Source organism: Ylistrum balloti, unplaced genomic scaffold (genome assembly GCF_031769215.1).
Source record: "Ylistrum balloti isolate Yb309-2 unplaced genomic scaffold, AGI_CSIRO_Ybal_v1 Utg369680, whole genome shotgun sequence".
Taxonomy (NCBI): domain Eukaryota; kingdom Metazoa; phylum Mollusca; class Bivalvia; order Pectinida; family Pectinidae; genus Ylistrum; species Ylistrum balloti.
In genome coordinates, this window is record NW_026781921.1 from 1,372,501 (window position 1) to 1,478,365 (window position 105,865).

The 105,865-nt window shown below is 34.7% G+C and overlaps 3 protein-coding genes and 1 non-coding gene across 4 annotated transcripts; 2 read left to right on the forward strand and 2 right to left on the reverse strand.

The window, feature by feature from the left end:
- The first annotated feature begins 9,012 nt into the window (after positions 1-9,012).
- Positions 9,013-12,435, forward strand: LOC132564596 (uncharacterized). Its single transcript, XM_060229246.1, has 4 exons — positions 9,013-9,085; positions 10,710-10,853; positions 11,355-11,600; positions 12,404-12,435. Exons 1-4 carry the CDS (start codon positions 9,013-9,015, stop codon positions 12,433-12,435), a joined length of 495 nt encoding a protein of 164 aa, XP_060085229.1.
- Positions 12,436-15,611: 3,176 nt separating this feature from the next.
- Positions 15,612-15,683, forward strand: Trnaw-cca (transfer RNA tryptophan (anticodon CCA)). Its single transcript has one exon. It is a non-coding gene; the product is annotated as a tRNA-Trp (tRNA).
- An 8,646-nt stretch (positions 15,684-24,329) lies between these two features.
- On the reverse strand, positions 24,330-51,081 carry LOC132564291 (tetratricopeptide repeat protein 39C-like). Its single transcript, XM_060228965.1, has 14 exons — positions 50,926-51,081; positions 38,415-38,463; positions 37,797-37,934; positions 35,630-36,188; positions 34,983-35,080; positions 33,533-33,626; positions 29,727-29,781; positions 29,330-29,382; positions 28,077-28,186; positions 27,547-27,670; positions 27,047-27,144; positions 26,029-26,133; positions 25,200-25,238; positions 24,330-24,700 (listed from the first exon to the last, which is right to left on the reverse strand). The coding sequence occupies exons 1-14, from the start codon at positions 51,072-51,074 to the stop codon at positions 24,608-24,610; spliced, it is 1,764 nt and encodes a 587-aa protein (XP_060084948.1). The 5' UTR covers positions 51,075-51,081; the 3' UTR covers positions 24,330-24,607.
- Positions 51,082-60,357: 9,276 nt separating this feature from the next.
- LOC132564128 (uncharacterized) lies at positions 60,358-103,887 on the reverse strand. The gene is made up of 13 exons (XM_060228810.1): positions 102,980-103,887; positions 98,124-98,208; positions 97,257-97,323; positions 78,762-78,878; positions 77,993-78,083; positions 77,303-77,378; positions 75,223-75,317; positions 74,842-74,971; positions 74,346-74,428; positions 74,057-74,136; positions 72,027-72,114; positions 63,490-66,055; positions 60,358-60,446 (listed from the first exon to the last, which is right to left on the reverse strand). Exons 1-12 carry the CDS (start codon positions 103,145-103,147, stop codon positions 63,509-63,511), a joined length of 3,627 nt encoding a protein of 1,208 aa, XP_060084793.1. The 5' UTR covers positions 103,148-103,887; the 3' UTR covers positions 60,358-60,446; positions 63,490-63,508.
- Between the last annotated feature and the right edge of the window lie 1,978 nt (positions 103,888-105,865).

Sequence of the window (105,865 nt, forward strand, 5' to 3'; positions counted from 1 at the left end):
AGACTGGACAGAAGTATATATATATATATATATATATATATAAACACATATATATATAAACACATCAGAACATTATAGACTGGACAGAAGTACATATATATATAAACACATCATAACATAGTTAACTCAAACTGTTAATTGTATAAAAATTTGAGTATGAAATGTTTAAACTCACCTTCTCAATAACGTGTCGCAGTGTCGAACAATATCCGGGATGAGAGCGTCTGCCATTTACGGACATACAGACGCTATTGATTATCAGGGAAAGTGTTTAGTTGTTCAAGGCGAGAACAAACAATGGGCTTGCATTAATTAGCAATGTCAATTGTCGCTTGTTGTCGATATAGGTGAGCTAAAGAAACCCACAAATTAATGACCACCATCTTCATACTCTTAAAAGCTTACTCAACTTAATATGATTTATTTTGAGTCACTTTATTTAAGAAAGACTTCTGACGAAAAATCAACCGCTTCAGTGTCAGTTTTTCTTTTCATCATTACTGCTGTTACACTTCACAAGGACTAGACAACAAAACATGGTCTATGTACAAGGCAAACGTTTGTTTCCAACAGCGATTCACTGTACTAATTAATACTAGTTCTTATACACAAGATCACAGGCAACTAGCAATTACTTTGATACGGATACTTGTGAAAAGTACAAGCTATTTACATTGTAAGTATCACAGGATAGTCCCAATTAACTGTTTAAACTATGTCCCGAACCGTCAACGTCGCAGTGAGCCCGGCATTGTAAGATTGCACACAATTTCCCCACAGTACATTGTAAAATGACTTTTTTAATATGTGTTATACCCATGTTTAGGAATCAGAAATAAGGTCTGTTTTAATATTGTTGTTCATATGAAGAAGAAATCTTTGGAAACATTACCACTGTTTTGAAGCACAACACTGATAGACAGATATTTATTATATTAAGATTGACAATTACATCCTTGTTACATTTATGTATAATCGGAAACTTGAACATGTAAATACCTCTTAACAAATATACATATATCTTTGAAAACGTAATCCACTAATTTTCTGAAATATTCAAACTTTAGCGGCGTTCGCAAATATTTAATAAATAAGATGTTATCGATCTGTTTTATATATACCCATTACGGAAGTTCGATCCGATTTTAGAAATATCCCCTTGGGCAACATATACATTAAATGCAATCACGACAGAGCTGAGTACTCAACTGTATATCACATTGATTCCGCAGTGTCAGATTTTAGCAGTTTAACAGTTTAATTTCGTTCTCTTTACAGACATAGAGAATAATGGTTTTCACAGCTGGAGAGAGAGATATATACATATAAAAACTTATGGAGGACAAACAGTTAAAGATATATATACAAGATACATTTACACAGTTGTTTCAATAAGTCAATATCTATAGTATTCATGCTGGATAGGAATTTGCTCTCGTACAATAACAGGTTTTCCCAGAGGGAAAACAAGATGTGTTTATGAATCGCTATGTCTCCGGTTGCAACAAAATTAAAGTAATAATTTGAATGATTTTGGAACCACTGGAAAGGTCTTGTCATAAGGAACACACATGCCACGTATGAAAGCTCTACCCCTTACGGTCCAATGGTTATGACCGATGTTAAATTTTTCATGGGCCTCAAATACAAACGTAGAATAATTATATTTAGAGATATAATGTCGGCAGTCTGTAGTATGTATATTTGTTTGTAGGGGATATCACACCTGGAACAGCCAGGGTCATTTTGAGGCGAGATTTTCTTGAAGTAGCTGCTAGCTACGTTATTGAACAACATACGGAAGGCCCGTCACACGCCACCCAATACCCAATGATAAAATGTCTTCTCAAAGGACACAGCCTTGTATACTCGTACCGATAACTTGTTAGATCGTAACGGTTAATACAAAGATGGTGGATAAAAATTATTTAAATTCTTTATGGAAATAGTATTTCTTCAGTCATAGATATCAATTTCACAGATGTAAAAAAGAATACTTATTTTGATTTTTTGATCATTTGATCAGTTTGTGTATGTTTTAATGTATCAGAAATCAACTTGCCATTGTCAGCACCATAAACTTTAGCATGGCCTGGTAACTATAATACCAAGTTACAAATAAACGTGTGTTGTAGAACTAATGACACACGCTGTAGATATATAACACAAGTCGGAATTCCACTGGGAACTCTTCAATATCAATCTAATATATATTGATTACCATCACTCATCTTTAACTCAAAGATATGATATTCAATAAAGTTCTGTAATAACCAGGACATAACTTCATATCTATCAGCTTTACAGTGTTAGCGAAATGTTATCAATAAATAATTTCAGATTTAAGGGTTAGTGTCGACCACCCGAGAAGTGTCATACCTGGGCGTGTGTTATGAAGACTTAAAAAAACCCAGATTATTGTTATATAGCGACAAACACGACATCAGCGTAAACAAGATTAATGACGTCATCAACAAACTATTATCAACGATCTTATCTAGCCTGGCTATTGCCGAACTCTGATGAATATATGTCTTTATATCTATTTGATATAAACTTAAGTTATTTTACAACAACTCAGAACAAGGTTTCAGCTTATATTAATTACTCTTAATTGCCAGGATGGAAGCGGGCGGGGGTTCGTACTGTGAAAGGAAACCGGAGTACCCGGTGCAATTATATAGCTTCATTGATGTGAATGTTGAGGAAACGAGAATATTCGATAATGCTACAAAAAACATGGAAGGATCTTTTTGCATCGAAACGTATCGTGTGATGTTTATAATTTATAGGTGATGATCATGATGATGATCATGATGATGGAGTGGATGGATGGATGGATGTGTGCATGTGGCGTCCATATGTATCATGTTAATTTATGTCAAAAAGTTTAAAAACAAAATAAATAAAAAATATAACCTGAGGTGTATCTACATCGGTAATTACACAAACAAATCGCAGCTTCCCACAAACACACGAACTCTGCACATACACACATTTCACATACATATAAACGTTGATAGGGTGTTAAGCTACATGAAACTAAACCAAATATTGCTCATGAGGTAACAACTTAATGCAAGTGACATATATAGTGTCCCCACTTTGATGTATTTACAGAAAAAAAAATGAAAAGTAAAAGAAAACAACATTATATACATCATTAAAGCAGCAGCGAATTCAATTGAACACACATGTCATACCGGAAGCAGTAAGCGGTACCATTTGGGTGTCATTGATAACGCGAACAGCAACAAATTACTTTTAAGAGCAAATTATTAAAATCATATTTATATTTACTTTTGCCATTGCATACATGTATATCATAATAACGTTATATCTAAACGTGTTACAGGTTATATCTAAGTTGTGTTTATATTATACATGTATACCATAATAACGTTATATCTAAACGTGTTACAGGTTATATCTAAGTTGTGTATACCATAATAACGTTATATTATACAGGTTATATCTAAGTTGTGTTTATATTATAAATTAGGGGACAACAACCATTATTAGTATTTACAAGTCATTATATAGATGTATCCTTGTGCTCGTCTAGACGCCCTGCCTAAAGACTGATCAATACCACTATGGAGTCGGCAATCTTCTAGAGACTATGCCACACAAATATCAGTATTGTTGTATAAAATAGAACTTTGAAAATTAATATTTAATAATGGATACATCAAGTGGATTTATCTTATGTTAATATCAAAAATTGAAATTTATAAATAAAACCAGTCTCAGTCATAAAAATATATTCAAACATTAGATAGACTACAGGTCAGATACACTGTTAGATAGACTACAGGTCAGATACACTGTTAGATATACTACAGGTCAGATACACTGTTAGATAGACTACAGGTCAGATACACTGTTAGATAGACTACAGGTCAGATACACTGTTAGATAGACTACAGGTCAGATACACTGTTAGATAGACTACAGGTCAGATACACTGTTAGATAGACTACAGGTCAGATACACTGTTAGATAGACTACATGTCAGATACACTGTTAGATAGACTACAGGTCAGATACACTGTTAGATAGACTACAGGTCAGATACACTGTTAGATAGACTACAGATCAGATACACTGTTAGATAGACTACAGGTCAGATACACTGTTAGATAGACTACAGGTCAGATACACTGTTAGATAGACTACAGGTCAGATACACTGTTAAATAGACTACAGGTCAGATACATTGTTAGATAGACTACAGGTCAGATACACTGTTAGATAGACTACAGGTCAGATACACTGTTAGATAGACTACAGGTAAGATACACTGTTAGATAGACTACAGGTCAGATACACTGTTAGATAGACTACAGGTCAGATACAATGTTAGATAGACTACAGGTCAGATACACTGTTAGATAGACTACAGGTCAGATACACTGTTAGATAGACTACAGGTCAGATACACTGTTAGATAGACTACAGGTCAGATACACTGTTAGATAGACTACAGGTCAGATACACTGTTAGATAGACTACAGGTCAGATACACTGTTAGATAGACTACAGTCAGATACACTGTTAGATAGACTACAGGTCAGATACACTGTTAGATAGACTACAGGTCAGATACACTGTTAGATAGACTACAGGTCAGATACACTGTTAGATAGACTACAGGTCAGATACACTGTTAGATAGACTACAGGTCAGATACACTGTTAGATAGACTACAGGTCAGATACACTGTTAGATAGACTACAGATAGACTACAGGTCAGATACACTGTTAGATAGACTACAGGTCAGATACACTGTTAGATAGACTACAGGTCAGATACACTGTTAGATAGACTACAGGTCAGATACACTGTTAGATAGACTACAGGTCAGATACACTGTTAGATAGACTACAGGTCAGATACACTGTTAGATAGACTACAGGTCAGATACACTGTTAGATAGACTACAGGTCAGATACACTGTTAGATAGACTACAGGTCAGATACACTGTTAGATAGACTACAGGTCAGATACACTGTTAGATAGACTACAGGTCAGATACACTGTTAGATAGACTACAGGTCAGATACACTGTTAGATAGACTACAGGTCAGATACACTGTTAGATAGACTACAGGTCAGATACACTGTTAGATAGACTACAGGTCAGATACACTGTTAGATAGACTACAGGTCAGATACATTGTTAAATAGACTACAGGTCAGATACACTGTTAGATAGACTACAGGTCAGATACACTGTTAGATAGACTACAGCTCAGATACACTGTGAGATAGACTACAGGTCAGATACACTGTTAGATAGACTACAGGTCAGATACACTGTTAGATAGACTACAGGTCAGATACACTGTTAGATAGACTACAGGTCAGATACACTGTTAGACTACAGGTCAGATACACTGTTAGATAGACTACAGGTCAGATACACTGTTAGATAGACTACAGGTCAGATACACTGTTAGATAGACTACAGGTCAGATACACTGTTAGATAGACTACAGGTCAGATACACTGTTAGATAGACTACAGGTCAGATACACTGTTAGATAGACTACAGGTCAGATACACTGTTAGATAGACTACAGGTCAGATACACTGTAAGATACACTGTTAGATAGACTACAGGACAGATACACTGTTAGACTACAGGTCAGATACAATGTTAGATAGACTACAAGTCAGATACACTGTAGATAGACTACAGGTCAGATACACTGTTAGATAGACTACAGGTCAGATACACTGTTAGATAGACTACAGGTCAGATACACTGTTAGATAGACTACAGGTCAGATACACTGTTAGATAGACTACAGGTCAGATACACTGTTAGATAGACTACAGGTCAGATACACTGTTAGACTACAGGTCAGATACACTGTTAGATAGACTACAGGTCAGATACACTGTTAGATAGACTACAGGTCAGATACACTGTTAGATAGACTACAGGTCAGATACATTGTTAGATAGACTACAGGTCAGATACACTGTCAGATAGACTACAGGTCAGATACACTGTTAGATAGACTACAGGTCAGATACACTGTTAGATAGACTACAGGTCAGATACACTGTTAGATAGACTACAGGTCAGATACACTGTTAGACTACAGGTCAGATACACTGTTAGATAGACTACAGGTCAGATACACTGTTAGATAGACTACAGGTCAGATACACTGTTAGATAGACTACAGGTCAGATACACTGTTAGATAGACTACAGGTCAGATACACTGTTAGATAGACTACAGGTCAGATACACTGTTAGATAGACTACAGGTCAGATACACTGTTAGATAGACTACAGGTCAGATACACTGTTAGACTACAGGTCAGATTCTCTGTTCGATAGACTACAGGTCAGATACACTGTGAGATAGACTACAGGTCAGATACACTGTTAGACTATAGATACACTACAGGTCAGATACACTGATTACAGGTCAGATGACTAGACTACAGGTTAGACTACAGGTCAGATACACTGTTAGATAGACTACAGGTCAGATACACTGTGAGATAGACTACAGGTCAGATACACTGTTAGATAGACTACAGTCAGATACACTGTTAGATAGACTACAGGTCAGATACATTGTTAGATAGACTACAGGTCAGATACACTGTTAGATAGACTACAGGTCAGATACACTGTTAGATAGACTACAGGTCAGATACACTGTTAGATAGACTACAGGTCAGATATTACGGACAAACTCGTAACACAGGGTTCTAAAAGATGTATCTTGATTCCGTTGTTGTCAATCTTGTTCTCATTTGGAAAGTACCGAACAATAATGAGCTGTGACGTAAGCAGTTAACATCAAGAATTTGACCGGTAACCATTGTTCTGGAGCAAATATCAGGAATTTGATGCTTTATTCGTTATAGAAAAGTATAGAGAATAAAATAGTAAATGTATGATAATAGCCCTTGGGAGTCATTATTCACGCGCGACCAATGTAGGTACATAAAATAAGGCTATCAAAGCAATGTGTAGAAATAAATAGTGTTAATATAGCACGGATTTAATAAAAATGACAGAAGTGCGTTAATTTTGAAAATATATGTAGACAGTGTTACAAAAATACAATAAAAATGTAGGATATAACTGGGCAGTCCTTCCTTACCAAACCAATAGTCTCTGTCCACTGCAACAAAGCATTATTATATCAAATTAGCAGTATCACAAAGGAAAAAAAAATAAAGTCACTCAGGAAGAGGGTACACATTGCCGTTACATTGAAATGGTAGATCGGACCGTCCAAGGAGTGGCCCATCAGGCCCTTGAAATGTTTTCATTCGAATGTCTTTCTTGAGACTTGCGAACCGGGGAGGCCTCAAAATAAATTTTAACTTCTGTTGTAAATCCATGGTGTCTTACCTAGAAATTTTAATGTCGATAACGTTATCAAGACATTCAGGTGTAAACTTTTTAGTGTTAAAATACATAGTTCTTGTCCTTCAGACGTGTTACGTGTTAGCTATCACATAAGGTACAACCCAGTATGCCATAGAGGAAAGGATGAGATATAGCCATCAATAATATATACTGGTGCACTTTCTTTTTGTGTCTTTTTCATTTTTCGAACACTCCTTGATTAAAAAAGAACAATAATTAAAATTGGAAGCGATACACAAATTACATATTTTAAGTCGAACCCAATTGGTTTAAAAAAAGAGAAATCAAATTCTATTTACAATAGAAAGACGTTTGTAATTTTTTTCATGAAGTTCTCAAAGTTCGTCCTCTATAAGACAGTGAGTATCTTTGAAAATGATATAATATTTAAAAGGATTAAATAAGGAATGTCGTATAAAATAAATGATAAAACAGAACCGAAAACACTTCCAACGGAAAAAATCCTTAGAAACTGGACTGACATCCAAATTAGTCGGCCTTTATATGTAGGACGAGCAATTTCAGCCATGATTCCTTAAACAGTTACACATAATGCCTTGTCCACACGCTAAAATCCGTTTATATTGACTCTGTTCATTTAGTTATTATATACTTATGTTTTCAATTCACGTACATAGATCACACAGATTTAAACGGAGTCTAACATGTATATATAGACACAATTACTAACGTGTTGCTTTGTATTAAGCTGTCTAGGATCTTACCTTTAATCCAAGCCAGGTCAATATTAGATCCATTCATTGCATTCAAAGGTTAAACACATATACTTACCTGTTGTCCTCCTGTCAAAATCGACCAAACAGAGAATCTTACACAGAGCAACTGCCACGTGCGCTGGACATTAACTGGACGGAACCAGGGCAGAATTGTGTTTGACCAGTTTTTTTTGTTGTTTAAAAGGTAAATGCTAGTAGGAATGTTAGAATTGATTTCATATATATCCTGACGTAATTATCTAGTTTGTGTGTAAACTAATTATACATCGATACAAGGGTATACTTATCTAGTTCGTTTTTAAACTACATGTATGCTTACATTTTTATGCCAATATAACATATGTGGTATCAAAATAACGAAGATTTTGTGTACTTTAGGCTGGTATATAAATATTTTCATTTAAAATTCTCATGTAGCAAGCATTTGTCATTATGTTTGGGTACCTTTGTCACTCATCCTGGTGTTATACAAGGAGGTCCAGTGTGACTATAGGTAGTTATAATGACTCCACTTGGTGTTATACAAGGAGGTCCAGTATGACTATAAGTAGTTAAAATGCCTAATCATTTATGCGGTTGTAGGTTATTTTCGTGTATCTACATATGGCGAAAAAATAATAGAAATCTATTTGGGGGCCAAATGTTCACCCCACCTTTACAAAGGATTAAAACATTCTTTTTTGAAGGCTTCGATATTCGAAATCGGCTGGTATACTTTATGTCAGGATGGGATCATACATTTTGACAGCGAATTATATCAAGATGTAGTAAATGTACCTGTTTTTTCTTGTTTATATAAACTTTGATAAAATAATATAAAAAAAAATATTATTTATTTATTATTTATATAGATAATATCAACAGCAATGGCAGCAGAACGGCAAGGGAAGGGGATACGGAAGCGAGAAGGAAAAGAATTGACAGAGGAGGACAAAATAGGTCAGTTGTAATATTTTCGTCGTCTTCAATTTTGATATAGAAAAATCAGTAACGCCTAGGGTTCGGCATTGTCTTAGTCACCTCTAAATCATGCCTTCTTATCAACATCTTAATCAGTCACATCTAAACACACACATCGTTATAAACATCTAAATCAGTCACATCTAAAACACACACATCGTTTTAAACATCTAAATCAGTCACATCTAAACACACACATCGTTATAAACATTTAAATCAGTCGCATCTAAAACACACACATCGTTTTAAACATCTAAATCAGTCACATCTAAAACACACACATCGTTATAAACATCTTAATCAGTCACATTGTAATAACACATCGTTAAAAACATCTTAATCAGTCATATCTAAACACACACATCGTTATAAGCATCTTAATCAGCCACATCTAAACACACACATCGTTATAAATATCTTAATCAGTCACATCTGAACACACACATTGTTATAAACATCTAAATCAGTCTCATACAAAACACACATCGTTATAAACATCTTAATCAGTCACATCTGAACACACACATTGTTATAAACATCTAAATCAGTCACATCTAAACACACACATCGTTATAAACATCTAAATCAGTCACATCTAAAACACACACATCGTTATAAACATCTAAATCAGTCACATCTAAAACACACACATCGTTATAAACATCTTGATCAGTCAAAATTAAACACACACATCGTTATAAACATCTTAATGAGCCACATCTAAACACACACATCGTTATAAACATCTTAATCAGTCACATCTAAATCACACATCGTTATAAACATCTTAATCAGTCACATCTAAACACACACACCGTTATAAACATCTTAATCAGTCACATTTAAATCACACATCGTTATAAACATCTTAATCAGTCACATCTAAACACACACATCGTTATAAGCATCTTAATCAGTCACATCTAAACACACACATCGTTATAAACATCTTAATCAGTCACATCTAAAACACACACATCGTTATAAACATCTTAATCAGTCACATCTAAAACACACATCGTTATAAGCATCTTAATCAGTCACATCTAAAACACACATCGTTATAAAGATCTTAATCAGTCGCATCTAAAACACACATCGTTATAAACATCTTAATCAGTCGCATCTAAAACACACACATCGTTATAAACATCTAAATCAGTCACATCTAAACACACACATCGTTATAAACATCTAAATCAGTCACATCTAAACACACACATCGTTATAAACATCTTAATCAGTCACATCTAAATCACACATCGTTATAAACATCTTAATCAGTCACATCTAAACACACACATCGTTATAAGCATCTTAATCAGTCACATCTAAATCTCACATCTTTCTAAACATCTTAAGTAGTCATATCATAAAAAACTAAAAGTTACTAAAAGCTCAATCAGTTACATCTTAAAACACACTTCATTTTATCGCTAAAACAACTAATCAAAACATCACTGGTATCTATTTTGTATTCTCATTAACTCATTTTTAGTCAGGGTAATGTTTTAAATAATTTACTTTTCTTTCTCTCACGTTTTTTTCTCTGCCATTGTACACCATTCATCGGTGTGACTATATCTCCATGTATTCTGCGCAGCTATCCGGAGGTCCTTTGAGTCCCTAGACAAGGACAGCAACGGTCGACTTTGTCCGGAGGAAATCTATAAAGGCGTACAAGTCCTTGGCTTCAATCCTACCTGGTCGGAAGCTGTTGAAATGATTAGTGATATTGACGAAAATGGTTTGTAAATACATTTTATGTAATTAAAATCAAACAGCTGTTTGGTCTTTCTAGGCCAAAGAAATACAAAACCTTTCAGAGTTTTCCCCATGTAGTCTCGATGTAGTCACCTCATACCATTAGGCAGTAAATCTACTATAACACAATATAACGCCACAAATTTAAAAACACTTTAAAATTCATATGTTACACAACAAGGAGTACCGTTTCATATATAATTTCAGAAGTGCTACATATTCATGAATAGTAAAATGGTACAATAATGATGTCACTTTATGAATCGGTTCAGCATTAAGAATTTTTATTCTTGTTTTTTACATTCAAACCTCGTTACCTCGAACTCAAATAGATCGAAAATCCCGTTTAACTGAAGTATATCGTCTGCCGCCCAAGCCACAAAACAAGCATTCGAACTCGGTGAACTCGATTAAACGGATAACTCAAAGTTGTCCCAGTTTCTCGCCGACTTCGAGATAACAGGGTTTTATTTCCCTATTTTAGGAAATGGTCGTATTGAATACGAGGAATATGAAAATATGATGAGAAAACGCCTTTCTGCTATGGAGTATGAAAAACAGTTACTTCGAGGTTCTTTTAAAAAGTTTGACAAAGATGGCGACGGTACTATAAGTCCAGAAGAACTCCAAAAGGCTCTTTGTAAAACTGGTGATAAGATGGATATAGCTGATGTAAACGAAATGTTCCTTTTGGCAGACCGCAACAGTGACGGCAAACTGAATTACGAAGGTATAAACACTTCCGTTTTTTTAGGATCTCCGGTTTCTGTTTTCAAACATCAACTTCTACGTCACCCCATCACAACCCTCCCAAACAGCAACTCCTACGTCCCCCCCCCCTTTCACAAGCCTCCCGAACATCAACTCATACGTCATCCCATCACAACCCTCCGAAATACATTTATCAACTCCTACGTCACCACTAAACAACCTTCTAAAATACGTGTATCAACTCCTACGTCACCCCTAAATAACCTTCCCAAATACGTGTATCAAATCCTACGTCACCCCTAAATAACCTTCACAAATACATCTATCATCTTCTACGTCACCCCTAAATAACCTTCCCAAATACGTGTATCAACTCCTACGTCATCCCTAAACGACCTTCCCAAATACGTGTATCAATTCCTACGTCACCCCTAAACGACCTTCCCAAATACGTGTATCAACTCCTACGTCACCCCTAAATAACCTTCACAAATACATCTATCATCTCCTACGTCACCCCTAAATAACCTTCCCAAATACGTGTATCAACTCCTACGTCACCCCTAATAACCTTCCCAAATACGTGTATCAACTCCTACGTCACCCCTACACAACCTTCCCAAAATGTGTACAATGTAGCTGAAATACTAGTGATGAAATATACAGCGATATGACAAGTTCAATAAACAGTTCAAAACGATTAGGAGGGAATTGATGATGTATTTCAATCTTTAAATGTGCATTCGGGGTTTCATAAGATTAGTGAGTGTAATATACCTTATTTTCTGTTCATCTTTAACTTTTATTCTCTTTTTTTCGCAGAATTCGTCGAGATGTTTCAAGAACAGTTTTGAAGTTGGAACCGAGATGTGACACACTTTTAGATAGTTTCATATTCTCACAAACAAAATTCCGGTTATCAAGAAGAAACCCTCAGAAAAGTGGATAAACATTTAATGTTTTTACTACAGCAGCACTTTGTGTTACAAGACATAAAACTAACATTTCCACGTGTCTACATAAAATATAGACACAACCAGCACTATTGTTAAACTCTTATAAAACAATGTTTACTCACATAGTCTATTACTGTGACGATAGTGACACCTCCCCAACAAGCTGTGTGATAAACGCGATGATGCCGAATTTCTCAATTGCTGATTTTCCATTTCTGTGTAGTAACATACCTCCTTCCCCAGCTTATCGCGTTTACATGTCACAGTCAGTTTGAGCTGTAATGACATAGTTCTAACAATGATACAACTTAGGTCATTTTTATAATCAGGACAAAGGAAGCCGGCACCAATGTTATCACAAAGGAATGATAGTTAGTAAAATGTACAACAGTACATCATAGATAAAGGAAAAAATAGCTTGTGTCTTGTTAAATAAGAAAGACTTGAGTATGTGTGTTTACTTTGTGTACTCACTCTTCTGGTGTCTCTAAACAACTAGCCCATATACAAGGCACTGGTTGCTATGGGGACAATCGTTGTGACAAAATAGTTTAGGCATTTGCAGGAGTTATAAGAAAAAAAATGAAGTAAATTAATAGATATGTCCGGCAGAGGTGACAAAAACACAACACCATTAAATACCAGTGTTTTCAAATGCTGCCAATAGACCAGTCTGCTGTAGTTTGTTTCATACGTCTGGAGTTTGAACAATTTCCCCTCTTCTTCGAAAATCATAAACATGTAGACATTATTGATAATAAACGATATTAAGTTATGAATTCCTTGTGTTGTTATTTCCTTTAACCTCTGTACAGCTAAACAACTACTTCAGACACAGCTTATTTTAATGTTACCGAAAATCCCTTATCAAGTCTCTAATATGTATTTAAAGCACCTTGTCGGAAATAGGACATTTTGTCAATCTTAAGTAGATTTGGTCATAGTCTACGAATCATATTGTTTTCCATCGCCATATTTCCTGTTAAAGATTTTGTTGAAACATTTAGGCAAATTTTAACTAAAGCTCTCCTTCCTAAGAATGTTAGGATGCTGTTCCAATTTGGTTAGACGTATAATTCTTTTCGTTTAGTTTAGATGAAGCGATTTCAGAAATGTTAATTGACTATCGGTACTGAGGCAAAATCACAATGTAACTTCCGGTACTGGGGCAAAATCACAATGTAACTTCCGGTACTGAGGCAAAATCACAATGTAACTACCAGTACTGAGGCAAAATTACAATGTAGCTTCCGGTACTGAGGCAAAATAACAATGTCACTACCGGTACTGAGGCAAAGTTACAATGTAACTTCCGGTACTGAGGCAAAGTTACAATGTAACTTCCGGTACTGAGGCAAAATAACAATGTCACTACCGGTACTGAGGCAAAGTTACAATGTAACTTCCGGTACTGAGGAAGATAACAATGTCACTACCGGTACTGAGGCAAAATAACAACGTCACTACCGGTACTGAGGCAAAATCACAATGTAACTTCTGGTACTGAGGCAAAATCACAATGTAACTTCCGCTACTGAGGCAAAATCACAATGTAACTACCAGTACTGAGGCAAAATTACAATGTAGCTTCCGGTACTGAGGCAAAATAACAATGTCACTACCGGTACTGAGGCAAAGTTACAATGTAACTTCCGGTACTGAGGCAAAATAACAATGTCACTACCGGTACTGAGGCAAAGTTACAATGTAACTTCCGGTACTGAGGCAAAATAACAATGTCACTACCGGTACTGAGGCAAAATAACAATGTCACTACCGGTACTGAGGCAAAATCACAATGTAACTTCTGGTACTGAGGCAAAATCACAATGTAACTTCCGGTACTGAGGCAAAATCACAATGTAACTACCAGTACTGAAGCAAAAGTAAAAACTTGCACAGTTACATCATTTGCCAACATCAGCTAGGCCTTCCAGTACTGATACAACATTTGACAACATCAGCTAGGCCTTCCAGTACTGATACAACATTTGACAACATCAGCTAGGCCTTCCAGTACTGATACACCGTTTGCCAACATCAGCTAGGCCTACCAAATACTGAGAAAAAATAACTAGCAGTAGAGATGCATTTAAACACACACTCTGTCATTATAGTTAGATTTATTACTAGTACAGGATCATCTAACATCCTCTACACCAGACAGAAATATACAATAGCAGAGACATATATAACACATATACGTCTCTGACAACAGTAACAATACATTATATTAATCTATTGTAACAATAGTTCCATTTTTTTTTTTTGCATTTCAGACTTAAATTACATCAGGTAAACCATTTTTTTCGACTGTTTGTGTCAAAAATTTACAAGGAAAAAGAAGCTGTATGGCTTAGTTTAATTTATCGTGTGACCCAACTGTATCTGACTTTAAATTTGCTTTAATATAATATATGCTATATTCACTAGACAAGTCAACTGATAGACCCGTATATGTCAAATACCACAGAGTCTAACCGATAACACATAAACTTGTTTTGCATCATAATTCATGCTTGTTCCCCATTGCTATACGTTAATTTCTTTTCTAACCGTGAATACTTTTCCACGCATAGTTCATAGTACACACGCATACGTTACACTGTCCTATATCCCGGACGATTTTAGGAACGTGTTAATTGGTGGGCGCGGTTACAGGGCCTGTTAGCATAAACGACAAAAGATAAAACGAATGGTGCGATCGACCGAGAAACTTGTTTGTTAAAGTGTAACCTGAATGTTTTGCTATATCTAGCTATAAAATGCTCCACATTATATATAATGCGCTGATATCACGAACTCAGATTTGCCGGAACCGTATGGAGAGTGCCCCGCCCACCTAACTATTTATCCTGTATAATGACCTTTTAATGCTATTTCCGCATTGATTAAGAATATGACGGACTTCTACATAAAGAAACCTTACTGACAGTAATAATTTGAATACATTATTATTATCAATAAATGATATTATCACTTTATAAAATAATTCATGACGAAGACCTATTTAAAGCCATACTGTCATGTACGCTAGTGAACTGATCGAATAAAGATCATGTTTATGTATACAGGACTCCGTGGCGCAACGGTAGCGCGTCTGACTCCAGATCAGAAGGTTGCGTGTTCAAATCACGTCGGGGTCATGGCTCTTTTTTTTATTTTATTTATTTTGTTATTGCAGGTATTGTTCTATGTATCTAATTTAACATCATATTATAGGTCAGGTCATTTTTTTTGTTTATTTTTATTGATGCAGGTATTACCCTATACAATGTAATTCTAACGTAGCAGTGTAATATCACAAGATTTATAATTAACCTTCAGTGTAACATTTTATACCTAAAGTCTAAAAAAAAATATACAAAATTTGTAAAATAAAGTTGGTTCTAGTTTGCCTGGTTCTTCAGAAAAAATTGGGTTTATACAGAAATAGAAAATTTGTATACAGGGGAAAATAATTTATTGCTGTCTACAACACACTAATTATAAAAGACAGCATTATGCTAAAGGAAATGTTTCTACATCACAGTATATGATGATTTACTGCAGAAATTTTATAGTTCTCCAAGTGGAAACAAAACTAAAAGCTATGTACCATACTGTAACCCTTCCACAAGTCTTCTAGTAGTGTCACCAACCTCACATCTTTCTCCAAATCCAAGGTTGAATGTGTGTTTTATCAGGATATCAGGGAAAAGATGGCGTTGATTATAGTGTATAGATTTGTATGTATTTAGACAATATTCTATGTTATTTTTTAACATCATTTTGGAAATATTAGTGTCCAAAATAAATTTAAAAATGAAATATCTTGGACTCCACTATTTTTTAACGACTTAAGCAGGTTATGTTATGGCTGCAATTATGTTGACCCGAAAAAATTAGGTGATTTGAAGACACTCTAGCAAAAATCCTTAGGTTATCTTACCACATACAGGTCAAGATATGTATTCATAAAAGGTATTGGTCATATTCTTTTAAAAGTTTTTAATTTGGGTCTGTTTAAAAAAAAAGTGATTTGTAACATGGAAAATGGTTTTAGGTGATTTACTATCAAGCACTTTGTAGTCCTCCGCAGGAGCAAAATGCTTGTCAGATCAAGACATTTTCTATATTTAGAAGCCATGTGAGAACTTCAGCAAACTCCATTTCTGTAATTGTGATATTCTGATTGGTTTAGAAGATTATCTATACAGTCATATATATAACAACTCAAGTTTTGATCTTGACCATATGAAGACAATTCTGAAATACAAATATTAAAATTCTTTAAATGTAATGTTAAGTTATAGTAAGTTTACATATGTATTGTGAAGATGTACTTCTCTGATGTTTTGACCAGAAGAAAGACATAATTCAATATAAAATGAATTCCAACAATTTTGGAATTTTTTCTTTTCCTATTCTTTTTCACCTATACTAGTACTCACTACTTGAAAACAGGTGATTTATATAACATTTTGAAGAAAACGTTGGAAATCTTGTGAAGATTCAACTTAATTTGCCATGAGTTATCACCACAACCCCAAAATTTCAAATTTGTGAATTCTGACTTGGTGACCACTTTCCCAGATTTTTGGCACCCGAAAGTAAATATTTCAGCTGGTTCTTGACCTTGGAAAAAATTGTCTGTTTGAGTAAAAATTGCAAAAAAAAAAAAAAAAAAAACCCACAGAGATCCCCTCTCTTTTAATCATCAAAAGTATTTTCAAAATTTTTTCAAGAAGATGGTCAAACAAAGGATTTCGTTTTGGTATAGTTTAATTTTTTGGTTGCTATGCAGTCGAAAGTTTGTTAAATCAAATGAAAACTTAGAATTTTCACATTATTTTTTTCTTAATATCATAGCATCACACCCTTGCTTTGTAATGAAAGATTCAAATTTATTTTTATAAAACATTGCCATTGAAATAATGGAAAATGTCTGCTATTTAGGGAAAAAATAAGAACAACATATGGAAATTAAGAGAAAACAATATTGAAGAACCAACACACTATGTCTCAGATTGCGACTAGGTTCCTGAATGGATACCAGAGGTATTCTGTAGAGTTCCTTACAATGTGGTCAACATAATGAGAAAATAAAGGGTTCTCACCATCCAGGAACACTTGTTGTAGTTTTATTTATGGACGAATTCGTCGACATATTTAGACCGCTATGCAGCCACCATCAGGACAAATTTACAGAATATAAAGTATAACTTTGCGGTTATAAAGATAATTGTGACGTAACAATGGACAGTTATAAGGAAATTAATTTTTTCCTGTTACACATATTCTGATGCCTGTATTGGAAAAAGTAGTGCAGCAACACATGTTTTTTTTTCTTCTTCTTTTAATCTAATTTCCAAAAATTGAACCTTTCAAAGAATCGTCATCAGCAAAAAAATGTCAATACTTCTCAGAGGAGTACATCCATAAAACATCGTTTAATTAAAAGAAGAGGTTAACTGGCTGATTTTGAAAAGAAAAAGAAACAATTCACATGATTAAGAAGTTCTTTTAATCATTTTTTTTGCTTTCAAATCAACACAAATCTATCATTTCTACAGACATACTGTTTTCACACAACCATTTTAAAGTTTTAGAATGCTTAATTATCAATACTGCATGTTTAAATCCAAGGGAGCTCACTCTGTTTTACCTCAAGAAATTCACTTTGATATGGTAAGTATGAAAAGATTAAATTAATAGAACATAGTAAGATATCTAAGACCAGATAACACACACCAAAGAAATCTATTCTAATACATATTATGACATACAACCATGACTTAAGGGGCCATCAAAAGGGCAATCTTAATGTTCACAACATGTAAATTTAAATGTCAAGTTCTTCAAACATGATATATAATGTTCATGTGACAGTTATAAGGATTCAAAGCTTGCTCTCAAAACTAAGCACTATGATGTAATAGGTACAACACATAAGATGGGTATATAAACAAATACACATATATATAAAAAATTGTTTTACTATACAAGTTCATGTATATATAGGTATACATAGGTACTTTTTAAAATTCAAACCTATGTTCATATCAGTGAGAGATCTACATTACAAGGTTAATAATAAACCCTCTGATCACCTCTTCCAATATGCCAAGTTAATCTGGCAATAAGCCCATGTCCATTAATAAGCCCGCCTATATTTACTGCTGACCACTGAACTCACCAGCACTTCATTGTCCTGTAATAAGCCCACCCCTGGCTTTGTGTCGGGCCCTGGGCTTATCACTTATAGATACAGGTAGGTAAGGCAGGGAAGACTAATTGGACCCAAGGTTTGTTAGTAGATATGTAGTACAAGACTGTAAACAATATTATATAGTGGAGAGTTGCCTGATCAATATTTTCAGTATAACAAAAAGATACCAGTCTGAAAGCAGTGCCTGTGCATGTTTTATTTAGCTCATCAATCATACACAGAATGGCAGTGACAGTGTTTAGAGCACACAAATTTAATCCAACAGGGTTTTGAAACTATCTGATGTACTTTATCGTACAGTACATAACAGCGCATATATTTAAGCAAATGGAATATCTTTATAATACTTGTAACAAGGAAAGAACAACATATACCACAACAGATGATATTTAGTGTATTGTCTGTTTCTCTAATGCTTATAAAACTACAGTTTAGCAAATTAACAAAGGGCAATAACTCCGATGTTAAATCCGTATGTAAAATCCTAGCTGAAAAATTTCTTAAGGCTCCAGATGTTAGACACCAGATATCTGTCCCTCCAAATGTCTGTCAAATGTCTGGTGTAGGAGCCAAAGGAAATATGACCTAGTGACACACAATAATTCTAAAGTGTTTTCAAATCCATTTCCAAATTACAGATTAAAGGTACGAAATAATTCCTAGTAACAAAGGACAATAACTCTGTAAACGGCAAGATTTCGGTAAATGGTTTTAACACTTGTAAAAGAGAAATTGATGTGAACAAAATGAAACATGTACACAATACTACCTCAGTGTGTTCAGTCAACCAATCAAGCATGGAAACAAACAATCAATATACATACACCATGGCTATCTGTCAATCAAATGATGGTAATCTGAAAATTGATGGACTGCTGGAATCTGATGATCAAATGACCATAGCAGTTTATATATCAATATTCATGACTTATATTAGTTGTAAGGTTTTTTTCTGATCTGTGTATGGTTTAATATTAGCACCTAATGACACCTGTTGTGATTAAAATGGTTTTTAAGTTGATTTAGAATGTCTCATTTGTTTGAGAAGAAATATAGTTAAAATATGTACAGTCAAACCTGTCTATAAAGACCACAAACAGAAAAGTTTTTAAATTTTACCAACCAGTTTAAATATGATTTATACACTGTAAATATCATTTTTTTAAGGGTTAAACTTTTCATAGTTTTAAAGAAATTTCAGGAAAAAATAAAATTTTATTTTATTCAAATGAGCAAAATTTTTTCTAAATAATACATCACTCATGATTTTTTTTCCATCCTCCAAAATATCTGAAAATAGAAACCCTCAAAAAACAATGACTTTTACAGTATCTTAATTAAATATTATGTACAGCAGTAACTAGAAGTGTAACCATTAACATCATATCTTTGATCCACTGACCAAAAGCAGATATAAACACACAACAGCGAGATCTTTTATTCTTTTGAATAAACGGAAATACAAAATACAATTTATACCGTAATTTAATTAAAAAAAATAACATTATCTGAATCTTGGTAATGATATGGATGTTTACCCCAACATACAGGAAAACAACAAGACATGGAATCAAAATTTCAACAAAGTTATCATAGTTTGATACTGTACTTTCGAATCATACAATACTTACTAGTGTAGACTAGAATACAACATGGAATATGTAAAGTCAGCTTATGAATAACAAAGATGAAGAAATCTTAGCAGCAACAAGGTATTTAAGATCCAATTTCCTGGAGACAAGTCTGGAACAATAAATTCTTGAAATAATAATAGGTTTTTCCTCAGAAATCTGTTTTATGAGAAGAGATTTGTAGATATAAAAAAAATCAAGTTGGTTTGAAATGTGGTCATGGTTGATGATTTTGGCATATTTAAATTGAATAAGAATCATATCAATTGTAGCATGCCATAGATAGATACTGAACTAGATTGAACCTCTTCATGATTCTGTTTAAACGGAGCAAGAAAAATAAATACCATGATAAAACCGATACCTAGCTTTATGTTACACACTGTATACAATGTAACAAATTACCAGGGTAGGTTTACAAAAGCAACACAACCATTGGTTACAAACAATTTATTCTTAAAAAAATACAGAAAACATTCCACATTTTGAAATTGCAATTTGATACCAAGCAACATCTATATTTTTAACATCAAACTTATTTCTTTTCCAAAGTTTTGCACTTACTTCTCAAAACTGTATGTTTATTTTTAATTTATCCCAAAAAGCAAAACCATTTCCTTTGACCTGAGTTCGCACTACTTTATCAATATATGTGTCCAGTAATGTTATCTTAACTTTTGATCATTATTTCTTTTATATAAATCAATGTTTGGATAAATCCTGTTTTCTAATGATGAACTGATTTTTTTTTCTTAAAAATCCAGCTGGTTTCCATAACAAATATAGTAATGTAATGAACTGTCACCATGGTAACACATGTCACTTAGATAATTTTAACCCAATATTCTCTCATCCATTTCCTCTGATGAAATCTCTTTCAATTGTTACAAAACCAATAGGGATGTGACAAGCATTTATGTTTACTACATTAAATCGATCTCTTGGTGAAGTCAAAATTTTTGCAGTTTAATTTTATCGAAATCAAAATGTACGAGGACTAGAATTCAGAGCAACAATTTGATGTATATAGTTATATACAAGCATTCACAGATATTTCCGTCTTAACATAAAAAGTCATGATAATTCGTGATTTATGTATAATGATTTGATACATAAGTAAGGAGTCTTTTTATATGTTACATTACTATACTGTTTTGGTCCTTAAACAAAATGATGAACAGATTTTTTGATAAATACAGTGATATCTAACATTTTACAACAAATTTTCAAATCTACTGCACATTCACATTTCAAACAGTGAAACATTTCTGACTTCTATGACACACAACACTCCATGGCAGCATGAGATGGTGTGGTGTGAAACTTTCAGGTTAGTACATCTCTCAGCACAATTTACCCTGTAAATACATCAACATTAAAAGTAAAATAAAGAATGTGTCACATCTATATCTCTATTAATTTTTTTTTTAAAACTATATAAAATCATCATTCCATATGTTTTCTGACAAAAAATTATTGAGCATGATTTTCCACGGGGGAAAAAAGGCAGGAAAAAAAATTATGCAGCCTTTAGTTATATTGGTCTTAAATCGTGGTTTGGTCCCTGATTGTTTTGCATCAGATGAATCAATCATATCATTTTCTTTTTCTTGGTGTTTTTTTCTGGTCCCAGAGTACAACAACTTTGCTATGACATCGACTTATATTTACAAGATTTATAATCATATAAACAAAAGAATGTTACTCTATATTAAACTGGACACACACAAATAGTGTATGGATTTCATAAGCTGCTTGTTGGTGTGGTGTAGCATATCTTTGAGTGTACAGATTTCTAGGGGAATTGTATATTGTTCAAAACACCCACTATCACAGATGGTGATTCAAAGTTGATATCTTAACAACCAGACAAAATCAAATACACAAACCAGTAGTGGTCTTTTTGTCATACTAGATCTAATTTCAAGTTGGTTATATTTTTTTTTCTAGGAACCATACAGGTTTTAGATCAAAGTCTTTCTCACTGGGATGTGTCTTCTCATAACCAGTAAGAAAGCTGGTCTACTTGAGGGTTGACAATATCTTTTATATATCAGAAACTGTACAACGCTTTGGACAAAATTTCCTAAATATACAGAAAAATGGAAAGGTCTTGGTAATATAAAGACTTTTTAACACCAGCTATTTTCCGACATGTATAAATCAGGTCTAGGTGGTTCATAGATACAACCCTATAAAGAATTCATTCTTATCAAGCTATACAGGGGCAACAACTCTACTCTAACTACACAATAATGGTAAATACAGTTATCTTGATTATATAGTTATGTATAAAAGCACAACCTACAAAAATCATTTAAATAATATATATTATCACAGTTTTCAATGTGACCAAAGGACAATGAAAATAAAGCTATGACACCAGTAATCAGACAGGCAGTCTGTGTTCTATTCAGTAGGACTCTGATGTAAGGTGGGATTTTTAGGGCAACAAAGTTATAATTATTTACTTATCATAGGTTTTGCATTTTGTTAAACAGCCTTATGGAATTTCTGAAAATGGGAATGTTATGTATCACATTCTTGTATTTATAGAAGTCTTCAAAATATGTTACCATGACAACTCAAAGATTCAATGAGTACAACAATCTTTATCAACATCTCTGTGATTCTGTCGTAAAGACACTCTATTGTCATTACCCTTTGGTCACTTGTTGGCATGTAGCGGATCCATAAGTTACCAGGGGACAGTCCAACAGCAAGATGGACATATTTCAATTCAAATTCAAAATTTTTTATCATAAATATGTTTTCAGCCGGTGGCCATATTAGGTCAACAAGTTTAATGAGAAGTATGACAATGATTCGGAAAACATGGTTCAAAGGTCATGTTTAAAGACAAGATATGTCTTATCTATGTAACAATGGATCTCATTGGTGATATGTAAATAATTTCAACCAATCAAAATCTCTCTTACTTTACCAACACTGAAGGCATTTTTAAAATTTGACATTACTGTGATTTTTGTTAAATCTAATAACTAATCTGATGAAAGAAATCAACGAAAAACAGTATTTTATGATAAATTACAGAATACATCAAGCAGAATTCTATTACAACAAAAAATGAAAGTACAATTAGCAAAATCAGGAGCAATGGTGTCATGCAGAAGTTAATCAATAATTAATATAAAACAGGGACAAATCAAAGTTGGGGTAGGGGAAAACTTGTATTCTGACATCAACAGGATATATATATAACAGGTTTGTGTTATTTGAATACCAACTCACATCCACATAATTTGATCCTGTAGTGAACCCAAATATCATCATTACTTTTCCTAGATGACTGATGTCCTCTTAGGTTTGGAAGTACCTGGACCACACAGAATATATGATTCACAAAAACTTACTCATTAGATATGAATTGTCATTTAAGGCTATATGGTACCTTTTGTAAACATGTAGGTATGTTTGTATTTATCTCCCCTTAAACAACAATTCATCATTTTTATTCATAATTACCCTTGGGTTCCTTACATCAGTAGAGTATAACTCAATTTACAAAGGAGGTATATATTTTCTGAAGGCAACTTATAGCCTTAACCCCTATTTTGATTTTCCTTAAAATACAGAAATTTATTGAGTATTTTTAAACAAGCATAAAAAAAATTGAGTAACAGCCAACAGATTGCAACTATTTGCAATTACAGTTCATAAGCTTACTCTAGGTTAAATAAGGACACAAATTATTACTGATACATAAAACTGAGCAACAGTCCTTCCATAAAAAAATTCCCCTACAACAGCCTTCCCTAATTCAAAAGGATTCAAACAATATTTCTGATAATTAAGGAAGTACTGATAATTCGAGAGAAAATTTACTCTGTCCCCTTAATGATCAAAATGATAAGGAATTGAAAAATTCAAGGAAATATATTTATAGAATTTCACTCTTACTGTACCTTATGTTTCAGATAGTTACACATACACTAACCCAAAAGACACTTTAGAAAAGATCGCAGAGCTGGGGGATTTGGACATCATACAAAAGTTTAGGGAAGTAGTTGATGTCACCTAACCGCAGTGATATAAGAAAAAGTCAATGTTACAACTCCTTAGGATTTGACCTTATTTGACAACCTCCTATTTTTCACATCCTGATGAAAAGTCTCTGTCTGTCTAGTGACACATCAACCATTAAAGTTAGAAAATAAAAACAAATTATGGAAGAATCCAATGTGTAGATGCTAGAGTACTTGATCCTTTACGCCTGAGGTCCTTTCTCCTTCAGCTGTCGTAAAGCATTATTAATCCTCACAGTCAAGCGGTTCTCGAAGTCATAATCCTTGTAGGTGTCCTACACATCATAAATGAACAGATTCATGTTAAAAAGATGAACTTACCAGACAATCTAAAAAATCACAGTAAGATTGAAATGGAGCTGTGTTAAGCTCAAAATTTCAACTTCAAGACACACCCCTGTACGATATAGGTGATTTATCAGTGACTGGACACTAAGCTTGATAAAAACTAAACGGGGTGTTGCTTCTTGTGCTCTGGAAAGATGTCCAATGTTGGAATTAGTTACTTCAAATATAATGTTTGATACTTTGCAAGTTTTCACACCTAAAATTTCATCCACAGATAACAAATCTAAATACATGTATGTATTTTAAACCTACATCTATGTTAACAATATCCAGTCCAATATTAGTGATTAACCACCAAATAGGGTTATCTCCCCTGATTATTTTTATAAACACACAGTTATACCAAATGTTTTTCAGCAAAACTTTTTAATAATGCTGTTTACATTTTACTGTACAGATCCTATTCTATCCTCACAGACAACTTACCTTGATGTATTGAAGCATGGATTTAGCTTTTCCCACCGTCTGTAAAATGTAACAATATTTATAATTATTTTGATTGGCTACCAAACAAAACACAGATTCCTATTTAATCAATTATTCATTAAAAGTAAAGATTCCTGTGGATCAGTGGTGTGTGGATTGATAAGTCATCACTCTATTTCAGCAGCTGATCTGTTTTGTTTCACCCACCTCAACAATCTTCTTCATGCATTCCAGTTTCCTCTAAAACAGATGTCTTCACTACTCTTAAGGCCAATAGCATTATTATAGAGTAATATGTCAAGTAATTTCTATCATTCAAGTTCAATTTTAACTAGTGACAAATGAACACTCTTACTCCTGTTAACAGTAATTTTTCTACACTGCTACATGTACGCTGACTCTCACTTTGAGCAGGTAATTCTAAACATGCTTTTTGTTTTGACAATCTTTTATCAAAGTCCACTCATTGCTAAAAATCTGATTTTTTTTTTATTTAGGGCAAAATCCACAAACTTCATTTTTCCCTATTATCATCCATTTGATTAAGAGATACTAGTACACTTAGCAATTTTATTTGCGTTAATATTTTTTGCTCATTACATTACATTCACATATAATGTATATTGAAATCCACAGATTTACTTTTTCCATCTAAAACAATTATTTTCTTTTAACATGAAAATTGCTGCCTTATTACATGATTATATTTTGTTTACCAAAAATGGTTGTATTTCACTAATACTCTTGAAGATATTGAGATAAGAGGTACACTGCAGTTTACATCAAAAGAAGACAAAAGATTTCTACAAAGGGAGCTAACCCAGATTACCTGTGGTTTCTTTATGTAGATGGAGGCCAATTCAAAGTTGGCAAATGCTGCTATGTGGTGGTCATCCTTCATGCCTTGATGTCTGGCTAGTGCCTCCTCCAAACACTGTCAAAACAAAAACAGCAGCATCCCTTAACTACGGTTATTTTAGCACAACAAAGAGAAAGTAGTAAACAAAGTATCTGCCAAAAAACCCACTCATCATTAAGAACATACAATATCAAATGTATTACACAATACAGCATCCTCAGAAGATTATCATAGCAGCTGTAGACCAAAGAAACTCTTACCTTCTTATAAATGAGGCATTCAACAGTTTTGTCTGTTATGCTTAAGTTACTCTGGTAATTAATTTTTTCTTTTTGTTTCTCAGCTTCAGGGCATAACATATGACCTTCTCACATTGTCTGCTATTAGATTTTTAATTGATATATCAGTACATGACTGATTGTTATGTCATATCAAATACACAACAAATTTCAAGTTCTGTATCAGTAGTTTATTATGATGTACATGTACCGTATATATGTATGTAGAAATGAAGCAAAAAACAGATGCTGATATTCAAATATTTGTTCATGTATTGAAATGGTATTCAAACATTTGGTAACCATGAAAACTATGTATATGTACATTTACTCATCTTGATACCAGTAATTAATATTGTTTTATTAAACTTATGAATGACAGGAAAATATCATCAAAGGGAAGACCATTTTGTTTTTGCCAATCCTGTAAATAATCAAGTTTTATGTACAATGCATCAGATTGTAAACCTGCACCACATTCTTACATATTGATGCTATAATATGTGTTACTTCTAAATGGAAGAACATTTGTCACAGAGATGACTACAGATATGTTTGTACCATAAAACCGCAAAGCACGATTTACATTAAGCTTTCCCTTTGTAAAAATTTCCATTTCTACAGTATTTTTCTTTTCAGATACATTAAATATGGACTCCTAAAATATTGTTTCCACTCGTCACTTTGGTGACAGGTAGAATGCTAATTACCTGGATCGCCAGTTCTTCTTCACCAAGCTCTTTAAAGACTGATCCTTCTAGGAGACATTTAAGGTGGAAGGATTTGATGTCTGTCTGCATGTCACACACTGTAAAATAAACCACACAAGTGTCAACATCCAACAATAGACCATGGACTGTCAACATAGACCATGAACCGTCAACATAACATCCTACTGTCAACACAGACCATGAACCGTCAACATAACATCCTACTGTCGCATAGACCATGGACTGTCAACATAACATCCTACTGTCACATAGACCATGGACTGTCAACATAACATCCTACTGTCACATAGACCATGGACTGTCAACATCATACAGTCACACAGACCATGGACTGTCAACATAACATCCTACTGTCACATAGACCATGGACTGTCAACATCATACAGTCACACAGACCATGGACTATCAACATAACATCATACTGTCACATAGACCACAGACCGTCAACTTAGCAACATGATGTGTAATAGACCACATACCAGTGAGGTAGGGCTGAAGTTCCTCTGGAGTACAGGTAGGCAGGGCATGCCACAGGAAGACAAGTTCCAGTGTAAGAAGTCGACAATATTCCTGTGTTAACACCATCTTCTTTATTTTCTCTGCCTACATGAAAAATAATCAGCATTTAGTTGATTTAATTAATCATGAAAAAAAACCTAAAAGATTTCTGTTTAATACAACTGTATATCTGATAAGCATTGCACTTATTTGACCTATAAACCCAAGTTGTGACCTTGACCTTATAAGTGTGTACATGCTCCCTACCTATTTCTGTTTTATCAAACAAAACTCATTAATTTTTCAGGACTTACTCTTCTGGAATGTTTAACCTCTGACCTCTTGCTATGACCTTGACATTTACTTGATGTATATTGACAAACATTGTATGTATGGAGCATATTTACATACTCAACACAATTCATTAATATGAAAGTTCAAAATTCATGGTTCCAACAAAATCAAAATTGATGGATGGACAACAGGACAGATAAACTTGTAGAAAACTTACCCTCCGTGACACGAATGCCTCTATCTGGTGGTTCTTCTTTTTCAGGAGTCCTGGTACTTTCCTCAGAGTCTGCTCTGCGGCAGGTAAATCTCCCATAGCACCTAGACAAACTGTACAGGGAGACAACTCTCTATAATATGTTAAATGTAAAGTGTAATTCTTAGTTTCATAGCAATCTTTCCCAGAGTGCAATGCCGTAACCTTGGTAACCTCTGTAAACAGCTCAGGCCATTTCAAGGTTCCTCAAAAACATATATGGGAAACAGGATATGAAAATACTTTGTTTACATAATTTTCTTCAATTTGTATTCAATGTTTACCAAATTTACCTTGTATGCACAAATGAAGTTATTTTCAGTGATTGATAAGTCATGCTTTGGTGGAAATATTTCAACAGTCACATATATACCCAAAATGTATTAGCTTTCTGTATGACCTTCCATGTGATGTGTTCGTTTACAAAATCTGAATTCAAACTATCAGGTAATTTGAACATGTTATGAAAGTGTTTTCATTTGATGTCAGACAAATCCTTTGAAGTGAACATCAAGGTGATTTAAGTATATAAAATATAATTAAATAATCTATCCACATCTTGCCATTTTATCTGAATCAAGCCTTCATTTGCCGTTGATAAGGATATTATACAACACATTTGAAAGTTAAATGTTATGAAAACATCTCTGACTGATAAGATTTTGTTGCTGAGCACTATTCCACATGGACACATTAGTTTGCGAAGTCAAAAATACCTATGATAATGAGGTCATATAATACAGTACACAAGCTGTTTACAGATGTGTAAATATAGTGACTGTAGGAACAACAGCTCTGGTAGAGACTGGTTTGATAACAACCACACCATTAAAGGGAGACAACTATCTATTACTGGTATATACATGTACATTGCATGGTAATTGTGCCTATCGCCAAACACTCCAAGGGAGACAACTTTGTATCTGAATATGACACACTAAAGGGAGATAACTCTATTATACATCTTGTGACTTTAACACCCAGTTTTTAATTTGTAGTAGTTTAATATTTAACACTGTGGAATGAATTATCTAACATTTTAAATCAAGTATGCATCAAATGTTAATGAGATCTATCAAACAGATGATTATTATTCAGAAGAAAAAGTCTTCTTGCCTTTTTATAGTCTGGTTGTGAAAATAAATCATGCAGAACAGAGGTACACATTATACCTAATCTGATTTTGCTGTAATATCACACACGATGTAGATACTCACCACCCATGAGATATGTGTAGTAACATTTGGACCACTTGGTTTCATCTTTTAACCTGTTAAGTAAAACACACATTCTCAAAGACATCCAACACTAACAGTGAGAATATGCCCAAGTGGCTTACAGGGATATTTTATCAATCATAGCTAAATATTCTCTGCAACAATGTCTAGAAATACTACGTCATTTGAACAGCAGTTTTGATTCGTATGTCCCAAGAATGCTTCATAATATATTTCGTAAGAATCTGATAAACTGAACTTAAATTATTCTTTCATACCATGAAAATGTTATCATGAAACAAAGAATGAGTTTATGTTAAAGCACATACTAAACAGTCTAAGGACAAGAGGTCCTTGACACTTACTGTAGAATATACAGGAGTACGCACACACTTACCGTTTAAAGTTGTTGAGACATTCCCTGTAGTTTAGCTTCATCAAATTGCACCAACCTTAAAAGAAAAGACAACAATATTCCTTGGTATTTCTTCTACCTGATTCACACAGAATGAATTTGAAAAATGTACAGTCCAAGGGTAAACATTTCTCTGCTTATGAGAAAAAAGCACTTAGCTATAGATATCATTAGCAAGCTGAAGGAAAACAGTCTGTTTTGGATATATAATAGAATGACTTACTATACAATAGAATGCTTTGCTACTCTTTAGTATAGACATTCTGAAGACTTTTTATGTATCAGTTTGGTTTTTAAATACAGCTGTAAAGTATATGTTTTTTTTTCACTTTTGTATCTTAATAGTAGAAAGTCTGGCTTTACCTGATCTGTGATGATAGTATAATGTCAGTAGATAATGAGAACAGACACTAACCTGATCTGTGATGATGTCAGTAGATAATGAGAACAGACACTAACCAGATCTGTGATGATAATGTCAGTAGATAATGAGAACAGACACTAACCTGATCTGTGATGATAATGTCAGTAGATAATGAGAACAGACACTAACCTGATCTGTGATGATAATGTCAGTAGATAATGAGAACAGACACTAACCTGATCTGTGATGATAATGTCTGTAGATAATGAGAACAGACAATAACCTGATCTGTGATGATAATGTCTGTAGATAATGAGAACAGACACTAACCTGATCTGTGATGATAATGTCAGTAGATAATGAGAACAGACACTAACCTGATCTGTGATGATAATGTCAGTAGATAATGAGAACAGACACTAACCTGATCTGTGATGATAATGTCAGTAGATAATGAGAACAGACACTAACCTGATCTGTGATGATAATGTCAGTAGATAATGAGAACAGACACTAACCTGATCTGTGATGATAATGTCAGTAGATAATGAGAACAGACACTAACCTGATCTGTGATGATAATGTCAGTAGATAATGAGAACAGACACTAACCTGATCTGTGATGATAATGTCAGTAGATAATGAGAACAGACACTAACCTGATCTGTGATGATAATGTCAGTAGATAATGAGAACAGACACTAACCTGATCTGTGATGATAATGTCAGTAGATAATGAGAACAGACACTAACCTGATCTGTGATGATAATGTCAGTAGATAATGAGAACAGTGATCTGTGATGATAATGATGTCAGTAGATAATGAGAACAGACACTAACCTGATCTGTGATGATAATGTCAGTAGATAATGAGAACAGACACTAACCTGATCTGTGATGATAATGTCAGTAGATAATGAGAACAGACACTAACCCGATCTGTGATGATAAAATAATGTCAGTAGATAATGAGAACAGACACTAACCTGATCTGTGATGATAACGTCAGTAGATAATGAGAACAGACACTAACCTGATCTGTGATGATAATGTCAGTAGATAATGAGAACAGACACTAACCTGATCTGTGATGATAATGTCATGAGAACACAGACACTAACCTGATCTGTGATGATAATGTCAGTAGATAATGAGAACAGACACTAACCTGATCTGTGATGATAATGTCAGTAGATAATGAGAACAGACACTAACCTGATCTGTGATGATAATGTCAGTAGATAATGAGAACAGACACTAACCTGATCTGTGATGATAATGTCAGTAGATAATGAGAACAGACACTAACCTGATCTGTGATGATAATGTCAGTAGATAATGAGAACAGACACTAACCTGATCTGTGATGATAATGTCAGTAGATAATGAGAACAGACACTAACCTGATCTGTGATGATAATATAATGTCAGTAGATAATGAGAACAGACACTAACCTGATCTGTGATGATAATGTCAGTAGATAATGAGAACAGACACTAACCTGATCTGTGATGATAATGTCAGTAGATAATGAGAACAGACACTAACCTGATCTGTGATGATAATGTCAGTAGATAATGAGAACAGACACTAACCTGATCTGTGATGATAATGTCAGTAGATAATGAGAACAGACACTAACCTGATCTGTGATGATAATGTCAGTAGATAATGAGAACAGACACTAACCTGATCTGTGATGATAATGTCAGTAGATAATGAGAACAGACACTAACCTGATCTGTGATGATAATGTCAGTAGATAATGAGAACAGACACTAACCTGATCTGTGATGATAATGTCAGTAGACCTGATCTGTGATGATAATGTCAGTAGATAATGAGAACAGACACTAACCTGATCTGTGATGATAATGTCAGTAGATAATGAGAACAGACACTAACCTGATCTGTGATGATAATGTCAGTAGATAATGAGAACAGACACTAACCTGATCTGTGATGATAATGTCTGTAGATAATGGGAACAGACACTAACCTGATCTGTGATGATGATAATGTCTAACCTGATCTGTGTCAGTAGATAATGAGAACAGACACTAACCTGATCTGTGATGATAATGTCAGTAGATAATGAGAACAGACACTAACCTGATCTGTGATGATAATGTCAGTAGATAATGAGAACAGACACTAACCTGATCTGTGATGATAATGTCAGTAGATAATGAGAACAGACACTAACCTGATCTGTGATGATAATGTCAGTAGATAATGAGAACAGACACTAACCTGATCTGTGATGATAATGTCAGTAGATAATGAGAACAGACACTAACCTGATCTGTGATGATAATGTCAGTAGATAATGAGAACAGACACTAACCTGATCTGTGATGATAATGTCAGTAGATAATGAGAACAGACACTAACCTGATCTGTGATGATAATGTCAGTAGATAATGAGAACAGACACTAACCTGATCTGTGATGATAATGTCAGTAGATAATGAGAACAGACACTAACCTGATCTGTGATGATAATGTCAGTAGATAATGAGAACAGACACTAACCTGATCTGTGATGATAATGTCAGTAGATAATGAGAACAGACACTAACCTGATCTGTGATGATAATGTCAGTAGATAATGAGAACAGACACTAACCTGATCTGTGATGATAATGTCAGTAGATAATGAGAACAGACACTAACCTGATCTGTGATGATGTCAGTAGATAATGAGAACAGACACTAACCTGATCTGTGATGATAATGTCAGTAGATAATGAGAACAGACACTAACCTGATCTGTGATGATAATGTCAGTAGATAATGAGAACAGACACTAACCTGATCTGTGATGATAATGTCAGTAGATAATGAGAACAGACACTAACCTGATCTGTGATGATAATGTCAGTAGATAATGAGAACAGACACTAACCTGATCTGTGATGATAATGTCAGTAGATAATGAGAACAGACACTAACCTGATCTGTGATGATAATGTCAGTAGATAATGAGAACAGACACTAACCTGATCTGTGATGACACTAATGATCTGTGATGATAATGTCAGTAGATAATGAGAACAGACACTAACCTGATCTGTGATGATAATGTCAGTAGATAATGAGAACAGACACTAACCTGATCTGTGATGATAATGTCAGTAGATAATGAGAACAGACACTAACCTGATCTGTGATGATAATGTCAGTAGATAATGAGAACAGACACTAACCTGATCTGTGATGATAATGTCAGTAGATAATGAGAACAGACACTAACCTGATCTGTGATGATAATGTCAGTAGATAATGAGAACAGACACTAACCTGATCTGTGATGATAATGTCAGTAGATAATGAGAACAGACACTAACCTGATCTGTGATGATAATGTCAGTAGATAATGTGAACAGACACTATCTTTAATTTGATGAGGAGTTCCTTACCTATTTCATACTGACACATAAGTTCAATTTCCCTCTGACCAGCAGCTGCTTCTAATGCCTGACAATACACTGTCATGGCATCATCTGACTTACGCTGAAATTGTTAAAAGACCACATACAAAACACTGACAAAAAGTCACAAACTGACAATAGCTACAGGTCACATAAAAACACAAGTTTTCAAGCAATTTGATTTCATACAAATCAAAAATTTGATAAATACTAGCTACTCAAATTATCTGACAACCAACCACTTTTCAAAACTAAGCAGTGTTATATCTTTTATGCTTTTTCTGAAATTTAAAGTGGTTTTTATAGGAGTGTATCTGGCTTTGGTGCCAATAGGGATAGCTGAAGAAATATACATGAATTTCCACTGAACAGGTAACATCGAGGAGGTGTCAAATGTCATGTTTTATCTATGATGTTTATTGCTTTGTGTGAACTGTAGTGCTCATTTATATCTTCAACTACATGGACACTCCAATGTAGTGATAGTGCATTGAATGTGTGTCTATGCACTTATATTTTAGCTGTACATAAATTTTGTGACATTATTTCTTTGTAATATTATTTCTTTGTGTTATTATTTCTTTGTTTTGTGTAATATTTCATCATATGTTACCTTAATCAAGCTACAAAAATAACTTTTAAATGAATTACTTAGTACACATTCACCCTCTGAAGAAGAGGAATGCTAAAACTCGTGCTACTTACTAACGATCACCAACTATTTTTTTATAAGCTTACCCTTAATTTACATATCCGTCCTCTGAAGAACAGGAACAGAGGGGAATGCTAAACATCATGCTCCTTACTGTCAATGATTAACTATATGTTATAAGCTTACCCTTAATTTACATATCCGTCCTCTGATGAACAGGAACAGAGGGGAATGCTAAACATCATGCTCCTTACTGTCAATGATTAACTATATGTTATAAGCTTACCCTTAGTTTACATATCCGTCCTCTGATGAACAGGAACAGAGGGGAATGCTAAACATCATGCTCCTTACTGTCAATGATTAACTACATTTTATAAGCTTACCCTTAGTTTACATATCCGTCCTCTGAAGAACAGGAACAGAGGGGAATGCTAAACATCATGCTCCTTACTGTCAATGATTAACTATATTTTATAAGCTTACCCTTAGTTTACATATCCATCCTCTGATGAACAGGAACAGAGGGGAATGCTAAACATCATGCTCCTTACTGTCAATGATTAACTATATTTTATAAGCTTACCCTTAGTTTACATATCCATCCTCTGATGAACAGGAACAGAGGGGAATGCTAAACATCATGCTCCTTACTGTCAATGATTAACTATATTTTATAAGCTTACCCTTAGTTTACATATCCGTCCTCTGAAGAACAGGAACAGAGGGGAATGCTAAACATCATGCTCCTTACTGTCAATGATTAACTATATTTTATAAGCTTACCCTTAGTTTACATATCCGTCCTCTGAAGAACAGGAACAGAGAGGAATGTTCAAACTCACGCTCCTTACTGTCAATAATCTGTTCTGCATCTTCTGTTCCTGAAAGAAAGTAAACGTTCAAAGTTTTGACAAAAGGTAAGTCAGAACTTGAAATGAATTTATTTTCTTTTTTTTTAATTTTCATTTTTTTTTAAATTTTCTTCTTTTTTTTTATTTTCTTTTTTATTTAACCTAAAAAAATGTTCCTGTAAAAGAAAGTAAATGTTTACGATTTTTACAACAGATTATGTCTGTATAAATTGCAACACAAAAGTAGTATGTTTTAAAAAGTTAGGAAGACATCTAAATTGTTCCTTTACTTGGAGAAAATTGCACTTTTACTTTAACAGCCTGTAAAACAGGATCAAAATAATCCTATAGATGTATCAGATGTTATAAAAGGCGTAGAGGTCAATCAAAACAGGTGAAGAGACATGGTTCATAAATTTATTTGTGGACCGGTTTCGCCCCTTATTGGGGCTTCTTCAGGACCAGATGTTATAAAAGTATAATTTTAATTTCATGACTGTTACATAAATATTTCTAGGTTTGATAAAAATGTGCAACATTATTTTCAGATTCTACCTTTACCAGTAACACAATACTTACCAGCACTACAGTCATTAGCGCCATCCAAAGCGAAAAATGGTCGTAATACTGTGTGGTACCATAGTAACCCGAGTGTTGCTAGGGGAGCTTTCATATCCTTACTGCGACTGGTATAATCCAGGGCTGCTAGTCCTGCAACACGGTCCCCTTCAAATCCGAGAAATTCTATCAATTTTAAAATTTTAGGTGGGACCATAGATATACACAACTGAAATGTTCCGAAACCAAAGTTCACTGCCCCTAACAGACGAGACAGAACCTCCTCCGGGAGTTCATTTTCATTGTCATCATAAGCCCCGTCCTGAGTTGGGTTGACACGATCTGAAGGAAGACTGTTTTTTGATCGGCTTTGTTTGAGTTTGGCTTGCTTGTCCTGCAGACTGACAACTTCCTTATGAAGTTTCTCATAGATTTTCCAGGCCTTGCGCAGGTGCCAGCCCCCCTTCATGTATCCAGGGATGTCCTGACTTGTCATTATCAGTATAGACTGGTACAGCAATGAATCTGCTACCACCACCTGTCTCTGGATACGCTCCTCCACACTCACTTGTTGGTCCGACTATCACAGAAGCAGCAAAGTCAGACATGTTAACCGACAATTTCACACATTAACAACACCTTGTTATAATATTGTGATATTTGTAAAATCCAAATCTGTATGTTAAATCTCTGCTACAATTAGCTGAAACATGTATATTTAAAACAAATTGACATTTCTGAACACTTTACCAACAATATGGTATATTAATGTGTTTTTTAATTCTGCAAATTATTTTCAAACGGTCAAAATAAATATATACTGTAGCAAAAACACGAACACACAGTTAACCCTCGTTACCTCAAATTCATATAACTTGAAAACCCCATTTTGTTCAAAGTATTTCATTTGCCAAATGTCACACTTAACATTCAAACTTACTTTAATAGAATACTAATCTTAAAGTCAGGAGGACTGGAAGAAAACTTTGAGTTATAATACTCTGATTACTCACTTCAAGTCATAATAGTCTGATAACTCACTTCGAGTCATAATGCTCTGATAACTCGCTCGAGTTATACTACTCTGATAACTCATTTTGAGTTAAATTACTCTGATAACTCGCTTTGAGTTATAATACTCTGATAACTCACTTGAGTTATAATACTCAGATAACTCGCTTCAAGTTATAATAATCAGATAACTCACCTAGAGTTATAATACTCAGATAACTCGCTTCGAGTTATAATAATCAGATAACTCACTTAGAGTTATAATACTCCGATAACTCGCTTCGAGTTATAATAATCAGATAACTCACTTAGAGTTATAATACTCCGATAACTCGCTTCGAGTTATAATAATCAGATAACTCACTTAGAGTTATAATACTAAGATAACTCGCTTCGAGTTATAATAATCAGATAACTCACTTAGAGTTATAATACTAAGATAACTCGCTTCGAGTTATAATAATCAGATAACTCACTTAGAGTTATAATACTCTGATAACTTGCTTTGAGTTATCATACTCTGATAACTCACTTGAGTTATAATACTCAGATAACTCGCTTCGAGTTATAATAATCAGATAACTCACTTAGAGTTATAATACTCAGATAACTCGCTTCGAGTTATAATAATCAGATAACTCAGAGTTATAATACTCTGATAACTTGCTTTGAGTTATCATACTCTGATAACTCACTTGAGTTATAATACTCAGATAACTCGCTTCAAGTTATAATAATCAGATAACTCACTTAGAGTTATAATACTCAGATAACTCGCTTCGAGTTATAATAATCAGATAACTCAGAGTTATAATACTCTGATAACTTGCTTTGAGTTATCATACTCTGATAACTCACTTGAGTTATAATACTCAGATAACTCGCTTCGAGTTATAATAATCAGATAACTCACTTAGAGTTATAATACTCTGATAACTTGCTTTGAGTTATCATACTCTGATAACTCACTTTGAGTTATAATACTCTGATAACTCAAAGTTTTCCTGCAATCCTCCTGACTTTAAAATCATGCGGTTTGTCTGTATATACATGTACAAGGTGTGTCTGAAATCGTGAGTTTCCTCTAAAAGAAAATATTTCCTTAGAGAATAAAATATATGTATAAGATCTGTATCAATCTCTAAAGCATCAATCATTTTGTAAACAAAGATAGTACCTCTTTCTTTTTCTTGGACCTGAATTTCTTCCTCAGAGATTTGAAGAGTCCAGAATCTATGTCACAAGCCTTCTCTGTTTCTTGTAAAACTTTAACTGCTTCATCTATTCTTTCCTCTTCAAATGACATTAATGCTTGCTGTTGAGAATGAAAACAGGAATTTAAAATAAAGTAAACAGTTCATGACCTCAGTAAAATTATTCTAAGAATAATCACACATAAAATAAGAGTTTAAATCTTAAATTTTAAATCGACCATGTAAAACATACTTTTTACCACTGACATCAGATCTAATTCAGTTCAACACTCTGTAAATAGCTAAGATATATTGAGGCAGGGTCTCCTTGTAGTAGTGATGGCTACCTCACCGAATACCATGCAGGAGGCCCACCACATGCTATCCAGAGCCATAATTATATAAGAGTAATATACCATGTCCGAAAACTCAACCACAACAGAAAAGGACAGTCTTTGTATACCCAGAAACAAAACCCAATCTGTATTGGGATCAAACAACACACCTCACATCTTTACCTGAGGTTGAATTTAGTGTGATGCTGAACTGACTGAGCTACCAAAGCCTCCTACATAACGCAATAAAGTAATAGTAATACTCACCATGAAGTAAACAAAACTGTACCCAGCATGCATCAGAGCACTTTCATTTCTGAAATTAACAATTTTAAAGAGTTGTATACAATTGATCGTGAAATAATTACAATATATAGCGACAAGGAATTAATAGATAAAATATGCCCCGTTTTGTATTCCCAGCAATAACGGATCTTAGAGGTGTTTTCATTTGATAAAATATAACATTACAATTTCGTTTCACTACACCAAGTAGGCTTGGAGATTTCAGAGGTTCTTATAAAACACACCAGTTTTAAAAATCTGCCACAAAATAGAGATTGTGTTGATAACATTGACTGTACACATTGTAAAGTATTGATCTACTGCAGTGATAAATCTACAATTTATTCCTTGTTAACTTTATAGCTAAAAACAACTTGCTCCACAATGTAAAATTAATTGAATGTAATTGTTTACAGAAATTCTGCAAGTCCATCAAAATGCCTTGAGTACATTACTCAGGACTCGTATGTAGATTTATCTCTTGATTGAAGTGAAGGTGGTTATTTTTCAGGATTTTTATTTTTCAATATATTTGGCATGAAATAAAACAGCAAAAAATTAATTTCCTGAAAAAAAAATGCAAGAATATTCCTACTGGGTTCCATAGAAAACACTTCCAATCTACTGTAAAGTTTTGGTAAAACCACAAAGTTGAAAACAAGAGCTGTTGCAGAACTGCATCATGGGAAGGGATCCAGCTAAACTTTAAGTAATCCTTACTCCAGATATAATATTATAGTAGAATTATAAAGTGATACACTAATACCTTGTCATCAATGCTTACAAAGCTAAACATTTTATAAGTTACAAAAAGTCTGAAACATGTCATAAAGCATGTTTTTCTCCAGCAAATTATCTTGTCTGACTCCAGATGAACACTACATGAACCTCAATGCAAAGCATGTGCACCAGTATCCTAATAAAATAATAAAACTGATTTACTTATGTCATTCAATACTGTACCAAGTTCAAAACATGTTAAGAAGGGAACATGATACAAAATATTGGTATCTATCTCTTTTTTTTACACTTGCTCCATTTACAAACCAATTCCAACATAAGGTTGACATCATTAGCTATCTGTCTCCTTCCAAGAAAAAACCTCAAAAAACAGTATCTATTGATAAACCCACCCATATCTCTTCATTTTCCAATAAAACATCTACTTGACCCTAGGATTCCACAATCAACCACTAAACTATAGTTAGTTAACTGCCAATTACTTCTACCTGGGATAAACCTCAGTAGAGTCATAAAGACTCCCCTCATCTACATGTATAATGCAGTAACTGTTACTTATTCTACCAATCAACAGGCTCTGGGTGACATCAAAAATTCTAATTTTAGAAAATCCTGACCCAATATACTTCCAGCCAATGTTTCCCTGGAAAATCCAGACCATTAGGAAAGACCATTGTAATAAAATAATGAAGATGTACGGAGAAGAGCTCCCAGAGGGATCTTGGTGCCCGTTATCATTTGATCTTTGACTGTACTTTTTCAGTTGGATATTTTCCCTTCTTTTAAGATCACCTGACCATAGGTCACAGTGACCTATATAACAACATTGATATATGTCCATCTCTATGTATTGTGAACACGACAACTCGAGTAAATAAGAATCGATTTTGATGAAACTTTATATGCAGTCCAAGATCTTGCATAAATTAGACAATGGGAGAGATAATTTACAGAGTACTGGCCCTTTAGATTCTAATTACTACTATAATTTATGAACACAATAACTTGAATAAATATGAACCATCTTTGTTGACACTTGGTATATTAATTACATGTGCCATTGGATCCTTCAAACCAATAATTTGAGTAAACACAAACAGATTTTTGTTAACTTCATCTGCAGGCTTTTATCAATAAGATCTTGGATGAATTTGACAATGAGGCTGACTCATTTTCATTTTAAAGAGTTATGGTCCTTTGCAGTTTCATAACTATTGTACCTTGTTCAGTTGGGATTAGTCAGGCGACCATTTAGGCCCATGGGCTTTGTATCTTTTCTTTCCTCTATGTTTGATCATAATCATAAAAATCTTTCATTGTCAAAATCCAAGATAGCCACCCACATATGAAATTTGAAAATGATCCATGCAATGTTTCTCCAGAAATAGCAATAACAAATTGTAACTGTAAAAATCCAAGATGGCAGCCTACGGCCATCTTGTTTTTCCAATCAGTCCAAAATTGGGACATGCATAACTGCAGACTAAGGCAAATCTACATTTGAGAATGCTCCACCATAAACTTCTCCAGAAGTAGTAATAATGAATCATGATGTGTTGATGGTATGTTAGGCCAACGGAAGACGAGAACATAGGTTAGATGTTCCTAGCTACCATTAACTCTTTGAGCAGGCAGGAAATTAGAACAGATCAATTCTTTCAGAAATTGTACCATAATGCATTGTTATTGACATTGTACACAAACATGTGACATGGTTTTATATTTTAAAATGTTAGCAAACATTACGAGAGCTAAAGTTTATCTACAGTTATCAGGCTCCGATTCATCAAAGCTCTTAAACATGTACGTCAATAATATCAGAATTTTCAGGGAAAAAATCCATAGTACAGTCTCGATTACTCTGCCGTGTACACTCCTTAGTTCACCAGTAATTTGATTAGTGAAGTCAGTGCCTCGAGTGGGCAATAATAAACATGTAATTTACTCTACATGAATAAAGGTACACCTTATGACAGAGTATCATCATGAATAATTAACGATGAAGTAGGAAACAAAATACATAGTATTGGTTTATTCTGATTAAGATTCACTTTGTATGACTTCTGACTTTCTATGTTTATCTGATCATAAACCAACGCCTGTAATATACCCAGCCATACCTACTAGTGCTCAGTAGAATTACAAATGCAATCAGTATTTCATTGTCATGTGTTTTAACACCAGTTTCTTTTATTTTTCCTACTCAACATTGTTTTTACAACCAAAATAACTTCTTCATTATTTCCTGATTTTTAACAAATATCCGACTTTAAATGTTTAAATAGTTCCATGATTTTAATTTAATTTTGTAATTTCATTAAGCTTTAGTATTTTGAAATTGTGCTATGTACCATTTACTCGCTGTGATAACTTTATGTTGATGCCATGCCCGTTAAATTATACATGTTTTGATGAATTTTATTTTAATATTTCTTCTGTGAAATAATTCTCTGTGTCACATTTTCTATATATTTATCGTAACAATAGCTCTTCTGAGATAATTTTACATGTTTTATTGTATATGACGAAACATGAAATTTCTTGTACCTTGTATCTTTCAACAAGCTCATTTGCACACATTGAGCCACAATGTTCATCCACAGGACTGTAAGACAGGACCAATATCAATAAGGATGTCATTTCTCTCGAAGGGAAAAAAGGAAAAATGTCACAAGCTATGTGTCCAGTGTTATTCTAGCCGATTTTTACAACAGACTATGTATAAATTGTGACACAAAAGTAGTATGTTTTAAAAAAGTTAGGAAGACATTTTGGATTGTTCCTTTATTTGGAGAAAAGAGCACTTTTACTTTAAAAGTCTGTAAAACAGGATCAAAATAATCCTATTGATGTAACAGATGTTATAAAAGTATAATTTCAATTTTATAATGAGAGGTATGTATTGATTAAAAGCTACAATTTTATCATAAAAAGGCATTTCAAATGATACAAATTGCCTTGAATAAATTAGACAATGGGAAAGATAAAATTGTAATTTGCAGAGTTATGGCTCTTTAAATTCCAGGATTTTAGCCCAATGGAGAAGATGGCAAATTGTCTGTAATTTGAATAAAATCCCTAAAGAAATGAAGCCACTAGCTCTGCTGACAAGGACTTGGCCCTACGACTCTGTCACTCAAACTTGTCTGATATTATGATCTTTTATATCATACAATGTAAGATTTTATTGAAATCCTTCCAGAAAAAGATTTCATAGAAACAGTAAAGATGACCTTGACCCCACAACCCTGAAACTCAAACTTTCCCCTAATATTACAGACATTCATAGGTCTGGGTCAGAATATAAACAACACAGGGTCAAGGGGTCAGGATATATATACCACAGGGTCAAGGGGTCAGGATATATATACCACAGGGTCAAGGAGTCAGAATATAAACAACACAGGGTCAAGGGATCTAGATATAAACAACACAGGGTCAAGGGGTCAGGATATAAACAACACAGGGTCAAGGGGTCAGAATATAAACAACAGGGTCAAGGGATCTAGATATAAACAACACAGGGTCAAGGATCAGGATATAAACAACACAGGGTCAAGGGATCTAGATATAAACAACACAGGGTCAAGGGGTCAGGATATATATACCACAGGGTCAAGGGGTCAGGATATATATACCACAGGGTCAAGGAGTCAGAATATAAACAACACAGGGTCAAGGGATCTAGATATAAACAACACAGGGTCAAGGGGTCAGGATATAAACAACACAGGGTCAAGGGGTCAGAATATAAACAACAGGGTCAAGGGATCTAGATATAAACAACACAGGGTCAAGGATCAGGATATAAACAACACAGGGTCAAGGGATCTAGATATAAACAACACAGGGTCAAGGGGTCAGGATATAAATACTACAGGGTCGAGGAGTCAGAAAATTAACGACACAGGGCCAAGGGATCTAGATATAAACAACAAAAGGTCAAGGGGTCAGGATATAAACAACACAGGGTCAAGAAGTAAGAATAATAATAACACAAATCCAAGAGGTAAGAATATAAACAACACAGGGCCAAGGGGTCAGGATATATATAACAAAAGGCCAAGAGGTTAGGTTATAAACAATATAGGGCCATGGGGTTAAGTTATAAACAAAACAGTGCTAAGGATATAAACAACACTGGGTCAATGAGTTATTAAACAAATAAAAATTAACAACACATGGCCAAGTGGTCAGGATATAATGACACAGATTAGGCTCAGGACGTCACACATTGGGGTCATGGGGGTTCAGTACATAAATATTATAAGACAATGTTAAGCTATTACGATTCAAACAACACAGAACCCTAAGGGGCTAAAATAGAGTTGAGAATAGTATCAAAAATCAATTTTGCAAGATAGGCATGTTTTGAATAAGCCAATCATTGTTTGTCTGAAAACAGTGTTCAACAGGAGAAATCTGAGTCAGATTTAGACATGAACGGAAATTTAAGCTATGGTCGATAAATTTAATTAGAAATTTTTATAGCACATGTACTTTCAATTAGCAGACTAGAAGTTACACTGTAGAATATCCTAGTCTTCTGTTGAGCTTCCAACATTAGTGTATGGCTAAGTAATGTTATGGAAATTTTAAGTTTAAAGGCATACATGTACATTTCATGAAAAATGAAGCCATACTGGTAGGCTAGCTTGGCTCTTTAACAAGTGGTAGTACGTAAAATTTCAACAGCTATGGGGATTTTTCTCTTTCAGGGTCAGTCAAGTTTAGGCAAATATTTGTTTTAGACATGAAATTAAATGTACACTTGTGACAGCCACACATGAATTTAAAAATATACCTAGAATAGACCTTTAACTCCAATTTTATGAAACACTAGATTTAATTTACATGTTATCTAAAAATATTGCTTGTGCATGTGGTGTTGGTAGATTTCATTTACATCAAAGATAAGAAGTTTCTAGATACGTCCTGTCCAATTACTACTGAATTTTAAATCAGTTTTAAACCAACCAATGACTGTGTGATTCCTGAAATAACTTCTAACAGTTTGATTATGTGATTATTTATACAGAGGGAGAAGTATGATTGGAAATCTTGTTATATAAGACATCTGGACAAAACATATTGACTTAACGGTTTACATATACTGTATACCTGACAATTTCTGTGGGTCCAAATTTTCACATTTTCCTTTTCACGCAATCAAATCATATTTTAATGAGTGAAAATTTCGTGCTCTGGATGCATCTGGACATCTTATACACATGTGTGTCATTATTTCACACACTAAATTTTCACGACCACTTTAACGTTCTGCTCAATAGAGAAAATATCTCACAAAACTAACTCGCTATATAGTATATCAATGTGTACATGTTTCGGTTTAGTTCAGACCAGATTCATTTGTGGTATATGGTGCTTGGCGACATTGTATTCCAGTCTTTCAATTAATGAATATTTACACACATGTAATTAACAATCATAATTGTATTTCAAAGTTAACAATCTGCACAATATATCAAATCTGGTATTTGTCTGTATGTCTTTGGAAATTTATTTTGTCACTACATGTCATAAGATATACCAAATTCCGGTACAATTACGAAAGGTTATTCAAATCTGGAACCTTCGGATCAAAAACATTACCGGTACTCTATATGAAAATGACTAAACTTCTAGCCACTATTTTACCCAGCATTATGTAATTGATATTGGAGATATACCTACTCTAAGTCGGGTTTTTATTTCTTGTTTTCATAATGAAATGTTATGATAGTTTTTAACATATCCATTACTTACCATGAGAAAAACTAAATCCCATACTATAACTAATTTTATCAAACAACATTTTCAATACAACAGCTGACTACATTATAATTATGATACTTATTTAGGTTAGATAAATTTATTTAGGTTAAATACATTTATTTAGGCTGAATACATTTATTTAGGTTAAATAAATTTATTTAGGTTTAATGCATTTATTAAAGTTAAATAAATTCATTTAATTCGGTTCAATACAATTTATTTAGGTTGAATATATCTATTAAGTTAAATACAATTTATTTAGGTAAATACAATTTATTTAGGTAAATACAATTTATTTAGGTTAAATACAGTTTATTTAGGTTAAATACAATTTATTGAGGTTAAATACAATTTATTTAGGTTAAATATAGTTTATTTAGGTATATACAATTTATTTAGGTTAAATACAATTTATTTAGGTTAAATGCATTTATTTCGGTTCAATACAGTTTATTTAGGTTAAATACATTTATTTAGGTTAGGTTAAATACATTTATTTCGGTTCAATACAATTTACTTAGGTTAAATACAGTTTATTTAGGTTAAATACATTTATTTAGGTTAGATTAAATACATTTTTTTAGGTTAAATAAATTTATTTAGGTTAAATACAGTTTATTTAGGTTAAATACATTATTTAGGTTAAATACAGTTTATTTAGGTTAAATACAGTTTATTTAGGTTAAATACATTTATTTAGGTTAGATTAAATACATTTTTTTAGGTTAAATAAATTTATTTAGGTTAAATAAATTTATTTAGGTGAATCTTTATCACTAAACTATATGTGTAGTATGACCACCATAAATATACTGGGTCAACCATCTATAATAGATAACTAAATAATCTGACTCCGACTAAGTAGGCCAAATGTTATCAGAATACTTGTACATACATCATACATAGCCAACCAACCATACCAACATGATCACAACGAGGACGCTAGGTGTGTAGACAATCTTGGACAGGTCAACTACCCCGGTACGAACCAATAAATCACAGCCGTGGTACAACAGTAGAATTTAAATAACAATAGGTGTCCATGTACCCAGATAGTGTAGTTGAAGGATTTTTAATGTCACTACATAGGCATACAGATTTAGTGCTGTCATTTAGTATATTTAAGTGTAAAGATAATTTGGGTCAATGATTCTTTTATTGACATTTCATTTTAAGAATCTTAATTCAATTGTTGAAAAAAAATGTTACAACAATATTAAACTGTCTGGTCTAACTGAAGTGCGAATTAAAAAACAGAATAAACAGATAGAACTTGTATTTCATTTCAATGTCTATTTCACAGATTTAGCAGGCATGGCATTCACTTTACTTTATGAGTCATGGCTTATCTCTAATAATATCAAAATGATCCAAGCTTCTCTTTGGATGCTAGCAATGCCATTTGTGTCACTCTGACACATTCTAGAGTGACAACTGAAGTCACATTCACAGGCAGCGTAGTCTATAGGTGGAGAAGTGAAATGTTGCTTTGTGTAAGCCTTGAGGCTTAATACAACATGATGAAATTACATCTACAGATTTCTGTAGAATTGTTGATGAAATTACATCTACAGATTTCTGTAGAATTGTTGATGAAATTACATCTACAGATTTCTGTAGAATTGTTGAAGTATATATATATTGCTTGTTACTGGTCACTGGCCAATTGCATTAAAAATAAATAGTTATTTTTCGAAGTAAATGTAATACCAACTATTGGGTGATCTGTGATGAAACATGCCTCAGACTTGATATATTTTTTATCAATCTCCATTTAAACCTGATCCATGTCCACTGAAAATGACCAAATAGATAAACTGAAGAGAAAGAAACAGTAACTCCAGATAGTTACAGATCATTTGTGATAAAATATATCAACCTTATGAGTGAGAGTACACTTTAATGCTAATATTACGAGTGAGAGTACACTATAATGCTAATCTTATGAGTGAAAGTACAATATAATGCTAATCTTATGAGTGAGAGTACAATATAATGCTAATCTTACGAGTGAGAGTACACTATGATGCTAATCTTATGAGTGAGAGTACACTTTAATGCTAATCTTATGAGTGAGAGTACACTATAATGCTAATATTATGAGTGAGAGTACACTATAATGCTAATCTTATGAGTGAGAGTACACTTTATTACTAATCTTATGAGTGAGAGTACACTATAATGCTAATCTCATGAGTGAGAGTACAATATAATGCTAATCTGATGAATGAGAGTACACTATAATGCTAATCTTATGAGTGAGAGTACACTATAATGCTAATCTTATGAGTGAGAGTACACTATGATGCTAATCTTGAGTGAGTACACTATAATGCTAATCTTATGAGTGAGAGTACACTATAATACTAATCTTATGAGTGAGAGTACACTATAATGCTAATCTTATGAGTGAGAGTACACTATAATGCTAATCTTATGAGTGAGAGTACACTATAATGCTAATCTTACGAGTGAGAGTACACTATAATGCTAATCTCATGAGTGAGAGTACAATATAATGCTAATCTTATGAGTGAGTGTACACTATGATGCTAATCTTATGAGTGAGAGTACACTATGATGCTAATCTTATGAGTGAGAGTACACTTTAATGCTAATCTTATGAGTGAGAGTACACTATGATGCTAATCTTATGAGTGAGAGTACACTATGATGCTAATCTTATGAGTGAGAGTACACTTTAATGCTAATCTTATGAGTGAGAGTACACTATGATGCTAATCTCATGACTGAGAGTACACTATAATGCTAATCTTATGAGTGAGAGTACACTTTAATGCTAATCTTATGAGTGAGAGTACACTTTAATGCTAATCTTACGAGTGAGATACACTATAATGCTAATCTTATGAGTGAGAGTACACTATAATACTAATCTTATGAGTGAGAGTACACTATAATGCTAATCTTATGAGTGAGAGTACACTATAATGCTAATCTTATGAGTGAGAGTACACTATAATGCTAATCTTATGAATGAGAGTACAATATAATGCTAATCTTATGAGTGAGAGTACACTATAATGCTAATCTTATGAGTGAGAGTACACTATAATGCTAATCTTATGAATGAGAGTACAATATAATGCTAATCTTATGAGTGAGTGTACACTATAATGCTAATATTACGAGTGAGAGTAAACTTTAATGCTAATCTTATGAGAGTACACTATGATGCTAATATTACGAGTGAGAGTACACTATAATGCTAATCTTATGAGTGAGAGTACACTATAATGCTAATCTTATGAGTGAGAGTACACTATAATGCTAATCTTATGAGTGAGAGTACACTATAATGCTAATCTTATGAGTGAGAGTACACTATAATGCTAATCTTATGAGTGAGAGTACACTATAATGCTAATCTTATGAGTGAGAGTACACTATAATGCTAATCTCATGACTGAGAGTACACTATAATGCTAATCTTATGAGTGAGTGTACACTATAATGCTAATATTACGAGTGAGAGTACACTATAATGCTAATCTCATGAGTGAGAGTACACTATGATGCTAATCTTACGAGTGAGAGTACACTATAATGCTAATCTTATGAGTGAGTGTACACTATCATGCTAATATTACGAGTGAGAGTACACTATAATACTAATCTTATGAGTGAGAGTACACTATAATACTAATCTTATGAGTGAGAGTACACTATGATGCTAATCTTATGAGTGAGATACACTTTAATGCTAATCTTATGAGTGAGATACACTTTAATGCTAATCTTATGAGTGAGATACACTTTAATGCTAATCTTATGAGTGAGAGTACAATATAATGCTAATCTTATGAGTGAGTGTACACTATAATGCTTATCTCATGTATGAGAACATCAGTTTAAAGATTCCTTACACTATATACACCATACATATTAGTTTACCAAATATTGATTAAACTATGAATTTAAATCTAAAGATAACAAAAATTATCTTGATAATCCAAGTTTAAACATCATGTCTGGGACTTAACTTAAAAAGGAATGTTTTTAGCTTATTTCTTTATTTTGGTTTAAATATACATCTTTAATATATTATCTATATTCCTAGCTGAAATAACTTGATCAATCATAATATTTAATTGATCTAAAATGGGCACTACCTAAGAACAAACACAATAAGCTCAATACTATAAAATGCCAAATTAGCTATTTCAGGTCCTTGAATCATGAAACAACTATTCTGTATTTTTTTATTTTCTGAAACTATAGACATCCCTTGATACGTCAATATTTGTCATTGTGGTGTCACATTCAATGCATGACATTCTTGGTAATGCTCACAGGGGCTTGAGATTGTAGCTCTTTAAATATGGACTGGATTATATTACCTGCCTTTGTACAACTTTTCTCTGTTTTGTTCGAGGTCAGACTATAGGTCAGCCTTGTGATGATATTGTAGGACTCTTAAGATGAGAAGATAAGACACAAGAGAATCCAGACTAGGACAGGAAGAAAATGACCTACCATCCAACCCATAGAGCATGCCAGGGGTGCATGCTCTTCAGCACCGATACATTGTCAGGGTAATCTGCTCAAGACAGCAAGGTTTGGGGACAACTCATTTCCAGAGTCAGGAAGGTAGAGAAGGTAAGGAAAAAAGAGCTTTATGGTGCAAGAGCAAATCTGCATAGAAGAATAACAGATCAGGAAAGTAAGGGCAGTGAGAGAGCTTGGATAACATATGAGCTGCTTGACGGAAACTTGCATGGTCAGACCTATGGCGCTATGAAGAAGTTGGATGCAGAGGGTTCTTGGCACGTTCACTCTAAAAGACATTACATATTTTGGGTGTATTCAGGAAGACATGCCAAATGACAGTGTGCAGACTTGCCGAATGTGGATCATGCTGGCTGTAGACAGAAAAGAGGAGCTAGACTGAAAACCATTAATTGACAAGCAGTGAGGTGATCACCACTGTCAATCCACAGTCCTGAGGACATCTCTGGACAATAGTGAAACATCTAGAGACTGACGGACTCTGCTGATGATATTAATGAATATGCAGTACTCAATGACTGTATAGGTACACATAGGAATTTTATTTGTTGCTTTTATCCCAATTCGTAAACATCTACTTTCCAAAAGACGATTTATGATGTTAGGGGTTTCAAATTTATAATGTACATGTTTCTAATTTGATTAACCTTTTAGTGTTATTTTACGATATACAAATGAATGCCTGATGGGATATTTTGTCAGAACAATCTTTTAAGCAATTTATTGGTCGGAAGTTGAGAGTCCATTCTGTGAAAAAGTTACAGCAAGCCATTTTTCCTAGGCTGATTTCATATCCAGTTTAGTGTAACTTTGTTGGGTTTTATTTCTAACCACTTTGATCTTCCACACATGATACCATAAAGTGCTCCATGTCTGACTGTCACTGTGTTGGCTACATGTGTAACTGATAATATTGATTTAAAATTGCGATAGTTAAGCTCAACCCTTATGATTAACATGGAACAAGTGCATATATCTGATAAAGTTGTTATAAGACCGTGTACATGTCAGCATCATTATATTTGATAATTTACACAAGTGTACACACACATTTTAATATATACACATGTACATATATGTACATGTAAACAACTGGGGTCAAGATATATCACAGTTGATATTCAAGTTGTTTTCGTAAAAAAGGAATTATATTACACCAATGTATTTCAATTAGAACGATGACTTTGTACATTATAGAAAATATTGTGACCAATAAAGGGAAAGAAAACTCAGAAAATGATTTTGAATATAATCAGGTGATAATCATGTGTCATTTGTCACATCAATGTCTTTTGGGAATAAAATTTCATTGCCAGTCATAGGTTAATGTAGTGAATATATGACGGACTCAAATATAAAACATCACTATTTCAAATGGTTAGTGATTTGAAATGTGAAACGTTTGAGAAACTGGTCTACCATAATTTACAACATTGGTGACACTTACTTGTATCTCTCAAAAAGTGATTGTGCTTCGTCGAAACCATTATTCAGCAACATGTGCATACCGCCCAATGCCATCTCTGCTTCATCATGCCCAACAGTTTCGTCGCTTCCATTACTATCCATATCTGCGATAACGGTTTTCGCTGCCATTTTGATTCTAGGGTTTCAGAAGGAATGTTAGGCGGTAGGCAGATCCTGTCAAATGTACGTATCCATCTTGTTTGTGAGGGTAACCCAAGAGACACGACTTCCGGTTATCATTTCGCAATCAGTTTTTTTTCTACCAAAGCAGCAAAAAATGTTGATGGTTCAATAACAGTAAACGTAGGATAAAATGCTGTCGAGAGATGAATTTATTTAAATTCAATTTATACAAATAAATGAACGAACCAGACATTGATGACTAACTAAATTGGAGTATCTCCCCTCAAAGTGCCCCTTTTCGGAACTCTCTGAATTTGTATACATTCCGTATACCTCGGACGTTTACAATAAGTAAAAAACGTAATTACTAAGAGAAAACGTGCAAGTATCGTTTTGTTGTGACAGAAAAAGGCGATGTTCTAGGTAATATAAAGTAATGACATGTAGAGTCTATCATGGACTTAGAAATGTTATTAGCTACTGATTTCTAGAAACATTTGTAACTTTATTGAAGTGTCCCTGATGAGAAGATGAAGGTAAATTTATTTGATCTCATCACAGATTTTTTTTACATTTAGTTGCTGAAAACATGGATACAGACATACTTAAACAGCAAGATACCAGAACGTTGCTGCGGGAGAGATTCCTTCGTGTGATGTCTGCTGTAGTTGGTCAAGACGCCTATGTAAAAATGCACGAGAAGACAAATGTGTCGTGCAAACTCGGCCCGGTAGACTTCGACATTCAGCATGTCCAGGTGATGAACCTCCTCACTCCAATGGGCACGGTACCGAATGCAATCCTACGGACCTCTGACATGTTTGGTATCCGTGTAGATAACCTAAAGCTTGACTCTTCATGATCAGATAATGTAAGCTATGTAGATATTTCATCAGTATGTCAATAAATTACCACAAATTAAAAATTTTGAGTGTCAGTTTATTTGCACTTAAATGAAAAATGCATGAATAAAACAACAGAGAAGATAGAAATTAATAACTTTAATTGGATTTTGGAAAAAATTATAAGGAAAACCTATTTAAGTCATATTTGCTGAAGTAACCAGCACAAACATTGCTTATTTGACTGAATTCAGATTATGGAAGTAGTTCTTAGTATGCTCACTAATTAAATGTCATTTCCTTAATCTGTGAAATTACAGCATGATACAAACGTTACGTTTGAAAATTGGAAAAACATTATACAGAGGAGAACTGAAGAACTATAGTTGTGAAATTACATAGCACAACTGTAGTGACAACAAGAGTAGATTATCTCCCCTTATCATGTTACTTCTTGAAGTTGGGAAATCCATCAACTGCTCACAATTATTTTTATATCAAATAGAAATTGCTTCCAGTGATTGTACCCATTGTTTCAGTCATGTACAGGGCTCTCACACCCCATTTTGGGACTGGGGCCCGAGGCCCTTAGAATTGGGAAAAATAATGTTGTTTTCCTTAGAATTGGGAAAACTTGGGGTCTAAATTGGGAAAAAAGATACTATTTTACATTGGGAATGGAGCCGAATATTGGCCCCAAATCTGGCAGATCGAGAGCCCTGATGTAAATCTTGGATAATCAAAATATCATATGTCAATGTTTCCAGATGACAACAAGGCTATATTTGGTGTTGATAAAGCACTGACCTACCTGACCAGAGACATTAGCCAGCCAGCAATAAGTGAAGCTCATTTTCATACCAAAAATGTATATATGCAAATGATTTAGCATGTTCAATTTAAAAATTACTCGGCTTTCTATCTCTGTTTTTTTACTTGGTAAAAGATTCGCCATGAACTTTTGGGAAAAAATAGTACATAAACACATCAAGTCTAGTTAACTAAAATTTCTTTGCTGTAACTTTACAAGAGGATATCTTAAGACATTCACCAGTCTGTCCATTATACATTCCTGCAACACATCACATCATCATATGCATTTTGACATCACTAAAGAAGAGATATAGAAAGATAATATCATAAACATCTATTTATGTTAGTTAAATATTTTAAATGCTGTTTTTACAGTATCTAAGCTGTATTTCTTAGTTCAATTTGTTTGAAAAGTTTCAATTTTGTGTAAGAATTATAGATGTTTTTGATGAATTTTTCATTGAACCTTGCTAGAGAAAAGTAAAATGAAAATTCCTAGGCTATCTCTTAAACCTTATTAGAATTGTAAGCTCCTGTAAGATCCCCAATATATAAAAAAAACTAAACTTATATGATTTATGTATCAAAATATGTGTATTTATTTGATGTATTTACAGTTTGGATGATGTGTAATAAACGAAAACACAAGATACAGTTGGAGATAGCAAAACAAATTACAGCCTAAACAAGGCAATATAGATAAAAAATGAAATTATAGATACAGCCAACAGGACAGACAAAGGAAATTATAGATACAGCCAACAGGACAGACAAAGGAAATTATAGATACAGACAACAGGACAGTCAAAGGAAATTATAGATACAGTCAACAGGACAGTCAAAGGAAATTATAGATACAGACAACAGGACAGACAAAGGAAACTATAGATACAGCCAACAGGACAGACAAAGGAAATTATAGATACAGCCAACAGGACAGTCAAAGGAAATTATAGATACAGCCAACAGGACAGACAAAGGAAATTATAGATACAGCCAACAGAACAGTCAAAGGAAATTATAGATAGAGCAAACAGGACAGTCAAAGGAGAAAATTATAGATACAGCCAACAGGACAGACAAAGGAAATTATAGATACAGCCAACAGGACAGACAAAGGAAATTATAGATACAGACAACAGGACAGTCAAAGGAAATTATAGATACAGTCAACAGGACAGTCAAAGGAAATTATAGATACAGACAACAGGACAGTCAAAGGAAACTATAGATACAGCCAACAGGACAGACAAAGGAAATTATAGATAAGCCAACAGGACAGTCAAAGGAAATTATAGATACAGCCAACAGGACAGACAAAGGAAATTATAGATACAGCCAACAGAACAGTCAAAGGAAATTATAGATAGAGCAAACAGGACAGTCAAAGGAGATTATAGATACAGCCAACAGGACAGTCAAAGAAAATTATAGATACAGCCAACAGGACAGACAAAGGAAATTATAGATACAGCCAACAGGACAGACAAAGGAAATTATAGATACAGCCAACAGGACAGTCAAAGGAGATTATAGATACAGCCAACAGGACAGTCAAAGTTAAATTATAGATACAGCCAACAGGACATTCTTCATTGTGTCCAACAAAAGTATAGAGTATATAATAAGCCAGACTTAATGGATACACCCTCAATAACGTCAGAAAAGATGCTAAGTAGAGCACAAAACCAGGTGAGAATGATAGACCTGGGGACTGAACTGATTGTGGCTGGTTTTCCAGTTGAATGTAACACTTTGTGAGCTACAATGATATTTTGAATGTGAGATATAGGGATAGGCTGCATGATTAAGTACAGATATAAAATTATCAACATAAAGAGTAGAGAGGTTTTATTGTGAGGATCAAGTGAAATTTCCGCATACTCATTGGCATTTTAATAAACATATTTTGTTTTTTTTCCAAAATTTGAAGTCTAATGTTATTGTGTTCTTTCAAACAAAATTTGATTTCTTGAAATCTTCATACAGTATTTGGTAATTTCATCTTTTCTGTCTCTCCATCTGTGTTTAATGTTTTCTGTCACCAATTACTAGGGTACTTGCAAACTCCAGAAGAACTGTTACACTTAATGTCATACACATATTCCCTGAAACACCTTGACCAAGTGGTGATACGTCAAAAAATATATATAAATAGATCTTGGAGTCATCTTAACTTTTGACGTTCTACATAATAATTTTCACTAAAATGAATACTATCAAGCAAACTGTTATAATTAATATGCGAGAGGAATCTAACTCAAAACTTCACATGTTCTTCCGAGTGGTCCAATTTAGTATGTTACAATTTGGGAACTGATTGAAAGTCAAGATGGCTACATGTACCCATTTTGCATTTTGAAAATTTAAATCTTTTAACACTTTTCCCAGAATGCACTACAAATTTTTGACTGGGGATTGATTGCTGGAGTTCATGTTCTTCTGTCTGTCCATTCATCCATCCATCCATGCATACATGTGAGTCAAAGGCTCAAGAGAGCTATTCCCATGGGGCTCCATCTGTTGTCACTCATCTGTGAACTTCAATTTCCAATCTCTATTGTAATGAGTTTTGTGTAGAGCAGTGGTTACCTGACCACGCGAGTACTTGCGGCTATAGGCCACTCATCCAAATTTTACATGTAATTTCCTTGAATTTACTGATACTTATTTTGTATGATTTTAAATTTTTTATTCTCAAGTTTTTGTCTAGACTAGTCATGATTTCACTGTTGTTTTTTTGTTTGATCGAGAACACACCAGACATCTTCATTCCTTCCAGAAATTCTTCATGTTCAGTATAAAAGTGCAAATTTCATTTTTGAGATTCAAGTAATTTGTTTAGATGAAAAAGAGATTCCAGAGGGAGTTTGGCAATGGGACTCCAAAATCTTTGGTTTTCAACCTCAGCCAAGTGTATAGTTTAGTGACCAGAATAGAAGGAAAATTGCACTCTAAAACCAAGTGATTTTTAGGTTACCTGCCCAAAGCCAAGGGGTCATTTGCCTTCATGAATCCCTTGTCTGTACCGCCAGTGTCAACGTTTTCCATTTCTCAATAATCAAGGGGTCTACAGTTGAGATATATACTGGACCAGTGGTATGCTGAAGATTGTTAAATGACCTTGGCCCACTTTTAAGGCCAATGAGTCAAATATGTTAAAATCTTTATCAAGAGTTTCTTGGCTGAAGGCTCCATATGCCTGTATTGCTTGTCTGCTTTGCAGCTAAAACAGAGTTGATATAATTGGAAGATTTTATTCTGTTATAACTTAAATGTTTATCACAAACATTATACCTCTTCTTTAAAATGTTCCTGTTATATGTGAAATAACCAAATTCATGGTATTGTGTCACTTCTGTGACACGGAATATCAATAACTTTAGAAAAAAATGTTAGAATACACTTTGTCCTTCATTAATGTCATGTAACACTTTTGTCCTTCATTTAATGTCATCCTACACTTTGTCCTCCATTGATGTCATGTTACACATTGTCTTCAATTAATGTCATATAACATTTTGTCTATATTAATGTCATGATGCACTTTGTCCTTCTTTTATGTCATATCACACTTTGCTCTCCATTAATGTCTGTCATAGTACACTTGTCCTCCTTTAAAGTAACATTACACTTAGTCCTCCTTTAATGTCACATTACACTTAGTCCTCCATTAATGTTATATTAACACTAAGTCATCCATTAATGTCACATTACACTTAGTCATCCATTAATGTCACATTACACTAAGTCATCCATTAATGTCACATTACACTTAGTCATCCATTAATGTCACATTACACTTAGTCCTCCATTAATGTTATATTAACACTAAGTCATCCATTAATGTCATAGTACACTTAGTCATCCATTAATGTCACATTACACTTAGCCATCCATTAGTCACATTACACTTAGTTATCCATTAAAGTCACATTACACTTAGTCCTCCATTAATGTTATATTAACACTAAGTCATCCATTAATGTCACATTACACTTAGTCATCCATTAATGTCACATTACACTGTCATCCATTAATGTCACATTACACTTAGTCATTCATTAATGTCACATTACACTTAGTCATCCATTAATGTCATATTACTCTCAGTCATCCATTAATGTCACATTACACTTAAGTCATCCATTAATGTCACATTACACTTAGTCATCCATTAATGTCACATTACACTTAATTAATGTCACATTACACTATGTCCTATGTTTAATGTCGTCTTACACTGTGTCCTCCTTTAATATCATGTTACACGTTCTTTAATTGCATGTTAGACATTGTTCTTCTTTAATGTCATGTTACACATTGTTCTTCTTTAATGTCATGTTATACATTAATGTTTAATATCATGTTACACATTATTCTTCTTTATAGTCAATGCTTGAAGACAAGTTCTACAAGACTACTATAGATTAAGCATATGATAAGTTTGTTTTAAGTACACAAGGGGACAAAAATAACAAAAGTACCTGTCCCTTTCTTATAACTGCCTATATTATAAAAGAGCAAAGTAAGATATAAAATCTGATTTGACATGGCACATCATTACTGATCAGAAAACTGCCCCAACACTTCAGAAAAGCCACTGGTAATGTACAGCCTCTCCTTGAATAAAAAGGGCATTCAAAAGCTTAAAAAAGTTTTTTTAAAAATTACTTTTGGTTTCTAAAACAAACTTATATATAATTGATGAACCATGTAAAAATATCAACATAAAACACTTTGTGGGCAATGAAACAAGTTTATTTATACACACATTTAATTTGCACATGAAGTTATGTACATGATGAGAGCATGCAGACTGAATAGCACCAATAAATTAGTGAGTTCTACCCTGGAGTGAAATATACAACAAACATATACCCTGTGAGGCACTAATGCCACCCTTTCTGGGGCCTGGCACAATGCTACACCCTTCTGGGGCCTGTCACAATACTACAACCTTCTGGGGCCTGGCACACTGCTACACCCTTCTGGGGCCTAGCACAATACTCCACCCTTCTGGGGCCTGGCACAACACCTATGCCTTTCTGGGGCATAGCAGAATACTCCACCTTTCTGGGGCCTGGCACAATACTCGACCTTTCTGGGGCCTGGCACAATACCCCACCTTTCGGGGACCTGACCTGACATTATGCTCCACTTTTCTGGGGCCTGGCACAATACTACACCCTTCTGGGGCCTGGCACAATACTACACCCTTCTGGGGCCTGGCACAAGACTACACCCTTCTGGGGCCTGGCACAATACTCCACCTTTCTGGGGCCTGACACAATACTACACCTTTCTGGGGCCTGACACAATACTACACCCTTCTGGGGCCTGGCACAATACTCCACCTTTCTGGGGCCTAGCACAATACTCCATCTTTCTGGGGCCTAGCACAATACTCCACCCTTCTGGGTCTCGCACAATGCTACACCTCTCTGAGGCCTCTTACAATTCTCCACCCTTCTGGGGCTTAAACCAATGCAAAACCCTTCTGGGGCCTCCAGTCCTCACATAAATACGAACTACATGACCGTGTGCAATGACTTCAAATGTATGCTGTATAAAGTGATGGATTGTGCTGGGATTCCACCAATCAATTCTAGGTTTACATGTGAACTAGTACAACTAATCAGATCATGGCTCTGACATGGGTTCATAGATTCCACATATCACGTGCTGGTTTTATGAGTGCCAGCAGATTTCAACCAATCACACAGATGATATAAGGGCTTTCTCCTATGAGTAAAACTTTAATCATCATGGAAGCTGAATTGTAAAAATCATTTTCAATTCAGAAAGTTTTAAAATGAAAAGAAATATTAAAATACCACACTTAATGTTGATTCATTAAAATATTGTTAGTTTAGTTTCTATTCTGATATAAATACTTTCACAAACATGTTAAGTCCTCGTTAAACATTAGCTTGATAAAACAAATTTGGCAGTTCTTGTCTACATATATAGGAGATATTTAGTCATTATCACTTTTGTTTGTTATATTTAGAAATTTATTTGCATATTTTTGGTTGCAATACATCTATGAGTATTTTCACTATTCATTGAGGTAAACTTCTTGTGTATGTGTATGATTTTCAAAAAGCTTATTGAATTCATTTTAAAATGCAACTTGATCATGGTTTTATCCAATTAATATTATATAATATGGCAGTGATGAATAGTGCAACACTATACACAGTAATAAATTAACTTAGCAATTCTTTCACGACAGCAGGAAATTATTCACAATGTACAACAAACATATCATTTCAAACCATTAAAATTGTTTGTCAATACTCTCATACATTTCAAATCTCACTCACTGGAAGCTATGATTAAGTCATTCCTTTCAAAGAAAAAAAAAATAATAAACAGCTAAGAAGTTGTTTTGGCTAGATTTTTCAAAAACATCACAAATTTTCGACGACTTAGATACTCACAAGTAAACGATAAATAAAACAATTTCTCTAAAGAAATCAATGAAAAATGCCTTTCAAAAGCAAATTTGACCCAGCCTGAAAATTGGTGAACATCACAGCACACAGCATTTGTAAGTAGGAGATAAGACAGACGTGGGACAATCCCAGCATGATTTGCATCCGAGAATGATTGCCCAGGCAACCATAGCGACTAGTCATATTTATAGTTACAGTAGCATGCAGATATTATCTCATTATTGCTTGGCTACAACTTCACCAAAATCGAACACCACAAAGATGGCCTTTGTAACAAACTTTGCTGAACACTACTTGAACTTCACAGTTAACAGTTACAATTTAGTTGGTTTACAGCATCGACACACACATCTACATGGTTAACATTCCATCTCTTTTTGCCTCGCCACTACACACTCTAATAATCAACATGGCTGCCAGCTAATGCAATTACTCATAGCCACAAAATGCATCACCTGTTTGCATGTACATCCCTTCAATACAAGTAAATACCGGTCATATATATTGCACATGTTTTATAACATCACCCTACTCACACCTCTCACACTTCTGAGGTTTCACACATCTGTGGGTTGTTAGCATGGACTGACCGGTAATCTTTATTAAAACTGCAGACCTGGACCAGCACTATCGAGACCAGGAATTATAGTCCTGACCTCAGCTATACCTTGCACACCCTTACAAGTCTTCATTACTTACAGGCAGTCTTTACTTTCCCTGATGTTGAACTTCTGACTATTGCTCATTACTGAGAGCAAATTCAGGTAAAGAACACAACCAATCTTTCTGTTACATGCTGTTGCGTGTTCTCTTATAACACAATGCTCGCAATAAATTATTGCATTCAGGGAGCGAGTACATTTTCAGTTGAAGCACGCATCCAGCTTACCATCAACATGAATCATAACCGCAGGTTCTGTATGGTTACAGTTAGTGCATTGAGTCAACTGTGACTGTCAGACCAGCACTGCTTCATTAACCGTGGACAAGGAATTATGCACGGTAGGTCTGGTAACGGTAAGGGATTGACTTGGTCAGAAAAACTCTTGTCACAGTAGGATTCATCTGCTGAGGCTGTGAGAGCGCTCCCGGTCGCCATCGTTAGTTGTCTCTTCTTCCGCTTTAACTTGATATTTGGCAAAGACACGATGCATCATGGCCTGCTTGAGGGTTAGTCGTTCAGCTGGGTCATACTCAAGCATCTGATTGATGAGATCAAACAAGTCGCGATGATCAGGGTTTTCTGGGTCTCTAAGATACCGCTGCAAAGAACAAAGGCCTCACATTAGTTATCCATGTAGGAAAATGAACAAAACAAAGATATTACAGTAAACTGGAAAAAATCAAAACTTCTTTCTAACCAGGGATTATTGATATAGAATAAATTGGTATATCCTATTCTTAGTGTTTTCCTTAAACAGGTCCTAAACAAATACAACTAGAATCAATATGTGTATCATCATACTGTATAACATGAAATAATCAGAAGTATTTTTACTTCTTTATTTTGTGAGTTTTTTTTCTTTTAGGATACAATATTTCCAATGACATATTTTTTTATCTTGAATCTTTTTTTTTTCTTTTCCATTTTAAAAGTATGTATGCAGCCTATAAAAATGAATGTTTCTACACAACAATCATTGCATGTTATACAGTTTTAATTACACTTAATAAATTCTACCTGAAATAAAACCAGTGTAAAGTTATTGTGACAGATCAGGTTAGTATGGCTAAATATGGTTGTTCTATAATACAATCACTGTAAAGCAACATTCTTTTTTTATGTGCAATTTATTTTCCTGAACTTCGTGATGGAAACAAATGCGTAAAATTTCATTTTAAATGAAGATAGACATAACAAGGGCTGTCTAAGACACAGATTAAGATCCCCGAAAGGGACAAAATTTAAGTATAAAAAATAACAAAGGGCTATAACTCCTAAATTTGCAAACATGAGAGATGGTTCTTGTGCACTGCACTTGTTGTTGAGATCTATCTACTTCTGAAGTTTTATGTTGATACCACTTATAATTTTTGTTATGCTCCGGACAAAATTATGACTGACAGATGGACAAAGTAACAACTACATGCTCTCCCTACAGGGGGCATAATGACAGATAATAACATAGCTTTACTTCATAAAAGATAATCACAACAGTGAAAATCGCTGAAGTTCATAACTGTGAATGTTGGTTTACAATAAGCATGTTGTTTTGTACCTGTTTGTGTGATGTAATACATTCTATACTGAAAGCATTCTTTGTTCTCTAAACAACGAAATATTCCACCATATCAATTCGTTGTGTTCTCATTTTAAAAAACAGCCTTGCTTCTGTACTTACCATATCATTTACATCCACGAATCATTAAAGATAATTATAGGTAACAGTTAGCATCAATCAACAGATGTCTAGTCAAGACACCACCTACAGGTGTATTGTGGTGTACCATAGTCAGGTTAATACAAATCTTGGTTTTATTAACTATAAGTTACGATCAGTATCATTCAACAGAACGCTAGTCAAGACACCACTTACAGGTGAATTGTGGTGTACCATAATCAGGTTGATACAAACCTTGGGTTTTGAGTAACAACAAGTTCCAATCAGTATCATTTAACAGAACTCTGATCAAGACACCACCTCCAGGTTGATGCAAACCTTGGGTTTTGAGTAACACTAAATAACAATCAGCATCATTCAATAGAACTCATGCCTACAGAGACATATGTCGTAATTTTTCATTAATGTGTACCAGTATTAACCATTTTTGTGCGACTAACAAATCCAGTGCTCCCGTTATCTCTACGTACTTCACACATTTCTCATGTCATTCTAAAGTAAAAGCTACTTCATACAAATTCCTTATACATGCAAAAACCTAGTATTTGGTACTTCCAATAATTTTCCAATCATCACTATTAGATTTTCCCTGTTCATATTCAAGATGTATTATTTCCCTGGTGGGATACAAATATGATATCAGACTTGACCATCTCAAGAGCAAGATGAGGTAAATTCAATCCAAGAGCAAATACTCTCAAAGATTTCCAAAAATCATACAAAGAAACTCATTCAAAATCAGTCACACCAGACACTTTTTTAAGATTTATTTTTTTAAAAGAACATCTCATCAGGAATCAATATGAATCCAATTATTTCAAATGAAAATAGTTTTCTCTTCAGTTATAAAATCGATATAATCACATAAAGGTTTCAGGTATAAATCTACACTAAAGAAAGCTGTTCAGCATTTATCACCAGATTCAAGACTCATCCGCCATTTGTGACAGTTATATCTTTAATTTGATAAACTTCAATAACACTGGATATCTTGCATAAAGTTGTGAATCCTTTATTTCGATGACACGTTGGAGTTATTGATAGATTAGTAGGTAAGTATACATGTATGTATTTAATACAATCTTTCTAATTATAGATCTGTTTTCTAACATACCAACAAGTCACTGACAACCAAGTCCATGCCATTCAAAACCTTCTGACAACACACAACACTTCAAGTCATTCGCAAAAGATCAAGCCATTTTAGACAACCAAAACCGACCATACCTGACAGGATGGTGACACATGCATTAAACACCAACTTAATATGCCTATGGCAACGAAAACCTTCCTTTTGCAATGCCATGCTGTACTGCTTCATTAACAGTTTTGCTTCTCTCCACAGTTGACATTCGTCTACCTATCTAAATATTTTCCCTTAGTTCTTCTGTCTACATATATTTCACTGTCACCTTTCCTTGTACCTATGATTTACCGTCCATGTTAACAATGCTAGAGTCATGCTTAGTTTTACCCACCTCAGTTCCCTTACACATCATACCCTTCCAAAATAAGTAACATCATTACGATTCACTTATAACACAATGATTTACCTATGACAGTAACACCTCAGTTCCCTTACATATCATACCCCTCCAAAGTAAGTAGCATCATTATGATTCGCTTATAAAACAATGACTTACTCATGAAAGTAACACCTCTGCTCCCTTGCCACATTCTTTTCCTATGCAACTATTATCTTTTCCATTCCTTTACAACACAATGTTTGACTTGTGCAGGTAATATCTTCTCCATTCATTACCAAACCATGCTTTACCTAAGTAATATTTCTGTTCATTACCACAACATGCTTTACTTAAGCAAGTAATATTTTCTCTGTTCTCTTACCACATCATGCTACATCTATGAAAAAAACTTCTGTTTTTTTACCACACCATGCTCTATTTGATGAGGACATCTGTAATCATGCTCACTCCATAGCCAAGTAGAGTAAAATATCCACCTTCTATGATTGGTCACTGTCATACAGTCTCTATCCCACTAGATGGATTAGATTGCGGTCCTCCATCCGGTGCTTGTGTTGTGTAGACCGGATCACGTTCAACAGTGTTATCACAACCAGAAGGCAAAATGACCGACACACAATTGTCAGCATCGTCTATAACCAAATGCTCGCCACCAGAATTAGTCCTTTGAATATTCTGAATGGAGTTGGAATCTGCTACTGAGGGAGAGCCAAGGTCAGACATCACAGGACTGTTTGGAGTTTTACCTGTGAATATATTGCTAACAGCGATACCAGAAGGCAGAGGAGAAGCATGAACCCGAGACGGCTCATGCAGCACCAGTTCGCCTTCCACAACACTGGGATCGGGATCTGGGTCAAGGCCCACTTCAGATAAAAAACACTGCTCTGATGTGGGTGCCTGTTTTTTACTCCGTTTCCTGTGTGCACGCTTAGCAGTTTTCTTCTGTGTTTTATTCTGAGCTTCCTCAACCTTGACCTGAGTGTCACTGTCCAAGGGTGTGTCTGAGAGAACAGCTGTGTAGGCCACAATGGGAGGTTTCTGTATTGGGGATGGTTCAAGAACCATGGTTTGAGTTGGCAAAGTCACCATATTCCTTGTATCAGTGGGATCATACACCAATGCTGCTGGCTGCTCTAGCACTACAGTAACAGTATCGGGTGTTGGATCAGTCACAGCAATCACTGGAGTAGGATTGGCCACTGCGATGACAGGCGGGGGAACTGTCACCGTCATCACAGGCCCTGCAGGATTCATCTCTACAATGGTCTTGGCGGTGTCTCTGACTGCCTCCTGCTCACAGTCAGCACCTTGGGATAAAAAACCTTGCTGTGAATCTGTCTGGCTGGTATCTTGCTGTTCTACATCTCCTCCCACTTCTGTGTTACATACAGTGCTTGTCTCGCCTTCTGTTTCATTGTTGCTGAGATTAGTTTCAAACGAAAAAGCATTAGCTCCTGATGAGGCAGTGTCAGGGGCCTCTGCAGAGGATGGAACCTCAATAATGGGGCTAATCGGCTGGTGCTGTGACATATTTAAGAAGACACTTGGGGTAAAAGTCTGGCTTAGCAACAGCTTGAGTGGATCTTCCTCAGGCTTCTTCTCCTTTTCTTTAGGAACTTTCTCTGGTTCTGACCAGGATCTTTCCGTCACTTCCACTTTGAGATCTTGTATTGGCCCTTTGACTGGTTCTTCTGGTTTCTGCTGGTGATTAAGCTCGGATTTTGACCTATCTACAGAGACAGGCTTAGCCAGTGCAAGCTTGAGCAGTTGATATGCTGACAGTGGTTTCTCTTCTCTTTTTGGGACGGGTTCCACTTCCAGTTCTTCCTCATGTCCAGACACATGCCCAGACTTTCTACGATCACCTCCTCCACGCTCTCTTCGCCGACGTTGGAGACGTTCAGCAACTGTTTCTTCAGGGTCGAATCCAGGTGACTCACCTCTCTCAGAGATGGAAGTTTTTCGACTAGTTGACTCATCAAAACTGTCAAAGCTTGCAGGCTTTTCTATTTTGTGTGTACTAGATTCATCCTTATGTGAACTACTGTCTTCAGACCCAAACATCTGTCTCCAGGTTCGGATAGCTGATCCCTTGTCCATTCGTGATGGAGACACAACTTTGACCTGTAATCTGTCAGGTGACAGTTGCTGTTGTTCCGGAACCCTCTCTACAACCTCCTCTGCTGGCTGTTCTTCCTCCATGTTCTCCTCCATTCTTTGTCGCCATGATTTCCTTCGAGTAAAGGCATCGTAAGTCTTTGGTTCCTCAGCAGCTGGTGAAGCCTCTTTTTCTTTTTTAGGTAATGTCAATTCAAGATGCTCTGGTTCAGCAACCTCTAGCTCTTTCTTCTGTCTCCATGCTTTAATGCTGAGCACCTCTGGCTCCGCGGCCTTGGTATCCACCACCGTTGTAGTCTGCTCTGTTGGTGGATTAGAGGCATAGTCATCCTTGGGTTTCTCTGTTTCACTGGCCATTTCCATCTCAAGTTTGAGACGCCATGACCTTGGCTTGTTAGGATCCTTAGGAGGAGACATTTTTGCTTGTGCTTCTGCAGCCTTTCTTTTCCTTTCTTTGTATGTTACATAGCCACTTGTTTTCTCTGGTAGTACCTTGTTTGGCGTTTTCTGTTTCTTTGGAACCACCTCTGGAACTTTCTCCTCTACTTTCATTGGAATATTTTGTGCCACCTCTTGACTAGAACTCAGCTCTGTATGGTTCTGTTCAACATGGCTCACCTCACCAGAATCTTCCCTAGATTTGGCAGCTGATCTTGACCGGCGTTCTGAGGATTCCCTTTGTGATCCATTGGTTGGGACAGTCAGTTCTGCCATCTTTCCTTCTTCTAATGAAGCTGATTTTTTCCTCTCGGCTGGGTTGTCTAGAGGAAGACGTTCTGCATAAAATTTCCGACATGGACCAAAGAACGGATGGTTCATTGCCTCTCGTAAAGTAATGCGTTCCTCTGGTATGTACTCGAGCATCATCTCAGTCAACTCAATCAGTTGCCGATGTTCTGGCCCCTTGTCTCGAATGTAATGCTGAAAAACAACAATACAATACACAATATACGACTGGAAGTAAACGCTGGAATTTTTTTTTATATATAAAATTTTGAAGAATTTACATAAACCATTTTCATATTTCTCACAAGTATTTTGAAATATCTTTAACAATTGTGATAATTTTCATATAAACAATAAACTTTCATTAACAATCACATAATATATTGTTGAAATTTATTTGAACTTATTTAAAACTCTTCATCATAGCAACTATAATAAGAGACCCCAGAGGGATTTTGGCGTCCACTATCATATGGTCTAAACTGTTCCTTTATCAGTTGCATTTTTCCATTATATTTTCTCCTTTCCCATCCCTTGAAAAATGTATGCAAAGGCGGAGACCAAGAAGAACCTAAATATCAATTTTGATAATGATTAATCCAAATCATCTATAGATATAATTAGAAGGGGTTGAGGGTAGATATGTCTGAGAAAGACACATCCAATACTTATAAAGAAATAGCAAAAACAAACTTGACTTTCAAAACTGAACATGGCAGCTTGTGGACCATTTTGTTTCTTCAATCAGTCATGAAACTGAAGATGAAGCTTCCTATGAGATTCAAGAAAGATCAATAAAAAAAAACAGGAACAACAAGAATTGTTAAAGGATGGATGGACAACAGGTGGACAATGGACCACAAAGGCGATTTGAACAGCCAACCATCTGATGGCAAGCTAAAATTTCTCTCTTTTTCTAAACAAAGGATGACATAATTTATCAACTTCTAATCAACACAACATCAATTTCTTTTATTGATTTTCAAAAGAATAAACATGATTGATACAGTTACAATGTGTAAGATCATGATGTGTACTACGCCCATAAGTTAATGACATAAGGAAACTGTAAAGAAACAAGATAATCTATTTAGTATATGTTCTTCAGATATTGAATCTAATTGGCAAAAAGTTCATCCATTAAGAAATGCTATTTGCCAGTACTATAACAAGCTTCTATTGGTGTCACTACCACCTCTTTAATTACTGACACTTACTGATGTAAACACGCTCATTAATGACCGTCATTAACTGGTGAAATTCCGCTAACTAACGACTATCATTAATTGTATAGACCCCCTAACTGCCTGTAATAACAGACTAAAGTAAGGATAGTGTTATAACACTGATACAGTGATATACAGACCCCCTAACTACCTGTAATAACAGACTACAGTGAGGATAGTGTTATAACACTGATACAGTGACTAGGATATACAGATCCCCTAACTACCTGTATATACAGTGACTAGGATATACAGACCCCCTAACTACCTGTATATACAGTGACTAGGATATACAGACCCCCTAACTACCTGTATATACAGTGACTAGGATATACAGACCCCCTAACTACCTGTAATAACACACTACAGTGAGGATAGTGTTATAACACTGATACAGTGACTAGGATATACAGACCCCCTAACTTCCTGTATATACAGTGACTAGGATATACAGACCCCCTAACTACCTGTAATAACACACTACAGTGAGGATAGTGTTATAACACTGATACAGTGATATACAGACCCCCTAACTACCTATAATAACAGACTACAGTGAGGATAGTGTTATAACACTGATACAGTGACTAGGATATACAGACCCCCTAACTACCTGTATATACAGTGACTAGGATATACAGACCCCCTAACTACCTGTAATAACACACTACAGTGAGGATAGTGTTATAACACTGATACAGTGACTAGGATATACAGACCCCCTAACTACCTGTAATAACACACTACAGTGAGGATAGTGTTATAACACTGATATAGTGATATACAGACCCCCTAACTACCTGTAATAACACACTACAGTGAGGATAGTGTTATAACACTGATACAGTGACTAGGATATACAGACCCCCTAACTACCGGTAATAACACACTACAGTGAGGATAGTGTTATAACACTGATACAGTGACTAGGATATACAGACCCCCTAACTACCGGTAATAACACACTACAGTGAGGATAGTGTTATAACACTGATACAGTGACTAGGATATACAGACCCCCTAACTTCCTGTATATACAGTGACTAGGATATACAGACCCCCTAACTACCTGTAATAACACACTACAGTGAGGATAGTGTTATAACACTGATATAGTGATATACAGACCCCCTAACTGTATATACAGTGACTAGGATATACAGACCCCCTAACTACCTGTAATAACACACTACAGTGAGGATAGTGTTATAACACTGATATAGTGATATACAGACCCCCTAACTACCTGTATATACAGTGACTAGGATATACAGACCCCCTAACTACCTGTAATAACACACTACAGTGAGGATAGTGTTATAACACTGATACAGTGATATACAGACCCCTAACTACCGGTAATAACACACTACAGTGAGGATAGTGTTATAACACTGATACAGTGATATACAGACCCCCTAACTACCTGTATATACAGTGACTAGGATATACAGACCCCCTAACTACCTGTAATAACACACTACAGTGAGGATAGTGTTATAACACTGATATAGTGATATACAGACCCCCTAACTACCTGTATATACAGTGACTAGGATATACAGACCCCCTAACTACCTGTAATAACACACTACAGTGAGGATAGTGTTATAACACTGATAGGGTGACTAGGATATACAGACCCCCTAACTACCTGTAATAACACACTACAGTGAGGATAGTGTTATAACACTGATATAGTGATATACAGACCCCCTAACTACCTGTAATAACACACTACAGTGAGGATAGTGTTATAACACTGATACAGTGACTAGGATATACAGTGGCTAGGATATACAGACCCCCTAACTGCCTGTAATAACACACCACAGTGAGGATAGTGTGATAACACTGATACAGTGACTAGGATAAATAAAGTAATTCAGATACTAACCATGGAAGTAAACACTTGGTTTACACATATTATTAGTGTTACTTCAAGATGATCAAAACACATGCCTTGTCTCCTTCTACAGAATCAAGAAAATAGCCTTCAATGATGCACATATATCATTCCGGTCCAATGCAGAATTAGTAGGCATGCCAGCATAGCAAAATCGCCGAGGACACACCCGCACAAAAAAAAAATATCATACTTCATCCTGCTGTCCTCTTCCTGGCCAGTGTACGAACATGGTAGAACACCAAACTGTGGTACAGAGCTGCTTCAAGGTAAAGCTCAATGAAGATTGCACACAAAACTGGCCTTCATAACAAACATTGGAGATGCTTTTATTTCAAAATTTCACACCTGTATCAAAATCAGTCTGGGATCTTGCAAAAGGGATAAAATCATGTTTTTTGATAAACTATTCCAGTTTTCAAAAGCAGTGCAAAAATTTCTCAACTGAAGCACAACCTAGCTTTCACAAAATAAAGTTTCAAACCATTCATCAGACAATAAACCAACTATATTGAACGGCACACAACATTCAAAAACGGGGAGAAATCTGCAGTGATAGTTTAATTGTTAGTAGGTATAAAAGACGATTTGTGCATTGAGCATAAACTGAGTTTTAATCAAAAGAAACTAGTTTACCCATCTGTCAATGCCCCCTTCAAAAGTCCATCTCTCCAAGCATACTCACTGCTGTTTCATTTCATTCATGTGTTCCGATCTCACAAAATATTAACATTTTTTTTCGACATTTATCATTAGGTCCTTTTTAACGTAAAAAAAATTCAGACTAAATCAATGGTTACAATGTGGAAACACATCATTACAAATATTGAAATAGGAATGAAGACATGAATAGGGTTGATTGTGATGGAAATACAGCACGCACCCTAATCGTTCACGAAAGTCTGATTTATATACATCAATTAACAGTCAATTAGTGTTTTCAATTCAAATCAACGACACCAAAGGAACCATTGATTTCTTTTTCCTTCTTTTGTGAAAAACTCTTTTTTTCCTGAAGTTTCATTCATATCAAAAGTCTTCAATCAGTCTTTGATCTTTATGTAATGCATTGGATTTCCATGTCTTTGACTCCTAATTTCTTGACTTTGTCAGTAAAAGTGAATTATAAGTAATTAATCATCATTTTCCATAGTAGTAGCAATCATACAAATCCGTCTCCAGACATTCCATCATTTTTTCCATGACCTGGTCAAAATTCAACACCAATATTAATAAGGACAACAGGTCCTGAAGACGTGAATCCCTAATCAGAGAACAAAGAATGCTTTCAAATATCACAGGTTTTTTACAGTTACATAAAACCATAAATAATTTCAACATAAGTGAAATACATTTATATGGTTACTTTGGCATGATAACATAGGTATGTAATTATGTGTGTGTAAATATACAAAACTCATGCATATGCCAAAATGTGTCTGTCACAAAAGCTACAATTAATAAAAAATATCCTCCACATTTAAACTCAAATATATTTCAGAATACACCGATTGAAAACTAAAAACACCAATAAAAGTTTAGTGTAAATATATACTGCAGGGATATGTACTGACTACATTGAAAATTAAAACATGAATACAAAGATACATATTTTGTCATCATAATTAACCCCAAGGTATATACTGTTTAGTATTCATCTGCTACTTCTTTGTAGAGAGCGTGGAAAGGTGGGGAAGGTAGGATTTTTTGTATTTGTATTTTGTATTTTTGATGAAAGAATATGCAATTTCTGCGATGGTAAATTTGATCACTTACTAGAATTACATGGTATCTATGTCAAAGAGATTATCTCTAATATCCATCTTCCACAAGTTGTATTTGACATAGGTAAAAAAAAAAAACCTTTGTCTATCAACGCTGTAGATATTTCTGCTAGGTTTGATTTTAATGAGAGCAGACCTTTGTTTCTGCAGCCCATTATAAACACTTATCACCAAAATATTCCATCTTAAATATGCAAATGTTTGCATAAAAACGATGGTAAAATCTTGATGATTTGCCTCGGGAATGGTGGATTCCTTACCTCCAAGGGCTTGCAGCTTTCTCTCACGTACCGCCCTGATGAACTTTTCGAATCCCAGTCTAACCGCCCCTTGTAGAAATACTTGGACTTCCTTAAGAGGGGTAACAAAAATAGAGCTTGGTGAGAGACAATACACACTCACATGCTCCTATCCACATAATCCAAGGCTACTCAATATCATCAAATTACCTCCCTTTGTGGCTCAAACCCTTCACTCTAGTTGCCTTCATCAAATAATTTTTCTTCTCTTCCTTAATTTTAGTGAATCTATAAATCCATCCATAAAAATGTTTGTTTAATTTGCAGTATTGCTGACTATAAGGAGGGCGAGTAGGTACTTTGATGTTAGTGCTAACCCTGGATCTGTGGGCACTCTAACAATATGCTCGGCTATACAAACATGCAAGCCTTACTGCTGACAAGTTCCATCGTCTTTTGTTTAATTCAGTAAAGAGATTCTCAAATTTGGAAAGCATTGAAAAATTTCCAAATTTAAAAAACTACAATTACTTTGAGATTAATTTGAAACAAGTGTTATCACTCTGGAATTTGTCAACAGAACATCATCACAGTTTTAACATCATGCCTATTGCAAGCAAAATAAAGCATTCCAAGATCCCATTTTGACATCCTTGGATTACAGACAAGGAAATGTCTAACCGCTGAGCTAAAATTACTTTTTTTTTTCTCTCTTTGACATACATAATTCAAAGTCTGTATCGTCAAGTTTTTCTCTTTTCAAATTTGATATATGGTCAAAAATGACAATGCTACAAATGAAGCTCAATGACTTTCCTGTCACCCTTGTACAAATACCAAAAGTGGATCTTTGAAAAATAAAATCATTCTCTACCTAATGAACTGAACAAAGACTGTTGAGAACAGTACACAATGCGCAGGCATGAACAGACAATGGCAGGCTGAGAGATGACGAGTGAGTATTCAACATCAGGCGGATGGGCGGCAGGGCAGGTGTCGGACGATACTTACATACAGCGGCCGACAGTTTTCTCTCACATAACGCCCTGCGGACGACGTATGGTCCCACTCTAGGCGGCCGTGCCAGAAATTATTTGTTCTTTGATAGGGAGGAGAGAGAGCAAACATGACTAGGTGTGTGTGTCAAGTGGGTCGTAAACACAAAATACATTCTATAATGCCATTTAAGTTGTTTTCATTCCCAGAATAAATTTTGATCAATCTGAATGATACTTTTACAGCGTTTCTACCACAGGGTCTAGATGATAAAAAGAAAAGCACTGATCTAACTATGCTTAATGCCTATCAATCTAAGCTCCGACATATATCAACAGGGCTTACATTAAAATTTCAAAATTCTAAAATATCAAGCTCCAAATCAAAAGTTAAACAAATATTTTAATTTCTGAATTCAGTTCTAGTCTATCATATATGATTTCTTCAGGAAGTGTTTTTAATCACCTACTTAATCTATTGAAATAGAACATCAGCAATACTAGAAAGTTTGCTATCCTCAATTTAACATTTACACTTTAGCATTATGTGCAGTGTGCCTATCTATGCAGAATAAAGCTGAAAAAGTAACAATCCAAAATATTACTGCCTAAAAGTATTTTTATCTAATTTTAAGAAGCATTGACAGAAGTTCCCACTGATTAAATTTGAATTCCAGCCAAATTTTGATGACAACAAAAGAAATCTGAAGTATGAAGGATTCTTAATGAAGAACAATATTGTTTTTTTTTCTGATCAGCTAAAACAAATTAAATCAAATAAGACCAAACCAGTGAGTACATGGGGCAGATTGTAAAATCAAAATATCCATGGGTTGAAAGGTCATTAGAGCAAAGGTCAAGCCACATAGGTCAGTCAGCATGTGCAATGATCCCATACATTTATATATGTATATATAATAAAGAGTGTAATTAAACATGTAACTCACATAACAACATTTCATAAACCATTACTTCAGTCACCTTCTGTGTCAAATTGTTCATAACGGAGAATTAGGCAGATTTTTAATAAATCTAGCTTTTTGAAAACGTGCATTTCTACACAATAGGTCAATTTGATATTGTTTGCCAAAATTTTACTTACATATATTTTTAAGTTGCTTTCAAATTGAATATTAAATGCCAAATGAACAAGTTTTTCAGAAAGCTTTATTTTGCTGAATATTTGTGAAGCTTGAACGGCTTTGTTTGAATCAAGCTTCTAAAGCTGCAAAATTTGCATATAAGCATTAGGACACATATTTAACTTTGAAAGGTACTGGTGAACTAGGGGTTTACTGAATGAAGAACAAAAGAGATACAAGTCTAATTTAGATACATACAAAATTTTAGTGCCCACCATGACATTTATACCGTTTGTTATAATATTAGTTCCGAATAAGCCAAATTTACTCCCAATTAATAGCAACATATTCAATATTTTTATATAGACAAATTTCTGAACAGTTGCTTTTATTTATCTGTGTAAAAATGGAAATGAAGGTTTTATATAAAATAGATTCATCCAATTATCCAGTTACAAAATAATACCAACATTTTCTTTTTGATTAATCAAAGACTTTTCCAATTATATTTAAAACATAAATGCACAATTTTGAGTAGTCTATACTGCTATCTCAATGACTTATCCTCGTGTAATCATTATGTTTATCAATCCTAAAATTTTGTCTTTTTTTTCTTTACATATTTTAATAATTTGTTGGGTTTTTTTTTTTAATAAAAAATCTACATTTGACAAGACGAATAAGTCTGATAACCCAGCATTTTGAAAATATCGAACTGATCTAATATTAGGGGAAGATTAAGGAAGCTATAGAAATTTGATCAAAATACGGAAATGAACGAGTGAAGAAATCCTTAATTATTACACTTCTGGCAGTGTTTTCACTCAGCTATACAAGATTTATACCCAAAAAAAGGGCCGTGTATTCTATATCAAAATGGACAGAAGATACCCTTGGAAAGTCTTGTAAATAAGGATAAGTGATTGCCCTATGTGCAGACACAAGACAATAGTGAAATACTTACTTTGTCTTTTTCACCATTCGGTAGGGCAGTGATCCCAGAATCCGCTCCATCATTGCTAGATGCTCTTTGTTATCATGAGTCTGCAGCATATAAATTTAAGTCTTTAACATCTCAACTAACATAATTATCTCCCTTTACTTGTTTGCTACAACGCATGTGGAATATCTGCACTAGTATGAAAGTTTACCTCAGAGAGTCAATTTTTTAATCCATTTGTAAGTTTGTATATTAACCATGAAATAATTTTGAAATATTTTGTAAGGCTTATCTGTTCGTAAAACATAATTACCTGGAAGAGAGTATAGCCTGTGTACAGCTCAAAGATGATACAACCCACACTCCACACATCACAGGGTTGTGACCAGCCAAGTTCTGAAACCACAAAATACAAACATAAAATTTTAACAGCCCCCAAATTCCCACTAATCACTGTTCTCTTCGATCATCCAAGCTCTCAAACCCATCATACAAACAAAAACTCAAACAGCCCCGAAATTCTCACTCATCATTGTTCTCTTTATCAGCCCTGATTTGAAACCACAACATACAAACATAGAACTAAAATATCACAAAAATTCACTGTTCATAATATCAACAAGTTGGCAGTAATACAGAGTATTTATCATTCACAATAAGTAAACCATATTTTTTCAGCATACATTTTTTTTAATATCATAATATGCATGATTAATAAATTGAGTTTTTTTTTCTAAAATGTCAATACGTTTTAAAAGGTTAGGGATAGAACTGCCTACTCATCAAATAACTACTAGATATCCACTTACCTAAGATGACCTCTGGTGCTCTGTAGTGACGTGTAGATACAATAGTACTATGATGTTCATGGTCAAATGTGGCAGATCCAAAGTCTATCAGCCGAATATCTGTGTTCTTCACTGTAAACTCGTCTCTTTTCTACAGAAAGAAAAATATGGTTTTAAGTACACTCTCATATACAACTAACCAATAGTAGGATTTAAATGTACCTCAATTTTCCCCAAGAAAATAGGACAAATACAGCATGATGACATGTCCATTAAGTCTGCAAAAAAGGCAACTAAAAGCAAGGATTCTACGTCCATGAAGTATGAGTAAGGTTTAAATGTATGTGATTTTCAGCAAAATGGTTTTATTACAACCTTTAATGATCACTATCATCTACTCACCTTTCGTGCATTGAAGGTGACATCTGCATCTGAATTAACAAACAGTATATTCTCTGGTTTCAGATCTGTGTGGGTCAGCTGATTCTCATGCAAAACTGCAAAACAGAACAAACATCCTGAATCACTGACATGAAAGATAATTAAATCAATTTCCATTATGTACTCAACATTTTTGTTTCCAAATCATCTACACCCCTCCATTGTACAACCTACTTCTGGAGAGTGTATCTAGGACCACCTACACCTCCCCCCTGTACACCCTCATCCTAAAGTGTATCTAGGACCACCTACACCACCCCTGTATACCCTCATCCTACAGACAGTGTATCTAGGACCACCTACACCTCCCACCTGTACACCCTCCTCCTACAGACAGTGTATCTTGGATCACCTACACCTCCCCCCTGTACAACCTCTTCCCACAGATGACATATCTCTGGCCATCAGCACCTGTCAGTACTTTATCCAATGTTCATCAGGGTTGATCAAATTTTCTTCTTTTTTTTTTATTTAATGAATTAAAACTGTGAACCTGTGATATAACTCTAGTGTTAAACTCAAACCAGCTGCCAAATTTAATCTCTCTGGTATGTGAGATCTGTGTTAACATGGTGTTTACAACTGGGTCTTAAGTACAGTATTACTAAGACTCCTGTTCTTATACTTGAATGAAGAGTATAAATTCTTTACTTGGTCTGTCATGAACTGTTTCCGAGGCTAGCTTCCAAGTTTAAGTACAGGTTAGCACTGCATTAGTATTGGTAGTTATGAGATTCGACAGTATTACAAGTCTTAAGTAATTTAATCAGCTGTTCAATACTAAGGAGTTTAAGTGTTCAGTACCTGCATGTCCGTACAGTGACTTGATAAAAAATCTCGTTATCTTTGAAACAATCCAAAATATAGGAATACAAAAACAAGTCAGCCTAAAAATTTATCATAGAATTCTGAAGATTTATAAACAGACATTGAAACATTATCTTTAACACAAAAACAGACCATAAAAAAAGCTAACAGACAAAAGAGTGACTCCTCGTACTTTCTGGGTATTCTTCTATAAAATCCTGTTGTGTTTATAATTGTCTTATCTCAGCCATGTGTTGAGATAGTTAACTTGAAAACTATTTCTGATCAAATGTTTAATAGAAATGTGTTCCGACTTTCCTAATCTGATTTACCATTTAACCCTGAACATCTGTAAAACCTCATGATATTATCTAAACACCTAGCATGTAGACTGGAATTGAGGCAGTATTATAGCATCCACTATCACACAAATTCCCTTTTTTTTTTTACTATATTCCACTTCTATAAAATATGAAAATATCAACGTTTTTCGTATGGGTACTTACAGTTGACTGTGTGACATAATTGTTAAAATATCAACGTTTTTCGTATGGGTACTTACAGTTGACTGTGTCACATAATTGTTAAAATATCAACGTTTTTCGTATGGGTACTTACAGTTGACTGTGTCACATAATTGTTAAAATATCAACGTTTTTCGTATGGATACTTACAGTTGACTGTGTGACATAATTGTTAAAATATCAACGTTTTTCGTATGGGTACTTACAGTTGACTGTGTGACATAATTGTTAAAATATCAACGTTTTTCGTATGGGTACTTACAGTTGACTGTGTGACATAATTGTTAAAATATCAACGTTTTTCGTATGGGTATTTACAGTTGACTGTGTGACATAATTGTTAAAATATCAACGTTTTTCGTATGGGTACTTACAGTTGACTGTGTCACATAATTGTTAAAATATCAACGTTTTTCGTATGGATACTTACAGTTGACTGTGTGACATAATTGTTAAAATATCAACGTTTTTCGTATGGGTACTTACAGTTGACTGTGTCACATAATTGTTAAAATATCAACGTTTTTCGTATGGATACTTACAGTTGACTGTGTGACATAATTGTTAAAATATCAACGTTTTTCGTATGGGTACTTATAGTTGACTGTGTGACATAATTGTTAAAATATCAACGTTTTTCGTATGGGTTCTTACAGTTGACTGTGTGACATAGTTGTTAAAATATCAACGTTTTTCCTATGGATACTCACAGTTGACTGCGTAACATAGTTGGTATGCCATATGTCGGACATGTTCTACTGGGTAGGGTATGTAGTGGTTATCTTTCTGTAATACACAAAACACCACACATACTATAGCAAAAACCGAGCTATCAATCAATCAATCAAGTATTCTTAGTCATCATAAATTTTACACCACATTTGATTGGTTAATCAAAATCATTGTTATGGCATAACTAAAATTAATCATCTGTGCCATTCTATTTATTAATTGGATGATAATTGTGTAAACATCAATGACTACCGACACATAATGATGGATACATAACAGATTGCTGCTTATACCAGAGTCCGTAAAAAGACCTTGAAAAATTAATCAATATTGCCTTCGTCTGTTAATCCTACCGACATAAATCATATATGGCAGACTGACCTGAACTTCTTGAAAGTATATAAAAAGCTAAAACTCTTTCTCTATTACCTGATCTTTAAAGAACACAGATAACTGAAACATTCACAAGTGTTGGTAAATCACGACTGTACAAAAATATAACAACCCAAACCTCAAAATGACAGTATTACCATCTTATTATCTAACATAGTTGTGTATGATTTGTACCTGCTATTATAACAATGATTTTTTTTTAAATGTCTCTGGTTTACATGTGTATGTAAGGTTTTTTCACAAACACAAGTACTTATGATAAGAAAAAAACTTACCAGGAAGTCGAAGACGCTGAGGCCCAACATTTCAAATGCTATACAGACGTGCCCATGGTAGTCAAACCACTCTATTGTGTTGACACAAAGGCTGAAATTCAAATCACACAGTAACAATGAAAATGCCAGGAAAGTCAGATATGTCTAGAAAAGTCGGATAAAAACACATATTGAGAAGCAATTTCATGTATTGAACCCATATGCTGCGTAATGGTTTGCACCGAGTGTTTCATAACAGATTAAGATTAGATACAATCCTTTTGTCTATCTGAAACAGAACTCTGAAAATAAAAGTGTTTTTCATTTCTACATTTAAAACTTTTTCTTATCAGAATGGATTAAAGCTTTTTCCTAAACTGGATCACTACCATGTAAAAACCTACAGTCTGAATGAACGAAAAAATAAAATAAAAAAAAAGACCTGATTAATATCTTTCTATCTTTTATCTTATAAATTATTAACATGAAGATGACAGGGATGTCAATTCAAAAGATTATTTTTCTTATTCCATATTCAAATTTCAAATAAGCAAATCATTTTCATAACAATTCCACATGGTACAAATTTTTTCAGGAGGCAGTCCGTAACCAATACGGAACAGAACAGTGCTTCGGTCATGGTCATTTAATATAATGCTTCATCTTAAATTTAACAACTAGCTTTTTTAGTATTTCAACATTGCAGAAAATAGCAAAGTCGAAAGAAAATGTTACTCTGGCAGACAGGATGATAAATATATTAAACACATTGAACAACTTGTCTACTCACTATTGTCCGTTTGGGTCTTTGGCTCGGAGTTTCTCCAAAACATTGATTTCCAGCTTGGCAGCCTCTCGATACTTCTCAATATTTTTAATGATCTTCAGTGCTAACCGTTCTCCATTCCTGAAAGGATTGAAAGATACAATCTTGGTGAATGAAAAGTCAGGTGAAGAACTATCCTTGACATTTAAGTTAACCTATGATAAAGTTAACTTATAATATGTTGCTGTCAAAACATCAAAACTCCGAAACAGATTTGTTCAATTTCACCACATCAAACAATCACACCACAGAAACCATTTTATCAACTGATTGCATCCTATTGCAAATAATACCTGATAGCCCATTGTTTTTGCGGGGATGATATTTTGCAATTTTACAGTACATTAAAGATACCATGAAATTGAGTCTGTGAAATAATATGACGTGTAAAAGATGTCCTTTTTACGTCTAGAGTGCAAAATTTTAATTCATTTGACGGTTTGGAAAGAAAATTGCAAAAATTTTGACCTGCAAAATTTAATTAATTGAAATATCACTTGATCGTTTGGAAAGGAAATTGTGAAAATTTTGACCTGCAAAAATTACCAACTATATGGTACTTATACAAGAATTGCCACTAAATCATTAACCAAAACCACCGAGACATGGCATCATTGTGTACCCTTCTTCAATTCAGTGAGCTAGAGGGAACAACTGATACAGTTAACACTACTAGGCACATAGATATACACTGCTTTAAGTCTATGTCCAATGTCATTGTTAACAGCGATTTCCAGTAAGGCTTGATCAAACATCTACATTTCCACCATGCAAGTGATTGTTTCAGATTAAATCTTTGGAAGATATTTAACTTTTCGACTTTCTTCACAAAAACATCCACATTTCCGCCATGCAAGTGATTGTTTCAGATTAAATCTTTGCAAGATATTTAGCTTTTCGACTTTCTTCACAAAAGCGCATGAAAATATCTCATACATAATTGATTGATGACAGACTGCGATACATCAGCTTGATTTTTTTCTCATCGTCCCGCAAACTGTGGATGGAACCCATCAATATCTCAGTGTTGATACATACTGATCAACATCTTCCAGGAACTTTATCTTATCCATTTGGGACGAAACAGAGATAGATGTGCAGTAAGATGTTTTTGAGTGTGTTGAAGAATACCATCCCCAGCAGCAGCATGTATTCACATGTTTGTATTTAACAGTTTGCAGTTTTTCTTCCTTTTTCACAAATTTCCTTGATATAAATTTTCCTATCTTATCTATTCTATCTTAATCTTGTATCATATTAATTTGAAATATCTCCGAAATCTACATTAGTAAATTGACAATACAGCTAAATCAGCAACATTTATCTTAATCAAGCTGATTTTATCTGGTTTAACTGCAGAAGCAATAACCGATCAATCTATATTGATGTCAAGAAAATGTTCCTACATTTGGATGCTAACTGACACAATAACATTGTCTTGACATGAGCTGAATTATCCCTACAGTTCCAAGATAGCAGGGCTGTGATGGGTATAGAATCCCCAGTATTTTACTACCCAACCTGTATCTGTGTTACACACTTTACAGCACCCTTACATGAAACTAGTGTCTACATAAGGGTGCAGTAAAGTTCTGTGATGCCCAGCTGATGTATTCCTCAATGAATAAAAAAGTCTGGCTGTAAAATATCGTTATCAGCAAGATAAGATGACTATGAGAATGTCTGGCAGGGTTGACTGGCTTTAATAAAGGATGTTGATTCGGTGTTGAAACTAGTCAACGTCCTTGATTAAAGTCGTCCTTGATTAAAGTCGATCAAAACTGTCAGACGTCGTCATGGCCATCTTTATCTATTGATACTTTTGTTGAGTTGGGCTTAAAACTGAAGAGATGGGTGAACTAGACTTCCTTGACATCACTGTAAACACTTGGATCACAAGTCAGAAGTTTTATTATGTCTGATGAGCTTACCAACATGTACACACATTAACTCACACAACAGCAATTAATCTCATTTGGCCTACCTCTTGTGTTCTTACCCATACAACATCAGTAATCTTTTAAGAACACAAATCTGACATAAAGGATATTCTCATGATGAAATACAGATGTGGTAAAACAAACGATGCCTGTGAACATTTCAAAAAAAGATCAAGTAGTATCCTTTGTGAATGAGATCAGTAAATAAGCGAGATATTGTATCAATTTAATCAGTTTTAAGAAATGTTTCCCATTATGATGGTATCCATGTACAGCGGACCTTCAATAATCCTGACACTTTTGTTCCCGGCCAAAAAGTGTCCGTACAAGAAATTTTCCCGACTGTGGAGTTTAGTCAACCGGCCAATATAACTAGAGCTATCTTCCTTTATTACCAGACGATAAAATTGTCAATATGATGCTGTTGGTTGTTTTCAGACTGCAAATACAGGTATTTATATACGTCTTTCATTGTCAAAGTAACTTTCATTTTCTATAATAAATGTACATGAATTAAATTTAGGAAATGAAAGTTGTTCTTACTCATTGAAGTCCAATACTGCGGATGATTTATTTAATGTCTGCTCAATATCAAGTGATATTTTACTAAAAAAATTGATAACTTCTGATTTCTTCATATGATATGCACTACAAACAGTGTATTTTTGTTTGTTTTTAGCACAATTCGGATGCTAATTCTGCAATGACTAAGACAATGAGTTGTCATCTGGAACTATTCTACATTTATAATTAAGTGATTTTGTTGAATTGACTGCATAATGATCACTATAACTACAGATTTGAAAACAATAAAATAGCGTTGTTTAAAAACTGAAGATATTTATTTTTCTCAATTCACTTTTATATGTATTGACTGATTTTTCTCTCAATTCAACTTTTACTGACTGATAACTTGGAAATCCATGCCATGTTTTTCTACCTTAATTATGTGTAAGTATTGAGGGACAAGGGCCAATATTTTATTTATTTGTATTTCTATGGTCTATAACCAATGTTTATTACATCTTTTTCTTTATTTTATCTCATGAACAATATACCATCATTACTATCAATGTTTAAAACTATAATGAAATGCAGAACAATGTGTTTTCTTTATACAGAACTTGCTATATATGAATATATTGGATAATTTAGGATTAACTGCCACACAGAAAACAAGACCAGACTTTGATATTTTCTTTACAATTAATTCACTTTGTCCTATATAGAAGTACTGCTAAATAACATTGGTAAATGTTTCCGGTGTTCATCTTTCTGGGGTTGCTTTGACTACAGTGTTTGGTAGTATGCTGTACACCTCTGGTAAAGGTGACGGAAAAAAACAGATTTTCCGAAAAAGTATTTCCAGACTGGTAAGTAAAATGAACCCCATGGAAATCTGTTCCCCAACATTTCTGTCCTTATAGCCAGATTTCCAGACTATCGGCATTCAGATTATCGCAATTCCATTGTACTTGTGAACAACTCTGTTTACTTCTCCAACCGGACTCTTGTCCAAGGGGACACTTGAATACACAATCCAGCCCTACTTAACAATGAATACTTTAATGTGTTACATTGTACAAGGTAAAACTAAGGCTAAAATTTCCTTATTGTACAGTAAAAACCGTTTAAATGTTAGTCTCCTATTATATACTGTGTAGTTGTTTATTTTTGCAGGGCTGGTATTCACTATGGTTTTGTTTTGGCTCGTTCAAGATATTACATTTCCTGCATGTCTATATACTGATATGCAAGTATGAAGGCATGTAATACATCATTTGTGAGATATAAGTACACCGTAAATATGTTTGCCAATCTTTAATTTCATGCTATCCTTAATCGCTTTGAATGTCGTAAAATATTTGCATCCCGGGAGTGTATTCTCTATTTGGCTTCACCGACAAAATTGATGTTAACACTTTGGTAAACATCAAGTCTGACAACTTTTTCTGCCAAAATGGTATTAGCTATTCCATCAGGTGTCAGGCTGTTCCATCAGTTTATGTAACATCCAATGAATAATAAATTTTTTTTTAAGTAGCATGAACAATATCACTTTGTGTCTTACATTTCCCGAGGGACACACTGCCTTGATAACGCTGAAGCCATATCCTAAGTATTAAGTTCGCATGATTAGCTGTGTAGAAGATATGGCCCAGACACACTTATTCTTTTACATAGGCTGAAGGATAAAAAAGGTCATAGAACAATGTACGGTCACCAAGATGACTCCATATTCCCAAGTAATAAGCTCCTATTATAACAAGTGTAGAAGTGGGTCAAATTTTGATATAGGTCAAGGTCAAAATGTAGATCAGTGACCTACTTTTTTGACAGGCAACATATCATCCCATCAAGGTGAACCAATATCTTTGGTATTAAGTTCCCATGATTAGTTATGTAAAAGATAGGGACTGGACAAGATAGCCAAAGGACTGAAAGAGAGATGAAATGCAATACTATAGTCCCCTCTGATTCTTAGTGGAGGACTGGTAGCAAACAAATATCTGTCAAAACACAAATATATGAAACAGCTTTTCTTTCTTGTTGTTTACTGGTGTGTATTTTTAAAGATATCTAAATATCACAGTAAAATATGTCATTTAAAAAATCTTAAAAATGAAGTTTTCACACGAGTTACAGAAAGAAAGGAAAACATATTTTAATTACCAACTGTGCAGTACATAATTATGCACATGTTTTTTTTTCTAAAGTTTCCTTCAGTACATATCTGATCATTAGTTTGACAGCTTACTTCCAATATCCTACAATCTGATAAAATGTATGTTTTTAGCAATTTACTGTTTAATAAATATGTTTAAGGCAACCATGTACACATATTTGATACCATGTTAAATAACACTGTACATGGCCATTTAATATATCCTATATCTATATATATAGAATTCATCACATTTTCACTATATATATATATATATACACGTATATACCATTAATGGCAGAGCTACTACACAGTGGAATCTAACTTGTACATAAAGAGAGCCTTCAACCTACAACCAAATCCAATATTCTGCATGCACCAGGCATAGTTATAAGAAAATAAAGAATGAAACATATGTGATAATTATATTCTCTTAGCAAAGAACCAGAAAAAAAAGCCTGGTTTCTATAGGCAGACTGAAGTTGGTTGCCACTTTTGCTCAATGCCATGCATTCGTTTTCCCGCGATACCCATTTCAAGAGAACTGAGGTGTTTATAGAGCAGGAGTGAAACATTGATACAGACAAAGCCCTAGAGACAAAGCTGCAGCGTTGATGAGAAAACAGTAGAGGTGTTGATACAGACACAAGCGAGGTGATGATGACGACAAGCAAAGACGTTGATGTTTGAGTTTCAAGAAAACAAAGAAAGATAAGATGTTTAGAATGATGAAGAGATAGAATATTCTTTTAAAACTATACACATCAATATTAAGTATTATCTGATAACATAAGAAACTTCAAGAATAGATGATTCCCTCTACATCAGATTTTTTCCATGTAAAATTCCCTCCTCTAGTAAGGGTCTGAAACATCAGATTTTTTCCCTGTTTAATTCCCACCTCTAGTAAGGGTCAGAAACATCAGATTTTTTCCGTGTTAAATTCCCCCCTCTAGCAAGGGTCTGTTTAATTCCCCCCTCTAGTAAGGGTCTGAAACATCAGATGTTTTCCCTGTTTAATTCCCCCCTCTTGTAAGGGTCTGAAACATCAGATGTTTTCCCTGTTTAATTCCCCCCTCTAGTAAGGGTCTGAAACATCAGATGTTTTCCCTGTTTAATTCCCCCCTCTAGTAAGGGTCTGAAACATCAGATGTTTTCCCTGTTTAATTCCCCCCTCTAGTAAGGGTCTGAAACATCAGATGTTTTCCCTGTTTAATTCCCCCCTCTAGTAAGGGTCTGAAACATCAGATGTTTTCCCTGTTTAATTCCCCCCTCTAGTAAGGGTCTGAAACATCAGATTTTTTCCCTGTTAAATTCCCCCCTCTAGTAAGGGTCTGAAACATCAGATTTTTTCCATGTTAAATTCCCTCCTCTAGTAAGAGTCAGAAACATCAGATTTTTTCCCTGTTTAATTCCCCCCTCTAGTAAGTGTCTGAAACATCAGATTTTTTCCCTGTTTAATTCCCACCTCTAGTAAGGGTCAGAAACATCAGATTTTTTCCGTGTTAAATTCCCCCCTCTAGTAAGGGTCTGTTTAATTCCCCCCTCTAGTAAGGGTCTGAAATATCAGATGTTTTCCCTGTTTAATTCCCCCCTCTAGTAAGGGTCTGAAACATCAGATGTTTTCCCTGTTTAATTCCCCCCTCTAGTAAGGGTCTGAAACATCAGATTTTTTCCCTGTTTAATTCCCCCCTCTAGTAAGGGTCTGAAACATCAGATTTTTTCCATGTTAAATTCCCCCCTCTAGTAAGGGTCTGAAACATCAGATTTTTTCCGTGTTTAATTCCCACCTCTAGTAAGGGTCAGAAACATCAGATTTTTTCCGTGTTTAATTCCCCCCTCTAGTAAGGGTCAGAAACATCAGATTTTTTCCGTGTTAAATTCCCCCCTCTAGTAAGGGTCTGAAACATCAGATTTTTTCCGTGTTAAATTCCCCCCTCTAGTAAGGGTCTGAAACATCAGAATTTTTCCGTGTTAAATTCCCCCCTCTAGTAAGGGTCTGAAACATCAGATTTTTTCCGTGTTAAATTCCCCCCTCTAGTAAGGGTCTGAAACATCAGATTTTTTCAATGTTAGATTCCCCCCTCTAGTAAGGGTCTGAAACATCAGATTTTTTCAATGTTAGATTCCCCCCTCTAGTAAGGGTCTGAAACATCAGATGTTTTCCGTGTTAAATTCCCCCCTCTAGTAAGGGTCTGAAACATCAGAATTTTTCCGTGTTAAATTCCCCCCTCTAGTAAGGGTCTGAAACATCAGATTTTTTCCGTGTTAAATTCCCACCTCTAGTAAGGGTCTGAAAGCATCAGATTTTTGCCCTGTTAAATTCCCCCCTCTAGTAAGGGTCTGAAAGCATTAGATGTTTCCTATGTTAAATCCGACCTCTGGTAAGCATCAGATTTTTTCCATGTTAAATTCACCCTCCTGCTACTTTGGGGGCTGACAGCACCAGATCTTTTTCTGTTTTCATGTACCTTTGTACAAATCTCTTGGATGATATATAATTCTTAGCCTACCTTCTAACCACACAACTGTTGGAGAGCTATTTTAGTAATCACAGATGGTAGAGAGATGAACTTATTCCTGGCTATCTCATTCCCATTCCAAACCTACCAAAACACATCCACAGGACTTACACTTCATCTCCAGTACGATAATCTAACTTCATTATCTTTTTATTAATGTCTTTCAGTTTAATGACCTGGAAAATCTCAGAAACATCATGATTTGCGTGGTTTCTTTCTAAAATGAAAATTATGAAAAATCTTTAAACAATATTTTTTTTCTTCTACTGACCTTAGTAAAGATAAAAGTATTCACATTTGGTGTTGATTTTTAATTAACTTTTGGTGATAAACCAATTACAGAACAAACAGAGCCTACAGTGAAGGTGTCTGTCTATAAAGGACAACAGCATCTGTGTAAATGTCACTGTATATATGAATAACTAATGATCTACTACTCAAAATAGTCAGGCACAGTTGGAGCAAGTCAATGTTTTCAAACAGAAAAATATATTATGACGAATGTTTTCCAAATCAACATCAAGCAATTAACACATACAACACTACATATGGCCTGAAATCAGCATTTGTTAATATATGGAAGATCCTTCTAAACAGTAACAATTCTACACTCTCCATTTCCTTTCATAACTAACAGGAATTGTTTTAAGTGTTTTTTTCCTTTAAGAAACTTGTCAGATTATGTATAGTTTTGTTTGGAAGAGGAACCACTTGGTTTCTATACCAGACTGAAGTGTTTTGATATGTCAGTGGGTCTACATCTACTGGTGGTTTACATAGTCCCACAACCTATATATAAACACTATCAGGTCAGGTAATGGCTACAGTAAAGGTTAGGCTCCTTTTTATAAATCTAGATGTTGCCCTGGTGTACATCTGCATTTGACTGCAATACACTAGGACCATCATTACATCTGATACATCAAGAATGCTAATTACAGAGGGCTGGCAACATCAAAGTCCAGACCATTAACAAAGCAATTCTGGGCAATAATTAATTCAAGTTTAATTCTTTTGCTCTCATATGTTTCAATATCAGATACTCTGAGAAAACAAAATGCTTTACATCCAAAAGAATTTAATAGTTTACTTTTGCCAAATGATTTAAAATTTAAAATTAAATTACAGCCAAACTTTTATATTAATATTTTTCTCGTTATTTGTCAAAAGTTTCAAGTTCTTAGAAGTAATTCACACCAACAAAAAAATATCCTGAATCCTCCACCAGCCGTACACATATTCAGTTACAAATGATAAAATCATTCCTTGTAGAGTATATATGTATCAGGGGTCCATAAGCACTCGGTAGGTATAACAACAGCCCACACAACCCCTGGTGGAGATACAAACTGCAACTTTGATGCTGTCTACCTATACCAGTCTGTGCTTTCCTGGTCATGCCCCTCGGTAAAATGCTTTACCCTACTTGCTCTGGATGCAAGGGCTTTCCCTCATTAACCATGAGATAATACAAAGTGACCTTGCCTCCAAATGACCTTGGATGTTAACATGGTGATAAGCCCAGCAAACAAACCATGTGTATCACAAAAGGATAATCCTCGACAATAACTGTCAAATTAACAATGAAGTATATGTGTTCACCAAAAATAGACTGTGAGGATAACACGGTTGAACAACCTAAAGGCTGTAATTTCCACACATAATGATCAGTAACTATTAATCCTCACCCTTAAGGCCTTAGTCATCTGTCTGTATCTTTAATCTCCCCCACTCCCACAAAACCCCCCTCTCTCCCTTTATTGTACTACAGTACCCCAGAACATCAGGTTTCTTCATCCTTCATAGGATAGGTTAGAACTAAATACACTCACAAAAATCTGCCAACTTTTCGGTCATGCTGGCGACTAGGCTACAGTTACCTACTGGCCGATATCCAAGCACTTTCTGTATTGTTATTATAGGAAAGCACTAGTGACAAGAAACACTTCCATTTTTTACCTAAGGTCTTAACTAGTAATCATTGAAGGTATACGGACCTTGTATGATAAATCTTGTAAATATCTCTTAAATCCTCAAATGTATTTGTTCTAAATATTATTTTGCAACAGAATTCGCCATTAAGTTTTTAAATTTAAATTTGAATCACATAAAACATATTTAAATATCATGGAATTTACGGAATCTCTAGCTCTTCCTAAAGACAATTTACAACTCACCATAGATAAATGTTAATGGCCATCTCCTACTATCCTAGTGTCAAGTTATCTCCCCTTGAGATCACCACTACAACACTGCAGGATTGATGTTGATGTTACCATGGTAACTACACATTTTTGCGAAGAAGAGTTGGTGGGACACTCATCTATTACTATTTTTAAACATTTGATTCATTAAGCTGATATTTTGTTGTGATAAAACTCTAAGAAGTGTCTTTCCATATTTTAGGAAGACTGAAAGCTTGGCTGCATACATATTTTGATGAATAGGAAATTAAAGATGCAGTATTGCAGCAAGTGATGTAAATAAAGATAAAAACAACTAAGGGGTTATTACACCACCCAGCAGACCCCCCCCCCCCCCCCCCCCCCCGTTCATCCCCCAGCAATTATTTTGATATGTATCATTCCTCAATATTTTATTTAGCATGGCAAAAACAAGCCTTGAAATTTGTTTATCTCCACTTACATTCATCCCAACCAACAAACATTTTATTTTATTTTTCCTTCTTATTCTTTTGTCTTCACTTAAATTTATTTAAATGGTGATTTGTTGTCGATACTTCTGAAGTAAGAACTGGGGTTACACGATATAGTTTCTTCACCTATTCCGTTACACACAAGAGACTGTATAGTGAGACAGTCTTGCTATCATCAGCCATACACAATCAATGCTTCATTGTAAAGATACATTACAGAATAACAATCATCAGGAGTGACTTGGAACAGCGATACTAATGGCTGAACACAATAATGGCAGGGCGGCATAGAGAACAATAGCAAATGGGTGATTATCATTCTGAAACACAACATGTAAAGTTACTGGGAATATCAACTTCCAAACAAAGCCACAGAGTAATGTTGAAACACGCCTAAATGTTGAAACACGCCTAAATGTTGAAACACGCCTAAATGTGGAAACTTTAATAGATCTGAAAACATTTCTCTCATCAAAAACAAAAATAAACATCGTGTTCCATGTTCTTAAAAATGCATTTGTAATACATTTCAAAACATCCATAATATGTTTTTTCTTCCAGGCCAGTTATCAACTATTAAAGCTGAATGTTATAACAGCATAAATAGCCTTGATGTACAAACCCAACTGTTACCATACAAAAAAGTGAATTTAGGTATGTTATCTTCAAGTCGATAAGATTGAGGAGAAATTCTGAGGAATTCCTCCTCCCTCCCTCCATCTCTCTCTCCCCCTACAACATGTGGCTATACAGACACAGCTAGACTCTGCAGTAAATCCAGGTACAGCATACACTCCTCATCATTAACATCTAGTACAGCATCATGTGTTCACCATATACCTGGTACAGTGATACACAAAAACATCTGCCGTTTATACAAAGCTGACCTCCTACATTTTCTAATGACTACCTCCATCTAAACAAACCCAGCACACAATTAGGTCCATCATAGAACAGAACCATTTGGGAGATTTAGAAATATTTGTTTATACATTTCATATGAAGAATTTCATCATATCTACTGTGATCTGTAAACTCAACCATTAAGGTGCATCACTTCAATTCTTATCACAAAACTTCTCTTCCTAATGTTTTAATCCTGTCATCAGGAGAAGGGACTGGTGGAAAAGAAGGTGAAGAAAAAGGCAGGGTATGGGGAAGAGGAAGGGGTGGGGAGGATGGTAGTGGAAGGAAAAGGGAGGGGCTGGAGAAGAAGGAAGGGGATGGGAAAGAAAATGAGTGGAAAAGGCAGGGGATGGGAAAGGGATGGGGTGGAAAAGGCAGGGGAGGGGAAAGGGATAGGGTGGAAAAGGCAGGGGAGGGGAAAGAGGAAGGGGTGGAGAAAAAGGCAGGGTATGGGGAAGAGGAAAGGGTGGGGAAGATGGTAGTGGAAGGAAATGGTATAGGTTGGAGAAGGCAGTGGATGGGAAAGGGATGGGGTGGAAATGGCAGTGGAGGAAATGGAGAAGAAAGCTGGGGACAGGGAAGGAGAGGGAAGTGCATGGGTGGGAGAAGGCAGGGGGCAGGGGACAGGGAAAGGCAAGGTCTTGAAGAGAAGGCAGGGGACAGGGAAGGAGAGGGGGTAGTCTCTCACAAAAAATTTTCAAAAACATATTGTAGTCATACAAGATACAGTTGTAATCACTTCTCCAGCCATTTGATTAGCTGGTAACTTGTGATTGTTTTCTGTGTACTGATAAAGCAAGTCCCTGCGATCCCAGAAGTGTGTATATCCCTTAACACCTCAATGGGATTGCACTCATTTTGTGTGTCATTCCTCCCGTATTTTCCAAGCTGCACTTACAATTATGATAACAATCTTGTAAACCATTTAAGACCTAATTTTTTGTCTACGTCAACATGAACACTAGTTTTCATACTCTGGTCAAAAACACTATTCTGAGAATATAGATGCATGATATAATGACTGGCTCCATCAACTGTCTGCAACATCAGTCTATGATGAACATCTTATGATGGATGCTGACGTCAAGTGGGGCTGCCATATGAATTTGTGACCTGAAGCCAGCAGAATAATAAGAAAAATAACACCGAAACAAATCTAAAAATAGCCAATTCTTTCTTAATGGTACACAGGCTACAAACTGTACTGAAAAAGTATTTATTTGTACGCAATACTTAAGAATCCATATTCAAACTCTTTTCAGTAATTTTTGGTACTGTATTGAAACCTGCTGATTATGACATTCAATTTTCCAGATGAAAATATTACAATAACTGACATTTGATAATAACCAAGCAAGCTGATAGATCAAAAGAAGTGAGACTACCACAATAGTCAAACCTATTGCTAAAGAAAATGGAGATGATTAGACAAAGTAATATTAAAGGACAATTTTATGTTGTAACAATTAAAATCAACATAAAGTATTACTAATATCAATGTGATTGATTTAAATGTTGTAAGCATGCAGTCATATTAGATGCAAAATAATTTCTTTCATTTTTATTTACGTTTCTAAAAACGGAACTGAACTGAAGGCAAGATAGATGTAATAACACGAAGGTTTACATATAATATTAATCATTATCATGATTTCGTCACTGTTGGAAATACAAAAAAAACACCATGTAACCTGGCTCATGTAATCGTCAATGCAATTTTGTCACACAAAAAGCTACAACGATCATGTGATAGTCACATGTCCCATAAGTTGTTCTATCTAGACATATTTGATTTAATCTTTTAACAAATTAATCTTTATGTGTATTGATATGAATGGAAATATCATACATTGTGAATAAATGTGTATATCAGTGTTTACACATAGCAATTTTTTTTTCTTGTTCTAATTGTTTGGGCATAATTTGGAGTCGTTATGTAATCGTAACTGACTCTGAGGTAGGGGTGGATCTTACCTGTAACATGTGGGAAAGGCTACCTCAGGGAACATAAGGTGATAATTAGTGAATTATTAAGAGTCACAAGCAACAGCCCAGGCGTCAAATACAGACACTTGCTCGGGGTTTTTAACTTACTAAAATCAATTCTGAACTGAAAAAATATTCATATTAACCAATATTTCACATTGGTCTGTATCACAACACACACACATTGGTCTGTATCACAACAAACATATTCTTTTATTTAATTCCTATAGGAAATATTCAGTGCAAGGAAAAAACATGATAGCCAATATTTCATGTTTTTCTGTATCATAATCAAGCTTTTATCATCACACTAGGGTATATTATGATATCTGATATCACTATAAGTGGGTTCTGCAGGACCTTATCGTATTCCAAATTGTCAAAACATTAAAAATGTTCTACATTTATCTGTCATTAACTCATTACTGCTATAATCAAAACCTACAGTACAACATTAATATGTCTTTTAGTCTCTAACTGGTAATAAAACCAAGAACTGTATTCATGTCAATAACCTCCATTCTGAATGTCAAAACTCACAGTACCACTTAAGTCTTTCTGGACTACATTGTACATAAACCTGTTCAAGTCTGGACTACATGTACCAAAAGCTGTACCAGTCTGGACTACATTTGACCAAAAGCTGTACCAGTCTGGACTAGATTGTACCAAAAGCTGTTCAAGTCTGGACTACATTGTACCAAAACCTGTTCAAGTCTGGACTACATTTGACCAAAAGCTGTACCAGTCTGGACTACATTGTACCAAAAGCTGTACCAGTCTGGACTACATTAGACCAAAAGCTGTACCAGCCTGAACTAAATCATTCTATCATGTACTAGTACCAGACTGCCTATAGTATTACATACTCCACACAAGGCTATCCTAACACAAAATATACTTAGACTAAATCTAAAACCTAATCCAAAGACAGATTAAGCCATTTTCCATAAGATGACATTGCAAGGGAGGTACTTTCTTTTCAATGAAAACATAATCACAGCATGGACCTTTTTAGAAACTATAGGAAGACTCTACAAATCTACATGAAAAGTGCTACACTGGGCTGTTTTAATTAACTATAAAAGGTTGTCTTTATATGGTTCTCATTTGAGCAATATCTTTAATTGCATAAAGAAGTACACCTCACAGATAACATGGAACAGACTTATGATTCTCTTGTCAATTTCAATGTGATTTCTCAAATACTGTATTATTCAATCAATGAAAATAGCGAAAATAAAAGCCTCTAAAAAAACCCTCTTCCCAGTATCATTTCCAAATCAGTTTGACCAGCGTTTCCGAAACTGGAACAGAACTATTGATCTTTATAGCAAGGTCTGGGCTACACAAGCATATTACATTCAAAACAATTCTTTCCTGTTTGACAGCATTAAAGGATAGGATATTTCCATCAACAGCCAACAGATCTCTGAACAAAGACAATTTGATTTATATCCGACTTCATATAATTACCAATAACAACAATTTAGCTTTTGATATATACAAAATTGAGTTTTTTATTTCTTATTTCAGGAGAGCAAAGAGATATTTTTAAGGAATTCCAGACTGCAGTATCTGGCAAGCTCTTCTTTGTGATATTTTCAAGACTTTGAAAAAGTTTTAGATAAAATGGTCTCCCTCGAGTTGAAGAGAAGATAAATACCATAATCTTTTGAAATCCTTAGAGAGATCCTTCTACTGTCTGGTTTACTACTCTTGATACAGTTATACCTTGCTGAGGTTCCTACACAGGACACTGACTCCAAGATTCTCTATAGCATTCAGTTCTGCTAATGGCATAACCACTGAATTCTGATGACAGGTGTTACCGTCATCTCCTGATGGCAGGTGTTACATTCCCTTCTGATGACAGGTGTTACCACTGCCTTCTGATGACAAGTGTTACCATTGCCTTCTGATGACAGGTGTTACATTGCCTTCTGATAACAGGAGTTACTGTCACCTTCTGATGACCATAACCAACTGTATCATTCCAAGACCAGTCAGGGACAACAGACCCTCCCACTTAATCACACCATTATGTAACTAATGGGCCTACATAAGCCAATCTATGCTAACAAATGAGTGCCACAAAGTATAACACAATACAGATTCTTCTCCTGTACTTGATCAAGTGATACAGGACAAACTCTGTCAACAAAAATGAGACTAGATATTTGAGTAGAATTATAGAGAAACTAAGTTTTCAGATTATTCAAATCTAGCTTGCAAGATTATTGTGACATTTTTCAGTCACGAATCAAAGATATATTTGCTTCAGACAGAGTTCCAGTCAATGAGTTAGTTAAGTGGGCTAGCCATACTACTCAAAGACTTCCGCATGCACTCCGGTGTCATAGAAGGTTCAAATGGAGGGTGTTTTACTAGAACAAGGCCAAACTAATACCAACACTGAAACAGAGGGTTATTCAGTAAACATCTCAAGTGTAGTAAGGTCTCTTTCCCATCAAGGTTAGACTTGTATACACTTTGATCGTAAACATCAATAATGAATGGAAAGACTTGTAAGCATTGGAGTTCAAATTCCGACTTTGAAAACATATGAAATATTTTTACAGACTTTGTATTCCAATATATGTAAACATATGAGACAGTCTGCTTCAGAATCCAATTCCATTGGAATGATGCATAAGCTGAACTAAGTACCAAACAGGATGTGGGTTAGTCCAGTATTGAATTCAACAGAATGCAGAACAAGCAAGTTTTCAATAAAATGATATGTGGGGGCACTAAGGATTTTAATCAAACAGATTGTGGGACAGTCCAGTGTTTATGCCAATAGCATATCAGATAGTCCAGTCGAGAATCAAACAGACTGAGGAAGGGCCTAGTTTGTAACCATATGGAATCTAGGATAGTTTGCTTTCAATTGAAATCAAATGTTATGTGGAAAAGTTGAATTTGAATGAAAGAGTAAACTGTTTCTACTCCTAAACCCCGCCCTCTGTAGTGTTCCAACTAGAACACAAGGGAGCAAAGGGTATAGAGCAATGCCTTTAAGACACTACTGTTCTGTTAAAATCTGGTAAGATGAAGGACACCAGATTACAGCTAAAAGGGTTCCTGATAATTTCATATCATTTATACTAGTAACACATGAAACCCCTTGTGTATCCAATCCAAGATACCAGAAAGATTGGACGGAGATCAATTACATCAGAATGATACAAAGTTACGCGGTATTAATAAAAGGCTGAAAGATTGTCTCCAATCGCCGATTTATTACAACTGCAATCTTCACTGTCTTAAATAAACTAACTAGCCATTGATTTAGGAACCTGAATTTTCCCTCTCATTGCTATGAAGAAAAAATCTTTTTAAAGACCTAAATATATTAAATACTGGTAAAATGTATCAATATTGCTAGTGACCACTATATATGAAATAATGAACAGTCAATGATGACCCTCTATGGACCCAGTGTAATCACATCTCTATATTTATTTGTAATTCTGGTACAAATCTACAGTCCAACAAGTTTTAAACTATGCTATACAGGAATCGTACATCAAAAATACCAGGTCCACACAGCTCAGTCTAAACACATTCAAAACTGCAGGCCATCGGAAACTAGTTTGAAAAGCATACATTCAGAATCAAAGATAAAAAAAAAAAAAAAGAAGACCACCAAACTATGGCTCTCTGCTTACAGTCCTATATATGTAGTGGTAAGGAATCAGGGATAAGACCAGTCCAGAATTTACATCGTTTATGTATGTTACAGCATGTGATCTGTAATCTAGATCTGGACTGTCTGAGATATACCAGTGAGTCACTATTCATACAACTTCACCAGCTTCCTATCCACATCTAAATTGGCCATATACAAGGTCACATTCCTCAGAGATAACCTGCTCACTATACCGAAATCCTCTAAAATTCAAATGGAAAATGTATCGATTCTTTTGATCAAAGCTTCACTAAATGTATCATTTTCTTTCTGCCTTCTCTGGTTACTTTTAAGTAAACAATATTTACAGAAGACTTTGAAAATATACAGTAAATTTTCTGATATCTCTAGGCTCAACAATATCATACATTAACAACCAATATCCCCAATATTATCCAACTATATGCAGTGACATGCTTGATTTAGCTGGTGTTTTCGAAATCGTGAGACTCAGGTTTCTATTTGGAATAAAACTTTTATAAATAACCATCCCATCTTCTGTACTGGCTATAAACTAAACGTTTTGTCTTTTACGTGCTGGCACCATTTCAATTCCTAAACTCCGCACTATAAATATTGTAACTGATCTTATATTTGTCAGGAATCTCCAGGGGGCTAAACAAGACTATTTCAACATGAAGAAATCCACCCACGTCAGTGGCTCACATAACCCTTACACCATCAACACAACAAATGCACCAACAGAAGCTGTATTCAGTGATTTACACAAGTTTTCCCTGTTTGATTCAATGGCTTTTACTGGCATTTAAAAATGTCTGAAGCTAATTTACTTTAATTCTATTACAACTATCACCTCCAAGATAACTTTGGTCACAGTATTTGACACTGGCATTTTTACCAGCACCATTGGTATCTTTTCCAATACTTATCCAAAAATAGAATTGTAGATATATATTGAACTGTATTTGCCTTTCAAACGTTGAAGCTTGTCTGGTGGATTCAGACAGCAAACTTGTGATTATTTTGTATTCTCCAACAGATTTCATCGATCATTTTGTCTCTTCTAAAACTTTTAAAAGAATTGAATATTGTATTTTGAAATTTTGCAACCATTTCTCTTGATAGAATGGTGTAGACTTTGCTTCTTAAAACACTATTACATCTGCATTACAGACCAGTTGTATATCACAAATACCTGTCTATAAGGGGCACTTGTTTTGAGTCCCAAATTTAATATGAACCTCTATTTAATGTCATCTGTCTATGCACCCTTGAGAGGCCTTTATAGACAGGTTTGACATTTATATGATTTGATTTCCAATCCAATTTTGTTGGAAATTTTTTTTAATTCCAAATAAAAAATAAAAATGAAAAAAGTGTTATAGAAAAATTCAAAAGATTCTTTTGAACACCTAATCAGAAAGGTATCTGTATTCTGAGGCAATAAATATTGAATATTTCAAATGAAAAATGTTTCTGTTCAACTTCCAAAAATAAACACTAACAAAACAATACAATTCATCCTAATTTCCAAGAAATATATGTGATAATGATGGGAAATCGGTTAAAATCCATAATCAGTTATCGTTTAAATTGATAGGCTTTTCTATGTAGTTAACCAATTACATAACCAGCTGACTGTATGTCCAATATTCATAGAAAATGAATGCATTCGCTATTAAAGTAATATTTTCTTTTCTTTTTTGAAACTTTAACCTAAATTACCTCACCATCTTTATATAGCAGAACATGAATTTGCTTTTTGATAAAACACAAGAAAATATTACAGTACAGATGACTGATTATGATTTTCCCATCAGAAGAGGTTAGACTATTAGATAACATATCATATGCTATCATCGTAACATCACTGATATATGATCAATCGTAAAACTAGATATAACTCAAAACCAGTTTCTGTTCAATTACAAAAAGAAAATAATGAACAATGAAATTTTGGGTATATGTTCACTGTTGAAACTACGGAACCCGATAGATATATAAGGGTTTTGAACTTTGGAAATGCTTCATACAGTAGGTATGGAAGCTGATAGTATTGTGTATCACTGAAGCATTTCTGAGATTCTGCCTGCCATGTTAACACTAATTAATGTTTTACTTTGACCTACCTTTGCATGTCCTTGACCTCCACAACCTTTCCAAAGGTACCTTCGCCTAGGGTGGAAACAATTTCATCTGCAAACAAAATAACCACACCAGTAAATTCACATGCATTTGATAAACAATCCACATTGAAATACATCAAAATGGAAGAGAAAATAGAACTATTAGAATTGGTTAATTCCCTGGGGAAATGCCAAGGTAGTGATTACTATGAGAAAAGCTTCCATTACTTTCAGAAACATCCTCGAAAAGTTCCCATGAAATTGCTTCAAGCTCATGGTAATTGGACTAAAGTTCTGATCAAAAGAGTGAAAGGCATGAAATCAATTATAAATGTGGACGCTTTTCCCCCATCCCCGGACATGTGCTACCATTTGCTAAACACCCTGTAAACAAAACTCTTCAAAATGAGAACATCTATATGTATGCTATATGTGATAAAGATATAAATTGGAGTTTGTTATATTTGGCAGCCAATAATACTCAGATGGTTACCATTGCACTAAGGGAAATAACTCATCTTATGCAACAACCTCCAAATGGTAATAACAATACATGTAATATTTCACAATATTCTATTATCAATGATTATTGATGCAGAACTACAAAGCATAATTCCTATAATTCCAGAAAACCCAAACCCGTTTTCCTTGTGTTTCATGGTACTTAATAAATGAAAAAGTGTGGGAGGGGTAATTCTCTTGGAACTCTTCTGTAGCGTTATCCCTTCGAATGTTATTCAATATCATATAGACCAAATATGGTCAAAATGTTTTGGACATTGAAGGTCAATCGAAGGGATAATACACAAAATAGGGGACACATATGATGCAAGATATAGTCTAGGCTAAACGTTACGAAAAGAGGTGTACATCGTGCTTGTAGGACATCGCCCGGCTGATAGATCAGATGGCCTTCTTCATCGTCCACAACCCTCGGACCAGCCTCACTTTCATCCTGTTGCATCATCCCCACAACCACCAGGTGGCAGCACCCCAGCAATCACCCAACAGCAAAACAGCATCATCATGTCGTGGTAAGGGATGGCAGGAAGGCAGCACGGATGATACCCCAAACATCGTTCATTCATATTCAGATTTAATGATAGACAGCCCATAGTGTAGTCGGATCATTTTCATTGTCGGTTGACCGGCAAGTCGAGTGGTAGGGCGCACATGAGATAGATAAGGGAGGCGAATGTGTCACAAAAAAATTACATCAGGACATCATCATCAATCAGCGTGTGCAACATACATAACATTAAATGAGACAGCCACACTGCATGAGGTCAAATCTACAACATGGTGACCTGGATATGACCTTGGAGTTCATTTAAGATTCATAACCTGTGACCTAATTTCAAACTCAAAAGTTTTTTTTTTTTCAAAATAAATAATTCCTTTGATAAAAGCTATTTCTTATACATTCTTAATTAGTAATCGTAAATGAAAGTTTCTTTAACACAAGTTATCATTCCTAATAATCACTACAATATCTGTGGAGGGCAAAAATTCAGCAATGTTAAAAAGTTTAAATTTTCAAAAAGAAGAAGAAGAAAAAAAAAAAAGAAGTTAATTGCCACACATGTATTGATCAGAGAATGTAACAGTAAGCAAAGTTTCTATTATTTTCCATTAAATCAATCCTTTTTCCAGAAAAAAGTATGCATTTTTCACAGACATCCTGGGATGAGGATTCTTCGTGGGACGTGGCGTCACTGTAAGTGTGATGTATTGCCTAACAACAAGGTCACTTAAAGGTCACCAGGATAGACAGACCAAGCTAGTGGGGCTGCTTTAATATAGTCAGTTGATATATACATAAACAAGAGGCTTTCACCAGTGTGCAATTACCCTAAAATTCCCCTATATATCACTGGATGACAGTCTTTATATGTAGATTTACAGTATTAAATATTTAGCACTGCTGATTTATAAAACAACATTCAATAAAATGTTTAAGAATACGAAAGACTTCATTTTTTATATAATAGCAATTTCATATAAATTATTCATCATTCATTTATTTAAAGGAAACATTAGATTTTTATTACAAATGTTATAACTGAGGCATATGTATATATATTTATACATATATATGTATTTCTTCGTTTTTCTCAGGTGTAAGAAACATATCCATTAGTGACAAGATAAATATTTTTTTCAGAACAGAAACTGCCAGACTTTGATTTTAAATTCATCAATCAATGAATATCTATTCTTCTTGCTTTCATCTCTGAAGACTAATAAAACAAATTTCTTGGCATTAACATATATGACCTTGAGCTATAGTGAAGTAACCTTGACCTTGAACTTCGAAGGTCTATTGATAGGATATATAAGTGTACAGGAGTGTTTGTCTAGTCACTGTACACTAACTGGGACCATATGCTACATGAGACCATAGTACCCTCTGTATGTCAACAATGACATGGATTCCATGGGCACTGTAATGAAGTGAAGAGAAGAAATTTGGCAACCAAGGCAACATACAAAGGATATTAGGCTGAATATCATGAGACACCAGTAAGTAACCAAAGGGAACAGCTGAATATAACCCACAATTACAGCTGAAAATCATCAACAATGTAGAGCAGCTAAAACAGCTAGAAACCAAAAGAACAGCTCAGCACTGGTCCATGTCATGTATCACAGCTAAGAACTGGTCAATGTCATGTATCACAGCTCATAACTGGTCCATGTCATGTATCACAGCTGAGGACTGGTCAATGTCATGTATCACAGCTCAGAACTGGTCAATGTCATGTATCACAGCTCATAACTGGTCCATGTCATTTATCACAGCTCAGAACTGGTCCATGTCATGTATCACAGCTCAGAACTGGTCCATGTCATGTATCTAAGCTCATAACTGGTCAATGTCATCTATCACAGCTCATAACTGGTCCATGTCATGTATCACAGCTCATAACTGGTCAAGTTGAGAACTGGTCATTTTAATGAATCACAGTTGAGAACTGGTCATTTTAATGGATCACAGTTGAGAACTGGTCATTTTAATGGATCACAGCTGAGAACTGGTCATTTTAATGGATCATAGTTGAGTACTGTTTTTCAGCACCTGATTTTGTAATGGGCCTGGCAAAAGCTATTTGATAACTCAAAGTCAATTCAGAATTATGAAATAAGTGACATTACTCGCAAATATTGTCTCAATCTATTAAGGTGGAAAGCCATTTTTGTTTACAGGTGACAGTGTTTTGTGCACAGACCATATCATATAAGACACAGGAATTTACATAACCAGACTTTTCTTCAACAAATAAGGATTTTCTTTACATAGTTATCAATTAACCCCTTTGTGTGCATTTCTCAACAAAAACCAATTGTCATTGTACATAAGGTGATAAACTTGATATATATATATATCTATAAAACAATTTTTTTTAAAGAAGTTAAAAGACCATTTTACCATGATATCGGTTTAAAAAAGATCCCTAATCAATATTTCATACAACAAAGTATGTATACCTTGCCTAACAGTATACATTTACCACACCAACTTTTCACTAACAATCATTTTACCAGCTTAATTATTCTACATCAAACAAATATTACCAGTCTAACTTCATCAAACAGATTCCCTAGGACTTATGACCTGGTTATTGATACAGAGGGAGCTGACCCACCAAATAACCATGGATATACAAAAACGTTTTCAGTGATTTTCCTTAATGTTTTAATAACTCTGCTTAAAGAGGTCAAGTATGGTTTGTCAGAGATCTGGGGCATGTCACAGTACAAATGTGATTAGTATTGGCATGCTGGTACACTGCCACTGTGGTTTGATGTCTATGTTGATACACGTGTTGGGTGTTTTCATGTTGCTACATGCCACCATAGTTTTAAGTTAATACATCTTCATTTACTCTGGATTGCTGATGAATTGATAGATCGTATGGTTAAACATTGAAATATATCTCTATTCCCTCTCCAGACAGGGGGAAACAACAATATCTATTACATGTAAATCGTCTAAATTCGAAGTTTAACTGGAAACAAATGTAGATGTATTAATCCTTCAATCCCTTCAAATGAACTCTTCAAAGTTTGATTCCATACATGGAATGTTTCATTATACAGGTAGATGGGAGTGTCAGGGTTAATGGCGTTCAAAAATTTAATTTGAAACCCATGAAAGCTATGAAATGTTGCAGTAACGTAATACAAATTAATTAGTGTTTCATTAAGAACAGTTTTATCTGCAGCAAGCATGTCCATTTAGTCTCAATAACAATTTCTGGTCCTACAGTGTAGACACAAAACCTGATATCAAGTAGTGTTTCAGTAATGAAGAACAACCCACTACAACATTGAGAATATTGCAGCCAGTGGTTTACAACCTCTAATATTACAGTTTTATAGTCTATACTTTTAGAAAATTCCTGACTACAGTAAAAATTTGAATATCTTTAAGGAAATAATCAGCCATTCCTGTGATGTAAATTGGAAAGTCATTTTCCAGTATTTTTTCTATTGTTCACAAGATAAGGTAGTAAGTAACAACATTATGTTGTCTCCCTAGAAATGATAAACAGTCCTTGTAGTCACCTGTCCATATTAACTGTCTACAAGCTTTTCCTGTTCTAAAGCTATTCAGTACCTGTTTATTTTACCATGAAGGCCAGACCATTTTCTTTCTCCATCAGACTGAGAAAAACTATCTAACAAGCCAGAAAACCCTTGGAATCCCCAAAGTACAGATATACAAGGCTGGGTCAGATAACACCACATTCCAATACACTCGTGGTTTTTATACCAGATCTAATCAAATTTATCAGGGGAGACAACTCTCTTTAAATGCAACGTTTAATGCCATTTTACTCCACTTCTTCTGATATCTGGTCACCTGATGAGGTGACAAAGGCTATCTCATGCTTCAAATTACAAACTGGGAATTAAATTGGTTTCATTCAGATTTAAAGACCAGAAAGCTAAAAAGATTGGTAATACACAAAATGGCATCAGAAGGACGAATTAAAACGACTTTTGGATTGTTGTATTAATGACTCCCTTACAAAGAAGAAACTTATATATAGAATGGTTGCATAAAAGGGAGCACAGGTGAAGACAGAAATCTAAGGTCATAAACCTTGGGAATTACAAAATTCGAGTGTGTTACAGTTTTGTTTATATCAACTAAGGATCTAAGCAGGTGACTGAAAAGCCACGTCTACTTCATGGGGTTGAAATTTCATCATTGTGAAGGAATGTATCAAAATATTTAAGGAAACTAAAACCATCAAAATATATATATATATGCCTCAGACATAATAATATAATTCTCTTCAACATGTAACTGATTATTTCAAAACATAAGAATATATCTCACGTTAATTCATTTGTAAGCAATTTTTGCCCCTAACTTGAACAATTTAGACCAATCAGCCCTATATTGAAAGTTCTGTTTGTTGTGAAATTCTCATGAACATCACAGCTCATCAGGGAAGTGCTATTTATAAAAATAATAGCCGTATATATCTTGGTTCTCAAATAGCCACAGAGAATGGAAGTCTACCGGTCCATAAAATTCAAAATCAATAAGAAGTCATGATAGATCAGAGTTGTACAGAAAGGAGAAGATAACCACGATAAGGTAAAGGGAGGTAACTTGGGTCTAGAAAAGAGACTGATTGGTCCAAACAAGCTATAAAAAAAAAAAAACTGTTCAGATGTAACATAGGAAATGGCAATTAGAACTGACTTACCGCGATATTCTGGTAGTCATTATCATGTTTGTAGCTACTATAGCTGTACTGATTGTTGGTGAGAGAGCCATTGAGGCCAGATGAACTGGACGCTCCTGACAGGGTTTGTGTTGTAGGCATCACTGCCCATTCCCTTATACCCGTCTGACTAAGGGCATCCACTCGCATCTCAGACACACCATTGGATCTATCACAGCTAAAAACTTCTCACAATTCCTCTATTTACAGCCTCACATCAGCTATTTCTTACCACAAAAATGACTAATTATGGTTCTTGGTCATCAAAAATAACTGAAAATAAGACGGAGGAGGAAACGTATTGAACAATCCTGTGGCCTTATTCCAATAAAACTGGATCGAAACTCCAGAAGAGATAAACACAGATATTATCCAATTGGTTCGCACAAAATCCAGCTAAATCCACTAGGGTCGGTAATGTAACTAAGGACAAGTGAAGCTGAGGTCTGTGTTACTGCTTTACAGGCAGGCTGGTAGGCCATACACACACACAAATATTATACTGGGCTTCTCATCATATACACCGGGAGGAGGTATTCCCCAACACGAAACAGTTAGGATTGAAAACTCCACTAAAGTAGTGGAAACTTCTAGACAAGTTGGTAGAAAGTTCCAAAGTCACTGGCAGAAAGATAAATCCGAAATGTAGAAGGGTGATGTAGAGTGACAGAAGCCCTCACTGTGTTTCAGTGGGAGGATGTTGGCCCCCAGCGAGGTAGAGTAAGTAATTCTCCTCCCAACACACACTCCTCACCATCACCAGCTATAAATAGCTCACTCCCTATCTCTGCACCACTTTAGCATCATCCACTACTGGTTGCAAGGGGTTCCCCAGGGGGTGTCAGTGGGGAAGTTGGCAGAGGACTCCCAGGGGGTCACTATCACACCCCCTGGTACTAATTACACACATCAGAGTATAACAGGCTCCGCCATGAGGGTGTAAGGTTTCAAAACATGAGGAGCTGCTATTACATCACATGGTATTGATCAGCCAGCAGACCTCTACATCTCTCTAGTCACCTGGTACATACTGGTGTACTGTAGATCACACAGAACAGCCATCTGATCCCTTCATCTCTTTCTAATCAGTTGATCTCAAATCAGTGAAATCATCTCTCTATTTCAGCTTAATCAGTGTCTTATGAATTCTGTGCTAAACCTTCAGCCTCCATGAGCTTTTTCATCCCTGTATCGCTTGGTGTTGTGACAATACTACTTATAGAATGCTTATCTTGTTCTGAAATATTCCACAGAGAAAAGTAAGGAATACTTATTTCATAAAAGATGACTTACAAATAGTTCTTGTCCTGCCCTTAATCTTAATGACGATTGGTGATTAGATAAAGTTTACTTGACAAATCAATATTTTCTCTAACAGGATTTCTCTAATAGCCATTTTCAAAGTATGTACACTCATCTATCCCTTGGAGAACCTCTCAGTCCCTAAGCTCTCTGTGATACCTGTCTTAGTTTCCCCCAGGACACCCCTGGACAAGCTCCAAATGGTTGTTACCTACAGAACTGAGAATCTCTAGAGAACAGTGTAACTCTAGCATAGGGAAGGTAAGGATGATCAAGACTGACATCCCAAATCAAACTTCAGCTGTACCCAGTGATGACTGGGGGGGGCACCATCTAATATCTCACAACTGATTGAGGTGTCATATGGGGTAGATGTTTCCAATGATTTAATATCTTCTAATATAACATATATAAAAGAGAGCCTTAGGATCTTACAATTGAATACCCTTTATTGTACTTATACTAAACAGAGGCGATTATGTAGAAAAGTTGGACACTGTTCTGATCTCCTATGTTTTGGGTTTTTTTTCCCTTATTATTTTTATTATTTAATCAAAATGGGTCAAAATACAAAATGTAAACAAAAGCTTTTTTCTGTGTATGATTGTTATTTCACAAAATTTTAATTTTATTATGAAGTTTATGAAAGATAGAGAGCCTCCAACAACACTAGATTTTATGCAGACCATTCAATGAAGTTGGCAAACCATGGATAATGGAGGACATATGTGTCTGACTCGATTAGATATTTGCCATAAGGTAATTCCCTATCATGTAAGTATTTTCTCTCAACCTGTGGGGTGAAGAGACATTTCTTTCATTGATAACTGATCGTTTTGTTTTGACTTTAAGTAAAAAAGGACAAAAAGATATTTCCTGAAAGACGAAATACTCTATTAATCAATATGTTGAAATGTTCATATTTATCTCATAATTTCCTGATTATTTCTGGCACAGGTCCTGAAGTTAGAACGCAGTACAGAAACATATCCAATGTACAATCAACCCCCACATATTTCTACAGTAGAATCACGCTTCCTCTGCTGACTTCACTAAAGAATGCCTCCAAACCACATAAAAACCGCACAACCATGGCAACCCGCACAATGACTTACAATGAGTGTGTAAACACAAGGATAACTTATGATTGGCCCCCTGTAAGTACTTACATTACTAGCCCATTGATCAGAACCAGTGACTAGTACCTACACATTTCCCTCGCCACTCACCAACTACCCACAAACTCTTGCATCAACACTCCCCCAAGTTACAGAGATGTCTATTATAATTTATAAAACAGTCTTTCCTATCACCTTATGAAAACTCATGCTACAAAAATTCTACAAAACTTCCTTCTCAACAAAAAAATTTACATTATTACAAAGATTCTACAGAGTTGTTACCTCAGAAGTGTAATCTTTATGTCAAGAATTATTCCTAATTACAACAGCACTAATAAGAGAAGGATTCCCCCAAAAATCAGAAAACATGTACTAGTCCATACTATGGCACCCACTTCCTGCTACATTATTACGTCACATTTCTGTTACTAAACACAAATTCCAT

What these genes read in the sequence shown, in the direction of transcription:
- LOC132564291 (XM_060228965.1), bottom strand. Translation starts at nt 51,074, where the DNA reads ATGGCAGCGAAAACCGTTATCGCAGATATGGATAGTAATGGAAGCGAC. An exon ending in CGCTAATGACTGTAGTGCTG is followed by an intron (nt 35,081 to 35,629) that starts GTAAGTATTGTG and finishes ACTTTCTTTCAG; the next exon opens with GAACAGAAGATGCAGAACAG. An exon ending in TGTCTCAACAACTTTAAACG is followed by an intron (nt 29,383 to 29,726) that starts GTAAGTGTGTGC and finishes TTTACTTAACAG; the next exon opens with GTTAAAAGATGAAACCAAGT.
- LOC132564128 (XM_060228810.1), bottom strand. Translation starts at nt 103,147, where the DNA reads ATGCGAGTGGATGCCCTTAGTCAGACGGGTATAAGGGAATGGGCAGTG. An exon ending in TCACCTTCAATGCACGAAAG is followed by an intron (nt 74,972 to 75,222) that starts GTGAGTAGATGA and finishes TTCTTTCTGTAG; the next exon opens with AAAAGAGACGAGTTTACAGT. An exon ending in AGCACCAGAGGTCATCTTAG is followed by an intron (nt 74,429 to 74,841) that starts GTAAGTGGATAT and finishes TTGTGGTTTCAG; the next exon opens with AACTTGGCTGGTCACAACCC.
- LOC132564596 (XM_060229246.1), top strand. Translation starts at nt 9,013, where the DNA reads ATGGCAGCAGAACGGCAAGGGAAGGGGATACGGAAGCGAGAAGGAAAA. An exon ending in GACAGAGGAGGACAAAATAG is followed by an intron (nt 9,086 to 10,709) that starts GTCAGTTGTAAT and finishes TATTCTGCGCAG; the next exon opens with CTATCCGGAGGTCCTTTGAG. An exon ending in CGGCAAACTGAATTACGAAG is followed by an intron (nt 11,601 to 12,403) that starts GTATAAACACTT and finishes TTTTTTTCGCAG; the next exon opens with AATTCGTCGAGATGTTTCAA.